Here is a 144,179-nt window from a genome sequence, read left to right on the forward strand (position 1 = left end):
GAACCGGCACTCCAATACACCCTTTATTACACATAAAGGAGGGCATTATACACACCATTAAAATATTATAAATTGATGGCCTGCTGGTGACCCTCAAAAACATTAGGGGCGAGGGCCTGCTGGTGACCCTCAAAAACATTAGGGACGAGGGCCTGCTGCTGATCTGACCCTCTAAAACATTAGGGGTGAGGGCAGCCTAATAAGCATGTTGATATGATGGAGGAGGAGAAAAGGAAGATTGAACCATATACCCTTTTTGTGGTGGAAGGGATGCATGGGAATACAGTGTATTCAATACACCATAAAAGCCACATTTCCTCTCAGTGAAGTAGATAAGTCAGAGGCAATCCAGGCCTTGTTCATTTTGATAAGAGTCAACCGGTCACGGTGCTGGCCTGCCCTGCCGCCGGTTCATGCCACGTGTCCAGTTTGGACACCTAGTAGTTGTAAGGCACAGAGGGATCATTGAGGATGCTGACACGGTCTGCTACGTACTCCTTCACCATCTTCCAAAACTTTTCCCTCCTTGTGACACTAGGCTGCACATCCGGGTGAGGGTGCTGGCGGGGTGTCATGAAACTGTCCCAGGCCTTGGAGAGTTTTGCCCTGCCTCTGTTGGAACTGCTGTATGTTCCCCTCGTCTCCCCTCCTCTGTTGCCCAAGTAACTACGTATTCTGCCGCCAGAGTTGCCAGCTGGAAATTTCTGGAGCAATTTTTCCACATGGACCTTCTGGTATTGAACCATTTTGCTCGTCCTCTCCACCACAGGAATGAGAGATGAGAAGTTCTCTTTGTAGTGGGGGTGAGAAGGGTGAACAACCAGTAATCGGTGTTGGCCAAAATGGGTATAACGCGAGGGTCACGGGAAAGGCAGCATAACAAAGTCAGCCATGTGTGCCTGAGTCTCAACAGACAAGACTTTGCTGTCCTCATCAGGAGGATGTCTCTCAATCTCCTCATCCTCTTCCTCCTCTTTGGCCCATCCACGCTGAACAGATGGAATAAACCTGCTATGGGTACTACCCTCTGTAGCGGAGGCAACCGTCTCCTGCTCCTCTTCCTCCTCCTCATCATCCAATTCGCGCTGAGAAGATGAACGGAGGGTGGTCTGGCTATCTCCCTGTGTACTGTCTTCTCCCATTTCCACCTCTTCCACGTGCAAAGTGTCCTCCATCATTGTGAGCAGAGAGCGTTTCAGTAGACACAGAAGTGGGATGGTTACGCTGATAAAAGCTCACCATCTGTGTTGATTCCTCAAAGTTGCGTAAAACCTCACAGAGGTCAGACATCAATGCCCACTTCTCGCTTGTGAAGAGCGGAAGCTGACTGGAAAGGTGACGACTATGTTGCAGCTAGTATTCCACTACTGCCCTCTGCTGCTCACAAAGCCTGGCCAACATGTGAAACGTGGAGTTCCAGCGGGTGCTCACATCGCACAACAGTCAGTGAGCTGGCAATTGCAAGCACTGCTGCAGCGTTGCCAGACAGGTGGCAGCTGTAGATGACTTTCGGAAATAGGCCCACATGGAAGGTTTTGAGAAACCACTGAACCCCTAAGTCGAAGATGTGGGCTAGGCATGGTATGTGTGTGAGTTTGCCGAGCTCCAAAACCGCCACCAAGTTACGGCCATTATCAGACACAACCATGCTCAGTCTGGTCCCTTATCCCCTGCCACAGCTCTGCGGCAGTGTGCTGTTTGTCACCTAAGCAAATTAACTTCAGCACGGCCTGTTGCCGCTTCCCCACTGCAGTGCTACACTGCTTCCAGCTACTGACTGATGGCTGACTGGTGCTGCAAGATGATAATTCATAGGTGGAAGTGGAGGAGGAGGTGGAGGAGGAGGAGGGGGGGGGGGGGATGCAGCCACTAATGTAGGACCTGTAAATCCTGATGGATGTAGGGCCCGCAATCCTTGGTGTCGGTAGCACCTGTGCCATCCCAGGGTACGACTCGCTCCTGGCCTCCACAACGTTCACCCAGTGTTCCGTCAGGGAAATGTAGCGTCCCTGGCCAAAATCACTTGTCCATGTGTCAGTGTCAATGTCTTATCTTGTCCTCATGGTGGTGCCATTTTGGACATGTGGACATGTGTAGACTGCAGTCTCTTATAACCTCTGAGTGCATCATCACTTGCCGGATGCCTGGGCGTCGCACAGTGGTGATGTGGCAACACCTGACTATATCAGTCTTCTCAAGCTTCAGGTTTATTGCCCTTGCGTTTGTTCTCCAAAGTGAATCTCTGGCAGTCTGAGCTGCTTGTGTGTTCCTGTGTATGATTTGGCCTAGCTGACGTTTCCTCTGGCTCTCGACCCCGCATTGGCAGACGTACCTGCTTTGGATCTGACCCCGGCTTGGACGACTACCCGCTTTGGATCTGACCCCGGCTTGGACGACTACCCGCTTTTGACCTTATTCCAGCTTGGACGACTACCTGCATTGGAATTGACCGGCTTCTTCCTAACCTCGCTGTACCTGATGAATGTTTATTTATGTTCCTTTAAATAAATGACGTTATTTTACCTGCTTTTGCATGTGGTCTGGTTTCCTGGCTCCCGTGACAGTCAGTCGTTAAGTGGTCCTTCCCAATAACTGCGTTGGTCAGGGCATGGGTGATGTTACAGGACACATGTTGGTGTAAGGCAGGGACAGCACAACGGGAAAAATAGTGGCGGCTGGGGACTGAGTAACAAGGGACGGCCACCGCCATCAGGCTGCGGAAAGCCTCAGTGTCCACAAGCCTAAATGGCAACATTTCCAGGTCCAGCAATTTAGAAAGGTGCGCATTTAGTGCTATGGCCTGTGGGTGGGTGGCTGGGTATTTGCGCTTTCGTTCAAAGGCCTGGGGTATGGACATCTGTACGCTGCGCTGGAACACAGAAGTGGATGTGCTAGCTGATGGTGCTTGCGAATGTCCAGGTGCAGGGCGGGAGGCATCCGGGCCTGCGTCTTGGACAGCGGATTGGCCAGCACGTAATACAGGGGAAGAGGAGGCAGTGGGTTGACCCGCAGACACTGATTGTGGACCCAGGCTTTCTGCCCACCTATTAGGGTGCTTTGATGCTATGTGGCGGATCATGCTGGTGGTGGTGAGGTTGCTAGTGTTCACGCCCCTGCTCATTTTAGCACGGCACAGGTTGCAAATGACAATTCTTTTATCGTCCGCACTTTCCTCCAAAAAGCGCCAGACTGCAGAACACCTTCCCCTTGGCAAGGGAGATTGCCGCAAAGGGGTACTCCGGGGAACAGTTGCGGGCCTGTTTGGTGTGGCCCGCCTTCCCCCTTTTTTCACCCCACTGCCTCTTCCAGCCTGTTGCGGTTCTGCGGATCCCTCCCCTTCTGTACTGCTGTCCTCTCTCGGCTTGCCACCTTCCCAGGTTGGGTCAGTGATTTCATCGTCCACCACTTCCACTTCCTCACTCTGGTCATCCTCCTGACTTGTTGACCTAACAAGAACCTCACTTATTGACAATGGTGTCTCATCCTCAACCTCTTTAGACACTAATTGCCGTTGACTTATTGGCAACTGTGTCTCATCATCATCATCCATTTTGTGAAACACTAATTGCTGTTCCCTACCGTCATCTTCTTCTGACTCTGGATGCTCAACAGTTTGGGAATCAGTGCACAAGATCTCTTGTCCCTCTTCAAGCGGGCTTGGCGAGAGGCCCAAATCAAGGAATGGCGCTGAAAAGAGCTCCTCGGAATATCCGAGTGTGGGATCACTTGTTTGCCAAGACTCTCCCTGGTGGGAGGAAGGAGAATCAGGGTGAGGATTCTGTTGACCAGACTCTTGGCTACTGAGACTGGACTTTGTGGAAGACAGGGTGGTGCTTAACCGACTGGAAACATTATCTGCTGCAATCCAACCCACCACCTGGTCGCACTGGTGTGACTTCGAGAGTGGTATCCTGCGCCACCCTGCAAACTTGAACAAGGTATCGTGGATGAGTGTGTTTCTTGTTCTCTGGCAGCAGGCAAAGTTTCACCGCGCCCAGGTCCACGGCCACTTCCCCGTCCCTTACTGCTCGCCTTGAGCATATTAAATGGTATAAATGCTTGCAAGTATGTCACACGTACAGTAGCGCAGGTTTTGTAAGTGTATGAGCAAATAAATTAGACTGAATGTCAGGAGATGTAGCGCAGGTAATGTCGCTGTCACCAGTGGCGAAAAAATTAGACTGAATGTCACAGATATTTAGGATGCGCAAACGTTATACATGAGATGTAGCGCAGGCAATGTCGCTGTGGCGAAAATAACCTCGCCACTGGGTTTTGGAGGGGCCTGTTTGCCAGCCTCTTGCCTCAGGATTATGGCCAATATACTAACTTTGAAGGACAAGATAGACCAGCCGCACAGCCTAAATCTGTGGAACTGTTTTGGGAAGGAAAGCCATGCTTGCGGTCGGTCAAATATGACTTCCATGGAATTCGGGAACCCCTGCTCGGATCTGGGTGATTTTTGGATATTTATGGGGATATGTGTCACGATCATGTTCATGGCCGTGACTTCTGGAACCGCATGCAGTTGCCTGCGGTCTTGTCTTGTTGTCAATCACAGGTTGAGGGCTGTAGTATGTTGCCTCACCTGTGGTTGCCGCTGGCAACATAATGTATGTGGCAGTTTAGCAGCCTGAGCTGGTGCTGGGCAGCTTGCTGCAATGTGCATGCGGTTGCACCTGGCAACCTATCTTTATTAGGTGTGTCTTTTGTATGTTTGGTGTGCACAGGGTTTTAGTTATATGTGCACTTTCTCCTTTAAGTGGCTGTCTTCCCTTTCCTGGTGTGAGAAGGGTTAATTCCCTTTTGTGTGTGTGAACACTGGGTGTGTCTGTGTGGGTGTGGCCACTTGGGCTATAAAGCCTCAGTGGAGACCTGAAGCTGAGGGGTACTCCAGCCTTGTTTGTAAGCTGGAGGCACCCTCCTGGTTTATACCATCTGCCACTGAGAGCCACCCTTGTGGTCATAGACTTATGTTAGACTTTATTGTTCTTATTTTATTATATGTCTACTGGTGTCTTTATGTTTATTGCAGCGTATGGTCCTGGGTTCCTGTGTGATGTTTGGTGTGTGCTGTGTCCGTCTATGTGGTTGTGGACTGCAGCACTTGTGCATGGGTTCCAGGCTGTGTGTCTGTGGCAGGTAGGTGTGATACTAGTTTCAACTACCTGCCATTGCCATATGTCTGTATATGTTTCCCTTCTCCCTTATAGCTTGGCCAGTGAGACTCCTGTTGCTCAGTGTCTAGGAGGAACAGGTCGTCTTACCCTGCTCCTAGTCCAGGGCCACCCTGAGGGCTAGTAGGAATTACAGGTTCCAGTGTATGAGCCCTCCCACCATCAGGGTCGGCTCATACGGCTAGGAGACAGGGTCAGAATTAGGGATGTGATAGGAGGTGACCTGATTCCTGTCCTGGCCTAACAGCTATGATTCAGAGAGACATCGCACGGCTGAGGGTTTCCCCCATCCTCAGCTGTGACAATATGTGTCGTTTTGAGGTATTTTCTGTGTTTTGGGAAAAATGTGTGTTTGGTAATTGTATCACAGGCAGAGCCCATTGTATTTTGTTGATTGCGTCACAAACAATTCCCATTGTATTTTGTTAATTGTATCACAGGCAGAGGGGGGTTTGTGTACATTAGAAGGGAGTGTCTACCTGTACAATACTGTGTGATTGGCTGTTGTGACTTTGTGTCCTGTGCTCCACAAGGTCCACGTGGGTGGTAACCTTGTGGGGAAAACTGTATATAAGAAATGCCTTTGTGCTCATTAAACAGACTTGCTTTACCCCTTCATGAAGTCTTGGCTCATGTTTGGGGGATGGGATAACTACACTCTTGGGGATTGCTATATCACAATGCTCCCCTGAGTATAATCTCTTGTAAGAGCTTGTTCCTGGTTCCTGCTCTCTGGATTTAGGAGAGGTTCACCCACTGGAAGCTGAAGCCCAGTCTTGGGTCCAGTGTGGGTGGAGGATGGCGAGACCCCAACCAAGATGCAGCGGTTCGTGGGGTCTGTGGTGGTTACGGTGTCAAGTGGAGTACTTGGAGCCCTCAGGAAACACTAGGAGCATCAATCAACGGAGGTACCCAGTTGGGGTGCCAGGAGATCGTTACAGTGTTGGCAGCAGCAGGATGGTGTCCTAGTGTGAGGAGAAGCAGCTCGGAGACATCGTTCGTGGATGTACAAAGTTGAGGGCAACGCTAGAAATAGCTAGTTCCGGAACAGCATTCCACTACAAGGAGGAGGATGACCCGGACTGGAGGGGTGCAGTCCGGAAAGGCGTCTGGTACGTTGCCCTGGAAGACGTACAGCATCGGTGGGACGAGAGTCTCCCCAGTGAGGAGCAGCGGATGCGAGTGGCCTTGCGAATGCCCCTTCTGGGAGAGCAGCCCCTGGATGAGTGGGTGACAGAACTCGAGAGCCTGGTATGGAAGGAGCTTTGGCTAGATGGTATCACAGGCAGAGCCCATTGTATTTTGTTGATTGCATCACAGACAATGCCCATTGTATTTTGTTAATTTTATCACAGGCAGAGGGGGGGTTTGTGTACATTAGCTGGGAGTGTCTAACTGTACAATACTGTGTTGATTGGCAGTTGTGACTTTGTGTCTTGAGCTCCACAAGGTCCACGTGGGTGGTAACCTTGTGGGGAAAACTGTATAGAAAACAAAAACGCCAAACAAAAATGTAAAGATAGGGAAAATTACTTCCAACAGTCTAAGGCCTTTTTCACACGGGCGTCGCGTGTGAGGGCTGGATAGGATGCGGGTGCGTTGCGGGAAAATGTGCGTTTTTTTGGGGTTTTTTTTCACGCAAGTGCAAAGTGTTTTAATGCGTTTTGCACGCGCTTGAAAAATCGGCATGTTTGGTACCCAGACCCAAACCTCTTCACAGAAGTTTGGGATCGGTGTTGTGTAAATTTTATTATTTTCCCTTATAACATGGTTATAAGGGAAAATAATAGCATTCTTAATACAGAATGCTAAGTAAATTAGAAATGGAGGGGTAAAAATAAATAAATAAATTCAACTCACCTCATCCACTTGTTCGAGCAGCCCGGCTTCTCTTCTTTCTTCTTCTTTGAGGACCTGGGAGAAAAGGACCTTTGGTGACGTCACTGTGCTCATCACATGGTCCATCACCATGGTGATGGACCATGTGATGAGCGGAGTGACGTCACCAAAGGTCCTTTTCCTCCCAGGTCATCAAAGAAGAAGAAAGAAGATGAGCCGGGCAGTGCGAACAAGTGGATGAGATGAGTTTAATTTTTATTTTTTTAACCCCTCCATCCCTATTTTACTCTGTATTAACAATGCTATTATTTTCCCTTTATAACCATGTCCCCATCCCGATCGTCACCTAGCAACCCTGCATAAAAATCGCACCGCATCCGCACTTGCTTGCGGATGCTTGCGATTTTCACGCAGCCCACTTCACTTCTATGGGGCCTGCGTTGCGTGTTAAACGCACAATATAGAGCATGTGATGCGTGAAAATCACCGCTCATGTGCACAGCCCCATAGAAATGAATGGGTCCGGATTCAGTGCGGGTGCAATGCGTTCACCTCACGCATTGCACCTGTGCGGAGAACTCGCCCGTGTGAAAGAGGCCTAACTGAACATATCAAGGAACCCTCGCCAGGGACAAGGAGGAAGTTTAGGCTAAGAAATAATTTTTAATATGATCGTTAAAAGATCTGGGAGTACCAGCTATCAAAAGACAAACATACAAAAACAACTAAAATACTCATGCCAGAGGTTCCAATCAAGAACAGATAAGACTATATTGTAAGCCCTCACGAGCAGGACCCTCTCTCCTTCTGTACCAGTTTGTAACTCGTCTTATTTATGCTTAGTGCAATTGTCTGTATTATGTATGTACACCCCTTATCATATGTACAGCGCTATGGAATGAATGGCGCTTTAATAATAAATAATAATAATAAACAATTGTAGAAAAAAGGAACAGTCTTAATAATTGATGCGCTTGGGGACCATCTGGTGACTGTGCAGCCCGAGGGATGACTGACAATTGAAGGTAAGTCAATTCCTGTCCCTGTCTGTTGGCGTAGCAGCCAACAAACGTGCGGGGAGGAGACTCGAGCATCGCGGTGTTCGGCCGAACACCACCGCGATGTGCCGAGCATCGCGATGCTTGAGTGAAAATGGTGTTCGGCCGAGCATTTGACGTTGTGAAAAAAATCACTCCGTGTTTCATCAGTGAAGTTGTCCGGGAAGGATCCATGTTTGGTCCACGTGTCCACATTTTGTGTCATCCGTATTCCACAGACGCTGCTCAGCTGAAAGTTAATCCCCAAAGCATCTACTATTAGTGGTAAGTGAGCAGACCAAACATGGATGCCATCTGTGTTGTGTTCGTGATTTTCATGGATCCATAGACTTCAATGGGATTGTTTGGTCCACATCATGGACCAAAGTAGAACACGGTCAGTAAAAAAATACTGATGTGTGAACAGGCATATTAAAATCAATTGTCATGTGTGCTCTCCATGGAAAATGCAGACAACACACATCAGTAAAAAAACTTTAATGTGAATGAGGCCTATGAATATAACAATGATGTATGAGGACACTGAATGGACAATCAAGTACTCAACAAATCTAAAAACTCAGTAGAGGTTTGGGAAAATGAGTAAAGGATGGTCATACATTGGAGATCCTAAAGTATCAAAACAACCTTAGTAGATATCAGGGTAGACTTTATTATCACGCAAACCAAGCAAATCCTTGGGCCCCAGAGATCATGGTGCCCCCTGCTGGCCACAAGCAGTTGGCTGAAAAAAATAACTAAAGGGGAGGACAAGCTGCCTGTGCAACAGATTCATCTACACAGGAGCCCAGGGGTGAGAAAGGCCCCACCCAGCTGTAGGGCAGAATCTGAAGTGCCAAAGCTGCAATGCTGAGAGTGGGGCTTAGCGGGGTGACAGGGTGGACCATAGCGGTGAGACTGGGGGCCCTCTAGATAAATTTGATTGGGGTCCCAGAAATAATGCCAGATCCGCCCCTGGGTAGGTATAGAATTAAGCAAGGTCAAGCAGACATCCTTTAAGGTTGATTTCAGACATGGCAGATTTACGGTGCAGATTCCACACAACAATGTACAATGGCATAAAAGTAGATGGGGTTTCCAAAACTCCGTCCCCATGCATGTGCACGAAAATGATAGTATGATGCAGATTTGCAAATGCGGGGTCGGGGTCTTGAGGTTATGCAGGAATGTCAGCTGTTCCATCACCCAGAAAAACGGGAGAAAATGTTGATCTCCTCTTTTTGGAGCTTCTCAAATTCATGCTGTAATTAATAGATACTACAGCACAATTGATGATTATTCCATAGCTCGGTGCAGGCATGCCTAAAATGTGGTCGGGTAGGATTATCAGTCTCATGATTTAGCACTCGTGACACGGCGCCATAGATACCGGCAGTACTAACTAGATTTACAATTCTTTAGCCTGAAGGCAAAAACTTTCTCTGCTAGTATTCACACCCACATGCAGTGGTATAGTGTGGGTTGCCAGCACCTGAATCAAGCCAAGTATTGTGCCCCCTAACCTATGTTTACGCCCTTTTTTATAGAACCATGCCCCACAGTATACCAAGCCCAACATTACCAATAATAACACGATATAAAGGCCAAATAATACCGCTCCACCATGACCATACTCATTTAGGTTACACTCATTAATAAATCACTTTTAGGCCCCCACTCAGTGACTTACAGGTGACATCTCCTCTGACTGGAGTCGTTCTCTTTCCTTTTTTTTCTCATTCCTGCACAGATCACTATGATGACTTCTCCTGGAAACAACTTGTTTTTGCATAATTGGACACGCAGAACACATGTATTTAGTAATACCTCCTTTTATGCCCCTATTCAGTAACCATCCCCATTTGGTCCCCAGTCCCGCTCAACAGCAATGTCTATTTAGGCCCCAGTAGATATAATTCCCCCCCCCCCTGCAGTGTCCTGTGTACATATAATGCCCCCAGAAGTGTCCTCTTTACATCTAATGTCTCCAGTAGTGCCCTTTTCATATATAATATACTAAGTAGTGCCCTCTTTACATATAATGCCCCCAGTAGGGCCCTCTTTACATATAATGCCATTCAGTAGTGCCGTCTTTACATATAATGATGCCCAGTGGTGGCTTCTTCATATATAATGCCCCCCTCCCAAAAAAAACACTCACCTCACTCTGTTGTCTGTGATGCAGGCCTCTTGCAGCCTGTGGCCCTGGCTGCCTGCGTCCTGGTGCAGAAAGTTGCAATGACATTGTGACCATCCTGCACCGTTCCACTACCTCATAGGGGTCAGCTGAATGGCGGGAACGTGAACCATCGTCTCCTGTGGCTGCCTGTCAACTCCGGCGCCCCCTTCCAATTTGGCACCCGGGGACCCCTGGTGAGCCCCACACTACACCACTGCTCACATGTATAGTGCCCCTACTCCTACTGGTATGGGCATCTTGTGCCTAATCGATGATCATGCCCTGGATACCAACATGCATGGAAATCCCATTGGAACGGAGAGTTTTCCACAAATGATCATTTTATCTCCAGGTGTTGTTGGCATCAGTAGGAACATATCAGAATTGGCCTAATGATTGTACCATAAATGTACTTGCTTGTTATGTGTATTTATGTCGATGGGAGAGAGGAAATAAGAGGTGCCTACAGCAGTTTATCTCCTGTAGGAAAAGTCTAGGGCCTGTTAAGGAAACCCTAGTAGATCATCTGATCCTGACGAAATTCGGAGATCTATCACCATCGTCACCAGTGGCATAACATTTACAGCTGAAGCCAGAAGTTTACACCTAAGGGCTTGTTCACATCTGCATTGGAAGCTCCTCCATTGCAGATCTCATCAAAAAGACTGGACAAAAAGTCCTACATGCAGGACTGTGTGATGGTTTATTTTTAGTGGATCGTTCCCTTTAATTATTAATTTTTAATGCTGTAATTTGGTGAATTTGCGAGCGTATACAGGCCCCTATTGATCTACACTCATCATTATTATTTATTTTAAAGCGCCATTAATTTCATGGAGCTGTGCATCCAGCCAGGGTTACACAAATATAAAAATACAATAAACTATTAACAGACTGGCACAGAGGGCCTTGCCCGCCAGAGCTTACAATCTATAAGGGAAGGGGAGAACACAGTAGGTGATGGTATAGGCTGCTCTTGTGGCTGTGTGGTGGCAGCATGCTCACTGTAGGTGGTAGGCTTTCCTGAAGAGGTGGGTTTTCAGGTTAATCTTGAAGCTCTGGATGTTGGGTGAGAGCCTGATGTGCTGGGGAAGCGAGTTTCATAGTAGTGGAGAGGCACGTGAAAAATCTTGTAGTCGACTGTGTGAAGAACAGATGAGTGGAGAACAGCGGAGGAGGTCCTGTGAGGATCTGAGATTACGTGTGGGGATGTATCGAGAAAGCAGATCATAGATATAAGGAGGGCACAGGTTGTGGACAGCATTATGTGAAGTTCTTAGTATATAAAATGAATTCGGCAGGCAACAGGGAGCCAGTGATGGGAAAGGCAGAGGAGAAATGAGGGGAGAGGTGGATTAACCGGGCAGAGGAGTCGAGAATAGATTGGAGGGGAGCGAGAGTGCTTGATGGGAAACCACACAGGAGGATGTTGGAGTGGTCTAGGCGGGAGATGACGAGGACATGCACTAGATTTTGGGTGGCTCAGGGGTGAGGAAGGCGCGAATCCGAGAGATGTTCTTAAGTTAGAAATGGCAGGTGGAGGTGAGGGTTTGGATGTGTGGCTTGAAGGGCAGAATCCAATGTTACCACCAGGCAGCGGGCCTGTGAGACTGGAGAAAGCGTTGTGCTATTAACTGTAATGACTGCTATCTGGTACCAGGCAGAGTTCCTAAGGGCTGAGGTAACTGTACATGCATACTACAGACCTTCAAGCGGGCCAAGGAGGGGCCAGGAATTTAGAAAACCTCTATGCATGTAACCATGTTACCATGGGTGTTGGCCAGATGCCATGTTGGGAACTGGTCAATGGGGAAGCTGCTCATTGAAGGCTAGGTGATTTGTTACTTTACTATGTATGTGCTATATACTGCGTATATATATATATATATATATATATATATATATATATTGTGGGGAGATTCGCTCTGGTAGTTAGGATTAGCGGGTGCAGCACAGAGGCAAAGTAGAAGTTTTTGTTTTAAAGCATCAGTGTTTATTCACACGTGAAAGCAAAACAAAAACGCAAGTTGATTGGTGATCGTTCACACACATGAAAAGTTCATATGCAAAACAGTTACCTTTTCTCCTGGGTGTTACTTCACACCCTGTTGGAGGTTCTGCTTTGTGAAGTCCCCAGGCAGGCTTTAGGCAGCCTGCTCGCCCTCACAGGGGTCTGAGACCTCCAGCCCGGCTCCAGCCGCGGATCCCAACACAGCCCTCAGAGCACAGCACACAGACCTCCTGAGCTCCACTGTCAGACGAAGGTAATCCTTCCCACCTGGCAGTGCTGGCTGGTTTTTAAACCTGGCAAAACCCGGCATGAAACATGGGAATTAGTCACCCACCCAGCACTTTGACTACTCCCAGTAAGAGCCGTCCCGAATCAGCTATTACAGCCATACTAAGTATCAAGGTGTCAAACAGCAACTGCTGCTGACACATAAAAACCGGATCTTATGTGGAATTATATACATAACAAACAAGTGTGAAACAACTGAAAATATGTCATATTCTAGGTTCTTCAAAGTAGCCACCTTTTGCTTTAATTACTGCTTTGCACACTCTTGGCATTCTCTTGATGAGCTTCAAGAGGTAGTCCCCTGAAATGGTCTTCCAACAGTCTTGAAGGAGTTCCCAGAGATGCTTAGCACTTGTTGGCCCTTTTGCCTTCACTCTGCGGTCCAGCTCACCCCAAACCATCTCGATTGAGTTCAGGTCCGGTGACTGTGGAGGCCAGGTCATCTGGCGCAGCACCCCATCACTCTCCTTCATGGTCAAATAGCCCTTACTTTCAAAGTTTTCCCAATTTTTCGGCTGACTGACTGACCTTCATTTCTTAAAGTAATGATGGCCACTCGTTTTTCTTTACTTAGCTGCTTTTTTCTTGCCATAATACAAATTCTAACAGTCTATTCAGTAGGACTATCAGCTGTGTATCCACCTGACTTCTCCTCAACGCAACTGATGGTCCCAACCCCATTTATAAGGCAAGAAATCCCACTTATTAAACCTGACAGGGCACACCTGTGAAGTGAAAACCCATTTCAGGGGACTACCTCTTGAAGCTCATCAAGAGAATGCCAAGAGTGTGCAAAGCAGTAATCAAAGCAAAAGGTGGCTACTTTGAAGAACCTAGAATATGACATATTTTCAGTTGTTTCACACTCGTTTGTTATGTATATAATTCCACATGTGTTAATTCATAGTTTTGATGCCTTCAGTGTGAATCTACAATTTTCATAGTCATGAAAATAAAGAAAACTCTTTGAATGAGAAGGTGTGTCCAAACTTTTGGTCTGTACTGTATATATATATATATATATATACAATGAAACACGATGGCGGCACTGGAAAAAAAGAATGGCGGGTGCTAGGTCCAAGGGTATAGCTGCTTACCCAGTACAATAGACAGGAAAACCGGACAGCACTCCAGATGAAAATAAGTGGTTTATTCACCCATGTGGTGTCGGCAACATTTCAGCTCATACAAAGAGCCTTTTTCAAGCTTGAAAAAGGCTCTTTGTATGAGCTGAAACGTTGCCTACACCACATGGGTGAATAAACCACTTATTTTTATCTGGAGTGCTGTCCGGTTTTCTGTCTATATATATATATATATATATATACATATATACATATATACACTGCTCAAAAAAATAAAGGGAACACTTAAACAACACAATGTAACTCCAAGTCAATCACACTTCTGTGAAATCAAACTGTCCACTTATGAAGCAACACTGAGTGACAATCAATTTCACATGCTGTTGTGCAAATGGGATAGACAACAGGTGGAAATTATAGGCAATTAGCAAGACACCCCCAATAAAGGAGTAGTTCTGCATGTGGTGATCACATACCACTTCTCAGTTCCTATGCTTCCTGGCTGATGTTTTGGTCACTTTTGAATGCTGACGGTGCTTTCACTCTAGTGGTAGCATGAGACGGAGTCTACAACCCACACAAGTGGCTCAGGTAGTGCAGCTTATCCAGGATGGCACATCAATGCGAGCTGTGGCAAGAAGGTTTGCTGTGTCTGTCAGCGTAGTGTCCAGAGCATGGAGGCACTACCAGGAGACAGGCCAGTACATCAGGAGACGTGGAGGAGGCCGTAGGAGGGCAACAACCCAGCAGCAGGACCGCTACCTCCGCCTTTGTGCAAGGAGGAACAGGAGGAACACTGCCAGAGCCCTGCAAAATGACCTCCAGCAGGCCACAAATGTGCATGTGTCTGCTCAAACAGTCAGAAACAGACTCCATGAGGGTGATATGAGGGCCCTACGTCCACAGGTGGGCGTTGTGCTTACAGACCAACACCGTGCAGGACGTTTGGCATTTGCCAGAGAACACCAAGATTGGCAAATTCGCCACTGGCGCCCTGTGCTCTTCACAGATGAAAGCAGGTTCACACTGAGCACATGTGACAGAGTCTGGAGACGCCGTGGAGAACGTTCTGCTGCCTGCAACATCCTTCAGCATGACCAGTTTGGCATTGGATCAGTGTGGGGTGGCATTTCTTTGGAGGGCCGCACAGCCCTCCATGTGCTCGCCAGAGGTAGCCTGACTGCCATTAGGTACCGAGATGAGATCCTCAGACCCCTTGTGAGACCATATGCTGGTGCGGTTGGCCCTGGGTTCCTCCTAATGCAAGACAATGCTAGACCTCATGTGGCTGGAGTGTGTCAGCAGTTCCTGCAAGACGAAGGCATTGATGCTATGGACTGGCCTGCCCGTTCCCCAGACCTGAATCCAATTGAGCACATCTGGGACATCATGTCTCGCTCTATCCACCAACGTCACGTTGCACCACAGACTGTCCAGGAGTTGGCAGATGCTTTTGTCCAGGTCTGGGAGGAGATCCCTCAGGAGACCATCCGCCACCTCATCAGGAGCATGCACAGGCATTGTAGGGAGGTCATACAGGCACGTGGAGGCCACACACACTACTGAGCCTCATTTTGACTTGTTTTAAGGACATTACATCAAAGTTGGATCAGCCTGTAGTGTGTTTTTCCACATTAATTTTGAGTGTGACTCCAAATCCAGACCTCCATGGGTTAAAAAATTTGATTTCCATTTTTTTATTTTTGTGTGATTTTGTTGTCAGCACATTCAACTATGTAAAGAACAAAGTATTTCAGAAGAATATTTAATTAATTCAGAGCTAGGATGTGTTATTTTTGTGTTCCCTTTATTTTTTTGAGCAGTGTATATATATATACTAGCAGAAGGACCCGGCTTCTCACGGGTATATTTCATTTAATGTTTGTGTGTGTCAGTATCCCCCCATAACGTGACCTCTACAGCACGACACCCCCTTAACAGTGACCTCCACAGCACAGCACCCCTTAACACTGACCCCCTCACAGTGCCCACCTCCTTAAAATGTGACCTCCACAGCAGCCCACCCCCTTAACGTTGACCTTCACAGCAGCCTGCCCCTTTAACAGTGAGTTCCACAGCATCCCAACACCTTGACAGTGGCCTCCACAGGGCCCCGCCCCCTTAACAGTGACCTCTACAGCACCTCCATAGGGGATAGTCAGATGCTGAGAAAAACATGCCATCTACACGGGGGGAGACACTGTTCCTACAGACTTGAAAAAGGAGTGCTTTTCAACTCCGAAACACGTTGTCACCTATATGTTAATAAAATAGAACCGTCTCCAATCATTCGAGGGTGTGGTTTTTGCTGCAAGAAGTATCGAAAACAGTGACCCCCATTACTCCACACCCCTTTTATTGTCTCTCATCACTCCTCTGGAGGATTGGCAACACCACAAGTGAGGAGTGAACGATACCGGCAGCACCGACCATTATTTAAATACACGTCTACACTAGTGTTGTGCCTATGCTTGCACAACACCAAAAGGTGAGTATAATCACTAACTTCTTTTAACCAAATGTCCATAAACTACTACCCTATGAGCGCCTCTCCCCCTCTTTTGCCACATATGCTGTTCCTCCAAAAGGAAGGACGAACAGGAGTCTACTTCAGGCCTAATACAAACAATAGGGAAATGCAAAACACACAATCCAATCAAAATACAAAAGGGAAAGGAAAAGACTTAACTTCAAAGAGGCTATGGAAGCACCAGGAACTCAGGCAAGATCCAACCACAAACAATCCACAGGCACAGAAGCTATAAACTTCACAGCATAGTGGGAGAAGCAGCTATAAACAAGGAAGGCTAAATGACCACATAAGCAACACCTGGAGGCAAGCGGTGTGGCCATTACCAGAAACAACACAGACACCTATTGATCCACAAGGAAACCTGTCAGATCAAACCACGTGTTGCCAGTCTCACAGATCTCCTGCCGCTCACTGTTGCCGGGACGTCCGTATGTCTCGGTACGTCCGTGACACCGCCCCTTTACCAGTGACCTCCACAGCGGCCTGACAATCATCCAATCAAATTCCTTTTCTTACGGGGCATTATTGTCTTTAATTGACAGTATATAATACCCTACAGAATTAGTATACACTTAAGGTTATGTGAGTTACATCAGCCTCTACAACACTGTTGGCTGAGCGTCGCAATCAAAATCATATTAACTCACACAAAATTTTGCAATTGTAAATGCAACGGTGCAGATTCCTTTAGCGGATATACGTACATACATATACACTCAGCTTTATATATTATATATATATATATATATATATATATATATATATTAGCACTGTTTAATAAATTTATCAGGCATCTAAACCTTGTTAAGCTTCCTTTATTCCCAGATCGCAGAAATCACAGGAAAACAAGGACTATTTTTGTTTAGTGCAAAAGCTGCATTCCACCCCATTGGTGTCAGTTATGTGCCGAATCCAAGACAACCTCGAACAGAGCAGAACAACGGAAATCACAAACTGGCGTGAACCCATCCTTAGCCACATTGATTAAAGCTCAGCTTTTCCCAATCCCAGGCTATGTACACCTTTGGGAGCATTGTTTTATGATTACATTTTACTCATTTTGGGCTAAAAATCTTTTTTTCAAACTGATAAGAATATGGCTTAAATAAGCATTTATGAGGTCAGAGATAAGAGCTCTACGAGAGCTGTCAGCTGACGGGGTTCAAAGAAAATAGAACATAATAGCTTGAAAACAGACAGATTTTTTTTTTATTCTTGTATCTCAGAAACAGCTGAACAACTAATATATAAAGTTGAGTGCATGTATGTGTGTATGTCCGCTAAAGGAATCCGCACCGTCGCATTTACAATCACTACATTTGGCACACAGGTACATCAGGTGTCTGGGAAGGTTTTAGACTGGGTCTCGGCTCTCTAGCACGTACCGTTCCTGAGATATTCCCAAAAAATGCATTAGCCAATAGAAGACTGGTCACATGACCCTTATCAGCGAATAGAAGCTCGCAGGCCCTTAGTCTCCACATACACACAGTTTTACACCAGGTTTCCATAACAACCCAGCCATTTTTCTTCACTGCTGTAGGTCAGCTTTAAAGGGGCAGGGCGCTGTGGATGACACTGTTAAGGGGGCGGAGTGCTCTGGAGGTCACAGTTAAGGGGGCAGGTAAGGTGGCCATTCAGGCCACCCTCAAAAGACAGACTTAAAAATCCTGCCCCCAGATCCCGCTAAGCCATGCCCCAGACCCGGTTACGCCACGCCCCCTCCACTCAACAGCCGACGGGAATTGAAAAAATGAAAGTAAAAATAAACTTATGTCAGCTGCAGGGGTAGGAGGGAGGGTGACTTTCTCCGTGCAGCTCACGCTCAGACAGCACATTACTAAAGTCTGAGAGTGAGCTGTTCAAAAGGACATCCCTGTGTCCGTCCAGGCCTTGCACTGGATGGAGGACAGGGAGTCTGAAAGCTGGACTATCCAGCCTAAAACTGGATCTCTGGCCACCCTAGGGGCAGGCTGCTGTGGAGGTCACAGTTAAGGGGACGGTCCGCTATGGAGGTCAGTGTTAAGGGGCAGATTGCTGTAGAGGCCACTGTTAAGGGGACGGAGTGTTGTGGAAATCACTGTTAAGGAGATGGGGTACTCTGTAAGTCACCAGGGGCATTGCTAGGGTCTCAAAACATCCGGGGCCCAAGCCCCAATTAATTTGGCCCAGTTCCTTAAATCGACAAATGACGTCTCCTCTGATGTAGATCTTCTGATCATCTTCTCCATTTGGTCCATACAGCTTCTTTCAGCCGCGCCTTGTCTCTGCAGAGTGTGACATACCGACATCTTAGCTTCCTCACTTTTCTATCATCAGCCCCCAACCTGGAGTCCCAACAGTGTGCCCCCCAATACTATCCTGAATAAAAAGAAGTGCCCCCATAGTAATAGTGCTCCTCATAGTCCCACCAATAGTAATTCCTTTCTAGAATGCCCTCATTAGTAATAGAGCCCCCTACAGTGCCCCCAATCGTGATAATGCTCCCCAAGAACGCCCCCATTAGTAATACTGCCCCCTACAGTGCCCCCAACCGTGATAACACTCCCCAAGAGTGCCCCCATTAGTAGAAGAGCCCTCTAGTATTAATAATGCAACATGCCAGACCAGCAGGGTATTGCGATAGTGAGGTCACGGTTATGGGCAATCGAGGGTTACTCACTTTTTAGAGGAGAACCCTGGACAGGCATGCGGCAGTGAAGGAGAGGTAGACACAAGTTCCTCTGGGGCACACTCTGGATATAGGGACCAGACCTGATGGTAGATTCAGTTTAAACAATAACACACCAACCAGGCTCTGGACGAGAGACAGGGGAAGGGTCACCTCCTAGTAAATCCCTGACCTCTTTCCCTGGACTGCTCAGCCCACAGTCAGACCTTAAAGGTAGGTGTGCTGTGTCCTCCAGCCTGGACTGACCAAACCCTGAACTCCCTGAGATGGTGAAGTGGGGAGAAAGGAGCAGCCTGCTCGCACAGAACTTGGATGGGCTAGATGACACAAACAACCAAACTAGAAATGCCACTTATCTCTGAGAGCAGGAACTGACAGCCAACCTTTCCTCCAAACTTCCCAGACCAAAATGATCAGTATAATCTGCTCAGAGCACTTAGCTGGAGGCCAATTAAACTAATGACTCCACCCAGTGCACCTGATGAGAGGCGGATCCAGCACGGCACCAAAACAAATACTAAACTCGTGCTGCTATCCTGGCCGACCTCCGCACATCGTCAGAGTGGGCCATGACAATCCCCTCAGCTATTCTAGCTGGCTGGATCCCAAGGCCCGGATGCCTAAATGCTGGCTTTAATCCTTGGTAATAAATCTTCCTCCCGTATTGACCCTTGCTTTTATCTTATAGTACCTCTGCCCATCAGCTTACTTATCTGAGCTGGTTGTATGGTTCCTGTTGTGAGGGAAGCTGCAGGTTTCTCCCAGGAGGTTCATTCCTACTCAGGCCCGTCGCTAACAGACAGGCAAAACAAGCAATTGCTTGGGGCCCCGAGCTGGCCCGGGGCCCCAAGCAGAGCCGGTGCTTGTTTTGCTTCCTTTAAGGCTGCAGCCGCCTGAGCGCTCTATAGAGAGCCTCAGGCGGCCGCAGCACTCCTGGTTACCTCCCGAGTTCCTCCTCTGCTGACTGCTGCTCTGTAGCGTGGCTGAGCTCTCCTCCTCTACCTCCTGGCTGTCACTCAGTCCGGCCGGGTACCGCGCGGTACAGGAACAGGGGATTCAGTTTCCTGTTCCCGGCCGGACTGACAGGAAGTGTACACTGAGTGCTCACTTCCTTTTAGTCCAGCCACGGCCGGGAACAGGAAACTGAATCTCCTGACCTGTACCACGCGGTTCCCGGCCGCACCGAGTGACAGCCAGGAGGTAGAGGAGGAGAGCTCGGCCACGCTACAGAGCAGCAGTCAGCAGAGGAGGAACTCGGAAGGTAACCAGGAGTGCTGTTAGCGACGGGCCTGCATGGATGATAGATATGTCGATAGGTTTGATACTTTATATTAACAGATACTGTACATAGATTGATATAGATAGACATTGTTTTGTCAATAGAGAGTGCGTAAGGTGGGGAGGGCGTGGAGGGGGGGGGGCCTCCATGTCTATTTTGCTTGGGGCCCCCAAATTCCTTCAAACGGCCCTGTTCCTACTACTGGGGTAATCTTCTGAGCTAACTGAGGCTCACTTTATCAGCAGGCAGGCTAGAGTTCTTCACTAGCCTCCTGGTAGCAACTAGAAGCCTGGACTATCCAGCTGCATGTCAGGAGGAGGCCCTCAGCATATCTCTGGCTGGTGCCTTCTCACTTCTGTCTCCACAGACTCCTGACTATGATCTAACTCCTCCCTGTCTGGGCCTGAACATTTATACTAGGGGCTCCCTATCTCCCTCTAGTGCAGTGGTTCTCAACCTTTCTAAAGCCGTGACCCCTTAATACAGTTCCTCATGTTGTGGTGACCCCCAACCATTACATTTTTTTCCTTGCTACGTCATAACTAATTTTGCTACTGTTATGATGACCCACCAAAAACACGCACAGACACCAATACACCAAATGTTAATTCAAATACACAAGTATTCATTCATAACCACAGAACTTTAGCATAAATACAAAATATTTGTAAACCAAATAAATAACTTTAAAATAAATAATAAACAACAAATACCCCCTAAAAAATAAATCAGTGGTGCGCACAGTACCCCCCCCCCCCCCCAAAAAAAAAAATAAATAAAATCAGTGGTGCTCAGGGTACCCCTCAAATAAATAAATCAGTGGTGCTTCAGGTCTCCCCCAAATAAATAAATTAGAAGTGCTCAGGGTCCCCCAAATAAATAAATCAGCGGGGCTTCAGGTCTCCCCCAAATAAATAAATCAGCGGTGCTCAGGGTACCCCCGAATAAATAAATCAGTGCTGCATCAGGTTTCCCCCAAATAAATAAATCAATGGTGCTCAGGGTCCCCCAAATAAATAAATCAGAAGTGCTCAGGGTCCCCCAAATAAATAAATCAGCGGTGCTTCATGTCCCCCCAAATAAATTAAGCCTTGCTCAGCCAAATAATTAAAATAAAATCAGCCAGGCTCAATTAAATCATTGGTGGCAGTGGTGCTCAGCGGCGGTGTCATTAACGAAAAAACTCGGACCTCAGCAGACAGGCGGCCCGACTTACCCGTCCAGACGTCAGGCTCCTTCAAGCACAGGCAGTGATAGGACATCACTTCCTGTGCGCGAGGATAAGGGCCCGCTGCCGTTGTGCGGGCGACCCACAATAGGAAGCCTCAGGCGACCCCCCGGAAAGGGCCGATCGACCCCCAAAGGGGTCGCGACCCCTAGGTTGAGAACCGCTGCTCTAGTGTCTAGGATGCCTAACTACACCCTAATAGGCCTGCTATGCATATCATAGGGGAAACAACACATGTAAAAACATATAGAAAATACATTAAAGTACATGGTTAAATACAATATTACTGTCCCTTAGGAGTAGGAGTAACACGTGACCCAATTGACCCTTGTGTAGTGCCCACTCCTACCTAGTGGGACACTACAATAATACCCTCACAGAGCCCCCAGTAGAAATAAGTCCCTCCTATTGTTCCCCCAGTGGTAATAAAGCTCTCTACAGACCCCTCAGTAGCAATAAGGCCCCCATAGTGCTCTTAGTAAAAATAAGGCAGATCTATAAGTCCCTCCTATAGAGCCCTCAGTAGTAATAAGAACGCCTGTAATGTCCCCTTTATAATACCCCTAAAGTGCCCCAGTATTTATACTGTCCCCTACTGTTATAATGCTCTCCCTGAAGTGCCCCAGTATTTATACTGCCCCCTACTGTTATAATGCTCTCCCTGAAGTGCCCCAGTATTTATACTGCCCCCTACTGTTATAATGCTCGCCCTGATATGCCCACAGTATTTAAAATGCCCCCTGTAGTTATATTCCTTCCTCCTCCAAATAACACTATTTCCCTACCTCAGCCATAGAGTCCCATGTAAAAACATCACACCATCTCTCCAGCCCCCTCCAATATACAGTCCCATGTAAATAACATCCCTCTCTATCTACAGCCCCCTCCAAAATACAGTCCCATGTAAATAACATCACCTCCTCCCCAGCCGCCTTCAGCATACAGTCCCATGTAAATAATATCACCACCTCCCCAGTCATCTCCAACATGCAATCCCATGTAAACATCACCCTCTCAACATTCAGTCCCATGTAAATAACATCACTCCCTCCACAAGCCGCCTTCAACATAGTCTCATGTAAAAAACACCGCTCCCTCCCACAGCTGCCATCAACATACAGTCCCATGTAAATAACATCACTGACTCCCACAGCCCCCTCCGACATACAGTCAGGGCTGCCATCAGAAATTTTGGGGCCCCTTACACAGCTCAAGGCCTGGCCCCCCCCCCTTTTACCCCGCCCCTTTAGAATCTGTCCTGACTCCGCCTCCCGGCCCCCCTCCACCCCCAAGGACCCACCCCCAATTTCATTATTTTTTTACAACTACAAAGACAGTAAAAAGTGCACCTCTTCTGAGATCCGCCACAGCGCTACTGAGGTAAGGTAACGAGTGACATCATAGCGCAGTGGACGTACCTCAGTGGACAGACCCAGAGGTATGACCGGGTGCTGCATGAAAGTGTATGATGTCAGTGTGTGTGAGTGTGACTGATCGATTGACTGCACTGAGTACGAATTGCAATCAGTCAGGTCAGTAGCAACTCTAGTAACAATATATAGGGGGGGCACATAAGATACCACAGTCAAAAAGGTGGGGGGCACTAATAATTTTCACCGCTTAATCATACTACTGAAAAAACTAAATAAGTATATATAAATAAGATATATAAATACGAGAGTATTGCAGTATGCAAAAAGCATCATACATAACTAAAAAAAAAAACTTTTTTACTGTCCCTTTAAGCAAAAGACTGAATATAATAAAAGACAAAAACAGACATTAAACTGCATTTATAATAAAGCAATTTACTTACAAAAGAAGCTATTCAGTCGTCTGCTGTGCTTGCTTTTGAGGATTCTTTCCCCTCCTTTCTCTCTCTTCCTCAGTGCGCAGGCGTACTGTTATGGGGGATCTGTGGAGGACACACTGTTATGGGGGATCTGTGGAGGACACACTGTTATGGGGGATCTGTGGAGGACACACTGTTATGGGGGATCTGTGGATGACGCACTGTTATGGGGGATCTGTGGATGACGCACTGTTATGGGAGGATCTGTGGATGACGGACACTGTTATGGGGGGGATCTGTGGAGGACACACTGTTATGGGGGGATCTGTGGATGACACACTGTTATGGGGGGGATCTGTGGATGACACATTGTTATGGGGGGGATCTGTGGATGACACACTGTTATGGGGGGATCTGTGGATGACACACTGTTATGGGGGGATCTGTGGATGACACATTTCTATGGGGGATCTGTGGATGACACATTTTTATGGGGGATCTGTGGATGACACATTTTTATGGGGGATCTATGGATGACACATTTTTATGGGGGGATCTGTGGATGACACTCAACCACTCTCAAACCCAACTGGTCAAACTTGTTAAATGGATCCCAAACACAATATGCACAATAATAACACCCCCACCCCCTCCAACACTTAATTAACCCCTTCAGGGCCTAAAAAATTTTTTTCAAAGCAGAACACACAGCTAAATGGGGCTGGGTGGGCTGGCAAGGGAGGGGTTAATAACAATAAGTGATGGATCATCATGGCCCTGGATAATGTTGCAAAGCTGTTTTCTGGATTATATCCCACAGGGCCATGATCCTCCATCACTTATTGTTATTAACCCCTCCCCTGCCAGCCCACCCAGCCCCCTTGCCTTATGGAAACAAGGCAAGTAAAAGTAATAACCTAACCTAATGGACCTAATGAATCATTATGGGGGTCCATCCAAGTCCAAGATCATGTGTGTGATGGAGGAGGGGCGAGGGCACTAGGGCAGCTGGGCAGGCTTCCACAACTTAGTTACCTCCACAAATTATTTTTTCCAGATTTGATTATTCCAGGGCCAGGCAGTCCGTCCCTCCCTCTCCCAGGCTAGCCAGTCAGCCAGAGGCCAGAACAGAAGTTCCCGCCGCGCTAATCTGAATGCCGGCGGCGTCCAGGCGTGAGGCAGCAGCAGGCAGTGACAGGCTACAGGCACAGCGTCTGACGTCACCTGCCGTTGCGCAGCCACGGTCCTCTGCGCAAGTGCGCAGCGGCTCCAGAACCTTTTAAAGGGGAAAGCAGCCGGAATACCGTCCGCAGGTTAGGTTGTACTACTACACAGCTACTAGGTATAAATTATAATAATACGGCCGAATCAGCGCAGCGGGGGGAGGGTCGGGCAACGGGGCAAGGAATAATCAATTGCCCCCCTGCTGACAAAAAAATAAATAAAAATTATTTAGAACTGGCCGGGCCCCCCCGGGGTCCGGGCCCCTTACTGGGGTATCGGCTGTACCCCCCTGATGGCGGCCCTGCATACAGTCCCATGTAAATAACATCACTCCCTCCTACTGCCACCATCAACATACAGTCCCATGTAAATAACATCACCCTGCCCCAGCCACCTCCAACAAACGGTCCCATATAAATAACATCACTCCCTCCCACAGCCGCCATCAACATTCAGTCCCATGTAAATAACATTCCTCCCTTCAGCCCTAACATACAGTCCCAGTTAAATAACCACAACTCCCAGCATTGCTCTGCCTCTCCCTTCACTTACCTCTCCTCATGTAGCAGACATCACCACAGCTTCTTCCCCCAGGACTTCTCCTCTTCACTGCCGTCCTCTCCTGCACTGGTCACATGATGGTGACATCATCGCAGGCAGGGGCGTAACTAGAGGTGACTGGGCCCCACAGCAAATTTTTGTATGGCCCCCCCCTCCCCCTGTGTAAACCCCGCTCCTTTGGCTAGTCACGATCTAGACCAGACCAGGCTGCCACGCCATCCTTTTCCTATTATATATATTATATACATACACACATACCCTATCTGTCATGTAGTGTCATTCTATCATACTGTTATGGGGGCCGTGTCAAAGTCTTAGGCCCCTTTGACACGGGCGAGTTTTCCGCGCGGATGCGATGCGTGAGGTGAACGCATAGCACCCGCACTGAATCCGGACGCATTCACTTCAATGGGGCTGTGCACATGATCAGTGATTTTCACGCATCACTTGTGCGTTGCGTAAAAATCGCAGCATGCTCTATATTCTGCGTTTTTCACCTAGCGCAGGCCCCACAGAAGTGAATAGGGCTGCTTGAAAATCACATTGCATCCGCAAGCATTGCGGATGCAATGCGATTTTCCCGGATGGTTGCTAGGAGATGATGGGGACCCGAACTTTATTATTTTCCCTTATAACATGGTTATAAGGGAAAATAATAGCATTCTTAATACAGAATGCAAAGTAACATGTGGCTTGAAGGGTTAAAAAATAATAAAATATTTAATTATTCACCTCATCCACTTGATCGCGCAGCCCGACTCGTCTTCTTTCAGGACCTGGCAGGAAAAGTACCTTTGGTGACGTCACCGCGCTCACAACGTGGTGAGCGTGGTGACGTCGGAACAGGTCCTGCTGAATAAAGATAGAAATCTTCTATCTTCATTCAGCAGGACCTGCGCCGACGTCACCACGCTCACCACCAGGTTGCTAGGAGATATTGTTTGTAAACTTTTAGTTTTTTATCACGTGCATGAAAAACGCATCAAAACGCATTGCACCCGCGCAGAAAAAACTGAACGCAATCGTCACTGTCATGGCATCAGTATGAGGCATCCGAATACGTTTTTTTGTATACGTTAAACGGATGGGAAAACAGTGATGTGAACCCAGCCTTAAATGTGGGACAAAAATGTGATGTGAACTAGCGGTGCATTGTACAGTTGTTGAAAAAACCATTCTCGCCTGCTCCCCGCCGCTCCGTGATCTTCCAGTCCCCATTCTGGCCTCATACTGGTGTCCCCAAGCTGCACATGGGCGCTCAGAGGAGTGTGGCATCAGATGGATAGGGGGCCTAGAGGGCAGGGCATCAGATAAGTAGGGGGCCAACAGGACAGGACGGGGGGGGGGGGGCTTCTGAAAGGACAGCAGATGAATGCAGCTGGGGGCAAAGGACAGCAGATAAATGCAGCTGGGGGGGGCAAAGGACAGCAGATGAATGCAGCGGGGGGGGGGGGGGGGGCTACATGAGATGCAGGACAGCTAGGGTTGGCAGGGATAAGCGAGGGAGGGGAGACAGGATCTCCCTGTAGCACACTGTACTGAGCCCTGGCTGCACTATTAAGCAGCCAGGCTCCTCCTGGTCCGTGCTGATGGGCGGGGCTTAGCTCCCTGCTCTGCTCCGAGGACATTCTAAAGCAGCAGTGGAGTGTAGAGGGGGGTGTGGCCAGTCTGACTGTTTACTACTGCTCGGGGCCCCTTGTCAGCCCGGGCCCCGAAGCAGCTGCTTCACCTGCTTCCCTGGTAGGTACACCACTGATCGCAGGTCCTTCTGAACCACTGCCTATTTTACTTGGTTGCATGACCTGTGATGTCACCACAGGTCCTTCAGCTCTTCCAGTGCATTATAATCAATTGTATTGCCGTGCTGCGCCGGAGCTCCGCCCCCGTCCCCATTATAGTCAATGGGGACGGAGCGGCGGTCTGGAGAAATAGCCGCAGGACGGATCCGACATGGTGAACAGCATGTCGGATCCGTCCTGCCGCAAGTGTGAAACTAGCCTAATACTAGAGAAAATGACTTATTTCAGTTTTTATTGCTTTCATCACATTCCCTGTGGCTCAGAAGTTTGGGTCAGGCATTTCTGGTAACCTTCCACAAGACAATAGGTTGGTGGAATTTTCTACCATTTCTCCTGACAGAACTTGAGTTACGGAGTCAGATTTGTCAGTCTTCTTGCTCACTAGTGATGAGCGGCTTGAGCAATATTCGAATTTGCGATATTTCGAGAATTTTGGGGCGAATATTCGCCATAAATTCGCAAATTCGAGATCTCCAGTCATTATTTTCTTAAATGTGAAAATCGACAATCCGAAAATTTGGGATAAAAATTAGCGATTAAAAAATTCTCGATACGAAAATTCGCAATCAACACTACTCCTAAAGTCAAAGATATTGCAGCCCTCTCATTGGCCCATAAGCAAGAAGCAGTGAGGGATCATGGGTACTGATGAAAAAAATCTAGAATATTCGCGATTACGAATATATAGCACTATATTCTAGATATTCACAAATTTTTGAAGTGCCAATATTGGCGATAAAAATTTGCGATTAGATTATTCGCAATCAACACTATTGCTCACACATGCCTTTTCAGTCCTGCCCAAAATTTCTATGGAATTGAGGTCAAGGTTTGTGATTGCCACTTCATTACCTTCACTTTATTTTCCTTAAGCCATTGTGCTACAACTTTGGAAGCATGCTTGTGGTCATTGTCCATCTGGAAGACCCATTTGTAATGTAACTTCCTGGCTAATGTCTTGAGCTGTTGCTCCAATATCCCCACATAATTTCCCTTCCTCATGATGCCATCTACGGTATTTTGTAAGGCAAACCAGTCCCTCCTGCCACAAAGCACTCCTACAACATGATGCTGCCACCCTTGTGCTTTCAAACTGGGCTTCCAAACCTCTACCGCCATACATAACAATGGCCATGGTTTCATTTATGTTTCACCAGACCAGAAGACATTTCTCCAAAAAGTAAGAATTTTATCCTTATGTGCAGGTGCAAATTGTAACCTGCCAATTTTTAATGGCAGTTTCTTCTTCTTTGTTGAGCAGCCTTTCAAGTCATGTTGATATAGGACATGTTTTATTCACAATATTGACATTGAAACACCAAGAAGGAAAAGTCAAATAATGGAAAACACGGAATTGATAGACATGTTACTGATATGAAAATTATTAAAAAATGGAAACAAAATATTCAAAACATCTCGATTTATTCAGAATGGAGTATGAACACCACAAGCAGGAATACAGGCACCTACATGCCTTGGCATGCTATCAATGAGGTTAATAATGTCCGAGGATTGTTCTGCCACACTGAATGCACTTAGACACGCAAATCATAAAGATCTGCTGCTGGCAGCTCCCTTTGCAATTGCTTACCAATGATGTCCCAGATGTGCTCGATTAGACAAAAGTCTGGAGAAGCTGTAGACCACGGTAACACGTTTAGGCCACGCAGGCAGTTCACGGTAGCACAGTCTGGCATTGTCATGTTGAAAAATGGCTCCTGGGACACTGGAGAAATGGCCTTACCACTGGTTCCACAACCAAATCAATGAAATGCCGAGTTGTTAGTGTACCTGAAATTAAGACTAAAGAGGTCTGTCTATGGTACATTATGCCACCCCATACCATAATCCCAGGAGTAGGACCGGTGTGATATTCACTTGTGAAGTCCTCTTCATGTCATTGCCCACGTGGTCTCCAGACCAATCTCCAGTTATCACTGTATCCAAAACAAAAGTGGGACTCGGCACTGAAAAAGCTAGACCTCCATTCCTGTCTTGCTGTTCACCAAGATAGCCTTTGAGAGCATTGGCGTGAGGTCAGTGGAACACTTGTAGATAGGCATCTGGCTCGTAGCTTAAAGAGGACCTTTCACTAGTTTAAAAACTAAAAATATCAGTGGGCAGAGCGGCGCCCAGGGGTCCCCCTGCACTTACTAGTATGTCTGGGCGCCGCTCCGTTCGCCCGGTATAGGCTCCGGTGTCTGCGCTCCCTCTGCTGTACTGGGAGGAGTTTTTGTATTAGGGTTGTCCCTTGCTGCAGCGCTGGCCAATCGTAGCGCACAGCTCATAGCTTGGGAGTCCGCTTTTTTTATGGCATTCACCACACGGGATAAGTAACATGATCCTTTATAGATCAGGTAGTTTTGGATGCAGTGGTAGCAATTATGTGTCATTTATTTCATCTTTTTAACAATTATAAATGAGCGCATATGGGAAAAAGCAACTTATTTTTTCTTTTCATTGACATTTTTATAAAAAAAATTTCTTATCAAGTCCCTGCGCCGCTGCCATGTTCATACAATAATGGTGTACAAAGGGGGGGCGGGTCTGTATGTTGGGCTGCAAGGGGTAAGATCGCTGACAAAGGACCACTCTGATTGGATGCCGGCTGCCCCAGTGCACTCCGGGGATGTGACACTTTATAGTGCAACAGCGTTGGTTAACAATTTGGACGTAACTGTACGCCCGATTGCAGTAAGTTACATGCAGTCTGGACATACAGTGCAGGAAGGGGTTAAAGATATGAAATGTATCTGTTTTCTATAACAGAAATAAATATCCATACTTGGTACTTTCCAAATGAATACAATGCAGAGCTGTAGGCTTGTAGGAAGTCGTCGCTCTCAAAACTCCAGTCTCTCCTTCTAAGTCCTTCTGCAGTTTCTTAAAACTTTCCATACATTGTTCTGTACATAACTGTACACATAGTTCTCTGGAAATCTTGTGGGATTTCCCTCCAGGTAACGATGACAATAAAAGCGGAGACAACTCTGCATCTGTGTCAAGTACCTACCTCGCTGCCGGCCTCAGTCAGTTACCACAGAAGCCAGTCCTGCCGACAGTGGGGCCAATGAGCCTCAATGCCAGTGAATTGTGCCTCCGGTCAGAAGGCTATTCATACAGACAGCAGTTGCCTGTGATTGGTCTTCTTAGCCTCACTAGCACGTATTGTACTTGTTTGGATCTCTGGTTTTCTGACTTTTAGATTGTCCCTGACCTTGCTCCTGATTGCCGATTATTCCTCTTTTATCACCTAGAACTGACCACCATCTGGTATTTGACTCTGTGTTTGTATCTTGCATTGGTTCTTATGTATCTTTGTGGTTTGGACTCTGGCCTGATTCTGACTTGGCTTTGGATTCTGATCCAATCCTGGTTTTGCCTGTCTGGTTCTGACCTCTTTCTGTCTCACTACTCTTTTACTCCACTAGGTTTAGGCCCCTGTGCTTAATCAAGTTAGGGACTGTCGCCAAGTTGGGGGCTGCCATTTACGGCGGATCGTCCAAGTAGGTAGGGACAGTGGTGTGGGTGGAGTACAGGGCTGCACTGTTCCCTACACATGACACGACACCCAGGGTAGAATTGCACATTAAAGAGGACCTTTCACCGGATTTTATTAATTGAGATAAGTACCTGTACTTGCGAGGTCCTCTATAAAAAAAAAGAACACTCTATTTGGGTTCATTTAAAGGGAGTCTGTCACCAGGAAACCTGACGATAATCCAGACACAATGCCTTGTAGGTCTAGCTCAGCTGAATGTAGTGATACCTTTCACTTATTGATCCACTGCCTCATTCTGGAGAAAATACGGTGCACCATATGCAAATGAGCAGTTAAGAGCCAAGGCCCAAGTCACTCTGTGCACCCGGCCCCCCCCTCTCCTTTTTGATTGACAGGGACCGGTTTCAGCATAGCGTCATCTTGCCTGGCCCTGTCAAGAAGGATCACATCACAGTGGGTCTCCTGCTCTTCTTAGGCTGGTATGGGGGTGTCACTGAATCCCTGTCCTGCTGATTTTGGGGGTCCTAGACTTTACGTTACTGTTCCTGCATTCTGCAAATTCCTGGCAGACGTTACAGTCAATGAAGGCTTGTAATAGTAATACTGAAGGGAGTCATGAAACGCCCCCTATCTGCTGAGTGATGGATTACAAGTTCTCTTATTGCTCCCAAGGGGCCATCATTTCATACGTCTGACCGTGTGGGGCCTACAGCGCAATTCTTCACAACAAACTGATGGACACCTGGACGGAACCCAATGCGTGCAGCGTTATCGGCATCCATCATGTGACAGATCCAGCACACAGTCACTTTTCGTTTTCTACTCATATGACAGAATAGAAAACCGGAAATGACAACACAGATGTGACTGCACAGGGCATATTGCACACACAGCTCTGCCGCATAATGCATTTTATTACAAGCAGACCGCTGCATAACACACCCTACACAGCACTGCACGATACACATATATAGTACATAACACACAATGCTGCACTGCAGAAGTTACACAGCCCTGCAGCGTGCACACTACACACACACAGCCCTGCAGCGTGCACACTACACACACACAGCCCTGCAGCTTGCACACTACACACACACAGCCCTGCAGAGTGCACACTACACACACACATCCCTGCAGAGTGCACACTACACACAGCCCTGCAGCGTGCACACTACACACACACACAGCCCTGCAGCGTGCACACTACACACACACAGCCCTGCAGCGTGCACACTACACACACACAGCCCTGCAGCGTGCACACTACACACACAGCCCTGCAGCGTGCACACTACACACACATCCCTGCAGCGTGCACACTACACACACAGCCCTGCAGCGTGCACACTACACACACACATCCCTGCAGAGTGCACACTACACACACACAGCCCTGCAGCGTGCACACTACACACACACAGCCCTGCAGCGTGCACACTACACACACACAGCCCTGCAGCGTGCACACTACACACACACAGCCCTGCAGCGTGCACACTACACACACACAGCCCTGCAGCGTGCACACTACACACACATCCCTGCAGAGTGCACACTACACACACACAGCCCTGCAGCGTGCACACTACACACACAGCCCTGCAGCGTGCACACTACACTGTACATACACGGCTCTGCACCGTATACACTGCACACACCACTACACCGTACACACACCGCTCTGCACCGTATACACTGCACACACCACTACACCGTACACACACCGCATACACTGCACACACCGCTCTGCACCGTATACACTGCACACACACCGCTCTGCACCGTATACACTGCACACACCACTACACCGTACACGCACCGTATACACTGCACACACCACTACACTGCTCTGCACCGTATACACTGCACACACACCGTTCTGCACCGTATACACTGCACACACCACTACACCGTACATGCACCGCTCTGCACCGTATATACTACACCGTACACACACCACTCTGCACCATATACACTGCACACACCACTACACTGTACACACACCGCTCTGCACCGTATACACTGCACACACACCGCTCTGCACCGTATACACTGCACACACCACTACACTGTACACACACCGCTCTGCACCGTATACACTGCACACACACCGCTCTGCACCGTATACACTGTACACACTGCTCTGCACCGTATACACTGCACACACACCGCTCTGCACCGTATACACTGCACACACACCGTTCTGCACCGTATACACTGCACACACCACTACACCGTACACACACCGCTCTGCACCGTATACACTGCACACACACCGCTCTGCACCGTATACACTGCACACACCACTACACCGTACACGCACCGTATACACTGCACACACACCGTTCTGCACCGTATACACTGCACACACCACTACACCGTACATGCACCGCTCTGCACCGTATATACTGCACACACTACACCGTACACACACCACTCTGCACCGTATACACTGCACACACCACTACACTGTACACACACCGCTCTGCACCGTATACACTGTACACACTGCTCTGCACCGTATACACTGCACACACACCGCTCTGCACCGTATACACTGCACACACACCGTTCTGCACCGTATACACTGCACACACCACTACACTGTACATACACCGCTCTGCACCGTATATACTGCACACACTACACCGTACACACACCACTCTGCACCGTATACACTGCACACACACCGCTCTGCACCGTATACACTGCACACACACCGCTCTGCACCGTATACACTGCACACACCACTACACTGTACATACACCGCTCTGCACCGTATATACTGCACACACTACACCGTACACACACCACTCTGCACCGTATACACTGCACACACACCGCTCTGCACCGTATACACTGCACACACACCGCTCTGCACCGTATACACTGCACACACCACTACACTGTACATACACCGCTCTGCACCGTATATACTGCACTGCACACACTACACCGTACACACACCACTCTGCACCGTATACACTGTACACACACCGCTCTGCACCGTATACACTGCACACACACCGATCTACACTGTATACACTGCACACACACAGCTCTACACTGTATACACTGCACACACACAGCTCTACACTGTATACACTGCACACACACAGCTCTACACTGTATACACTGCACACACACAGCTCTACACTGTATACACTGCACACACACACACACCACACTGTATACATACACTGCACACACACAGCTCTACACTGTATACACTGCACACACACACCACACTGTATACATACACTGCACACACACAGCTCTACACTGTATACACTGCACACACACACACACCACACTGTATACATACACTGCACACACACAGCTCTACACTGTATACACTGCACACACACACACACCACACTGTATACATACACTGCACACACCTGCAGACACTTTCACACAACCAAGTATCTAATCCTGATGAGTAAACCACAAGACCCTCCTCCAATACAGCCCGGACCTCGGCTCCTCCCCACACACGTGACTGGTCACATGGTCATGACGTCATCAAAGGTCCTTCAGCCACTAGGACCTAGCATCTACCTTCTACATTCACCGCCTCCAGTTCCATGTTACTTCCTGCTGCCCCGGGGATCATCACCCCCCGGTCAGGGACCAGCACTGCGGAGGATCCCCGACCTCCTGCCGCCTCTACATCTCCGTGATCGGCCGCAGAGAGAGGAGCCGCTCCCCCGTCCTGTGCCCGGAGCTGCCGGTTATGGGGCTCCCGTTCCCCTGTAAGCTCTTCGTCTAGGATCCCCCCGACTGCAATCCTCCTGCCCCCCGTTACCTCCAGCGGTCTGCAGGCTGTAGCCGTCCTCGCCATTACCTCTGCCTCTCACTAGATTTGCTCACATTCAAGGACCACAATCTCTCATAGAATTTTTTTTTTTACATTTTTTAGCCTTTTTTTATTTTTTTATTTCTGCCATGTATTGGAGAATCTGAGAGCCTTGTGCCCCCGGCAGATCCCTCTCTCCTGATTCTAGGATCATTTTCTCTATTTAAAAAAAAATAATTAAAAAAACCCGTCCTCCTGGGGGATAACCTGGATTTTGTGGACCCCACGTTCATGTCGTTATCGGCGACTCATTAGATTGGAGATTAATTGCGCCCGATGATAAGCGGATGACTGGTCCGCTGCTAACTGGGAGATAATGGAACTGGAAAATATCGTCGCCAATACCGTGCTGCTCAAAGCCCGCGAAGGTGAGAGACGACCGCTCGGTGGAAAACCGATAGTATTTTAGATTGTTTTTTTAGTTGTTTTTTTTATTTATTTGTGTTTTTTTTTTGTTTTGTTTTTTATTATAGTGTTTTTGTTTTCTTTTTTTCTATTTTAAATATTTATAATTTTTTTTACTTATTGCTGTTTTTTTTATTTGTTATTTAAATTTTTTATTATTTGATTTAATATTTCTTGTTTTTATTATGACTAATAATCCATTTATTCCTAGAAAATTAAAAATATTAAGGCCTCTTTCACACGAGCGAGTTTTCCAACGCGGATGTGATGCGTGACGTGAACGCACAGCACCCGCACTGAATACTGACCGATTAATTTCAATGGGTCTGTGCACATGAGCGTTTTTTTTTTAACGCATCAGTTTTGCGTTGGGTGAAATACTCAGCATGTTCTATATTCTGCGTTTTTCACGCAGCCCTGGCCCCATAGAAGTGAATGGGGCTTCAGTGAAAAACGCATTGCATCCGGAAGCAGGTGCGGGTACGATGCGTTTTTCTCTGGTGGTTGCTAGGAGATGTTGTTTGTAAACCTTCAGGTTTTTTTTTTTTTTTAATCACGCGCGTGAAAAACGCATCAAAACGCATTGCACCTGTGCGGGGAAAAAACTGGACGCAATCGCAGACAACTGACTGAACTTGCAAAATGGTCCGAGTTTCACTGAACGCATCCGGAGCCAATCCGTATCGTTCGTGTGACGGAGGCCTTACATCGGGGAAATATCAGAATTGCAATAAGCAAGTAAAAGCCGTTAAAAAACCACCAATAACCAAGAAATTCTGATTGTTATTTTTCATAATAACAATCTCCTCAGTCGCCCGATGTACGATTCGGCCCCGTCGTGTTACGTGAGACTGTTACTAGTTATCGGCCTGTGTTCACATGGGGATCGACCCTCCATCACACAGTCGGCTGTTTTTGTTTTAGTGCATCGTTATTTTTCCCATCAAGACGACGGTTACTACAGTGGAGCGAATGGTCCCCATCCTAATTTAGTGGGGGGTCTATTGGCCGCTGACTGTGGGACGGGGCTGGCGCTGCATCCTGGCTTCTGTTTATTATATAATTTAGTGATTATCGGAGATGTTATCGTACCTTGTGTTTTCTTGGGTTAATTTATTTTTTTACTATCATTCAGTTTTTTGTATTATATTTTACTATTATTTATATTTTATTACTGCAGGACTGTTGGGTAAAATTAAAAGCTGTTCTCTGGGCTTTTAAAAAAATATATAAAAAAATCCATCTGCTCTCTGCCCTGTTGTGGTCAGTACTTACCCCCCTGGCCGGGCCGCCGTCTCCGCTGCTTGTACAGTATATACTGACTTCAGTTCCCTTCGCTACAAGGTTGGCGGTGCTGTGTAGTTCCGACGCTGGCTGAACTGGGGTGCAGGGTGTCGGACCCCCCACCGATCAGCTACTGAATACTGAGGATAGCCAACACTAAAGGGATCTGGGACAATGATGGTATATCGCTAGGATATGTCATCAATGTCAGATAGGAGATTTGGGACCCGCTCCTATCTCCAGAACTGGGCCTCTGAAGTGAAGGAATGCACAGCCTCTCCATTCATAGCTATGAGCAGTGGCGTACATAGAGGAGTGAGGGCCCCATAGCAAGGGTCAAACCCGGCCCCCCACACAGGACAGAAGGGTTTCCGCCTAAACCCCTTGGGCCCTTTTTTCCACTGCCTCAATTGCTAAAAGTTGTTCCTTTTAATTAGGCTGGGTTCACACCAGAGCGTACTGAACGTACGCTCTGTATGCGCGATTGGACGGGCGCTTACAATCGCGCCGCTGAGAGAAGCGAACGCCCATTGTCGCCCGTTCCCGGAAGTCTATGTACGGGAACGCGCGACACTACGCCCCAAAGAAGCTCCTGAACTTCTTGGGGCGTCGGGCATTTTACAGCGCGATCGTACGCGCTGTAAAACGCCCAGGTGAGAACCATGCCGATAGGGAAGCATTGCTTTCTCCTTGTTGAGCGTTTTACAGCGCGTAGGAACGCGCTGTAAAACGCTCAGGTCTGAACCGGCTGTTATAGAGGGCAGAGTCCTGACCAAGTTTTCACCTCCAGTAGAAGAGGAGATGATCCCAACTAAGGCCTCATGCACACGACCGTTGTGTGCGTCCGTTCCGTCATTTTTCACAGTTTAGCGCAGGTCCCATTCATTTCTATGGAGCTGTGAAAAAAAACTGATAGTCCTCCGTTTTTTTTTCTCCGCGTCCGTGATTCCAGTCCGTCAAAAAAATATAACCTGTCCTATTCTTGTCAGTGGAAAACGGAGGACGGACCCATTCAAGTCAATGGGTCCGTCAAAAAAAAAAACAGATGCACAACTGGTATGTCATCCGTGTCTGTGTCCGTTTTTTTTCCTACAAGACCTTGGTGCAATTAAATGACACTTTTCATTAACCTTCCTTTTTTTCCCCCCCTGTCAGACAAAAAAAAAGGAAGACACAAGGAAACGCAACTGAAGCAAAATGGGACACGGACCACTGAAGCCAAATCACTGACAGTGAAAAAACACTGTCGTGTGCATGAGGCCTAAGACTGGGCCCCCTCTTGCCCTGGGCCCCATATAGCAGTCTATGACGCTATGAGACTGCCGTAAATAACCAAGGAAGCGCAGCCACCTCTCCATTCACCGCTATGAGACTGCTGGTAAATAGAGGGTGGCCACGCATGCTCAGCTGCGCTCCTTCACTTTGGTGGCCCTGTTCTAGAAATAGGCGCAGGTTCCTCCTTTGGGTCCCGCTCCTATCTGACATTGATTGCATATCCTACTGATGGAAATACCTTTTTAAAAAGAGCTGGACAGACTCTTTAATACCTTCAGGGTGCAGAAGCCACCCCGTTCACCTTTACGGGGCGGCTCTGTGGTGTACACTTGAATAGGAAGGAGCCATCCCATAGACGTGAATGGGACAGCTTGTAATTGCCCACCGCTGCGATGTCTTCAACCAGCTGATCAGTGGGGGTACTGGGTGTCGGGCCCCGCCCATCTGATATTGATGACCTATCATGAGGATGGGGTCATCAATATTAAAATCTCAGAAAACCCCTTTAAGTTTTACTACCTTAAAAAAAAAAAAATAACCTTAAAAAAAACCTCCTTTTCTTTGCATCGCCATATTCTGACACCTTTTTATCTTTTCGGTGCTTCCATCTTTAGAGCTGTGTGAGGACTTTTTTTGTGGGGTGAGCTGTAGTTTTTATTGATACTATTTTGAGGTACATATGACTTTTTGAACAGTGTTTTTGTTTTTTTCAGGGGGAGAGATGACTTAAAAATGGCGATTTGGCCATTTTTATTTTTTTTCCCTAAATGTTTTCATGCTTTTAGTTGTTTTTGGCATTTTCAGACATGGAGATTTCAGGCATTTTTATTTCTTGCTGTTCATTTTTAGATCTAAATTGTGAAGGAGGATTTTTAAAATACGTTTTTTACTTTTAGTCCCCCTAGAGGACTTCAAGCTGCGGATGCTTATTTGCTTGTACCATAGACTGCAGTAGTATACGAGTGCAGTCTATGGGCATTCTGCAATCTACCTTAATAGGCAGATTGCAATGGCAGGCCTGGGAACCTTCACGAGACCCCGGGCTGTCATACCAATTCATCAAAGCTCTGCAATTTCGAGATTGGAGAACAGAAGGATCCCCCCCCCCCCACCCTCCCTCTGGCTAACCTTTAAGATATTATGGAGTGCAGCATCTCTGGGTTAGACGCCATGGATTGGAGGTATCTCTGATCCCGGCTGCTGTGGGTGGTTGTCACAAGGTGAAGAATGAGTTCAAGTGATTGTATCCTCACGGTAACGCCATATGAAATGGAGCTGACCTCTGCTGTGATCACTGGGGGAACTTCCATTTGCCTACACATTTTCTCTGCAGCGCCCACTACAGGTGTAATATAGAATTACATGTCCTTCAGATCGGCAGCTCCCAACTCTGGCTAATATAGAGGCACCGAAGGGCTGGACACCACATCCCCCATGATGTGCCATATTACAGCACTTGGAAAAGGGGTTACCTGCATTAGACACCCCTTCAGGACCCAGCCCTTTAAGGGGCCAGTTAAGATTTAATGTGAAATAATAATAAATTGACCCTTTTTTTGCATTAATTTCTCTAGCCCTTTGCGACGTTGGCACTGGCTAGGGGGCAGCTGGCGTCTTGTTGAAGTTTCCTTCCAGGCCAGAAAATTGTACATTACAGACCTGGGCTCGTCTTGGATTTTACCTCCTTTTCTGTAGAAAATGAAAGCTGCCCTTTTCATAGAAATAGCGCCACCCTTGTGGCTGTGTCTTGTATTGCAGCGCTCACATCAATGGGCCTGTACCAGACAAGGCAGACGGCGTGAGTGGTGCTGTTGATGAGGACATGGAGTTACAGCCTGTATTCTAATCCACAGCTGCCTTCACGGTTCTACAGGCTTCAGAGCTGAAATCTATCAACATTCCTTGCTATTCCCTAGCAGTCACATTGGCCTGCAGCGGTTACTACTGTGTGTTCAGACTGTCTCTCCATCCCACTTTTTTGTTGAGCTACATTCACACGACCATGTGTATTTTGCTGTCCACAAAATGTGGATGAAGTCAGCGTGACATCCGTGTTGCGTCAGTTTTTTTTGCGGATCCAGTGTAAGAATGCCTAGCCTCGGACAAGAATAGGACATGCTCTATATTTTTTGCGGGGCTACGGAATGGACATGCGGACAGTACACGGTGCGCTGTCCGCATTTTTTGCGGACCCATTGAAATGAATGGGTCCAACTCCTTATCCAATCCGCAAAAAAAAAAAAAAAGGAACGGACACGGAAACAAAATACATTCATGTGAATATAGCCTAAGTCAGAGTAGTCCCCATCCTCTTCCTCATGCACATGACTGTATGTATTTATTTTGCGGTCCACAAAAGAAATGATCTGCAAAAAATACGGATGATGTCCGGAACGGAATGCGGACATTAATAGGACTTGTTCTATTTTTTTGCGGAATGGACATACAGACACAGAATGAACACGGAGTAATGTGGGGTTTTTTTGCGGACCCATTGAAATGAATTGTTCCGCATATGGTCCGTAAAAAGAAGAAAGAAAATACTCTTGTGTGCACGAGCCCTTAGTAGTCACCCCAGTAGTCACAGCAGGATCGCTGCTGCTGCTCGGAGAGATGGTTCCTGATGGTCCTGGTTTTTTGTCCAGCCCAGAGAGAACTAGAGCACTGTATGGACACGGCCTTTAAGAACTTGACAGGCGAGGGTGACTCATGGCCTCGACTTTTGATCTGTAGAAATCCTCTGTAATGTGCGCAGAGGATAGACGGATTACACGTACTTTACTGGTCCGATCTGGTGATTAGAAGTATTATAGTAATTATGTCAGACTGGAAACTCCACACTGGAGATGGTGGTGGCCGGACTGCACTCCTTTCAGCTATCCAGCTTTTACACACACTTTACCTTTCTTCTTTTTGATATTTTTTTTATTTAAAAAAATTATTTTCCTCCCCAAAACAGCGCCACATCTCTCCACAGGTTGTGTGTGGTATTGCAGCTCAGCCCCTTTCGCTTTAGTAGAGCTGATCTGCAGTACTAGACACAACCCATGGACAGGTGTGGCGCTGTTTCTGGAAGATAATAGCCATGTACATCCACTACATGCCAATGAGCCGTTTCAGTACCACCCCCTAGTGGTACTTTAAAGAGGACCCCTCCCCTCTCCTGACTTGTCTGTTCCAGTAACTACTTGCATTCCCCGTGTAATAACAATTCTGGAGCGTCTGTTCTTATGACTCTATGATGTGCTATTGCTTAATTATTCCTACTAGAAGTTATAAATCAATTGCCAGCCATTTGCAATTAAAGGTCCAGATGGGTGTTACCAGTTGGGAGTGTGTCCCTGCGTCCAGAACGTAGACTCCAGCTGCTGCAGAACCTCGTTAATGTAAAGCCTGCCCCCCCTTCTCTTTTTGATCAGTTACTGACTTGTAGCCATCCCTTCCTGCTCAAAAAGAGGTTCTGCAGTGGCTTTAAGACATCATGGAGACCCTGCTGAGCTCTGGGGTCACTCCTTGTACTTTTTCTATGGTTTTAAGGTACGTTATGTGATGTATGCGGGGGCAGGGCTGCTGTCCGGATTGGTAGGAGCTGAATCTGCAGGTGGGAACGTTACACAAATCTGATATATGATGTGTGGCGAAGATGTAAAACCATGAGCTTCCTGTGCTGGCAGGGAGGGTCTGGGGGCGACGTCGACTGGTGGGCCTGTGTATTCTGGTTTCCATTCCTCCCACCATCTCTGCCCCTATGGGCCTCATTTATCAAAACAGTACAACTGTCTTAGTTGCCCATTGCAACCAATCAGAGCTCAGCTTTTATTTTTTTCAGAGCCCTTTAGGAAATGAAAGCTGAGCTCTGATTGGTTGCTATGGACAACCAAGACAGTTTTGATAAATGAAGCCCATTTATATGTGTTTATAGCAGCAGATTTGTATTATTTATGTGGCCTCTGGTGCTGCTTATCTCTGATGGAAGAACACCGACTGCCCCTATACACATGCATGCTCGGCTCAGCCCAGTGTGCACTTGGTTCTGCTCATCTCCAAGTCAGACAGATAAGACTTCTCCATATGCATTCGATCAGGGATGCCCAACCTGCGGACCTCCACCTGTTGCAAAACTACAATTCCCAGCATGCCTGGACGGCCCATAGCTATTAGGGCATGCTGGGAGTTGTAGTTTTGCAACAGCTGGAGGGCCGCAAGTTGAGCAATCCCTGCATTAGATGAATGAATGATAGAACGCATGTTGGGTCCCGCACACATGCACGCTCGGCTCGGGCCAGAATGCATGTGTGCTGAAACAGGAGAGGGGAGTAAGCCGCTGCTCCCCTGGCTGTGGCTCATCTTGCAAGGAATCGAAGGATTGGGCGTATCGAAATCCAACTGTGCCATCCCTCTTTCCTTCAGCCCTTCAACATCAGTTGTCAGGAGAGTCGGGACGCCCCCATACATATTAGGTCAGCTGGTCACGCTGAAATTGGCCTATGTGTAATTTGTATAACTGGCCTGTTGCACCCTTTTTTTTTATTTATCCCCCCCCCTTTTTTTTTTTCTTTCCTTGGACTCTCTGGTGGTCCCTTAGATTCCAGATGGTGGGTGCATCCTGCTCCTCCACAGGAATCCGATCAAGATAATCATCTAGCATCCCATATACATGAGAGGATCACACTGATAAAATATGTGACCTTGACGCCTCCGATCTCTGGGATGAAGGAGTTCTATACAGCTCGGACCCCTTTGGCACTGTTCAGAAATTCCTGTTGTTGTTTGCTGCCCGGTCCCCAATTATGCCATGTGCCGTTTGTACACATATGAGCGAGGAGGCCAGCGATTGGCTGCAGCGGTCATCTGAACATTGAATGGCACGTGCCCAGAAGGGACTGGAGTGGCGGGACATCAAAAAGACTCCTGCTCAGTGGCAATTTAAAAAATATTTTTTTAAAATTTGGAGAGCACAACAGGCATGCGTGGTTTGACTGACAGCTGTCTAAGGTGTACGGCCACTTTAAAGGGTCTCTCTAGGCATTAAGAAAAATATGGGCATTAAGCTGGTTTTCTTAATACTTGCCAGTCCCTCGCTCCGCCCAGTCTAAGGTTCCCGCTCCACTCTCGCAGGCTGCCGACTCTTCCACTCAGGTCCTGAAGAAGAATGGGAGAAGTGAGGGAAAAGTACCGTAAGTATTATCTGAAGGATCTCCCTTCCACAGGTAACTACAAAGTACTGATTAACCAAAATGCCCGGAGAACCCCTTTAATGAAAGATAGGGAACATCATTGGATGGAAGAAATTTGACTGTATTGGACTTCTGGGTTGTGGTGTCATAAAAAGTTTAAGGAGGACATGTAGTTTAAGTGAAATGCTAGCAGTTTGCAATGAAGGTCCATATGGGTGTTACCAATGTCATTCTGACATTGACAGCACTGATTGGATAGTGTCAGACTGTGCAGGGAATGGGATGCACCCCTAACTGGTAACACCCATCTGGACCTTCATTCCAAACTGCTGGCAATTCATTCATAACTACTAGCAGGAATAATAAACCAATGGCACAGCATAGTCCTAAGAATAGATGCTCCAGAATTATTACATAGTTACTAGAAAGGACAAGTCAGGAGAGGGGACAGGTCCACCGGGCGTGGACTTTATGCTACGCAATTTCCACTGAGTATTTTTTGCAAATGGTGAAATCCACTGTGAAAATCCGTAGCATATATTGACATGCTGAGGATTTAAAGGGGTTGTGCAACTGGGTCTATCCTCAGGATAGGTCATCCGGATCGGATCGGGGGTCCGAACAGCTGTTAGCGGACGCTACGTCCTCTTCATAATTACCTGCGCGTAGAGGCGCCACAGTGTAATTACAACTGCTCGTTCTATCAAGTGAACAACCCCTTTAAAATCCGCACCGCAGGGCAGTTTTTAGCAGCCTGTAGATGAGATTTCTTCAGATGTCATCCACTTTCCTCAGTTCCATGTGGTTTGCGTCTTCTCCTCTACTGACTCCGCCGTCAGTTATTTTTAGACCCGTGTGGTATTTGGACTGTGTCCCCAATCTCCGGAGATAAGATTGCTAGAATCTATACACCGCCACCTCCCGGAGCCGGAGTCATTCTTTCCTGGTCGTGAGACATCATTCTTTACTTACAGTACACAGGCATGGCTGCTCGTTGCTGAACTACAGGTCCCAGCAGGTTGTCCTGCCATGGAGTAATGCTGTCCACGTTAATATCTGGTGTCCTGAGTGGTATTACCAACCTAGCCATGGTCTGTGGTCCTACTGTACTCTAGTCTTAAATATTTCACGGAAAGGAAAAAAATATATAATAATTTCCATGGATTTGACGGGTGACGACAGAGAGGTTTTATCCGCGTGTGGTAGACTGGTTCTGTACGAGAATTGACCTGCGGATGGCAGCATTTTTTTTGCTGCACGTTTTCACTGCAGATTTCACCGCAACACAGTCTGCTTGCAAGACTTCGGTTTGCCTCAAATACGCAGCAGGATCCTCGGCAGAAAATTTATGTGGACCAACCCCCCCCCCCCCCCCCACCCACCCCGCAAGTGGTACCTGTGAAGAAACGCACATATACCTGCTCACCGCGCTCTCTTCACTTGACTTCTGGTCCCAGTCTATGACCTTTCCTACAGTCCTACTGGGACATGTGCCACTTGAGAAAACATTACCAGTGAGGCCAGACATTGGCTGCTGCAGCTCAGGTGTCTCTATCCGTTTGGAGGTTGACGGTGACCAGAAGTCCAGTGAAGAGAACCATGGAGCAGGTGATTATGGCTTACTACTGGGAGGATTTAAAGTAGCACACCCACAAAAATGTTATACTCTCTGACCTGTTAGAAAAGTGCATGATGTAAACTGTAGTAAAGGTCATTTTCTTACTGTATTTGTGAGTTATAACCTCCCTTCTGTTTCTCAGCTGCCAGCACTCTGATCTCCAGCTGAAACAGAGGACAGTCAGTTACTTCTCTCTTCATTCCTATGAGACTGACATTGAGGCTCCCATAGAAATACATAGAGAATTATCACATAGAGAGTTATTTAGAGAGTCAGAGCGCTGGTCACATGACACAGCTGAGGATTAGAAGGGAGGTGATAACTCACACATACAGTCACTGGTAAGAAGATTATCTTCACTACAGATTATATCATGTACCTTTCTAACAGGTCAGAGAATAAAAATGTGTAAGAGTGCTTCTTTAAGCATAAAAATGCCAAACAATCCCCTTTTAAATTGTAATTCCTGTACCCCTTAGGTCCTACCTTACTTGGTGGAGCTAGTCGGCTGTATAATGGGTTATCATAGTGTATACCCTTCTTCATACACCCATGTTTTTTTCCCGTCTGGCACACTTTGAAAAATCTGCAGCTGCCCAGGCCTGGATCCTTTTCTTGACGTGAGTGTCCATCAGCCGCTTGTCTCCATCACGCCAAGCGTAAGGTGCGGGTTATTGGAAGACGGGGTTGATGGCCTACAGTTGTCTAATGCCGAATTATCAGCATGCGTTTGGTGGCCCTAAGGAGACATTTGTAGTAATCGGCCATCTTCTCCTATTACATTACGTACATGGGCCATCCATGATGATGTTTACACTGCCTGGTCTGCAGAGAGCGCAGAGCCTCTAGGTGTAACGGCAACGCCCCCGTTGCTCCTAGAGGCTCATTTGCATATAGTAAAACATGCGGGCACATATGAACAGGGGACCAACACAGATGTCTTCAGCTGCCAAGCGCACATGTAACAGGTCATAGGGACAAATCTGCTGACAGATGCCCTTTAAGAACATTGGATCGGGCATGTTGAAATTGTACATGCTGATCACTTTCCCTTGAATCTGCTAAAAACAACAAATACAGATGGATAGATCAGTTGACCGTCGTCTAATGTGCATGGCCGTCTTTAGAAGTTTTGGGCACACAGAATATACCCGTAACCCAGTAAATCAGGGTAGCCATGTACAAAGCGCGTTGATTGCTTTGGTCTGATCTTTTTGTGATCACTCTAAGGCCTTTTTTTAAAAAATTTTAATATATAAATACCTTCCTCTATGAAGTACAGCGAGGCTGAGGATTCCCCTGCACTGACAGCAGAATACAGAGTGCCCCTGATGAAAGCCTGTATTATGTATGTGGTGCTGACGGCACACCATGATACAGTCTGCCGAATTCCTGTTTCTGGCAGATGATTCCCCCCCTTATAAAGGAAACCCTTGTAAAATCGGAGGTATTCCCTAGAAGAACCATTTATCCATTACCCCGGTGGTGGGATGCAGTCCTGGTGCCTTAGCTCTCTTTGGTTGTAGCGTTGGTTTTATATGGAGAGAGCATTAGGATTATTTTATGCTAATTTGTCTCGCTGCCCTTTCATGTTAAAATAAACATCCCCTGTGAATATCGCAGGGTTTCCTTTCATGTTTCTGGCACATATAATTAGTACTGGTTTCTAATTTGTCATTGTTTTTAATCATATTCCCAGTTAGATCATTTGTTTGTAATTATTTTTTTTTATATTTAATATTTTTTATATAATATATAGTGTGTATGTATATGTGTGTGTGTATATATATATATATATATATATATATATATATAATATAATTTTATTAGAATTTGATGTTCCTATAGTGACTCAATTAGTAAGTCAAACATTTTGCAATATAGCCCGTGTCTTATAGTATGGCAGTATTTACAGGTCACCCTGTGCCTACTCTTTGCCCATTTAGTGTAATAGCACATTTAGGGGCGCTCCCCCCGTGACTCAGTCCACCCTTGTTTCCGTAGATCTCACCCTGTGGTGTGTTGCTCTTCGTCTTCTGTGGTGGGTTGTATGGTGGGTTCTGGACCATCTGGCTTCACATCTTCCTGCCAAATGAAATCTGATTTCACCCAGCAGTTTATCTCTCTAAATTCACTGGTCCCGTCTCCATCTAATCTCATCTGTCTGTTATTTGCAGCATAAAAGCTGCTTATTTCTCTGCTGGGTTGGTAGGAGTTTGTCTTCGAGGTCTTTGTGTATAAGGATTTTCTATATATATAATTTTATTTATTTTTTTTAATATATTTTTTTATATTTTTTTTTCTCTCTAGCACTAAACAGAATCTGCTGCCCTTAAAGGGGTTGTCCCACCATAGCAACTTGGGGGGGGCTTCAACCTCTACAGAACAGGGTCTTGAAATCCCCTGATGGAGCGATGATCACACATGCTGCTACTTCATTCAACTCTAAGACGTTACCAAAGAGAAGTCATGTACAGTTCTCGGCTATCTCTTGAAGTCTCGTAGACTTCCATTGGGCGGTAGCCCTTTAAGGTGGCCATGAACGTTAGGTTGAACTACTGTTAGACAGAATCCTCTGGTGAGCAAAAATTTTGCCAACACAGCCATAGACATCACTCTTGAATAAATGTCAGCTGGACCTATCGTAAGGACTGGCCAACACTTCTCCGATGGGGGGAGATTAAGTAGTTTGGTTTCAGCTGCCTGATCGTTATGTTCTTGGGTAGATAAGTGGCCTTCACCCCATTCAGAACACATACATGGAGGGTTAAAGGGAGAGAGCTGTCGACCCCATTAGCAAACGGCCATCTTATGTGTATTGCCCGCCTTAGTCCATATTATCCGTTACAGTCGTTCAAAATGGCTGTCCATGTTCACTGACCCAGGGCGAAGGCCGAAACTACTTTACTGTGAATGTTCTTTCATGTTGGATGAAGTATTTTTTGTTGACTATCGGATAGAATTTCAACAACGTCTGACTTCTTTCCAGACGACGATGGTGCATCATCAGTCGGCTAAACCATCGTTAGTTTTGAAATTTCACCCAACAAATGTTCGTTACGATTGAAATTGTTCATTTTTATCAACTTCAGTCCTATGAGTACTGGCATCTTTAGTAAATGTCGTACTAGGTCACTGGTTAAGGCGGAAAAACCCAATATTGTTTGTGTACCAGGCAACGGTGGAAATTCATCATTCCCCCTATGCCGTTTTTTGGCGTAAAAAGTCACATATCCACCGAAATGCAGACTTTTCTAGTCATAGAGAGCATTTTACGCCCTCTTCCCCAATTTTATGAAACGGGGGCATGGTTTGGCGGGGCCATTGGCCTCGTCTTATTCATCGTTGTCTACCTCCACAAACTGTGGTAAATAATGACTGAACTTCTGGCACAAGGACTGCCTTATACGTGTCTCCTCCGGCAGCGCAGACACAGGTCTTAATAAATCGGCATCTGCATTCTCAGCCATCTGTGCAAAGGACGTTCTAAACGTTCTAAAATACCTTAGTCTATATGGGTGTTGGTAAAAAAAAACTTGCATAAGAAAGTATGTTTACCGTGATGTGTAGAAGATTTGAAATGGACCTCCAGAGAGTCAGCTGAGTTACGTGGACACCCCTCTCGTTGGGTGGTCGTGTGACATAATTTAGGGCGTCTTGCGATGTTGTTATATGGTGAAGTGCATTTTCACGGTTAATTTATGAATATAATCTTGTTGCATCGTTAAGTCATTGATTTTGTTTTCGGTTTGTTTTTCAGTATCCCACACGCTTTCATTTTTCACATTCTTCTATGGTTATGTGATCCACCTACTCATTTTTATTAAAAAGAAATATAGGAAAGGACATGTAGACTGACCACAGGAAGGGTGATGAGGAGAATTATCTTAGATTTTTGGAAAAATGAAGTCTGTGTGTCCATTGTGTTACGTTTTGGTGGTTCCTTCACTTAAAAATCTACTATGTATTGGGAGGTTCTGACCAATAGAAGAACTGGATACCTTGAAGATGTATTTTAAAGAGGTTGTCCAGCACCTAAAAAAAAAAATCTTTAACTGCTTAAATAAAGTCTTAAATAGTAGTAATCACCTTACCGATCCCCTGTTGCTTCTGTTCTGAGGCTTCTCCGGTCTCCTGCTGGTGTCTGTTCTTCCTGGGCCAGTGATGACACGTGACATCTGCAGCCATTTACAGGCTGTATCGATGACTAGTCAACACCGCTGAGTTTACCGCTCAAGTAAGTGATTGGCTGCAGCAATGGCACGTCTATGTCAAAACCTCATCGCTGGACCAGAAAGAACATTGACTGGCGGGGAACTGGGGTAGGGTCACAATGGGAGTGGCGGTGGATTGGTAAGGTGAGATATTACTACTTTCATTAATTTATAGCATTATTAGTAGTTAAAAAACAATTATAGGTGGCTGGACAACTCCTTTAACAGCTCTCGACTCTGTATGGAGAACCAGCCCATCCCATTCTGGCCACCTCTAGCCACATTGTGAAGGAGACAATTAAGATATCAACATCTCTTTTGGCATATGATCATCAAAAACGGATGCATTTGGTGCCCTTTAGTTCAGACCAGTAGCCCAGAGTGGCATTGGGAGGTGTTGGTCTTGGTAGCGCCTATGAACTTATTGGGAACAGTTCTATTTCCCAGAATGTAGTCCTGCAGAGATGAGACTGTACTGATGTGCGATGTCTTGGAAAGGGATCGGGTTGGATAATGATACATAGAACCGGGCGTCCTGTCACTTAAGGAGCGTTAAAGCTGATGGTTTTGACTCTGAGGCGAGTGTAAGTGAAAACCTAGAGTGAAATCTTATGCATCTTAATCCAGTCTTTGGACTTCTTATGTTCAGCTTACTGGCTTTACTTGAAGCTTCTTTATCTAATGCAACATCTGTGCTTTCATCTGGAGTCATGGTCACAGTCATAAGGCCTCTGATTAGGTGCAGGATAACATGTGGCTCAGACCACTTCTGTGACCACGTATTGGAACCAAATAGGTCAATATCTAATATATGTGTGTAAGCCCTATTGTATAATTTTGGAGTAGGTCAACCCTTTCTAGTCCAAAATTCACAGAAGAACTGCCACCATATGGCAAGGATTTGGATTGAAACCTTTTATCTCGTTCCTGTACTAATTATGGTTGGCCGGATGAGCCTGTGAGAGTTCCGAGGTTCTGGCAGTGGTGGTTAGTATAGAAGCTGTAATGTCACTCCTAGATCAGGGTACTCGACTAGTAAACGTCTGCTTACCTGGGTCAATGGTCAGGTCAAAGAGGTTGTCCCATTTGGACATCTATGACATACCCAAAGGATATACCAAAAAGGTCAGATAGGTGCAGGTCCTACCTCTGGGACTCACTCCTATCTCAAGAACAGGGCCCGGTCGTGGGTGGAGGGTGCCGTTCATGTGCAAATTTCTCCATTCACTACTGTGGGTCATCCAAAAATAGCCGAGTAAGTGCTTTAACCTATCTTAAAAAGTCCCCTAGCAATGAGAAGGGAGAAAGCCGTGCATGCGCAACATCCTCTTCGTTCACAGCAGGTTCCATTATTGAGATCAGTGAAGGTCTCGCCTATTGGAAGCTTTACCATTGGACATTTAGCCACCGGATATGCCATAATGTTCTGATAGGAATACCCCTTTAAGGTTCAACCGGAGCACAAAAGTAAGAATGTCATCTTATTAATGTTTCACAAAATCTGTAGAATTTTGCCGGTGACCAGCCAAAAATTTCCTCAGCAGCATCCGGTAGTATTACATGGTGGCCAATCGGATAAATTGCAGTCCTTGAGATACAAGGGCAGCTTGAGCTGGTCGTACACTCCATGTTCTGTCTTTATAGAGGGGGATCCCAAGTGGCAGAAGAAATTCATATGCCTTTGTGGGCCTATAGACAAGGGTTGCCTTCGAGAGGCATCCCCTTTAAATATTAGAGTTCAGGTTTTGTGTATTTTTGAGTTGGGAAGTATTTTTGTGTGCGGTCAGAAGCTGGTTTACACAGGAGCAGCACATCACCGACATTTGAATGCTTTCTGTAAACCCTTCAGGACTGGTTGGAAAAAATTGCACCTTAGGCAAAAGCGATGAGCAGAATGTAAATCTAGTCAAATGCCCTAATCCGAGGGTGAGAACAGAACAACACCATGTCCTGACCATCTGTCTGTCGTAGGATCGCCACTGTGATGTGAAGGGTAACCTCACTTTTTGTGGGCCCGCCGAGAGATTCTGAGGATCTCTTTGTACACATTATTGACACGTGAATATTGATGTATTTGGTAATATCAAGTCCTGTCCAAAGGCATATTGTGATGATGTGGGCTACCTATTATCAAGAGGTCCTCCTACTCTTCCTTCACTGCTGACCACCTCATCCCCCCCCCCCCCACCCACTGTTGCCCAGCTGAAATAAACCATCAATCTTAAAGCTGCAGAATATGCCATGAATGTCTATGCCATACACGTAGGACCCTTGGTAACGTTTGTAAAAGTGAATATGGAGAACTCTGCACATGTGCAACCTCATCTCATTCCTTCTCTGCTTGGATGCAGCAGTTGCCTCACCAGGAGGGTCAGGGAACCCTGGTTTTCCATATAAGTGGGGGTCCTGTGGGAATACCCCTTTTAATGGGCTGACCTCTGATAGCAGACTTCAGTGTAGAAGAAGGAAGTTGTTTGTACGGTGGCGATGATTGGAGTGGCACGCGCACAGTACCTTAAAGGGGTTTTCATGGATTACTATGATTTTTGGCAAATATGCTCAGGTAGTTGCTAAGTAGCTATGAAACTGGCTGACCTGTTACATGTGCGCTCGACATCTGTGTTGGTCCCATGTTGATATGTGCCCCCATCGCTCCTCTGGGAGCAATGGGGGCGTTGCTGTTACACCTAGAGGCTCTGCTCTCTCTGCAACTGCCGCACCCTCTGCACTTTGGCGGGGCCTGGCAGTGTATATCTAATCACACCTGTCCCTGTCTATAAAAGTGCAGACGGTGCAGCAGTTCGAGAGAGCAGAGCCTCTAGGTGTAACGGCAACGCCCCCGTTGCTCCTAGAGGCTCGTTTTGCATATATTAAAACTTAATTTTCCGCAGCAATTACAGCGACCTTCATAAAGGATTATTTTAAAGGATTTTAATGCAAAGCGGAAGACCCCTTTTAATATATATGTATGTTCTATGTCCTGGATGGACACCACGGCTGGTGCTGTACTGTTATAATGTGGCCAGTTTATACGTGCCATGTCTGGTGCTATTTATATTTTATCCTTGTTCTAATAAACTGTAAATGAACATTTCCTTTAAGGAAAGGGTGGGAGGTGCATTCCACCTCAAGCCTGAGAAAATCTCGAATTCCCTCTCGTCCGATCTCCAGCGCGTTGACCTCCAGTACACCCTGTGGTCAGTCCTCCCCGGTATGCTTTCCATGTTGTGGCGTCTCTCTTACGCCTTTTGCGGTGTATCCCCTGGCCTGTGTCGGCCATGTTCCGACCTCCGTTGCACACTGTGGTATATGACCCCACCCCGTGGCTTGTGCCGTGTTATTATGTGTTGTGGTACACGGGCTGCGTCCTGCTCTTTGCAGCGCTGCTGACTTTGGCACGTCCCCAAGGTTTGTGTCGGGAGCTCTGACTTCATTCCAGGAGGAAACGTTTGTCTTCTGATAACACAATCAGACTTTTTGCCCGCTGTTGAATTTGATTTCACAATTTTAATATTTACTTTCGGGAGGGCAATTAATGAAGATAAACAGTGTAGCTGTGCGCCGTGCCAAGGCTGCCACAAGAGGTGCCATGAGCATACAAAACCCTGGACGGATGCCCTTATCTTTAGGTTGGCGTGAACTTTGCCTTGGTCGTGCATTGTGATGGAATGTAGGACGCTTGACATAAAGGTTATGTAATGGGAAACCGAATTACAAAAATCTATAAAAAAAACAGTACTATAAAAACCTCCGCGTCCTCACTCTAGTACTGCCCTATAGCAAAGTCTAAAGTGTTGAGAGAAATTGAATACCGTGTCCTCTCCTCACCACCACCACGTTGTAGAGCAGAAGCACTCCCACAAAAAAAAAAAAATCCCTGTATAGTGCAGCATAGGCCGTTATTAAAGGGGTTGTCCAGTTTAGAAAACCCATTTTCATATACCCGATTGAGTTATTAGAGGGAGTCCACTGTACAGAATCCTCATGCCTTGGTTAGACTGGTTATAAACGCCGTCTAGCGCTCTGGAGGACCCGTCCTGTCCCGCATTACACAGACAACCCTTTGACTTGAATGGACACTGTGTAATACTCAGTCTACCCTGTGGTTGTGCTGTAGGGAAATTAAACTCAGAGATTACAGCTGATCGCTTGGCGTCCCAGCGAGAGGACACTTTGGGATCTGGTTATTGTTAAAAGACCCTTCTTGCAAGTCGGTAAAGCCTTTTAAAGGGGTTCTTCGGGATTTTCACATTGATATGCTATCCTCAGGATGGGTGGGGGTGTGACTCCTGCCCCCCCCCCCCGCTGATCAGCTGTATGAAGTGATTGTGGCTTTCCATGAGCGCTTAGGCCTCTTCCTAGCCCATGTGATGTGATGTTTATTGGTCACATGGCCAAGTGAATGGGCCTGGGCTGCAATACCAAGAACAGACACTCTCCAGTGTATGGCGCTGTGCTTGGTAAGCTGTGAGGAGGCCTCTTTTTTTCAAACAGCTGATTGACAGGGATGCTGGGAGTCAGATCCCTGTCAATCTCATATTGATGACCTACCCTGAGGATAGGCCATCAATATATTCAAAGCCCAGAAAGCCCCTTTTAAAGAATAATAGGGGCCCTTGTGTATGCCTAGTATATACCTGTTTTCGTTGATGTGCCATTTATAAGTTGTCTGCCATTTTGATTCCTTCTTCCCCTCCGATATGGTTCCACTGGTGTAGTCTACATTTCCCATTATGCCTTTTTGCTTGGCAGAGGTGGCGGAGTTTCATCAAATTAGGAGCAACATATTAGTAACTTATAACTGCCGTCCCCTGACTTCCATGGCAGAGTCTGTGTATTCCTGTGCTTCAGCCTGTCTCCCCTGCCTCCTGCTTGTGATAGGTTTCTCCAGTGGTTACAAGGAAGTGCTTTGTGAACCTGCATCTCTTAGGATACACTGGAGATTCTGCACACAACACACACAGATCATATAGACAGTATCAGGGGGGGGGGGGGGTATCCATTTCTAATCATTGTATGGAGCCACCTTTGAAATCCTTATATATGTGGTCTGTTAGATAAGGCAGAAATATCTTCAGCAAAACTCAGTGCATTGGTGGACATACAGAGAAACATAGAAGGTGGAGCTGGGTCGGGAGGTGACGGAGAGCTGCCTGGAGGAATTTGATAGATTTCGATGTAATGCTGTGGTTCACAGGAAGTCGGCCACACAGGAGAGCAAGGTCTGGACTAGTGTTCAGACTGGTATCACATGGCACAGCTGCCCATAATGAAAGGATTCATAATGTATGGATGTAACCCAGATTACACTGCTAGAATATACCTAGTGGGTTAGCGTTATACGTCCAAGCAAATTTGCCGGAGTGCTTCTTCAAGTAGCGATGGGTTTAGGTCACCATGTTACTGGCTGGGAGGTGGTTTGCTGTACAGAAACCTTCCGACAATCTTCTGTCTGCTATTGAGGCCATGCAGGCTATGCCTCAGCCAATGACATACAGTATGTGCCTTATGTCATGTGGATATATATTTCTATTTCACCACCGTGACGGCATACAACTGGATATCGTGCAGTCATGGTGGATTCATGGAATCAGAATTACCGGCAAGACTAATTCCCATTACTTTTTTTTCTTTCTCGCCTGATCCTTTGTATTGAGTGTCCCTTTAATTCTGCATTCATTCATAGGCTCTGCCTCAGCGTAAGACATTGATAGATGCTATCTAGAAGGCTGTTTACACACTGTATACAGAATATCCGCCCTGCACCTAACAAGATTGACGTGTAACCTGATTTTGATCTCTTACAAGACTTGAAAGTGAAATTGCAGAGTCAAAAATAGCAAAGACTGTTTAACCAGTCTGACGACCATACAAATCCCGGCTTAAAGGGAACCTGGAGGCAGCATCGTGTAGTGACAGACCCGCTTACTTCAGTAATGGTAGTCAGTACTTTTAGGGTCCCTCTCCTTCCCTCCCCCCTGTGCTGCTGCTGCCAGCAATAAGAAGAGAGGGGCGGAGGAGGGGCTGTGGCCACTGCGCCACCAATGAATATAAGTAACCTTTTAATGCAAATACAGGAGGCGGGTGCCGGCCGCGGAATCGCACAGACTGCACCCGACCTCTATGACAGGGCGCTGCGATCCGAGGCAGTTAACCCCTCAGGTGCTGCACTTGAGGGGTTAACTGCCGCTGATCGCAGCTCCCTATCATAGAGGTCGGGTGCCGGCTATGTGATTCTGCCGCTGGCACCCGCCTCCTGTATCTGTATTAATGGTTTAGTTATCATCATTGGTGGCGCAGTGGCCACAGTTCCTCTCTTCTTATTGGTGGCAGCAGCAGCACAGGGGGGAGGGAGGGAGAGACTGCTTCCTTCTCCCCTGTGCTGCTGAGGAGAACATGGAGCGCGCTGAGCAGCACGCGCCATGTTCTGTGATACTAGGCTGCACAGTAGCGCAGCCTAGTCTCGGTAAATGTTCAATCCCGGTATCGAATTGATACCGGTACAAAAGTATTGATAATTCGATACTCGCAACAACCCTACACTGTTCCCGCCCCTCCTGAATATGATTGACAAGTTTCTTTTCTATGCAGAACGGGAAAGTAATCTCTCATTGTCCGGAGGTGGAGGAGGACGGGGGCAGCAAGCCTCATCGGACTCATCTGCCCCTCAGTGCTGGCACAAGCTGTCAAGTTTGGCGTGTCGGTACTCTAAAAGTACTGACTGCCATCACAGAAGTGACCGACCACTGAAATCGGCGGGTCTGTTACTACACTAATGCTGCCTTCAGTGACGGCTGAAGAGTGCACCTGACAGGTTCCCTTTTAAAGGGGTTTTCTGGGCTTTTAATATTGATGACCCATCCTCAGGATAGGTCATCAATATCAGATCGGCGGGGGCCCGACACCCAGCACCTCCACGATCAGCTTTATTGTTTACCTGCTCGTCGTCGACATAGCAGAGGTGAGCAGGTGTAATTACAAGAAGCCATCCTATTCACTTCTACGGGACGGCTCTGTAGAATACACTTGAATAGGAAGGAGTCATCCTATTGAAGTGAATAGAACGGCTTCTTGTAATTACACCGATGCAATGTTAACGGCTACTAGCGCACGGAGCGCGGCCTTCTCGTCGATCTGCTGATCGGTGGAGGTGCGGGGTGTTGGACAGTCGCCGATCTGATATTGATGACCTATCCTGAGGACAGATCATCAGTATTAAAATCGTGGAAAACCCCTTTAAATATTGATGACCGATCAGCTGTTTGTGAAGGAACTGGTGCTCGCAGTAGCGCCCCAGTCTTCTTACAGCTTTCCGTAGGCCATGTGATGTGACTTTCATCGGTCATGTGATCTAGGTGTAGGCAGCCCCATAGAAGTGAATGGGGCTGAGCTGCGTACCAAGCACGGCCACTATACAACTGACGGCGCTGTGCATGGTGAGCAAGGGGAAGGCTGCAGCACTGGCAGGAGCGCCGGCGCCTTCTCAAACTGCTGATTGGTGGGGGTCCTGGGTGTCAGACCCCCACCGATCAGATATTTATGAACTATCCTGAGGATAGGGCATCAGTATTTAAGTCTCGCAAAACCCTTTTAAGGCTTAGTTGTATTCATTCCTAGGCGGGAATTTATCATAGACCAGCATTTTACCCTAGTCTATGATATCCCCTGCGCTGCCGGAGAATGCGCTAGAGTGAAATCTACAGCGGTTCCAAAAACTGGCGTTAAAGAAGATAAATTCGCCAGGCCACTGCACCTCCCACTTTCCACCCTTACTACTCCCCTTTTTCAGAAAAAGGTGCAGTGGCGTTTAAAAAGCTGCAAATGGGGGAACTGTAAATTCAAAACAAGGATCCGCAAAATACGAATGGCATCAGTTTTTTTTTTGTTTTTTTTGCGTTCCCATTTACTTTAATAGGTCCATTGTCCACATTTGTGGCCAAGAATATGGCATGTTCTATCCTTTGTGGAACAGACCTGCGGCTGTGGAAAGCACACAGGGGTCCCAGGTGCCGGACCCCTCCAGATCAAATACTGATGACCTATCCTGGGGAAAGGTCATCAATATAAAAAGGTCAGATAACCCCTATAAAATGCACGATTCTTCAGTTCTAAGGGTAGATGAGCTATTGGCAGAGATGTCTGGAAGCAGCTTACTCACCTCTCCCCATTCAGAACACATGCACGCTCAGTAAGGCCAGGTATGCATGTGAATAGAGGTTGGGGGGTGATGGACAGCAATTCAGTCAATGGCTATCTTTGATTTTTATTTTTATTTTTTATTTTTTTGCTCTTTTTCTAGACCTGTATTGTAGCTTGACATGACTTGTACTCTTCTAGACAAAGGAGGGAAACCTACAGTATTCATTATCAAAGCCAGGCCTGGACTTCTCCCAGGAGCCAGGTCATCGTTGAGGCTGGGGTCTACCATTTTTATTATATATAACTTTAGATTCTGGTCACCTCCAGTAGATTCCAACAAGTTCTCATCCCAGATTGATCTGCTCCAGATTTAGCCATCATCTCTGATGTTAAGAGAACTTTATTTTGGTCTCTTTGGTTGGTAGTCACTTATATTCTACATAGAGGAGTATGGAGAATTGGGATCCTCATGTGCTCACTATCCTCAAACAGCAATCCCATCTCGAATACCTCCAGTGTAAGATGTTTTGGCCAGCAGTCATGAGCATACCTGTGTTCTCTATAGGGAGGTTGGAATAGGCCTCTGCCAGACACCTCTCTCCCATGCTAACAAAAAATCGGATATGTTAAACTCAAACATGGCTGTTCGGCTCAGCCCAATACACATTATATGGTTAGCTGCTGTAATTGATGGGTTCAGCCATCTTTCTTCTAGTATGTATGTCTGCTTGCCGATGATAGCACCACATGAACATTATGTCGAGACCAGCGGTATGCTTCAGCAGGGTTTCTGAGGTGATTTAGACACCACTCTTACCATTGTCTATTCAACAGTAGCTGCTGGCATCTTGTTCTTGGGGTATAGGCGGGCATCGTTTGGTCAAGACATGTTCTCTTTGAGAATGTCATTGTCTTCTGTGAGGAGCAAGACAAACCACTATGCCTTTACTGGTGCTTGTCATGCCATTTCTCTACCAAGAAACTGGACATTTTGGACGCCTGTTTTCCCTGTGCCATAGACATCTCCTCCCATTGAGGTCAGAACCATTCTAGACACATGGTTGTCAGCACCTACATGGGAAGAACATAGGATGGAGCCGAGATGACAGCCATTACTGTGCACATGACTAGACACAACTGTCCAACTAGGAAGCTTCTTCACTGACCAACAATAAGGTCCCTTACTTAATGTTGTATTCTTTGTAATCTAGTACAATTGGTATAATGTCTGAAGTTCTGCAGAAAGGTTAGAGGTCACCTCCTTAGCAAGAAATTCTCCTCAACAGATTATTATTATTCCTAATTTCAGACTGCAAATTCCACTCTACTTTCGTCAGCAGTCTATATTCAGCATGTTTCCTCAAGATAACTTTGATACTGCTGAGCTTTGCCAAATCTTCATGGTCTTGATTTCCCGGGATGTGCTTATGACGGAGGGTTCTGCTAGGTCTGTTTTAGGCAACTGGGTCTGGGGAGGGCCGGAAACCGTAGGCAGTTTATACAAAATTATAATAGTTTGTAATGGAAATGAAACGTTTTTACTTGGTTGGCAGATCCGTGCCGCTGCTGTTACTGACGCAACCCAAACAGATCCTTGTGACAGATCAGATGAGTGTAATAAACATAGGCATTTAAATCGCCGCTGTGTAGCCTTGTAAAATGTTATATTCTGTACTGATTTTTAAGTTATTTCTTGGTATTTTTTTTTATTAAACAGGTCATGAAGACCACCCCATACCTGTATGCATTAGGTCATCATATTGGATGGATCTCCCACTTGGGACCTTGCATGACCAGAATGGAGAGGCACACTGTATGAGGGGCAGACTCGAGACATCCTTGTATTTTATTTGGACCACCACTCGTACATTTTCCCTCTAGCAAGCCCCACGGGATAATGACTGGGTTTTGTTTATGGGTTGCATTCTATTCAAGGCTGAAGTACCAAACGCTACCGATATTTAAGAGTGGCGCTGTATCTTGGCGAAACAAAACCAGACCCTTTTTTTTTCTAGTCTCCTACTACCCATTTAATATAAATAGCCGACTTTAAAATTCTGTTTGTTCTCCTTGGAAATAGCCATTTTTTTTTTCCCTCTGTCAAGACATGTTTGGTTATTTCGGTAACTTCTGTTGACTTGATTGGACAGTCCGTGTTTGGAGAGATGTTGGGGACTCTTTTATTATCCTGACAGGTGGGGGTCCCAGAGATTGATATGCCATAAATATTTAAAGAGTCACTGTACTTTCTCACAATTTCATTTAAAAGAGAATGGTGTAACTAGCTAATTTCTAAATCGCTTCATTTTAAAAAAAAATCTGCCTGCATCCACCTGAAAAAGGCTGTAAACTCATGGCCACTAGGGGTCTCACTTCTACCTAAGTTGCAGCCCACTGCCTGATGCCAGGCACTATCTGTCTCTAGTAACAGAGAACCAAAAGACTGCTGAGAGGAAGTGGGGGGGCTTTTGAAGACTATAGGTGCCTCATTTGTGTCTGTAAGTGTGATTTCCCCCTCCTTATCTGTTCTGTAGGCTCCGAAGCGGAAAACAAACATGGTGGAACGTAAGGGAAAGGACGTCACAGCAGTACAGTGCTGGCAGACATCCATATAAAGAAGGAACCCCTTGCTTCTGAGTGAAATGTATCTAGCTGTGCAGCTGAAACAGAGAATAATATGGCTGGAATTTTTTTTTAGGGAAAACCCAAACATAACTGTTCCGTCACAGCTATGATTGTACAAAGAAACACATCCATTATGCAAACGCTTTAGGATGGAGGAACCCCTTTAACTGGAATGCCACAATGCCCTGCTGTCCAGCAAAGAATTCTTTGCTTTGGACGTAAAGGGAGAAGAAAATATGTAACTCTGCATCAGTACATGATGACTAAAGACCTGAATTGTGACCTATATATCGAATACTTTTATTACGCCGTGACTTGGGCAACTTTTTTTTTTTTTAAATAAAGTCTTCTAACTTTTTTTATTTTTTTTCCTTTGCAGGTGGAGGTGGCAAAAGGAAAGGGAGGAGTAAAAAATGGAAGGAAATCCTAAAGTTTCCACATATCAGCCAGTGTGAAGAACTCCGCAAGCAGCTGGGTGAGTATATAAACTGTGAATCCTTGTGTTTGCGTCTCTTGATTATGGTAACATCGGGCTGGGGTTACCAGAGCCTGCAGGCATTATAGCTGTGGTTTTCTAGGCCAGGCATGGAAAAAATCCACCATTAGGTCCAGGCCTAACCGAACTGATGATAAATCAAACCATGGTACTTACTATATCTTTCAGATCTTAAAGACTATAGACTGATCCAGAGGGCCTGTAAGTTTAACTCTTTGCACTAAACAGGATATGGAAATATTAAAATACCATCAAGGGATTAAAAAAAAAAAAAAAAAAAAAAAAAGTTGCTAAATAGTTTCTTATGTTCTGTAGTGAAAATATCCACTTTGAATTTGTTGCAGGACTCCCTTTCTTCTGATGGGTGGGGGTCAAAGAGGTAGCATTCACACCGAACAGTCAGTTATGGCATATCCTATAGAGTCGGTGGGAATACCCCTTCACTGTATTAATTGTTATCCGAAAAATTGCCAGCGACTGTTCACATATGAACCATTTTCTTTGCTTTTGTACTCTGATATACTTAAAAGGGTTTTCCAGGATTTTAATACTGATGCCCTTTCTCAGGATAGGTCATCAGTATCTGATCGGTGGTGATCTGACACCCCCGGGGACCCCTGCCGATCAGCTGTTTGAGAAGGCACTGGCGCTCCGGCCTTCTCCATGCTTAAGCACAGCGCTGTACATTGTATAGCGGTTGTGCTTGGTGTCACGCTCAGCCACATTCACTTCTATGCAGCTGAGCCGCTCCTAGGCAGCGTGACCAATGAATGTGTCGTCACTGGCCTAGGAAAAGCTGCGAGAAGGCTGCAGCGCTTCCTTCTCAAGCAGCTGATCGGCAGGGGTCCCGGGAAGAGGATAGGTCATCAGTTGTGAAGTCTTGGAAAATCCCTATGGACACCTTCGGGGACATTTATATATATATATATATATATTTTTTTTTTTTTTACGACTGCATTTTGAAAAAAGAGTTTTTGGCTAAAAATAATTTTTTTCAATTGATCTTTCTTTATTAAAAAGTTTCAGTAGTTTTTGAGAGACAGATGAAAAGTCAGTCTGTTTGCAGAATACATTTCTGAGTCCCATTAGCTGGCTGATCATGTGAAGCCTTATCTGAACTGATAAACACTCATTATGACAAAACTCTAACCAAACTGATAAGAATATGGCTTAAATGAGTGTTTATGAGGTCAGGAGATCAGAGATAAGGCTTCACATAATCAGTGAGCTGAGGGGACTCAGAAATTTAGTCTACAAACAAACTGATTTTTAACCCATTTATCAAAAACTGCTGAAAGTTTTTAATAAAGACCAATGGAAAAAATGGTTTTAGCCCAAAATTGCAATCCTAAAAAAAATCATTACCATTGAAGGTGTCATTAGCCTTTACGGGAACCTGTCACCTGTTTCCCACTGCCCCAAGCGCAGGCAGAGAGAGGTCACGCTACATTTTTTCTCCGAGAGAGTAAAAATACCCTTCTTAGCATTTTTGATGACTATTTTTAGCCAGGGAGGAGCACCAAATTCACATTAAGGGCTCATGCGCACGAACGTATTTTCTTTTCGTGTTCGTTCCGTTTTTTTTTTTTAAATGACCGTGTGAGGAACCATTTTACTTCAGTGGGTCCGCAAAAAAAAAAAAGAACGTGTCCTATTATTGTCCGCATTACGGACAAGGATAGGACTGTTCTATGAAGGGCCAGCTGTTCCGTTCTGCAAAGTACGGAATGCACATGGATGTCATCCGTATTTTTTGCGGACCGCAAAATACATAGTCATCTGCGTAAGCCCTAATTCAAATAAATAATACATGCGTGTATGTAACATTAAGTCAGTATTTATAAAAAAAAAAAAATATCTTTACATTTGCATTTTCTGACACCCATACATTTTTTATAATTCAGTCTTCAGGGTTGCATGAGGGCTTTTTTTTATTGATACATAAGACATCCTACTTCATGTTTAATCCCTTTTTTTGGGAGAAGGAGGTGGGCGGGGGTGGGTGACAAAAAACAGGCAAATTGGTCATTTTGGACTTTGCAGTCTATGGCACCATTACTAGCTTTCTACTAAGCAGCCAGATCTCAAAGGGGTTGTCTGAGATGCTTTCAGTGTATCTGCAGACTGTGGCTTCTCCCTTTCCAGTGAATCTGTCAGGAAGCTGCTCTGATGGCCTGAGCTGTAGCCCTTATCTGTACTTTCCTAACAGCTCATAAACACTCATTATAGCTAAATTCTTACCAGTTTGACAAGAATTTAGCTATAATGAGTGCTATTAGGAGTTCAGAGAACGGTGCTGGAGAAAGGGCTGCGTATAGCATATATTTTTTTTAATTATTAGCAATTGTAAGGTTTGTCCGAGATTTTTTTTGCTTTGGCAGGCCTGGGAGCCTTCATATGGCCCCAGGCTGCTATAGCAACCCATCAGATCTCAGCGATTTCTCCACAGAGTGTTCTAATCGGAGTGTCTAACATCTTAATAATGACTGCGGCATCTGAGGGGTTAAATAACCAGGATCGTATTGTCTCTGATCCTGGTCATTGTGGCTGAGTGTCGGCTGTATTACACAGCTGGCACCTGCCATGTATGAAGCAGGATCAGCTGGTGAGCCCGCTCCATGCTTCCTGTACATGCATATGACGGGCAGATATGTCATTTTGCGTTAGTAACAACACGCTCCTTACTCTCACCTCTGTCGTCTCCTACCATTGAGGCCTCATGCACACGACTGTTGTGTTCCGTTCCGCAAAATGGGGTTCCGTTGTTCCGTGATCCGTTTTTGTTTCTGTGTGTCTTTTATTTTTGGAGGCTCACCAGACATGATGGAAAGTAAAAAAAAAAAAAAAAGTCTGTCAAGTTTGCCATGCAAGTGATAGGAAAAAAACAGACGCAGATGACAATCTTGTGTGCCTCCATGTTTTTTCATGGTCCCATTCACTTGAAAGGGTCCGCGAACCGTTTTCGGTGCAAAAAATAGGACAGGTTATATATATTTTTTTTTTGACGAACTGGAACCACTGATCACGGACGCAGATGACAAACTGTGCATTAGCCGAGTTTTCAACGGTCCCATTGAAAGTCAATGGTTCCGTTTTTCGTGATTTTCTGCGGACCAACGGACACGGAATAAAACAACGGTCGTGTGCATGAGGCCTTACTGTGAGTTAGGAGTTTTATCGCTGTCCTGGTTGGCGTGCTCCTCAGTGCAAGGAAAGTCTCTTGCGTAGAAATACACCTGAGACTCTTTGCAAAGCATAAAATTGCTTGTACAGGCATCTAGAACTACGAGCAGGAGATTACACCTTTTGGCTTAATTGCTTAGTGTGTCCAAAATTAGATGTCCCAAATTTAGGCGCCAATAGGAAATATTGCAGTGTTTCGGGGTAAAACAAACCTGCCTGGCAGATGTCATGCTGCCTGTGGTTCATATGACAGGTTCCTTTTACAGTATTTTGTAACTCGCAAATGGATGTCCTAGCATGGACTCGGGGCCACTAGAGGATGAGGGGAGCTCTCCAAGGAGGTTCTTGTTACCATAGAGGAGGCAATCTGGAATGGGACACTTCCAGTACATCAACATTCCCTTATAGGACATTTGGGTAAGGGCTCATGCACACAAACTTATTTTCTTTCAGTGTCCGTTCCGTTTTTTTTTTTTTAATGTGGACCATATGTGCATGTGTGAGTTACTCGGTGTGCATTCCGTTTCCGTGTGTCCGTTCTGCAAAGAGATAGAACATGTCCTATTATTGTCTGCATTACGGATAAGACGGTTCTATTAGGGGCCGGCTGTTCTGTTCCGCAAAATACGGAATGCACAAATCATCAGTATTTTTGGCCGATCCTTTTTTTTGCGGACCGCAAAATACATACGGTTGTGTGCATGAGCCCTAAGGTCGTGGCCCATATCGCGCAGGCACTAGCCGTGTGCTTACCACATCACGTATGCAGACCCATTCACTTCCGCAATCCGGAAGGTGTGATGAGGCACGGAACCTCTCGGAAGCACTACTTTTTTTTGGTGGTGCGGACATATCATGGACCCATTCAAGTGGAATGGATCTGGATCCGTCTCAGCAGCCGAACGGATAGTGCGGTCCCCAATGCACGCAACGGCTGTGTGCATGAGGCCTAAGGGTGATCCTAGGTGAATGAATAAATTCATTAATATGAAGGACAAGTACACGGCACATGAAGAAGAAAAAAAAAAGCTACACGCAACAACAAAAAAACATGAAAAATCTACAAGCTTTATTACATCTTACAAAAAACAATACATCCTAAAGCTAGCAATTAAACACCGTGTCAAACATAGCGCTGACTTTATAGTAAGGTTTGTCATAGTCCTTTTTTTTTCTTGACGGGAGGCGCGCCGGCATGACGTGGAAGACGTAACGCCTCACGCCGTAGCTCCACCTCCCTTCCCTGTCCCATTGCCAGCGAGATCGCCTGAGGTGTTCGGCGTGCATGCCCCACGTGTCTCGGCCCTGGCGCTTGCTAGGGTTCGGATGAGCGCTCCTACCTTGCGCTGAGGCGCTTCTCAGCGGGGAGACATGCGGTCACCGTCTGCTGCCCGTTTTTTTGCTCTCTTTACCCTCGTGGACGCCTGGAGGGAAAGAGTGGAGTGTCTGCTTCTTGGAGGGCAAGGGGAGAAGTCTTCCTTACTGGAATTTACTCAAGCCTATGGGTGTGCCGGGAAATGGGGGGGGGAGAAGGACGCCTGTATGAGGGCTGACACACGCTGGGTGAAATGCATTTGGATGCACGTATGTTTTTTTAGAATACACCCCCCTGAGGAGTAAAGGAGATTTAGTGCTACTGGAGAGTGGCTTCTGCCATTTTGGCTGGATGAAATCCTTTTAAAAAAAAAAAAAAGGGGGGGGGGGGGGGTAAGGCCTCATGCACACGACCGTTGTTTGCTTCCGTGTCCGTTCTGCCGATTTTAGCGTTTCAGTTGCGGACCCATTCATTTCTATGGAGCCGTTGAAAATGCGGATAGGGCGCAGTTTGCCATTCGCGTCCGTGATCCATGGTTCCAGTCCGTCAAAAAAAATATAACCTGTCCTATTATTTCCGTGGAAAACTGTTCGCGGACCCAGTCAAGTCAATGGGACCGCTAAAAAACGCGGAGGCACACAAGATTGTCATCCGCGTCCGTTTTATTCCTATCATTTGCATGGCAAACCTGTCTTAGACTTTTTTTTTACATTCCTTTATGTCTGGCGATCCTCCAAAAATAAAGGAAGACACACGGAAACCAAAACGGATCACGGAACAACGGAACCCCATTTTGCGGAACGGAACACAACAACGGTCGTGTGCATGAGGCCTAACCCTGTATTGACTTGTGAATGGAAATATCTCAGGTAACCCATAAATCCAGTAACCCACTGCAAATTCTCTATCGTGCGTTTTGCAGTATATCACTAGTGAACGGGGTCATCTCTAGTGTAGTGTTAGGAAAGGGATGCAGATGAACTCTTAGCAAGCTCTGCCTCTGATGCCACCAGATGTAAGGCAGCTGTCCTATAAGTCAATGTTCAGCTCTTAAACTAAGCCTTGGACTTTAAATAAGCCAGCACCTCATCTGCAGACAGCTGTTTCGGGGTGATTGCCCCTCATCAGTGCAGAGCAGAGAGTACTGGGTGAGAGGCCTGTCAGGGTTAGGGGGTACTATCTCTCCTTAGGGAGAGAGCGCCTAGTGTATTGTTATGCACTATGGGAGGCGGCACTAACTTTAACAGCTTTATTACTGTGATTTTAAACCGCCTAAAGTGTCACATTGAATTGGATGAATTATTGCCGACAATCTGGATTGTTGCAGTCTCTGCTAACCTTGTACTGGATGACTTTCATCAGAACCATCATTAACCATGTAACCACTCATCGACTAATGACTGGAGGAATTTCAGCTGTTACCTACTAATGAACTGCGTGAGGCAGAATCTGGACTAAGGCCTCTTTCACATGGGCGTTGTGGGAAAAGGTGCGGGTGCGTGGCGGGAACATACGCGATTTTTCACGCGAGTGCAAAACATTGTAATGCGTTTTGCACTCGCGTGAGAAAAAATTGCGCATGTTTGGTACCCAAACCCGAACTTTTTCACAGAAGTTCGGGCTTGGGATCGGTGTTCTGTAGATTGTATTATTTCCCCTTATAACATAGTTATAAGGGAAAATAATAGCATTCTGAATACAGAATGCAAAGTACAATAGCGCTGGAGGGGTTAAAAAAATAATTTAACTCCCCTTAATCCACTTGCTCGCGCAGCCGGCATCTCTTCTGTCTTCATCTTAGCTGTGTGCAGGAAAAGGACCTGTGGTGACGTCACTCCGGTCATCACATGGTCCGTCACATGATCTTTTACCATGGTGATGGATCATGTGATGACTGGAGTGACGTCACCACAGGTCCTTTTCCTGCACACAGCTAAGATGAAGACAGAAGAGATGCCGGGCTGCGCGAGCAAGTGGATTAAGGTGAGTTAAATTATTTTTTTAACCCCTCCAGCCCTATTGTACTATGAATTCTGTATTCAGAATGCTATTATTTTCCCTTATAACCATGTTATAAGGGAAAATAATAATGATCGGGTCTCCATCCCGATCGTCTCCTAGCAACCGTGCGCGAAAATCGCACCGCATCCGCACTTGCTTGCGGATGCTTGCGATTTTCACGTAGCCCCATTCACTTCTATGGGGCCTGCGTTGCGTGGAAAACACACAATATAGAGCATCCTGCGATTTTCACGCAACGCAGAAGTGATGCGTGAAAATCAACGCTCATGTGCACAGCCCCATAGAAATGAATGGGACCTCCCGGATCCGGCATTATTTTACACATGCCTAAGTGAAACGAAACAAATTTCGTTTTGCGGTCTGCACATGCGCAGACCTTTTTAAAAATTTGAAAAATATAAATGCCGGATCTGTTTTTCCGGATGACAACTGAAGAGACGGATCCGGTATTGCAATACAGCATGCTGCAGTATTTTCTCCGGCCAAAATTGGAGAACACATGCGGATCTGACATTAATTCCTATTGAAATGTATTAATGCCGGATCAGGTACCAAGTGTTCTGGAAAACCGGGTCCGGCTTCCCGGTCTGCGCATGCGCAGAACTTTTAAAAAAAGCGGAAAAAAAATACCAGATTAGTTTTTCCGGATGACACCGGAGAGACGGCTACGGAATTTCAATGCATTTGTCAGACGGATCCGCATCCAGATCCGTCTACAAATGATATCAGTTTGCATATGGATTTCTGGATCTGGCAGGCAGTTCCCGGCGACGGAACTGCCTGCCGGATCCTCACAATGCCAGTGTGAAAGTACCCGAATAGTATTAGTTTCATCATCGGAGATTCAAACTGTTAAACAGTGTTGCGTCCTAGAGGTGACGGTGCCATCTCCAGCAGATACTTCTCCTCCACTGGCTGACATTATCTTACAATGTGCTGGAGATGATAACGAAACAGGTGGGGGGATTAAAATCTGAAGTACAGCTGATTAGAGATGATTGTAAGAAAGTCAGCGGGAGGGTAAATTATGCAGAACAAAGAATAAGTGAGTTAGGGCCCTTTCACACTTGCGTTCTTTTCTTCCGGCATAGAGTTCCGTCGTCGGGGCTCTATGCCGGAAGAATCCTGATCAGTTTTATCCTAATGCATTCTGAATGGAGAGAAATCCGTCCAGGATGCATCAGGATGTCTTCAGTTCCGGAACGGAACGTTTTTTGGCCGGAGAAAATACTGCAGCATGCTGCGCTTTTTGCTTCGGCCAAAAATCCTGAACACTTGCCGCAAGGCCGGATCCGGAATGAATGCCCATTGAAAGGCATTAATCCGGATCCGGCCTTAAGCTAAACGTCGTTTCGGCGCATTACCGGATCCGACGTTTAGCTTTTTCTGAATGGTTACCATGGCTGCCGGGACGCTAAAGTCCTGGCAGCCATGGTAAAGTGTAGCGGGGAGCGGGGGAGCAGTATACTTACCGTCCGTGCGGCTCCCCGGGCGCTCCAGAGTGACGTCAGGGCGCCCCAAGCGCATGGATCATGTGATCGCATTGGACACGTCATCCATGCGCATGGGGCGCTCTGACGTCATTCTGGAGCGCCCCGGGAGCCACACGGACTGTAAGTATACCGCTCCACCGCTCCCCACTACTACTATGGCAGCCAGGACTTTAATAGCGTCCTGGGTGCCATAGTAACACTGAAAGCATTTGGAAGACGGATCCGTCTTCAAATGCTTTCAGTTCACTTGCGTTTTTCCGGATCCGGCGGACACCTCCGGCAAATGGAGTACACGCCGGATCCGGACAACGCAAGTGTGAAAGAGCCCTTAGAAGATCAAGTCATTAAAGGAGTTCTCCGGGCTTAACCTTTTTTTGGGTATTACCGGTAAAAGCTAACCTGTGGAGGAAAGATTATTGCTCACATACTTACCTTCCAGAGTGCAGCCGAAGTCCGTCTTCTCGTCTTCCTGTCTTGAGCAGGAGACGGATCGTGACGTCACCGCCTCCTGCTGAAGAAAGCGCCGGGCGGCCGTCTTCACTGGCTACGCAACCGCACTATGCTGAATGCTAGTGTGCATGCGTGGGATTGCCAGCTGCTCTCTGCAGTGTGGATGGCAAACAAGGGGGGCACTGGATGTCACATGGGGCACTGTGGATGTCACTGTTAGGGTCCATTCACACATCCGTAGTGTAGTGCGGATCCGCAATACACCCGGCCGGCACCCCTATAGAACTGCCTATTCTTGCCCGCAATTGCGGACAAGAATAGGACATGTTCTATTTTTTTTCCAGAGCCGCGGACTGGAAATTCGGGGGCGCGCTCTGGAAGTGCTGATGCGAACAGCACATGTGTGCTGTCCGCATCCATTCCTGCCCTATAGAGAATGAATGGGTCCGCACTTGTTCCGCAATTTGCGGAACGGGTGCGGACACATTCACGGACGTGTGAATGGACCCTTATGGGGCACTGTGGATGTCACTGTTGTGGGGGGCACTGTGGATGTCACTGTTGTGGGGGGCACTGTGGATGTCACTGTTGTGGGGGGCACTGTGGATGTCACTGTTGTGGGGGGCACTGTGGATGTCACTGTTGTGGGGGGCACTGTGGATGTCACTGTTGTGGGGGGCACTGTGGATGTCACTGTTGTGGGGGGCACTGTGGATGTCACTGTTGTGGGGGGCACTGTGGATGTCACTGTTGTGGGGGGCACTGTGGATGTCACTGTTGTGGGGGGCACTGTGGATGTCACTGTTGTGGGGGGCACTGTGGATGTCACTGTTGTGGGGGGCACTGTGGATGTCACTGTTGTGGGGGGCACTGTGGATGTCACTGTTGTGGGGGGCACTGTGGATGTCACTGTTGTGGGGGGCACTGTGGATGTCACTGTTGTGGGGGGCACTGTGGATGTCACTGTTGTGGGGGGCACTGTGGATGTCACTGTTGTGGGCGCTGAGTATAAGTGATAGGGCTCGTGCACAGAACCGTATCTGTTTTGCAGTCTGCAAGTCGCGGATCCACTAAATAAGGTTACTGTCCGTGTGCGATTTACATTTTTTTTGAAGTCCCATTGAGTTCTATGGGTTTTAGATCTGCATTATGAGGACCAGTATAGGACATGTTTTATCTTTCGCAGAACTGGCATACGGATGTGGAAAGCACATGGACGTCATCGGTGTGTATTTTACATCCGTATGTCAGTTCCAGGCAGAACATGTCCTATTCTGGTCCTAAAAATGAGGACCTCAAATCCGAAGAACTCAATGGGACTTCAAAAAATGTGGATCACAAAATGGATACGGTTGTGTGCATAAAACATATGACTCTCTTTCCAGCATTGATTTGGTATTTGGAAACCAGGCGGCTCTACAGAATAAGGGCTCGTTCACACGACCGTTGGTGTCCCGGTCCCGTATTGCGGACCGCATTTGCAAACCCGCAATACACGGGCACCGTTCCGTTGTCATTCCGCATCACTGATGCGGACCCATTAATTTCAATGGGTCCGCAAATCCGGAGATACGGAACACTACGGAGTGCTTTCTGGGGTTCCGTTCCGTGCCTCCGCACCACAAAAAGAGAGAACATGCTGTATCTTTTTTGCGGAACGGAGAGATCGCGGACCCATTCAAGTGAATGGGTCTGCGATCCCCTTGCGCCTGCCCCACGGAAGGTGCCCGTGCATTGTAGAACCATTGGTTCACAGCACAGGCACGGGCCACCAACGGTCATGTGAACGAGCCCTAAAGTGGTAGTCTCGTATGAGCCAAGGTGCATCTCAGACCATTCCCCAGTCTTATTAAAGGTAGGTTTAAGGGTAGAAGCGCAAAATGCAACTCGTAAACTCCATTCAGTTAATCCTACTTGGCTTAACCTAATGGGGCGAGAGGAGCAATTTAACAGAGATTTAATCTTCTTGTTTGAATCAAACAAGGATTCAGCTGGGGTAAACATGGTCTGGGATGCTGCCACGGCTTATGTGAGAGGGCTGCTAAATAAAAAGATTATGGAGTTAAAAAAGGAGCTTGATTTAAGGTTAACATTAGTAAATAAGGAGGTAAAGATGATCACTCAAAAAACTGAGGAAACGAGAGAAGCTTGGTTGTTGGCGACTAATAAGGCTCCATTCACACGTCCGCAAGTGTGGTCCGCAATTGTGCGGAATGGGTGTGGACCCATTCATTCTCTATGGGCACGGAATAGATGCGGAGAGCACACTGCTCTCCGCATCCGCATTTCTGGAGCGCAGTTCCGATCTTTCGGTCCGCGGCTCCCGGAAAAAAAAATAGAACATGTCGCATTGCGGACAAGAATAGGCAGTTCTATGGGGGTACTGCAATACACCCTAATTATGGTAACTATCTCAGGGAAAAAGCCCAGAATATGGATTTATTTGTTAAGACTCGAAGATACTGGGACGGGGGTAGACCAGGTAAATTCTTGTCTAGGATAATTAGAAAGATGGAGACAGCGGTAAATATTGCTGCAATTTGAGATGAGGGGGGCATAATATAGAACGAACCAGACAAGATAATAGTGTTTAGGGAATATTATAAAAACTTGTATTCTACACAGATTCAATAGATTATAGTAAATTGATGGTTTTTTTGAGGGATATTAATGTTCCAAAACTTAGTGCTAACCAGTGGGCAGACTCAGAGCAACCTAAATTATTAAATGAGGTGCTATCAGCAATAGCGGTGACTCCACTTGGTAAAGCAGTAGGCCAAGATGGTCTTCCTATAGAATTCTATAGGAGAGAGAGAGCGTTTTTTGGGCGAAAAGACTAATGGAGTTTTTTTTACACTCAAAACAAGTGGGTCGCTTACCTATTTCAATGGGAGAAGCAACAATCCTCTTAATTCCTAAGGAGGGTAAGGACAGTTTAGACCCGGGTTCATATCATTAATGAATAATGATTGTAAGATTTTGGCTAGAGTTTTGTCGAAGCGATTGAAGGGGGTAATTACGAACTTAGTGCACGCAGATCAATCTTCACCAATATTCAATAGGTGGGGAACGATACCGGTCGATGTTCTATTTTGTCATTGGACGCGACAAAAGCCTTTGGCAGTGTGGAATTGGGCATTTTGTGGGAAATTTTGGGACAATTTGGTATAGGTCCTGATTTTATAAAGTGGATGAAGATCACTTATAGTGACCCGAGAGCAAGGATATCTGTCAATGGCCTATTGTCTGAAAGTTTTTATATTGAAAGGGGTACGAGACGGGGATGTCCTCGCTCTCCTTTACTTTTTGCCCTAGTTGTTGAACCATTAGCTATTAAGATCAGACAGGGTTCATGTTTCCAGGGGTTTGAAGTGAGGGGAAGAGAGGACAAAATATCACTCGATGCAGATGATCTTTTTTTTTTTCCTTGGTGACACTAAGGCCCCATTTACAGGGGCGAGATTTCCGCGCGGGTGCAATACGCGAGGTGAACGCATTGCACCCGCACTGAATCCGGACTTATTCATTTCTATGGGGCTGTGCACATGAGCGTTGATTTTCACGCACCACTTGTGCGTTACGTGAAAATCGCAGCATGCTCTATATTGTGCGTTTATCATGTAACGCAGGCCCCATAGAAGTGAATGGGGCTGCGTGAAAATCGCAAGCATCCGCAAGCAAGTGCGGATGCGGTGCGATTTTCACGCATGGTTGCTAAGATGACAGTCTATTCACTGTATTATTTTCCCTTATAACATGGTTATAAGGGAAAATAATAGCATTCTTTAATACAAAATGCTTAGTACAAGGTCAATTGAGGGTTAAGAAATAAAATTAATTAACTCGCCTCCTCCTCTTGATCGCGTAGTTGCCGATCTCTTTTTACTTCTTTAATCATGCGCTGCCGGCTAAAGGACCTGTGGTGACGTCACATCACATGGTCCAATCACATGGTCCATCACCGTGGCGATGGACCATGTGATGAGCTCAGTGACGTCACCACAGGTCCTTTGACAGGTCCTGAAGAATGAACAGGAGACCGGCAGCTACGCGATTAATTGGAGGAGGTGAGTTAATTATTTTTTTTATTTTTTAACCCTCAATTGACCTTGTACTAAGCATTCTGTATTAAGAATGCTATTATTTTCCCTTACAACCATGTTATAAGGGAAAATAATTACATCTACAGAACACCGAACCCAAACCTGAACTTCAGTGAAGAAGTTCGGGTCTGGGTACCACAGTCAGTTTTTTATGATGCGCGTGTAAAACACATTGCACCCGCGCGATAAAAACTGAACAACGGAACGCAATCGCAGTCAAAACTGACTGCAATTGCGTACCTACTCGCGCGGGTTTGCCGCAATGCATCCGGACGTAATCCGGACACGCTCGTGTGAAAGGGGCCTAACAGGGATTTAAATTTCGTTATGGCAATGATGGCTGAATTTGGTATGCATTCGTGTATAGTAATTGGGGTAAATCGACCCTACTTCCGCTAAGCGACAAGGTTGTGGTATTGGACGAGAAGCTAAGGATACTGGGTCCTCGTGAAAGTTTTAAATACTTGGGGTTAGAAATAGCGAAGGATCCTGCTAGATTTATAGAGTTGAATCTTGTGCCGCTGTTTCGGAAGATGAGAGAGGATTAAGATGTGGAACAAACTCCCCATAAACAAAGATAGGATAGGTTTGATCAAAATGGTTCTGTTACCTCAACTATTATATACCATCAGGAATTGCCCGATCTACTTAGGTTAGCCTGTTTTCAAAGAAATGGAGAAACTGTTCCATGATTTATTGTGGGTTGGTAAGAGAGTTAGGAAAAAATGAAGCTGGTTTACAAGGTCCTATGATCAAGATGGCTTGGAAGTACCAGATATGAAGCTTTATTATTTAGCGGCCAATATTGCACTGAATATGAAATGGGAACAGGTGGATTTTTTTTACGACATTTGGCGTAGAATAATAACTGTGTACTGCCAAATATGTTTTGAATCAGGACAAATGTATAATAAGGGCGTATATAGAATCCCAATGGTGAAATCTTTAGCGGAGACTTGGGTTAAGGTTAAGCAATATTAGGGTTTGGAGGGAATTACACGAATGACTCCTTTTTGGTATAATAGGACACTGGGGGAAATTGCTTTTGTTGGAGACGCTAAGTATTGGACAACAAAAAGATTTTGGTCTATATCACAATATACACTGCCTGTCCATAAAAAGTTGCCACCAAAAAAAAAAAGGTCACACACTCTAATATTTAGTTGGACCGCCTTTAGCTTTTATTACGGCACGCATTCGCTGTGGCATTGTTTCGATAAGCTTCTGCAACGTCACAAGATTTATTTCCATCCAGTGTTGCATTAATATTTAACCAAGATCTTGCATTGATGATGGTAGAGTCTGACCGCTGCGCAAAGCCTTCTCCAGCACATCCCAAAGATTCTCAATGGGGTTAGGGTCTGGACTCTGTGGTGGACAATCCATGTGTGAAAATGATGTCTCATGCTCCCTAAGCCACTCTTTCACAATTTGAGCCCGATGAATCCTGGCATTGTCATCTTGGAATATGCCCGTGCCATCAGGGAAGAAAAAATCCATTGATGGAATAACCTGGTCATTCAGTATGTTCAGGTAGTCAGCTGACCTCATTCTTGGAGCACATACTGTTGCTGAACCTAGACCTGACCAACTGCAGCAACCCCAGATCATAGCACTGCCCCCACAGGCTTGTACAGTAGGCACTAGGCATGATGGGTGCATCACTTCATCTGCCTCTCTTCTTACCCTGATGCGCCCATCACTCTGGAACAGGGTAAATCTGGACTCATCAGACCACATCACCTTCTTCCATTGCTCCAGAGTCCAATCTTTATGCTCCCTAGCAAATCGAAGCCTTTTTTTCTGCTTTGCCTCACTGATTAGTGGTTTTCTTACGGCTACACAGCTGTTCAGTCCCAATCCCTTGAGTTCTCTTCACATTGTGCGTGTGGAAATGCTCTTACTTTCGCTATTAAACATAGCCCTGAGCTCTACTGTTGTTTTTCTTCGATTTGATTTCCCCAAACGTTTAAGTGATTGCCAATCACGGTCATTCAGGATTTGTTCCTGCCACATTTCTTCCTCGAATACGATGGGTCCCCACTATACTTCCAGTTTTTAATAATGCGTTGGACAGTTCCTAAAGGGGTTGTTCAGGTTATAGTTATTGATGACCTATCCTCAGGATAGGTCATCAATATCAGATCGGCTGGGGTCCGACACCCAGCACCCAGTGCGCGCCTTCTCTTCAAACAGCTGATCGGCGGTGTCGGACCCCAGCCGATCTGATATTGATGACCTATCCTGAGGATAGGTCATCAATAAATATAACTTGGACAACCCCTTTAACCCAATTTTAGTAGTTTCTGCAATCTCCTTAGATGTTTTCTCTGCTTGATGCATGCCAATGATTTGACCCTTCTCAAACAGACTAACATCTTTTCCACGACCACGAGATGTGTCTTTCGACATGGTTGTTTAAGAAATGAGAAGCAACTCATTGCACCAGTTGGGGTTAGATAAATTGTTGCCAGCTGAAAGATAATCGCCCATGCAGTAATTATCTAATAGGAGGCTCATAACTATTTGCTTAGTTAAATCCAGGAGGCGACTTTTTTTTTTTTTGGACAGGCAGTGTATTTAACCCCTTAAAGACCCATGACGTACATGTACGTCATTTCTTTCCGGGACTTAAAGGCCCGTGACGTACATGTACTTCATGGTGATCGGGCGGATGCAGGAGCTGCGCCCGCCTGTTCAGCGGCAGGGTTATTTTTTTTAACTTAATTGCTATTAGCCCCCTATTAGGGTGAATGGGATTCTGACACTGTCCATGCTGAACTGTGCCTCGTGCGCTGCTTTACAGAACCTCCAGCAAGGCCCAGGCTGTTATTGTAACTGATCAGAGGCCTTAAATTTCGCTGTGGGGGCTCCGATCGGTAGGCAGCCGCATCCCTCTGCCTAACCTCACAGATGCCACAATCCGTTTTGAACGCAGCATCTGAGGGGTTAAATGACGGGATTTGGTGTGATCCCCATTCCCCGGCCCATGCTCACTGATAGCCGGTCCCTGCTGCATGCGCCGGCATCAGTGAAATTACCGATGCCGGCGAATTAACCCTTGATGTGATGCGGTCAGCGCTGACCGCGGCGCGTGCGATGTCGGGCGGGGATCGGAGCTGCCATCGGGTCCCCGTGCTGCTGCGTTGGGGAACCGATGGCAGGGAAGACAGCCAGGTGCCTTCTTTAGGCATCGGGGCTGCCTTCCGGGAGAGCCTGTGAGATCCAGCCCCCTGGATTTCACAGGCAGGAAGCTGTATGAGTAATACACACAGTATTACACTTACAGCCAATGCATTCCAATACAGAAGTATTGGAATGCATTGGAAAAGGGGATCAGACCCCAAAAGTTGAAGTCCCAAAGTGGGACAAAAAATAAAGTGAAATAAAAGTTAAAAAAATTGTAAGTTTCAATAAAAAATAAATTGTCACCTTACATCACTAAAAGTGCAACACGAAGCAATCAAAAAGGCGTATGGCCCCTAAAATAGTACCAATCTAACCGTCATCTCATCCTGCAAAAAATGAGCTCCTACTTAAGACAATCGCCCAAAAAATAAAAAAACTATGGCTTTCAGACTAAAACACGATTTTATTTATTTTTGTTTCAAAAATGCTTTGTTAAATGTAAAAAAAAGGTATCACCGCGTCCGTAAGAACCGGCTCTATAAAAATATCACATGACCTAACCCCTCAGATGAACACCGTAAAAGAATAAAATTAGAATTAAAACTGTCAAAAAAGCTATTTTTGCACCTTGCATCACAAAAAGTGTACTAGCAAGCGATCAAAAAGCGATATATATGACTGCGTGCAGCATCAGGTCATAGTGCGCGCACTACGTCCTGACGCTGTACGGGGTCAGGACAGTGCAGCGCAGGCCATAAAGATGGGAGTACCGTGGCGCAGACCAGGGAGGGTAAATATTACCTCCGCTTGCGGCGCTTCGCTCCCCGCTCCTAATACATACTAGTATTCCTTTTATAAGACGCACTGACATTTCCCCCCCCCCCCCCCCAACTTTTGGGGGAGGGGGGGAAAGTGCGTCTTATAACGCGAAAAATACGGTATATGAAATCCTGACCTGTGAGTTCTGGATAAGGATTGGTGTCAGAACACAGCACTACTGAAGAACTCATCGTCATATGCAATTACCTATTCAGGAGGGCTGTGTTCTGACACCAGTCTTCAGCCAATACTTACAAGTCAGGATTTTGGTATTGATTATACAGTATGTAGCATATAGGATATTTTTCCCCTCTGTATTTTATACTGGATGTCACATTATTCATTCAGTTATATGTATGTTGAAGTTATTATTTTGGATCATCTTTTTTGTACGCTACAAACCTTTATTGGAGGTCAGTGCTTGGAGTTATATTAGTTTGTGACCTGTATTATTCTATATCAAGCTTGTATATTTTTTTATGTTACTATTTTTTGTGGGTATGCAAACTTTTTGTTGCATGTTACTTTTTTTCCTATGTAGTCTGCGTGTATTTACACTTGTGTAGCACCCCCTCTTTATGTAGGTAAGAATCTTTCTCAAGCCCTATAATTGCTTAAAATATGACATACTCCTCCCATTTTCCAGCGCTGTTCTCTGTAGCGCTATTCCGGTCCTGCTGACACTGGTTGTCCCAGTATACGGTATGTAACCACTGTTGCTAATCATTGCCATCAGTGGTGGTCCAACAAGCAGTGACAGCAGGACCAAACTGGCGCCCCAGAAAAAGGGTATACCAGAGTATACCATGACTTTTTTTATTTATTTTTTTATTTTAAACAATTGTAGGGCTTGTCTGAAATTTTTAATTATCTGGAGCAATCCCTTTAAGGTCTAGCTTGGAGTTTGTAAGGTGGAAAGATGAAGTCTTGTATCTCTGGTGTCTTTTAGCTTTAGATATTGTTTCTTGTGTGATGATGGAAAAAGGTCAACCAGTTCTTCTCTGTTGACTGTGAAGACCCTTGTGTCTTCGTTGTTTTGGACTCCCAAGAGGTTCCTTGTGTTCCTGGGAATCTGTAACCCAAATGTTTTTGATTATCCCCATAGTGCAGTTCAAAGCTTTTATATTCCCTGGTTGTGTTTTGTTTTGGCACGTAGCCCGGGCTCTGTAGATAGATAACTTTTTTTAAATGAAATATGATTCAGCTTACTCCTTAGAATACTATTTATCTGCCGCTTACATTTATTGTCTGAAGACACCCCACTCCCTCCCAAATTTCCTTTTTGTGATTTTGGTGTTTCCTTATTTGGCCATCACTACAATCTTCCCAAACAGGTCCAGGCAACCACATGTTTCCATAGATTTGTCCAGTCAAGACCAGTTACGTTGGCTGTAGATGACCAGACCACTTCTAATAAATGCTCAAATTGTATTTGTGTTATCCAGGAAGATCAGTAGATATTTTAAACAGGTACTCCCAGAGTTGTCTTTTATCACCTATCCACATGATAGAAAAGTGTCTAAAGGCTGGGGTCTTCACCACTGGGACCCCCACCAATCATGAGATTGAGGGTCCCCGATGAACTTCATGAGGAAGAGCTTGGATGGAGCCGTGGTCCAGCATGCGTGCTGCCACTCTATTCAGAGTCCATCGGTGTGACAACCATGCTTCGTTCCTGTGGGTGGTAAGCTTCTGCTAGGGGTCTGGCAGTGTTTTTTTTTTTCCCCCACTCCCCATTGTAGAAAGAACTTTGGTGGGATCAGATGACTGTCTTGGGGATCTTCCAGCTACCTCCAAAGACAGATTAGAGATGGATTGGGCATGTTAGACTTCTTTGTCTCTGCATGTGACAGCAGCTTATTCACTTCTCCCCAAACGTGCATATTCGAGGCAAACCTAGCACGTACATGTATGGTATAGACTGGAGGAACAGCTGGCAGCCGAAGAAGCGTTGCCCACCTTTATTTTTGGTTTAACACTAGTCTGTGTGGCCATTTAGGTTATGTTTAGACAAAGACAGTGCCGATTTATGTCCTTCATGCAGGTTTGTTCTGTTCTACCCAAACCATATGTGAGCAGGCAGTGATATGCAGTGGGCAATAATCTCTATTTCTATAGCAGCAACTTATCAAGGGGGCACGTGGACAACAAAATCAGTCATTGCACACTAGCTAATCAGCAATTCAGACAATAGGAGTGAGGGTAAGCTCGCAAGAGCTTCCTATCTATCCGGAAATAAAAGCGAAACAACAGTTACAAAGGGCGTGGGGGGTGCTGATGACGGGATTACATTCTATTAAGACGTGTAAATGGGGAAGAGTTTAGATTAGAGAATGTGATAGGCCGTCCTGATAAGATGTGTTTTTAGGAAGCACCTAAAACTGTGGTTGTGGAACCACTGTGTCAAGCAAAGAGATTTGGTTTGGGGCTACTCCTAAGTGCATTATCGTGACAGTCCCCTAGTCTTCATCCTTTTACCTCTATATAGGGATTTGGACTCCGCTGCAGGGGAACTTCCAGGCTACTCCCTCCTTCAGTAGTCTCTAATTGACTGCTGAACCATGTGGGAGACACCATAACACTTCGAGGTCGAGGCAGGCAGAGTACGTGGACTCCAGGAAACAGTCCGAGGGCAGGCAGTTCAGGTTTATCATGGAAATCAGACAAGGGTCTGGTCAGGCAGTGAAGAGTCAAGATCTAGAAGACAAGCAGTGGTTGGTACATGAGAAATCGAAACAATGAAAGCGTCAGGAAACTACTAAGTAGAACCTATTGCTCAGGCACAAGGGAAGGTGCCTTAACTACTGCTGGGAGACCAGCCATTGGCTGGTGACGATTAGGGTCCACACGTTGGCTCTTTAACGGCTGGAGGGAGCGCACTCTATGGGCAGCAAGAGGTAGTGGTGGCAGGAAGCAGGCTACATCCTGCAAGAAGAAACCTTCCTGTACTCGTGCGCGCTGGGAAGAAGGAGAATACTGACAGATTTGAGCCGCTGGCACAGCGCTGGATTCTGGATTTTTTTTTTTTTTTTTGAGGCGCAGGTAACATGAGAGTAAGTGAATGTAGGGAATGAAAGCGATTATGACATAACCCCCAGACAGTGAGAGTAATGCCTATGGGTTATGGTAGAACTAATCGAAGTATCAGGCAGGTAATTCGATGACTGAAACCCAAGAATCCGTTACGACCCATTTTAGTGCACTGGCATTGGGTAGGTGCAGATGGACCTTGTAAACTATGTGCCCATTTAATTCTGCGGTCTGCCACTTGATCATCGTTTTGTTACACTCATAAAATGACCTACATCGCTCATCGTAGGGCTCTTTATAGAACCGTTGGCTTGTCGGATCCGGTTGGAGAATAGTATAGATGGTTTCGGGGTGGCGGGAGTGAGCGATAAAATTAGCCTATATGCAGACGATGTGATTCTGTTTCTGGACCAGGGTTGGAAAATCCTTCCCTATGTTATAGAGGTTATAGAATATTATGGTAAATTATCAGGCTACTTGATCAATTGGTCAAAGTCATCGCTCCTCCCGCTGAACCGGAAAGCTGTAGATGTGGGGAGCCGAGTTCGTGTTTTGGCTCCTAACGATACCTTAGATTACTTGGGGGTTAAGATCGGGGTTCCTATAAGTAGGTTCTATGAGCTTAATCTGGTCCCAGTTTTGGATAAAGTCAGGATCAAAGTCGGTGCTTGGCGGAAATTGATACTGGCACAGACAGATCGAATTGCGCTGATCAAGATGATTATTTTGCCTATGGTTCTGTTTCCGATCTGTGCTTCCCCTGTTTGGATTGACGATATCTTCTTTCATAGATTGGAGACTTTGATTAATGATCTAATTTGGGGCAGGAAGAGGGTGCGTATAAAGCAGAGATATCTATGGTTGTCGGAGGCAGATGGTGGGTTGTCACTACCCTTTTTTTCAAGGATATTATTTTTGTGCACAGATTCAGAGATGTTGTAACTGGAAAGAGAGTTTACTTTCACGGTATTTGAATAAAGTTATGGATACACCAATCGGGAATATTTTTTCATGTTTGGAAACAGGATCTATGGGAATGAGGAAACCCTTGTTGATCCCTTTATCAATACAGAGGGTGTGGAATAGGTTGAAGGAGTTCCTTAAAGTCCCTGGCCCGTTCGTTTTCACCCCATTGTGGGGGAACAGGGCGTTGGAGGAATTTTTCAAAATTACAGAATTTGGGTATTGGACACGTAATGGTATCAATAGGGTGTCTCACCTATTCCATTTAGGACATTTTTAAATCACTTTTGGAATTTGGCTTTCATGATAGTTCACCATTAGAGGTATTTATGTATGCACGTTTGAAACATTTATTTGAAGCTTCTAGGAATAGGGGCCGTATTTTTCCACAAAAGAATATATTTTTTGATTATTGTGACGCCCAGAAGGTGAAATTATCTAGATTATACGCTAAACTCAGAATGGCACTGGCTACTGTAACGCCTTTTAAAAGCCCAAGTAAATGGGAGCAAGAGTTGAATTGCCCTCCTTTACAGTGGCCCACTATCTATAGGAATGTGAGAAAGGCGACAGTTTCCAGTGCTCATAGATTAATTCAATTTAAGATCCTTCATAGACTGTATTATACGCCCAAAACCCAAGGAAAATTCCCTCAGAATAGGGACCGGGACTGTAGTTGTCCTAAATGTGGATATGTGAATGCGAGTTATGTCCATATGCTTTGGAGCTGTAGTAAAGTAAGACAATACTGGGATGAGGTTTTCTCTGCCCTTCAGAAGGAATCCTTAATGAACTATAACCCGGGGATCTTGATGGTGATCTTTGGAGACTATGGTTCAGAAACTGAAGTCCCCCCCCCCCCCCCCCCCAGGTTAGACGGATCTGGATGAGAGGATTGATGGTCGCGAAAGCTATATTGGTCAGGCACTGGGGCTCTGTCTCCTCGTCAAGGGAGTGGGGTTTATACCTTCAACAAATTAAAATATGTGAGGATATGGAAAGGAATCGGAGAGTTGCACGCAGAACCACGTAGAAATAAATTAATGTTTTTTCTTTTTTCTTCTTTGGATGAATTGAGGGGAACGACAGCCAATGGGGGGGAGAGGGATATAACGATGTTTACGAATTCTATTATATTATATACATGGATGTGATGGTTATGTTATATATTGTTATATATTATACACTAATGTGATTGAAAAAAAAAAAAAAAAAAGTAGCCAGTCCTAGAAATCTAGAACAGCGATCTGAAGAGATCAATAATTTGCATTGTCACTCCGCGTAGGAAATGCACTTTCCCCGTCACGTCGTCTGGTTAATTAGTTTACAACTTGGCTCTGTTTAGCAGTCTGGACAATCTAGATAACACGGGTCATGTTGTATCGGGTCAGAGTACCGCTTTTTTTCATGTCCTCCTATTGGCAGACTGCAGCAGGCTATAATGTTATTGTAGAAATTCTTACCTAGATGTTGGGGGGGAATGAAAATTCGGACATGTCCGATTTCAACATGCCCCAGCTTTTATTTCATATCACTCTTCCCTTTACTTGGATACTCAGGAGGGCATGCCTGTATGTCAGGGAGGCAGAGGAATAGCTATGTGCTGGATGCATGTCGTGAATAGCCACCTTACAGGGGTACTAAACCTGGAAATGAACGATAAAGCTAAGGAGATGCTCTAACCCCACTGTTTAAAGGGGTTATCCAAGATTGGTGGACCTGCGGTGGGGTTCATAATTGCCTAGTTCCAGCTCCACGGCCACCTCTACAGGTCCCGGGTCTCTGGGAATCAACATCCTGTGGACGGGGGAAGGGGTATGTGACCGCTGCAGCCAATCACTGGCTTCAGTGGTGACCTGTCAGCCGTGCAGCTCATGGCCCAGTGGGGACAAGTCACCACTCCTGCGTCTGATGGATTTACAGAGATCCTTGCTACGTGCTGCAGAAACAACCCCCTTCAAATGCATGGCGAGTTAATTAACACTTACAATTCCAGTAACAGAAATCTGAGTAGTTTTAAAGGGTTTTGAGCGCTTTAGAGTCCTTTTAAAAAGGGACATTGCAGTAATTTGAAGTCACGCCCCTTTCCTGTGACTAAATTCTAGCTCAGCAGGGGACCTACTGCTGGGGACCTCCACTGATCACGAGAACAGGGGCTCCGTATTTCACAGGGACCCTTGAAATGAATAGAGCGGCAGGTCGGGCATGCCCAGTCACTCCATGCATCTTATGGGACTACGGGAGACGGCGCTCAGCTATTTCTGGCCGTCCCATAGATATAAATGGAGAAGCAGGACGCACGCCATTAGAATGTATTACCATTGACGACGGGCTGGACTTTTGTCGCCTTGATTTTGTTCAAAACTTTAAAAAAAAAAATTATTCTTTCATTTTCTTATAGATCGGGAATACACCAGCATTTGTGAAAAGCAGCCAATAGGACGCCTACTTTTTCGCCAGTTCTGTGAAACAAGGGAACATCTTCTCAAGATCATCCTCTTCCTCGATGCAGTGGTAAGCAGGGTTTATGGTGGCCTAACCATTACGATCGGATGTTTTTTTGTTTTGCTTCGTTTTTCTCCTTCTCTCTCCGCCCATTACATTTACATCGGAGGGACTTGGTGCCCATGACCAGTACCCTTGTCTCATGACTTAGGGGAAGGTTACAGAGCAACGCAGTCCGATTTTTTTATCCTATAGGGAAATCTTGAGGTTATGCTAAAGTTTTACCACGACTTAGGCTGGGTTCACATCACATTTTATGCCTCTGTTTGATGTATATATATAAAAAAAAATTATTACAAAAACGCAGCACACCGCGTTCGTTCTTGTATCCTGCACAGTGCGGAAAATTATTTTATTTTATTTTTTTTGTTGTTTTTTAACAATGGAACTCTATGGTGTACATGTGACACTGTATAGCATCAGTCTGAGGCATGCGTTTTAACGTATACACTTTTTGTATACATTAAAAGGATGGGGGAAACCCACCCTTAGATTTATTCTTGGAAGCCAGTGCTGTTGGCCATATTCAGATCATATTTTGCAGCTTGTGAATATTCTTCAATGACTGGACCCAAAAATCATTATCCATGCACCATGTGTTCGCCGATTTATTATCTTCCCCCCCCCCCCCCTCCTTTTTTCCCCCCTTCAGTTAAATTATGAATTGTCATCGGATGAGAAGAGAAAAGAGACTGGAGAAGAGATCATTAAAAGGTTCTTTACCTCCAAGGTAAGTCTTTACATCCATTTTAGGCCATCAGTATCGGGTCGGTGGGGTCTGGCGCTCTCCGCCCATCAGATATTACCTTGTAGTATTGGCACCGAAACTACACAGCTCCGTCCATTGAGTCTGATTTGGTTCCTCTCAATAGGAGGAGCGCTGCCGTTACTAGCTCTGTCCGCTGCACTATGGATGGAGCTGCGTAGGTCCTATGCTACAAGGTAACAGCTGATCAGCGGGATGCCGGGGTCCTGAGTATAGGCCATCAATATCAGGTCGTGGTCTGACACCCAGCACCCCCACCCAATCAGCTGTTTTAAGGAAGCCTCCGGCGCTGGAAACTATATGGTGTACAGGTCGGGGATCACTGGCCTTTCTGGGGTATTGCAGCTCTGCTCCGGTTCAAGTGACCAGAAACTGGGCTGCAGTACGCTGGTGCCAGAAACGACACCATGCACCAAGCCTTCTGTTTCCACTCCATACACTGTATTGTTTCTGACGCTGGGGGTGCCGGGTGTCAGACCCCCACCAATCAGCAATATCTGCAGCCCGGAGAACCCCTTTACTATGCTATCCTTTGTTAGGGCAGCATGTAAAAGGCTCACTTTTCCATTTCCAAAACGGCACAATAAATGTTGTGCCGTTTTGGTGATTTAGTATTATTTTAAAAGAATATTATGTCTTCATAAGGGGATCGCTTCCCCCGCTTCTCTCAGCAGTCACTGTATAAGTAGCAGCCTGTACGTCACTGCAGAGAGAGGCGGGGGGGGGGGGGGGATCTCTTCCATCATGAGTACATTTGAGTTCGCTGTATTCCTTCATCGCTCCTGTTAGAGAAGCGACACACAGTCCCATTATGTTGCATTTACAGGCAGGTGTAAGGCGGTATTTTGACTGTGAATCATGTGCATTATTGTGAACAGCAGACAAATATACTGCCATTTACACTGACAGACGATTAGATCAATTATCAGGAGAGGAAGTATGTATGGACGCTGGATCCTGATAATTGCCCTCTGTAAATGTGCTGACAAATGAGCTAATATATTGGGTGATCCAGATGTCTACACTGCCTTGTGTGAACAGGAGTGTGCTGCCAACAAACAGCACAACTCCATGGGGATGAATGATCGTAGTGACGATTGTTCATCCCCATACCACAGCCATTTTAATGCCGCTAACAAGAATGAGTGCACATATGGCCTTTTGTTCCCTATAGCCTGTGCTTTACCCCCTCCCCCCACTCTGATCAGCCATGGACACTGTATGTCTTTGCTGATAAGCAGACAATATTTGAAAATCTAGCTAAACTCCCTTTTCATGTGACTGGCCTACTTTTCCAGCGCCATATGGAGTATGCGGGATTGCAGAGCTATAACAGATTCATCATCTCAAGCCACTTCAGTCTTAGATCTGATAAGAAGATTTTGTTAATTTTTGCTTTTACTCGCATCTCGTTTTGCTTTTACTTTTCACAAGCTCTGGACCAAATGACTGAATAGAAATAACCTATAAGGACATATTCACACAAGGCAGAAATTCCGAAAATCACTTCCATTCATCTGAATGGAGTTGTTTTGACTGCAGACACATTGATTTCTTCAAGCCCCATTCTGACGAATGGTACAGTCACACATTTCCTCCCCTACTGTCAGTTTTCTCTTTTGGTCTGTTGTTGAGGCTGCCAGTTTTGCAGGATTGCTGCTCAGAAACGTAGACCGATAGATTTGTCAGCGAAGCAGCAGTATTAAAGGCTATGGACACCTTTGGCATAGAAATTACTTTTACGTATGTCAGTGGTTACCTTCAGTAATTCTGACATTTTCATTCGTTTATCGGACCCCCTGCCCCTCGTTTCAGACTTTTCTCTTATGGCTGTCTCTTTCCAATTAATACATGTTGGATGTGAGATCTGTGTGTCCAAGAAGCTGCAGTCTTCACTAGCACTCATGTATGAACACCGCTTCATTCCTAGACCGAGAGCTCTCCTTTCCCTCCTATTGATAATCACTGATACTGAGGAGTGATTTCCCTTTCACTGCAGATTCCGCTGTGGGTGCTCTGCGTTCTCTACACTTGTACACGGCCTATGCGATTATCCCACTGCAAACTGCCTTGTGTGTCCCATCTTCGATGCTTTCCCCACTCTGATCAGCCTTGTACAACCTCCTCCCTGCTGCTGTTTCTAAAACAGAGAAAGGAGGGGAGAGCAAAGTTTTCTTCTAGAAACAGGGGCTGTGTTCTGACTGATTTATGTCCGATTCAGCAGCACCACTAGCTAAGTGAAGGACTTGCACACACTCTGCAGACGCTAAATGGTAGGAAATTTTTAGTAAAGATTATTTATTTATTTGCTGTTGAAACTCCCATAGCACGGAATGAAGCATGCTGGCATAGTCAGGGGTCACCGGCTTTTGTACTGTCTGTTTTGTATTAGGGTACTTCCACCCTAGCGTTTTTCTTTTCCGGTATTGAGTTTTCCGGAAAAATACCGGAAAAAAACAGATCAGTTTTATCCTAATGCATTCTGAATGGAGAGCATTCCATTCAGGATGTCTTCAGTTCAGTCCCTCTTACGTTTTTTGGCCGGAGAAAATACTGCAGCATGCTGCAGTTTTCTCTCCGGCCAAAAATCCTGAACACTTGCCGGAATGCCGGATCCGGCATTCATTTCCATTTGAAATGTATTAATGCCGGATCCGGTACTAAGTGTTCCGGAAAAACGGATCCGGTTTCCCAGACCTTTTAAAAATGTGAAAATAAATAAATACTGGATCCGTTTTTCCGGATGACAACCGTAGAGACGGATCCGGTATTGCAATGCATTTGTCAGACGGATCCGCATTAAATGCATTCGTTTGCGTCCGGAATATATATATATATATATATATATATATATAATATATATAATAAAACGGGTGCGTCTTATGGTCCAGTGTGTCTTATAGTCTGAAAAATATGGTTTGAATAGATTGTAAATGCGTCTGTCATACTCATGTGACTATTCATATGCTTATACTGTATATGAACTTCATGGTTCTTGACCCGCATTGTTTCCTCTTCCCCATGTTTGGGTTCCTTTCTCAGTTTCCGCTCAAGATCAGTAATTTTACAGAAATGATACCTCTGTGGTGAATGGGTTCAGTGGACTGTCCAACCCCCCTGACACAAAGACGCATTCTTCAGACTCTAGGATGTGATGGTTTTTTGGGTACGAGTCACTAATTCTTCTAATTTCCTCTTCCATTCAACCCTCCTCTATGACGTCTTTACCCCTCCAGTCTCCCGATTATGTGCCAGAAATCCCAGATTCACAAATGGAAGAATGTATATTGAACTTTGAAAAGAACCCCAGCAAGGAGATCTTCATCAGTTGTATTAGGTGAGTGCAATGGTTTAAAGGGTAACACCGGCTTAGAGCAACAATTAGAACGTTCCCCCTAAAATTCTTAGGGTGAGGTAACTTCTTAAAGGGGTTCTTCCATGATTAATATAATGATGGGTTTATCCTGCACAATTCACTTTTATTGGATGGCTGAATACAAGCACTCTGCTATGTCCAACAGCCCCAGAGTCGTCTGGAGAGACCGCGCGCTCGCATTTCACCTGCTTCATTTAAATGGCAGAGCACACTCTCCCGTTCTTGTGATCGGTGGTGGCCCCAGCGGTTGAACCCCCGCTGATAAGACACTTACTATCTTGCTGATACGGGATAACTTGTTGCGATGGGTCCACTCCTTTTAGAGGGAGCCGAGTGCTTTTGCGTGCTCTCTGGATCTTAGATTAGCCTTTTGCTCGACAGCCGGGATCAGAGGTAGCTCCAATCCCAACAGAACAGAAGGAGTATGTTAATTTATTAAAGGGAGCCTGTCGCCTCATTTTCACCAATATAACTAACCGCACTGCCCCATAGAAGATGGCAAACGTAAACGTCTTAAATTTGTAAGACAGTAATTCCTGAATTGAATTATAAAACATATACTTAAAACATTTTATTTAAAAAAATAATAATAAAAATGTGATTATTTTTCATAAATTAAATTTTATTGTGCATACTTTATGTAAAAGCAAAAAAAACGACAGTCGTACGAGTGCTGCCTACTCTTCAAACAGCTGATTGGCAAGGGGTGCCGGGTGTCGGACCTCCGCAAATCTGATATTGATGAACTATCCTGAGGATAGGTCATCAATCGTAAAAAGCGGACAGCCCCTTTAAACAGGCGTATTCCACTGCCGACTCTGTGGCAGATTTTAGCTGTGTGAACATACCCTCAAACGGGACCAAAAAAAATGCAGTTTCTCCAACATAAAACAAGGCATGTCAAAGAAAAAACCAAGAAGTTATGGCTGCTTAAACATAAAGGTTAAAAATGAGCTGTTCAGGATAGGTAATCAATATCTGATCGGTGGGAGTCCGGCACCCCCTCCGATCAGCTTTTTATAGAGGAGGCAGCGCTCGTGCGAACACTGCTTCCTCTTCAACTACGTGTTGGAGTCACCTGTCATTACACTGCACTGCCGAAACCTCAGAGATGACCGGCTCGATAGGTCATCAAAATGTATGGCCTGCACAACCCCTTAAAGGGGTTATCTGACCATGGGGCCAACCCTTGAAAACCACTAATATAATCAGAGAGACTTGCAACTGGCCATACACTAATTCAAATGAGTGGCGAGGCATGCCACAGTTGGCCGGCCAGGTCCACCATAGCAAGAGACACTTTTTGTTATGATCTAAAATAGGGGGAAGATGTTGCCTACAGATATACTTGACTGGCCATACAGTTCAGATATTCCTGCCAATCCCCTATGCACATGCATACCGGACTCAGCCAGGCATGCATGTGTTCAAATAGGCTGCTCTGGTGGTAGATTATCCCCAGTAAAAACACAAGCATCAGACAATATGGAAATTCAACATGACCAATCATGCTGTTGAGAGAGTAGGGACCCCCGACCCCCATAGATGTTAGATGGTCAGCCGGTCCCGACATAAGTGGAGGCTTCAATCGACATTTATCTAAGGGCTCATGCACATGAACGTATTTTCTTTCCGTGTTTCTTCTGTCCGTCTGTCCATTCCGCAAAAAATATATATAACAAGTCCGCATTACGGACAATATTACAACTGTTCTATTAGGGGCCAGCTGTTCAGTTCCGCAAAATCCAGAATGCACGCAGATGTGGTCGTTATTTGCGGACCGCAAAATACATAGGGTTGTGTGCATAACCCCTAAGGCTTCATGCAAATGTCTGTATCCCTATTGTGATCAACTAATTGTGATGTGTGCCGTCTGCATTTTTTTAAAAATTTTCCGTTTCCTAAAAAGGTAGAACTTGTCTTGTACTTGGCCACAAAATGTGGACCCATTAAAGTCAGATGGTCTGCAAAAAAATGCGGATGCGATGCGGACGGTATCTGTATTTTGTAACTCTGCAATTTGCAGCTCCAAGATGCGGTTGTGTGCATGAGGCCTAATGTGTATGGACACCCTGAGAAATGACTCGAGGTGTATGGAGATTGTGACGATGCAGATGAGGACTTGTCGCTCTGCGTGAGGAGCATGGGTTTAATGCAAGGTGTGTCTCTCTCTCTTCAGCTTGCTCCACGAGTTCCTGCGGGGCTCTCCTTTCAGAGAGTACCAGGAGAGTATGTATTTTGACCGCTTCCTGCAGTGGAAAAGCCTGGAAAGGTAAGACGCTGGGCACCGCCTTGTGACTGCGGCAGCCGTATACGTAATAGTATATACCAGCAGTCACTCACTATACACTAGGACTGGAGGGGCAGGATGGTTACTAGTCTGCGGTATTTGGGTGGAGGAGCGGGCAGCAGGGCACACAGTAGTCCTCAAGGAGCAGACAGCGGCTGTAATGTGGTGATATAGCTGTATCATTTCTATATTATACTTATCTCTCCTGTTCTCCAGGCTAACCGTTACAAAGGATACTTTCAGGCAGTACCGGGTGCTAGGAAAAGGAGGATTCGGGGAGGTAAGTGATCACTTACTGTAATAGATTGTGAGCTCTCCTGCACAGTATTAATCACTTCTCCCTGTGTCTGCACCACATTGCGCCTTCTTCTGCCCTCCCTCTACAGTCTCTACCCCACACTGCTGTATATAGTCCTTTCTATACAGTCTCTACCCCACACTGCTGTATATAGTCCTTTCTATACAGTCTCTACCCCACACTGCTGTATATAGTCCCTTCTATACAGTCTCTACCCCACACTGCTGTATATAGTCCTTTCTATACAGTCTCTACCCCACACTGCTGTATATAGTCCTTTCTATACAGTCTCTACCCCACACTGCTGTATATAGTCCCTTCTATGCTGTCTCTACACCACACTGCTGTATATACAGGGAGTGCAGAATTATTAGGCAAGTTGTATTTTTGAGGATTAATTTTATTATTGAACAACAACCATGTTCTCAATGAACCCAAAAAACTCATTAATATCAAAGCTGAATATTTTGACTATTACTGTGCATAATTATTAGGCAACTTAACAAAAAACAAATATATACCCATTTCAATTATTTATTTTTACCAGTGAAACCAATATAACATCTCAACATTCACAAATATACATTTCTGACATTCAAAAACAAAACAAAAACAAATCAGTGACCAATATAGCCACCTTTCTTTGCAAGGACACTCAAAAGCCTGCCATCCATGGATTCTGTCAGTGTTTTGATCTGTTCACCATCAACATTGCGTGCAGCAGCAACCACAGCCTCCCAGACACTGTTCAGAGAGGTGTACTGTTTTCCCTCCTTGTAAATCTCACATTTGATGATTGACCACAGGTTCTCAATGGGTTTCAGATCAGGTGAACAAGGAGGCCATGTCATTAGATTTTCTTCTTTTATACCCTTTCTTGCCAGCCACGCTGTGGAGTACTTGGACGCGTGTGATGGAGCATTGTCCTGCATGAAAATCATGTTTTTCTTGAAGGATGCAGACTTCTTCCTGTACCACTGCTTGAAGAAGGTGTCTTCCAGAAACTGGCAGTAGGACTGGGAGTTGAGCTTGACTCCATCCTCAACCCGAAAAAGGCCCCACAAGCTCATCTTTGATGATACCAGCCCAAACCAGTACTCCACCTCCACCTTGCTGGCGTCTGAGTCGGACTGGAGCTCTCTGCCCTTTACCAATCCAGCCCCGGGCCCATTCATCTGGCCCATCAAGACTCACTCTCATTTCATCAGTCCAAAAAACCTTAGAAAAATCAGTCTTGAGATATTTCTTGGCCCAGTCTTGACGTTTCAGCTTGTGTGTCTTGTTCAGTGGTGGTCGTCTTTCAGCCTTTCTTACCTTGGCCATGTCTCTGAGTATTGCACACCTTGTGCTTTTGGGCACTCCAGTGATGTTGCAGCTCTGAAATATGGCCAAACTGGTAGCAAGTGGCATCTTGGCAGCTGCACGCTTGACTTTTCTCAGTTCATGGGCAGTTATTTTGCGCCTTGGTTTTTCCACACGCTTCTTGCGACCCTGTTGACTATTTTGAATGAAACGCTTGATTGTTCGATGATCACGCTTCAGAAGCTTTGCAATTTTAAGAGTGCTGCATCCCTCTGCAAGATATCTCACTATTTTTGACTTTTCTGAGCCTGTCAAGTCCTTCTTTTGACCCATTTTGCCAAAGGAAAGGAAGTTGCCTAATAATTATGCACACCTAATATAGGGTGTTGATGTCATTAGACCACACCCCTTCTCATTACAGAGATGCACATCACCTAATATGCTTAATTGGTAGTAGGCTTTCGAGCCTATACAGCTTGGAGTAAGACAACATGCATAAAGAGGATGATGTGGTCAAAATACTCATTTGCCTAATAATTCTGCACTCCCTGTAGTCCCTTCTATGCTGTCTCTACCCCACACTGCTGTATATAGTCCCTTCTATACAGTCTCTACCCCACACTGCTGTATATAGTCCTTTCTATACAGTCTCTACCCCACACTGCTGTATATAGTCCTTTCTATACAGTCTCTACCCCACACTGCTGTATATAGTCCCTTTTATACTGTCTCTACCCCACACTGCTGTATATAGTCCCTTCTATACAGTCTCTACACCACTGCTGTATATAGTCCTTTCTATACTGTCTCTACCCCCACACTGCTGTATATAGTCCCTTCTATACAGTCTCTACACCACACTGCTGTATATAGTCCCTTCTATACAGTCTCTACCCCACACTGCTATATATAGTCCCTTCTATACAGTCTCTACCCCACACTGCTGTATATAGTCCCTTCTATACAGTCTCTACACCACACTGCTGTATATAGTCCCTTCTATACAGTCTCTACACCACACTGCTGTATATAGTCCCTTCTATACAGTCTCTACACCACACTGCTGTATATAGTCCCTTCTATACTGTCTCTACCCCCACACTGCTGTATATAGTCCCTTCTATGCTGTCTCTACCCCACACTGCTGTATATAGTCCCTTCTATACAGTCTCTACACCACACTGCTGTATATAGTCCCTTCTATACAGTCTCTACACCACACTGCTGTATATAGTCCCTTCTATACAGTCTCTACCCCACACTGCTGTATATAGTCCCTTCTATACAGTCTCTACCCCACACTGCTGTATATAGTCCCTTCTATACAGTCTCTACCCCCACACTGCTGTATATAGTCCTTTCTATACAGTCTCTACCCCACACTGCTGTATATAGTCCCTTCTATACAGTCTCTACACCACACTGCTGTATATAGTTCTTTCTGTACTGTCCTACTCCACTGTGTTGTATACAGAACTCTGTATATGGTCTGTGATGCCTTTGGTGATATAATACTTTCTTCTGTCTCCATATACTGTGCGGTATAGATTTTATTTTTTATTTTTATATTGTGTCTGTGCTCCATACCGGTGACTATAATTCTTTCCATACTGCTTGTCCCTTACCACTACATAATACTGTTTACGGTGTCTGCTCCATAGCAATCTATATAGCACTCTCTATGTTCCCACCACACTCCCTATAGTATTTTATACTATCTCTGTTCCATATAGCACCATCATACCGCCTCTGTTCTATACAGTACCGTCATACCGTCTCTGTTCTATATAGTAGTCATACCGCCTCGGTTATATATACACTGCTCAAAAAAATAAAGGGAACACTTAAACAACACGATGTAACTCCAAGTCAATCACACTTCTGTGAAATCAAACTGTCCACTTAGGAAGCAACACTGAGTGACAATCAATTTCACATGCTGTTGTGCAAATGGGATAGACAACAGGTGAAAATTATAGGCAATTAGCAAGACACCCCCAATAAAGGAGTGGTTCTGCAGGTGGTGACCACAGTCCACTTCTCAGTTCCTATGCTTCCTGGCTGATGCTTTGGTCACTTTTGAATGCTGGCGGTGCTTTCACTCTAGTGGTAGCATGAGACGGAGTCTACAACCCACACAAGTGGCTCAGGTAGTGCAGCTTATCCAGGATGGCACATCAATGCGAGCTGTGGCAAGAAGGTTTGTTGTCTCTGTGAGCGTAGTGTCCAGAGCATTGAGGCGCTACCAGGAGACAGGCCAGTACATCAGGAGACGTGGAGGAGGCCATAGGAGGGCAACAACCCAGCAGCAGGACCGCTACCTCCGCCTTTGTGCAAGGAGGAACAGGAGGAGCACTGCCAGAGCCCTGCAAAATGACCTCCAGCAGGCCACAAATGTGCATGTGTCTGCTCAAACGGTCAGAAATAGACTCCATGAGGGTGATATGAGGGCCCGACGTCCACAGGTGGGGGTTGTGCTTACAGCCCAACACCGTGCAGGACGTTTGGCATTTGCCAGAGAACACCAAGATTGGAAAATTCGCCACTGGCTCCCTGTGCTCTTCACAGATGAAAGCAGGTTCACACTGAGCACATGTGACAGAGTCTGGAGACGCCGTGGAGAACGTTCTGCTGCCTGCAACATCCTCCAGCATGACCGGTTTGGCATTGGGTCAGTAATGGTGTGGGGTGGCATTTCTTTGGAGGGCCGCACAGCCCTTCATGTGCTCGCCAGAGGTAGCCTGACTGCAATTAGGTACCGAGATGAGATCCTCAGACCCCTTGTGAGACCATATGCTGGTGCGGTTGGCCCTGGGTTCCTCCTAATGCAAGACAATGCTAGACCTCATGTGGCTGGAGTGTGTCAGCAGTTCCTGCAAGACGAAGGCATTGATGCTATGGACTGGCCCGCCCGTTCCCCAGACCTGAATACAATTGAGCACATCTGGGACATCATGTCTCGCTCTATCCACCAACGTCACGTTGCACCACAGACTGTCCAGGAGTTGGCAGATGCTTTAGTCCAGGTCTGGGAGGAGATCCCTCAGGAGACCGTCCGCCACCTCATCAGGAGCATGCATAGGCGTTGTAGGGAGGTCATACAGGCACGTGGAGGCCACACACACTACTGAGCCTCATTTTGACTTGTTTTAAGAACATTACATCAAAGTTGGATCAGCCTGTAGTGTGTTTTTCCACTTTAATTTTGAGTGTGACTCATAATCCAGACCTCCATGGGTTAAAAAATTTGATTTCCATTTTTTTACTTTTGTGTGATTTTGTTGTCAGCACATTCAACTATGTAAAGAACAAAGTATTTCAGAAGAATATTTAATTAATTCAGATCTAGGATGTGTTCTTTTTGTGTTCCCTTTATTTTTTTGAGCAGTGTAGTTCCGCCATACTGTCTGTTTTTATATAGTATTGCCATATTGTCTTTGTTCTATATAGTATGTCATACTGTCTGTTCTATACAGTGTCATCATATTGTCTGTTCTATGTATTTATAGATATAGTACCATCATATTGTCTCTGTTCTGTACAGTACCGCCATACTGTCTGTTCTATAAAGTATCATTGGATTGTCTGTTCTATATAGTACTGTCATATTGTCTCTGTTCTGTATAGTGCCGCCATACAGTCTTTGTTCATACTTTCCCGGTTCCATATAGTACTTTCTATACTGTCTCTTCTCTGTATGGCACTTTCTCGGTTTCTGCTCCATCTAGGACTCTCTGTATTGTCCCCGTACCCCCTCGCTCTGTGTAATAGTGCCTATAGCTGATGTGCCTTTTTCTCCTCGGTCTCCGGTGTTATTTTTCGGTTTCTTTGTACTGTGCTCCTCCACATACTCCTTTATATATATATATATATATATACCAGATCACCAGAGTTATCCCTTCTGCTCCCAGGTGTGCGCCTGCCAGGTCCGTGCCACCGGGAAGATGTACGCGTGTAAAAAGCTGGAGAAGAAGAGGATCAAGAAGAGGAAAGGGGAGTCCATGGCTTTGAATGAGAAGCAAATCCTGGAAAAAGTGAACAGCCGCTTTGTGGTATTGACCAGATGAAATGCTTACGGGGTCTATGAATGTGATTGCCAGAGACACTGGGGGAGATTTATCAAACTGCCCATAGCAGCCAATCAGATTTCACCTTTCATTTTTCACAGCTCCTTTGGAAGATGAAAGATGGGATCTGATTGGTTGCTTTGGGCAACTAAGCCAGTTCTACTTTACCCCAGTGTTATCATGACCGGCCTACTGTACATTCGGGTGTTCACTTGTTACTTAAGGGGATATTGTATCTTCAGGCACAGTTGGTGGGTTGCAGTGTCAGACAGGGGCTTAACAGTGGCCAGTAGGTTTGTCCTGTGCATAAACCTGATGTAGCACTGCCTGGCGTATTACATTGCAATGCAGAAGTATTGTAGTTTATTATGGAAGTGATCAAAGATCACATTTTTAAGTCCCCTAGTGGGGCGAAAAAAATTTCAGGGTGTTCGAAAGAAAATTCCAAGTTAAAAAAAGAGCATTCTCCTCCCCTGACATATGTTATAATTACTTGCATTCCCTATGTTTTTACAATTCTGGAGCATCTATTCTTATTACTCTATGATGTGCCATTCCTTTATTATTCCTGCTAGAAGCTATGGATGAATTACCGGGAGCTTGCAGTAAAGTTACAGATGGATGTTATAAGTTGGGGGGTGGCCCTGCACAGTCTGACACTAGCAGCAGTGATTTCAATAGTGTCAGGTTGTGCAGGGCCACATCCCAACTGGTAACACCCAGCTGGACCTTTATAGCAAACTGCTAGAAATTCATTCATCACTTCTAGCAGGAATAATAAAGAAATGGCACAACAGAGAGTCATTAGACCAGCTGTTGTAGTTTTGCAACACCTGGAGAACTGCAGGTTGGCCATCTCTGCATTAGATGCTCCAGAATTATTATTACATGGGGAATGCAAGTAGCTACTACAACAGACATGTGACAGCTCCTCTCTTGAAGTATTACGTGAAAAAAAAAAAATGTATTTATTGTGCAAAAGTAGAAAAAAAAAGAAAAATATTATAGAAGTTTGGTAATGGGGCAGTCGGCCTGAAAAATGAATTTATCATGTCACTTACAGCGCAGGGTGAACGCCATCAAAACAAAACCCGAAAAACAAGGCGAGAATTGTTCCCCTGCACAATGTAATAGTTATACAATACATAATATGTACCCCAAGCTGGTGCCAATAAAGGGGTTCTGCACTTTGTTTAAACTGAGGATCTATCCTCACGATAGATCATCAGCTTCTGATCGGCAGGGATCCGACAGCCGGGACCCCTGCCGATCATCTGTTTGAGAAGTCAGCGGCGCTCCAGCAGCGCAGCGACCTTCTCACTGTTTACCGCAGGCCCAGTGACGTCACAACTTGTATCAACTAGCGTGGGCGGGGCTAAGCTCTGTTCACTTGAATGGAACTTAGCCCCGCCCAGGCCAGTTGATACAAGTCATGACGTCACTGGGCCGGCGGTAAACAGTGAGAAGGCCCGCCGATCAGAAGCTGATGACCCATCCAGAGGATAGATCATCAGTTTAAACAAAGTGCAGAACCCCTTTAAGAATAAAGAGTTAAGAGTATACAATTGCTGCATTCTTAAAGGGGGTATTCCCGTCAGGGCATTTATGGCATATGCACAGGTTATCCCATGAATGTCCCATAGTTGTGATGTCCCAGCTCTGGGATCTGCTCCCATCTCAAGAATGGGGGCCGTCTCGTACCACTCAGCTATTGTTGTAACTCCCATAGAAGTGAGTGGAGAGAGCTGTGCATATTACCTCTCCATTTCGAGCAATAAAAGACAGATAGGTGTGGGTCCCTCCTCCGGGACCAGGTCCGATCTTACATTTACGGTGTATCCTAGAGATCTGCTGTAAGTGTCCTAATGGGAATAACCCTTTAAAGGGCTTCCTTCATCTCAGACATTGGTGGCCTATCTCTAGGATATGCCATCAATGTCAGATAGGAGCAGGTCCCACCTCTGGGATCCGCTCTTATGTCCAGAGCGGGACCCCTGAAGCGAAGAAGAGTGTCCACCTTCCACTTACTTCTATGGGATCTTTGAAAATAGCTGAGCGCTGGCCGTGCTAATTCCGGCAGTCCCATAGAGGAGAATGGAGAGGTCGTCTATGATACTTCCAAAAATGACTCAAAGCCTTGCTCAGCTATTTTCAGAACTCCCATAGAAGTGAATAGAGAGCACGCCGAGCATGCACAGTACGCTTTCCTTGACTTCGGGTGTCCTGTTCCCAGAGTTGGGACCCCCGCACCTATCTGACATTGATGGCATATCCTAGTGATATGCCACCAATGTAGTAGCAAACTAGCCCACACCCTTTGGGGTTAAGGCTTACTACCTGGGTTCTCTCGAGTATGTCCTCAGAGGGACCAGAGAAATATCGGGATTCAGCTTCTTAAGGTCCACTGCCCCCTTGTAGTATCCTATGAAAGTAGTTCTCAGGACCTGACGGGCTGCCTCTGCGGTTGTTGTCTTTGGGCAGGTAAACCTGGCGTATGCGTATGAAACTAAAGACGCTTTATGTCTGGTGCTCACCATCATGAATGGCGGCGACCTCAAATTCCACATCTACAGCATGGGCAACCCCGGCTTTGAGGAAGAACGCGCGGTCTTCTATGCTGCTGAGATCTGTTGTGGACTAGAACACCTGCACCAGGAGGGCATAGTGTACAGGTAAGAGCTGGAGTCCACAAGAATGACTGCTACTACCTGGTGTGCTATGCCTTTAAATGTCCCACCTCTCTAAAAGAATGGTGACTTGTGCAGATCTGACTAATGGGAGCCCTCACCAATGTCTACCGCAGGGATCAGCAACCTTGGTCACACTCCATCTGCTGTCAAACTACAACTCCTAGCAGGCACATCCACTTGTCTGTTTTTGTAACTCTCCCTACTGACCGCAGACATCTTGTAGACTCCTGTTTTCTGTCTATCTTCTGATAGTTTCCCTTTGCTTTCTAGGGATTTGAAACCAGAAAACATTCTCTTAGATGACGATGGTAAGTAACACACACCATAGATACAAATCTATCATCTGATTTTGATTGCGTCTCCGTTTTCAGATACACTTGTGGCAGATCGTCTGCATGCTTTATTAAAGGGGATATCCTGTGAATAATGTAAAAAAATGAAAATCGGACATCATGTCGTACATGACAACCTCTTTCTAATAAAGCCAGAACCAGCCCTGTACCTCACATGGATCCAGAGATCTCCTCATTCATTGCTCAAATTGCTCTGCTAGATTTATTTCAAGCTGGTAGCTCAGGGGACATGCACCCTCAGGGGAGGGTGTCCTTTCTGCTGCAGCTGGTGGCAGTGGAAGGATGGAACTAAGCAGGTCTGTCCACCTCAGTGAGCTGGATAGAGAATGTAGAATAGGGCAAACAGCAGGTGGCGCTATACAGGTGGCTTTCAGGGATCATATTTTAGTGGCTATACAAAATTTCTGATTACATAAGTATCGAGGTGCTGGTTTGAAAAACGTGGGATTAATTTCCGTGGACAACACCTTCAACCCTCTGCGCCCCAGAATGTATGCAGCTGGCAGATCCTCTAGCTTTATGGCAGCAGTCTTCCCATAGTTGGATGTTTTTAAATGATGGCACTCCATTGCCTCGTATTATAGTTTGCCTGGGATAAGGACCCTGCATTCAGCAAGGCTTCCTACCTGCGATGTACTCTACTGCAGCGTATGGCGGGTTCACGGCTGTATATTTTAGCACATATTGTTCCTCACACCTTTTAGGGTACGGCCACATATGGCATATTTAGTATGGAAAATCCATTGTGGATTATGCCGCAGATGCCAAGTAAAAAAATCTCCAATGAACCTGTGGCCAAATGCGAAGGGACATGTGGGTTTGGCGCAGATTTCACAAAAAGTAAAGTCCGCACGTCAAGTTACATGCAGATTCCATTGCAGAAATTTCTGTACCGCGAGATTTTGCTGTTCCTGTGAACGCTGCAGATATTCTACACCCAGTTATGTTGCGGCAAATCATCAACCTATATACATGCAGCCACACCCTAAGGGGATTGCCTCAAAAAGATAACACCTGTCCATATTTTCTGTTACAGCGTATGGATGTCATAGAGTGGTGGTCCCGGACTCAAGACCCTTTCCCATTGGAATGCTTCTCTCTCTGCATCAGTGGCTCTTGCTCTGGCATACTATTTCTAGGGTGTCCAATGGCCACCATGTAATACTACATTCTACCTGCAGGGGCAGATGCTGCTCACCCCAGGGACTGGTGTCCATAGCCTTTAAAGGCTATGAATACCATCAGGGCAGTTATTTAATGATTGCATTTTGTTCATTTTGGGCTAAAAATCATTTTTCGGATGGCTATTTATTAAAAATGTTCAACTGTTTTTGTGATGCATGGGGTTAAAAATCAGTCTGGCCATTCAGCTGACGGCTCATGTGAAGCCTTATTTCTGATCTCCTGACCTCCTAAACACTCATTTTAAGACATATTATCAGTTTGATAAGAGTTAAGCTATAATGAGTGTTTGAGGTCAGGACAAGAAGAGCTCTACATGAGCCGTCAGCTGACTGAACTCAGGTGGGAAAGCCTGCAAATAGACGGATTTCTAACCACATGTATCATGAAAACTGCTGGGAATTTTTAATTGGCCCAAAATGAATAAAATGCAATAATAATTAAAAAAACTGCCCTGAATGTGTCCTGCTTTGGGATTATCAGGTTGACATACCTCCCTGTAATTATTTTTATTATTTTGAAGTACAGGATCTTGCAGGACACATGGTAACCACAATGAAATTGGAATGGTTTTCTGTTATTTTGCTCTCTGTCCATTTTCCTGGACTGAATTCCAGATAAAATTTGCAATTTCATGATTATTTATTAATTTTTTCCCTTTTTGTTCTGCCCCTTTATAGAAGGCGTCATGTGTTCAGGTTTATCAGTCTCTGAGGCTGTGACTAATCACTCCTCATCAGACAAGGGTCCATATTGAGTCCAGGGTGAATACGTCTTCTGTCCTGAGCCGCACCCACAGGAGATATGACATAGGCGATGAGGTGTAATAACCGGCGAGCTCTGATTTCACCCTCTCATTGTTAACTGAGAGCTTTGTATAAAGCCTCATGCACATTAGAGGCCCATGGCTGTGACTGGAAGAGTCTAACAGCCGAAAAAGGCCTCTTTCACATGGGCGTCATGTTTTTTGCCCGGATAAGATGCTGGTGTGTTGCGGGAAGATGCACAATTTTTCAGCACGAGTGCAAAGCATTTTAATTTCGTTTTGCACGCGCGGGAGAAAAATCGCCATGCTTGGTACCCAGACCCGAACCCGGACTTCTTCACAGAAGTTCGGGATCTGTGTTGTGTAGATTTTATTATTTTCCCTTATAACATGGTTATAAGGGAAAATAATAGCATTCTTAATACAGAATGTATAGTACAATAGGACTGGAGGGGTTAAAAAAATATATAATAATAATTTAACTCATCTCATCCACTTGTTCGCGCAGCCCGGCTTCTCTTCAGTTTTCTTCTTTGATGACCTGGAGGAAAAGGACCTGTGGTGACGTCAGTGTGCGCATCACATGGTCCATCACCATGGTGATGGATCATGTGATGAGCGCAGTGACGTCACCAAAGGTCCTTTTTCCTCTAGATCAACAAAGAAGAAGACAAAAGAGAAGCCGGGCTGCGCGAACAAGTGGATGAGGTGAGTTAAATTATTATTTATTTATTTTTAACCCCTCCATCACTATTTTACTAGGCATTCTGTATTAAGAATGCTATTATTTTCCCTTATAACCATGTTATAAGATTGGTCTTTCCCTGTTTATATGTCCTATTGGTACATATGGAGGTGGTCCGACGTGCAAGCGGCTCCCACCTCAGCGGCCATAGTTTGGCATAGGGTGTCTCTATCGGGGGTGTCACCTTGCTCCCACCATGTCATAGGGACAGCTACATTTTCTATACATTGTGAGCATCCAGCCAGACATCATCCCATAGCTCAGTTTCCTGGACCCTGAGTGACTACAGTTACATTGAAAGGCAATTTAAAGGGATTCTCCAGTAATAATGCCGTCTTACAAAGTATCAGCGGCCTGCCCACTAAGCTAAGCATTCATGCTCACCTGCCCCCCACTGTTCCGGTCCTCCACCCTGCCTAAAGTGCTCCCACCTTGCAGTCCTCGCACTGTTTACATCCTACGGTGCGTGGGCATGGTCACATATTCTGCTGCAGCCTTTGACTGGCCTCAGCTGTGACGTACTGCTTGTGGCCACATCACCACTGAAGCCAGTCATCGGCTGCAGCAGAACACGTGACCATGCCCATGCTGCATCGGATGTAAACAGTGCGAGGACTGGCAGATACAGACACCAGAAGCAGCATGGAGGACCGGAGCAGGTGAGCATGAACCCTTAGCTTAGTGGGCAGGCTGTTGCCAGTTTTTAATACATTAGGAGATTTTCTTTTTTCCATTTTAATTTTTTACTCCCTGCCTTTTCAGAGCCATAAAGTTTTTATTTTTCTGTTCACATAGCTGTTTGAGGGCTTGTTTTTGGCGGGACAAGTTGTAGTTTGTAATGGCGCCATTTAATATTGTATCCAATTCAGTGGGGAGCCGGAAAAAAAAACACAATTCCGCTACAGTTTTATGGGTTTTGTTTTTACAGTGTTCCTTAAGTGGTAACACTGACCTGTTCCCTTCATTCTCTTGGTCAGTACGATTACAAGGATACCACATTTATGTAGTTTTTCTTGTGTTTTAATACTTAAAAAAACTTTATTATTTTCATCACCATGTTATGCCCCTTATAATGTTTTTATAGTTAGGTCTACAGAGCTATGAGGGCTCGTTTCTGCGTTCGCGTGCGTTAATCTGTGCAATTATTGCATCCTTTAAAAATCCACTTTAAGCAACATTCTTATCGGTAAGATAAAAATTATGTGTTTGCAAGGTCAGAGGTAAGGAGCCGTCAGTTTATCTGCCGGACGGAACAGAGAGAAAATTCAGATCCTGCTACTAGAGAAACTCAGCCCTGTACAGAGAAAAGGGCTCCAATTTTTTTTTAAATAAAGACCAATGGAAAAAAATAAAAAATAAAGTGTTCATAGCCTTTAAAGTGATGACTTCTAAGGGTTAAAGCCAAAATAGGGAAAATAGATGGACGTTTTATAGACGCTATTTGTGTACATCCCAGTGATTCCCGTAAGGGTAATATGAGAGTAGTCATTCTCTGTAAATGCTGCCAATATTTAATTGGTGGACGCTGCTTACGCTGATCTTCTTACAGTCAGCCCATGGCTCTGTAATTTTATAATGAAGCCCATCATCAGCTCAGCGGTGCGGACAGTAATCTCATTCATCCTTGTGTTCTGTGACATCAGTTACTATAAGGCGTCGAGTCTCAGTAAGTAAGAGGGTCGGCGTGTTCCGGAAACACAGATCAGTCTATATTATTATGGCTTGATGGGAAACAAGATGCATCCTCTGTGAAACTACTGGTATCCACCATAGTAATCACGCCCGTGACTTCTCGACAAGAGAGGATAACGGCATCACAACATGGCGGTCACTGATGAACTATTGTCTACACAATAGCTCTGATCCGTCATATATAGGCCTGCCTTCTTCCAGAAACAGCGCCTCCATTTGTCCACAGGTTGTGTGTGGTATTGCAGTGGAGTCCAATTCACTTCACACACCACCATGGACAGGTGGGGCGCTATTTCTAGAAGAAAGCAGGAGTATTTTCCCCAGAGTTGACCTTTTCCAATTTATATCCGCGAAAATCTGTGTGGGCACCCATATGATATTTGCGTATGTTTTTTTTTTTTTTTATTAATAAGAGAAACTTGCCCTATTCTTGTCCAACAGTCCGTGCGGTAAAACATTTTGTGAACTGAACCATTGACTTTAACGGGTCCATGTGCAGTCCTGTTCACAGAAAGATAAAAACACGCCTGTAATGTATTTAACCTGATCAGAAAGTGCACCTAGAGTGACGTAATGGGTAACATTAGCAGAAACACTTACCGATTCTTCTCTTCCCCTGCACAGGTCACATCCGAATCTCAGATTTGGGGTTGGCTATCAAAATTCCAGATGGTGAAAGCATCCGAGGAAGAGTAGGAACTGTGGGTTACATGGGTAAGTGTCTTCACCAACACTGGCATTACCTACGGCAGACTGTGACCGATGGGCTTACCCTCTGTCCTCCATGTGTTGCAGCTCCGGAAGTCATTAAGAATGAGAGATATACATTTAGTCCCGATTGGTGGGGGCTGGGCTGCATCATATACGAGATGATCGAGGGACAGTCCCCGTTCCGTGCCCGGAAGGAACGAGTCAAAAGGGAAGAGGTGGAAAAACGCGTTCAAGAAGAACAAGAGTCGTATTCTGAGAAGTTCACAGAAGACGCAAAGTCTATATGTAGGATGGTAAGTGGTTCATGCGTGCAGCAGCTGCAGATCGCTATACTGCCCCTATAGGGTGTGTAGTGTTACTGCACTTACAGGGAGTCTCTTCCATCAGTGCAGACAGCCCTATGTTTTATCGACTGAGGTTTGATCTTGGACCATGGCCGATAAATTACACACTGGCAGCTTCAGAGCGAAGGGTGTCATCCGAGGAAATCTGATTGCACTGTAACAAAGGCTACTGTGATCAGAATAAGACGCGCCCTGGGTTATTATACATTTTTTTAAACACAGGCCCATGCTCCAAGCTGATGTGTGAATGACCCCATTGATTACAAAGGGGTCTGTGTGCTGTCCGAGTCTAGTCCATGCAGACTTGAACAACACACGGGCAGGAATGGAGCCTGAGAGTGATAGTGTAATAGAAATCGTCCTGGTGAGAATGCGCAGGGCTTGTGCTTGTACAAAGCAGCCAATCTCAATAATCCGAGCTTTAGTCTTAACATTACAAGAGGTGGATTTTAGCTGACCTCAGACTCCCAACATCCAAGCTGTAGTTAAGGATCAGATAGAGAGAGTAATTAAAGGGAACCTGAAATCTCCATATTGAACCCCCCACCTTCCCCCAATGCTGTTCTGTCATCTGATGGCCAAGTTCACTGAAAATACAATTTATTCCCCTAGCGCGGCAGCTTGAAGTCAAGCAGGCATCGGCCTTCATGCTTCGAGTCCAGATTGTTGCGCCCCCTTCCTGCCTCCCTCACTCTTGATGGACAGCTATTTCTTTTTATTCAGGTGCAATGTGCCTGATATCTCGTGCTTGCGCAGTCCCCTTGTTTTTGGCCCCTGCGCAGTGCTCCCAGCTGTAGTGTACTGGGCTTCTGAGGCTCATTGCATAGGTGTAGACTCACAGGCGTGCTCTCCCAGCAGTCTGCACCTGTCCAATGAGACTCAGGAGCGCAGTGCACTATAGCTGGGCACACTGCGCAGGCGCCTAAAGCAAAAGAGAACGGCATGAGATATCGGGCTCATCTCACAGGCTCCCTTTCTCATGATCAGTGAGGGCCCCAGACTCATCCCTATCCCTATACTTTTCCAGTAGTAGCAACAGAGGAACAACAGCACAAGACAAGAGTTGTAACTAAAGTCTAACTAGTGCAATAGTTGGCAATGAGAGAGATAGGGGGGTCCACTTTAATCCTTAGGATACCGGAGGTTTTTTCGTTTTCATTTTTGTTCCCCATCTTTCTTGAGCCCTAACTTTTTTTATATTTCCATTCACATAGCTGTATGAGGGCTTAGTTTTTTTTTGCAGGACAAGTTGTTCTTTCTAATGCCACCATTTAATATGGCATACAATGTAGTGAGAAGCAGGAAAAAAGATTCCAAATGGGGTGGAATTGGAAAATAAATGCAATTCCTCCACCGTTTTACGGGTTTTGTTCCCACGGGTTCCGTTTGCATCAAAACTAACCTGTGCCCTTCATTCTCTGGGTCAGTACGATTACAACAATACCACATATGTATAGGTTATGTCATGTCTAAATAGTGTAAAAAAAAAGAAAAAATTTGACATCACGATATTCTGACCCCCATAACTTTTTTTTTTTTTATAGTCCTATCTACTGAGCTGTGTGGGGGCTCATTTTTTGCGGGACAATCTTTAGTTTTTATTGTTACCATTTTCGAGTGTGTGTGACTTTTTGATCACATTTTATTACTTTTTTTTGGGTAAGAAAAGCAATGAAAAAATGGCAAATTTGCCATTTTTACCCTTTTTTTTTCGCTATGCCTTTCGCCGTATTGGAAAAATATTTTTATATTTAATAGTACAGGCGTTTTTGGTTGCGGTGTTACCCATGATGTTTATATATTTTTTTATTTATGTATTTATTTTTTTATTCTACGTAAAGGGGTGATTTAAACTTTTTAATATTTTTTTTAAATCCATGAATTGTTCAGAATTGCTCATTTCTTATGTTCGCCTGCTGGGCAAAATAAGAATTGAAGCTTCAATGCCCTTGGTCCCTTCAGAGTGACCCAGCGCATTGAAATCAATTACCAGCATCCCCATTGGTCGCAGAGGATGCCGGTAAGAGCATGTTTGAAACAGCTGATACCCACCGGCCATGACGCCAGCTGCACGCGCGAGTGGGCGTCATGTTTGCACTTCGCTCCAGCGCCGTACATGTACGGCACTGGTAGCGAAGGGGTTAAGTATTACCAGAAGCTACTTGTAAGTAGACTAGACTCAAAAAGACATGTACTTGATTAAAATAGCTGCTTAAACTTTGCGTGTTCTGATCTGATTATTCAAAATTCAGTGTGGTTTAATTTCTTGATATTTCTTTCTAGTAGTCGTAGCTCCTATTTTTCTGATACAGAGGCCTACATCTCTTGAATGGCTTTGTGATTGAAAGACATTTTACCTGCAGCCACCACTAGAGGGAGCGTATTAAATTCAGTGTATAAATGGAAGTAGAAAGCTCCGAAGCTCCACCTGGTGGCCGCTGCAGGAACCAGAATGTTATCTATGCAGGGGATTTGGAGCTCTGTATCAGAAAACAAGCTGCTTTTTACACTTGAATTCTATTTTGTGTAACTTTGGGATGTTCTCTGGGAACAAGAACGGAGAAGTCACCATTTTCTGTTCTGTTCTTAACAGCTATTAGCCAAAGACCCAAAACAGCGGCTAGGGGGCAATGAGCAGGGCGGCAGCCAAGTAAAGCAGCATCCATTTCTCAGGAACATCAACTTCAAGAGGCTGGAAGCTGGAGTGATGAAGCCGTCCTTTGTGCCAGATGTATGTAGCTTGTGTGAAATATGTCAATCCTTATTATATCCAGTTGAATAGTCTCTAGATTTTCCAAAACTATTGGACATCCCACAAAACACATTCTGATGGCAGTCAAGTAGTCACCCTGTAGTCTATGGCCCAGTGTGCGGTCTACGTTGGGTCACATGCCAGATTATTGGAATTTTACTATATATGTTATTGTATCGCAAGAGTTGAATGTAAAATTAACCAATTGTGCATATTTTCCCCTCCTTAGCCGCGGGCAGTGTATTGTAAGGATGTGCTGGACATTGAGCAGTTTTCAACGGTTAAAGGGGTCAACTTGGATAAAACAGACAATGATTTCTATGCCAAGTTTGCCAATGGATGTGTGCCAATCCCCTGGCAGAATGAGGTGAGTGTTTGTCGCATCGCATTTTTGAAATGAGAGCTGCACTAAATGGGGTATTCCCTTCTGGGGTCCCACCTCTAGGATTCCTTACTTTCTCAAGAATAGGGCCCCAAAGGGAATAAAGAACAAGCCATCCTCCATTCCCCGCTATGGGACTTGAGAACATTTTTGAATGTTTCATAGGAGTGGATGCTGCTCATGCGCGAAAAAGAGAAATATATAAAACTCATTCTTTGCAGGGCGATGTGTGCTTTTCATTGATACCAGTCTGGAGCATGTACAGCTTTTTGATCACTTTTTATAAAAAAATTTGTAGGAGGAGAAGCGACCCAAAAAATTGAAAATCGGCCATTTTGACCCTTTTTTTTATATTCATTTTTTTGCCTTTTTCTGTATGGGATTAATACTTTTATATTTTGATACTACGGGCATTTACACATGTGGCGATACCCATGATGTTTATTTTTTTTTTTTGGGGGGGGGAAGGGGGATGATGGGAATACCCATTTAAGTCTCCGACTATTCATCATCTTTGTCTGAAAAGCTAATTTGAATGTTTTTCCCAAAACCCAAAGATAGGCAAATAAGCTTTCCTGACAATAAAGATAAAGTAATTCTTTCTGATGCCAGCTGTTAGACATACTAATTTGCATATATTTTCCCAGAAACCAAGAGGCACCTTGCCTGGCCTACAATACTTAACACATTTCATCAACTGGTCTCCATAATTGGGGATAAGCAAATCGACTTCGGCTGAACCATCCAAAGTCGATTCACATAAAACTTTGTTCTAACACTGTACGGAGCAGGAGCGCAATACAGTATTAGGCCTCATGCACACGACCGTAGTTATGGTCCGCATCCGAGCTGCAGTTTTTGCGGCTCGGATGCGGACCCATTCACTTCAATGGGGCCGCAAAAGATGCGGACAGCACTCTATGTGTTGTCCGCATCCGTTGCTCCGTTCCGAGGCCCCGCAAAAAAAATATAGCATGTCCTATTCTTGTCCGTTTTGCGGACAAGAATAGGCATGTCTACAATGGGCCACAGTTCCGTTCCGCAAATTGCGGAAGGCACACGGGCGGCTTCTGTTCTTTGCGGATCCGCAGTTTGCGGACTGGAAAAAAAACGGCGCGGTCGTGTGCACGAGGCCTTAGATTGTATTGGCTCCGATGAGCTGAAGTTATTGCTGAAGTGGTACCTTGGAGCAGAACCAGAGTTTGGGAAATGTTTTTTTACAGTACAAATTAATATATGAAGTTTATTAGGAGAAGTTTTATTCGGATGTTTCATCCGAAGTCGATTAGCTCATCCCTATCCATAATAGAAATTGTAACCAGCCAAGGCCTCTCAACTAGAAAAGCTGATTCGATCTGCTTTGCTCTGATAAAGGGTTGGAGAAGTGAGGCTGGCTTAGCTATCTTTCTAGTTATGCCATGTAAGTCTGTTTAAAAGGCTGAGCAATGCCTGGAAGGCTATGCTGTAGTTGTGAAACTCTCAGGTTTTTTTAATCCTTTTTGGTAAGAAAGCAGAATTGAAGAATATTTGAATTTGAAAAAATATGTATGTATATTCATACCTATAGTTCGGTTTAACAAATCACAAGAAATGTGGGTTTGTTAGAATCCAAACTTTTTGGGAAATTCGGGATGATTTCCGAACCCGTAGAATCGATTCGCTCATCCTTCGAGTTAAGTGATATACCAGTAAATCTGGTTACCTGCAGCCACCACTAGGGGGAGCTTAAAGGGAGCTTTAAAACTGACCTCATAAGTGACTTGCTAAATAGTGTCCCTTTCAGTTTGGGCTGTGACTCCCCTTTTTGAGTGGTGGTCACATGACATGAGCATTCCAGCTTTCAATGCTTCGGCAAGATGTCTTCTCTGCCAATCATGTGACCACCCCTCTCTGTAGCCCCACCCCCTTAGACAGAGCATGCTGGATATTTATTTAAACTCCCCAGGCTTGGCTCTTACTGTGTAACTTGTCATCTGTGCTCCCAAAATGCACTGCTGTCTGGTAATAGGAAACCAATGAAATTATCGATTTTAGCTTTAGATGTGAATAGAGAAGAAAAAGATCCTGTAGCTTAATTCCAGTAATATCATTTGATGGAAAAGAAATATTTTGCATCTGCTGCATTCAGCGATAATGTAAAAAAAAAAAAAAAAGTTAATAAATGGTATCCCCCTTCAGGATCCTATATTCTAAGCCAGAGCAGAGATGGACCACCAGTTGATTTCTGAGAGAACTGTGTAATTTTTCATTTCCCCTGAGGTGGCGCTGCAGACAACTTTTATCACTTCACGCACCAGTTACCGCTGATCACTTTCACATTTATTACTGATTACAAGCGGGCTGATCTTTGTTTTTGTCTTTTAGATGATTGAGACGGAATGCTTTAAGGACCTCAACCTCTTTGGACCAAATGGGACGCGCTCCCCAGATCTTGACTGGAGGCTGCTTCCCGAACCGCCAAAACGTAGCCTGCTCCAAAGGATCTTCCGAAGAAACGTAAGTATAACTTAATAGTTTGTCCTATGCAGTTAAAGTAAGGCTTAAAGGGGTGGGCCCATCTGGGACTGCATATCGCTAGGATAGTTGCGGGTCCCACCTCTAAAACAGACCCACTCCCATCTCTAGAACGAAGCTGGCAAAGTGAAGGAGAGAGGACCCCCCTCCATGCATCTCTGTGGGAGCGCGGAAAATGGGCATACGCTGGCTCGGCTATTTCCGTCAGCTCGATAGAAGTGAGTGGAGCCGTGGATCCGTGGCCGCGCTTGCGCAGTGCGGTCCCCTTTCATTTCTATGGAACCTGAGAAAATAGCCGAGCGCTCAGCTATTCTCGGCGCTCCCATAGAAACGAATGGAGGGTGGCCGCACGTGTGCGGTCCGCTCTCCTTCACTTTGCGGGCTCCGTTTTTAAAGAAAGGTGGGGGTCCCACCTCTGTCAGACATTAGTGGCGTATCCTAGCGATATGCCACCAATGTATAAGATGGGCCAACCCCGTTAAGGCCAAAGAAATTATCTGGATTAGTGTTTTATTATCCATTATTTATTTTATTCCCCCCCCCCCCCCCTCCTGCAGCAGGCTGACTATGGTATCGCTCCGAATGACTCCTCCCTCTCAAACGCCAACACCACAAACCACCACTTCCAGAGCAGGACGGCAATGGCCAACGTGTCCTCTTGACGGAATATCTCTGAAGCGCCCCCTGCTGTTTTTTTTTTTTATCAAGAAGCCATCCAACAAGCCTCTTTCCTCCGTCCAATCCGTTTTCTCAGGTTTAGCCTTGGACTCTGTGCAAAACTTTTTACAGAAAAAAAAAAAAATTAAAAAATAAAAATATATATATAAATATAAAAATATATATTTTAGGTCTTTAAGGCCAAACAGACTCATGGGAAATGTCTACTACTGCTTCCGGCAGTGTCGATATCTCAGACTCTGGTTTTCTTTTCCATTCTCGGCAGATCGCTGCTGATGAACTGTTTTATGCTAAGCTCATGGAGGTATACAAGCTGTGTTTTTTTTCTTTGTTCTTGTTTTATTATGTTTTTTTATGTTCTGTATCATTTTTTTTTTTATTGACTTGGTAATGCATTGTATAGGAAAACGGGATGAGTGGGAAGCCATTTTGTTTCATCCTGCCGTATATATATCGTCCCAACAGGAACCGTGTGCTGAGACTATGAGCTATTTTCCTATTCTTATGTAACATGTATACTTTTCAGTTGCCTCGTTGCCAGTGTTTCATATTGGTCACATTGTGAACCTGTCTCCTACCCACAGCGGAGGTGGCTTTTTTCTTAGACAAAAAAAATAACGAGAAAACTGTGTAATTTGGTCTCCTGCCCCCACACCCCCACCTCCAGTGCTTGTGCATGTGAAGCAACAACTGGAAGAAAGGGGACGGGGCCTAGGCTGCTTGAACTTACATACAGCCCTGTAGACCAGGCAAGGAAAATCCTACCTCCAAGCCAATGCTGAAAGGGGTTAGGAAATCTGGTCTTCAGTCTCATCTGCCATAGTCTGTCCCTTTAAATTGTAGACACTTAGATGTTTCTTGTGGTCGTTTCGCCGCCAACCATCCGGCTGCCCCCACTGTGCGCATGTGACAGGTGACCAATAGCTGGACGTACAGGATATATTGGAAACCATTTTGTTTTATTCTACTGTTATTCTGACAGACTGGAAATAAGAAATGTTATTCTATAACTTCAGGATCCACCTGCCTCCGTGTTGCCAGTTCGTTTTTATCTTAAATGTTTTTTATTACAAAGTTGTGTCTGCAGAAAATAATCGCACGATTCTATCATCAGTCCATGTGCGGTTGGTATATTTCCTGCCAAACCCAAGGATGGGTCCTATTACAGGACAGTAGGGACACCTTATGGGAAACAATTGTGGATACCGACCCTTCTGGATCAGTATAGCAGGGGTCAGCAACCTCCAGCACTCCATCTGGTGTGAAACTACAACTCCCAGCATGCACACTATCTCAGCTGTTCAAGGAACTCCTACAGTGTAAAGTAAATATCTACTGTTGAACGCTTTTATTTGTAATCTGATAGGAGTTTTTGAACCTAACGTCTTTACTGCGGTCAGAGCACCAAATCCCTTATGTAGCCAGTTAAAGGGGTTATCCCATGACTAATGTAATCACATAGTACATGACGGTCTCTTTGTAACAAAGCTAGAACCAGCCCTGCACCTCCCATGGATCCAGAGATCTCCTCATTCATTGCTCTTCTAGATTTATATCAAGCTGGCAGCTCAAGGGGAGGGACTTTACTGCTGCAGCTCAGGGGGCGTGTCTCAGCTCTCCCTATCACAGCTCAGGGGGCGTGTCTCAGCTCTCCCTATCACAGCTCAGGGGGCGTGTCTCAGCTCTCCCTATCACAGCTCAGGGGGCTTGTCTCAGCTCTCCCTATCACAGCTCAGGAGACAGCTGAAGGATGAAACTGAGCATGTGCGGCCATCTCAGTGAGCAGGTCAAAGAAATAAAAAATAAAAAAAAACTGCAGGTACTGCTATACAGATACATGTTATTGAATAGCTTAGTGGCTATGCAAAATTTTTTAATTACAAAAGTATTCAGATCCAGGTGCTGGTTTGATAACCGTAGAATATTTTTCGTGGGACAACCCCTTTTAAAAGGTTTTTCAAAGACTGGAAGCCCAGTATTAATTATGTGTACATGGTATCACTATATTCTTTGTAAATCGCTCACTTTACCAAAATTGTGCCAATTCCGAGATCTAAGCATTGTGAGTCATTACAGCTCTGTATATGGAACGTCATTGAGGCACTAAACTGAATAGGGGGCCACGTCAGCCAGAGACTGGGCCTATGCTCAGGCAACACATGCGCCCAATGAAGTTATCTATGTGTCTAATCTTATTATCACGTTCGCTGTGGTAAATGGTTGGGGTGCACGCCATGGAATCTGCCCGTTTCGAGTGAGAAGTCTACAGTTGGGTATGAAACATATTGTATGGACAACCGTATTGGGACACCTGCACATTACACCCACAGGAGCTTTTGTGATATCCCATTCTAAACCCATAGGCATTAATATGGGGTTGGTCCCCCTTTGCAGCTACAACAGCTTCCACTCTTTCTACAAGATTTTGGAGGGCGTCTGTGGGAATCTTTGTCCATTGATCCATTTGAGCATTAGTGAGGTCAGACGCTGATGATAAATGAAAGGGCCTGGCTCACAATCTCCGTTCTGTGTGTTAGATGGGTTGAGGTCAAGGGTGTTCCACACCAAACTCCTCCAACCATGCCTTTATGGGCCTTGTTTTCTGCACTGGGGCACAGTTATACTGGAACAGAAAAGATGGCAGCAAAACAGTCTGGGAAAAGTTCTAGTACTGGATATGTACAAACACATGGCAGATTATACTGGAGGCTCAGATACGTTAGCAGTCAAAGAAATAAAGTAAGGTTTGCAACACATATACAATTTTATAAAAGGGAGTGCGAAAAGATATTTTGAGGACTCACTGACCAAACTGAACTCCATAATAAAGCAGTATGCAGTAACCTCCTAAGCGCCCTCTAGTGGTGGTTGCAGGTAGCCCAAAATGTTATTATGTAATTTGCTATGCAAAGGATTTGGAGCTCTGGATTAGAAACCTGCTGTTGACTTCAATAAAGATATACTGTAATAAGAATTTCATCTGTGCAGAATATGGGACCTAAAATGACATGATGCTAAAAAGGTGGAGATTCAAGAGTAGAAGGCTTTCTTTCTCATAGAAATCATGTAAGACCCTGGTCACATCATGGAATTCCAAAAATTATAAGGGCACTTTAAAATGAGCGTGTCACTTGCGGGAATCGTGCTTCTTGTGAGAGAGGAATTGTGCGTTCTGGACTTAGGAAGCGCAGGGCATTATCATGACTGATAAGGCTGTGTGCCTCTGCATGACCTCTCTGTAATTGAATCATACTGACATAAAGCTGTCAGTATGATTCCGTTACAGAAAGGTCAGGCAGAGGCACACAGCATTGTCAATCATGATAATGCCCTGCGCTTCCTAAGTCCAGAATGTATGATCCCTCTCTCATACGGAGCGTGATTCCTGCAAAGGACATGCTTGTGTGATGGAGCCCTAAGGGTGCTTTCACACTGTTTATGACTGGTTGTTTACAATGGGAGGATTTAATGACCTATAGTTCTGAAGGATGCCTATGACATGTTCACTTTAAAGACATAGTGGCAATAATCACCCATGGGCTCTCATGTTAAAAAAAAAAAAAAAAAAAGTAATCTGTGCAGTATATGTTTTAATTTATTTATTTTTTGTATTGAATAATGTAGTTGAAAAGATCATGCATACAGGCCCGAGAGCGGCCACCACTGTTTTTGGCTCCATCAGGTGAGTGGGGGCCTATAAATACATTTATTGTAAATGCCGGGGGCTTTCCTACAGTGAGGAACAGAAGTATTTGAACACCCTGCGATTTTGCAAGTTCTCCCACTTAGAAATCATGGAGGGGGTCTGAAATTCACATTGTAGGTGCATTCCCACTCTGAGAGACAGAATAAAAAAAATAAGGAAATTACATTGTATGATTTTTAAAGAATTTATTTGTCTTGCAATGCTGAACATAAGTATTTAAACACCTGAGAAACAGCAAGAATTCTGGCTCTCAAAGACCTGTTACTGTGCCTTTTAAAAAGTCCACCTCTACTCCACTCATTAATCTAATCTAACTTCATAGCACCTGTCTGAGCTCTTTAAAGACACCTGTCCCCCTACTGTCAGTCAGACGCCAACTACTACCATGGGCAAGACCAAAATTGCTGTCAAAAGACACCAGAGACAAAATTGTGGACCTCCACAAGGCTGGAAAAAGCTACGGGGCAATTGCCAAGCAGCTTTGTGAAAATAGATCAACTGTTGGAGCAATTGTTAGAAAATAGAAGAGTCTAAAGACGACTGTCAGTCTCCCTCGGACTGGGGCTCCATGCAAGATCTCACCTCGTGGGGTATCACCGATGATAAGAAAGGTGAGGAATCAGCCCAGAACTACAAGGGAGGAGCTGGTCAATGACATGAAGAGAGCTGGGACCACCGTTTCAAAGGTCACTGTCGGTAGAACACAACGCCGTCATGGTTTCAAATCATGCATTGCATGGAAGTTTCCCCTGCTCAAGTCATCGCATGTCCAGGCCTGTCTGAAGCTTGCCAATGACCATCTGGATGATCCAGAGAAGGCATGGGAGAAAGTCATGTGGTCAGATGAGACCAAAGTAGAACTTTTTGGTCTAAACTTCACTCGTCGTGTTTGGAGGAAAAAAAGAAGGATGAGTTGCATCCCAAGAACACCATCCCTACTGTGAAGTATGGGGGTGGTAACATCCTGCTTTGGGGGTGCTTTTCTGCGAAGGGGACAGGACGACTGCACTGTATTAAGGAGAGGATAAAAGGGGCCATTTAGTGTGAGATTTTGAGCAACAACCTCCTTCCCTCAGTCAAAGCATTGAAGATGGGTCATGGCTGGGTCTTCCAACATGACAACGACCCGAAGCACACAGCCAGGATAACCAAGGAGTGGCTCCGTAAGAAGCATATCAAGGTTCTGGAGTGGCCTAGCCAGTCTCCAGACCTAAATCCAATAGAACATCTTTGAAGGGAGCTGAAACTCCATGTTGCTCAGCGAGAGCCCCGAAACCTGACGGATCTAGAGGAGATCTGTGTGGAGGAGTGGGACAAACTCCCTGTTGCAGTGTGTGCAAACCTGGTCCAGAACTACAGGAAACGTTTGACCTCTGTAATTGCAAACAAAAGCTTCTGTACCAAATATTAACACTGATTTTCTCAGGTGTTCAAATACTGATGTTCAGCAGTGCAAGACAAATACATTCTTTAAAAATCATACAATGTGATTTCCAGAATCTTTTTATTCTGTCTCAGAGTGGGAATGCACCTACAATGTGAATTTCAGACCCCTTCATGATTTCTGAGTGGGAGAACGTGGAAAATCGCAGGGTGTTCAAATACTTTTGTTCCTCACTGTATAACATACAATGCAACGCAGGGTGAATGCACATGTGTGTAGTATGAGGGAGAAACGGTATACGTTAAAGGGGTTATCCAGCTTTTGGGCATTTTCTTTGTCTGTTCCCCCTCCATAGCATGTTGGACCTGTTAAAAATAAATCGTACTGACCTGCTCTATTCTGGTCCCAGGCACTGTTCAATAGTCTCCCTGATCTATAGTCCAATCATTGCCGTCTGGGTGTTTACAGGCCGGGAACTGAAAACTGTTGAACAGAGCCAGGGATCCAGAATGCAGCGACAAGGATTTGTTGAGTGATTTTATTTTATTTTTTTTGGCACAGGCCCAACATGTAGTGGGAACAGGTAAAAGCTGCACAACCCTTTTAAGGCTAAGTTCACATATGGTTTTCAAGTGTATTTTTCACCGTTAAAGGATTTTTTCAAGACTTTTTAACTGATCGGTGGAGGTCCGACACTCTGCCGATCAGCTGTTTGAGAAGGCTGCAGCACTCCTGTGAGCACTGGGTCTTCTTGTAGCTTACCCTAGGCCAATGACATCACGTTCATTGGTCACGTGGCCTACGCCTAGTGAATGAGGCTGAGCTACGCTACCAAGCACAGCTGCTGTACAATGTACGGTGAGGTGCTTGGTAAGCTACAAGAAGGGCGCATTGCTCACAGGAGCACCAGGACCTTCTCAAACAGCTGATCTGTAGGGGTCAGGGGTGTCTGACCCTCCAGAGAATATAGAGCATCAGTTAAAAAGTCTTGGAAAACCCCTTTTAAAAAGGGGTGCAATTTGCAATAAAAGTTTGCAAAAAAAATTAAATCCTTAACTTTCTTATGTTTCCGCTACGTGTGGATGAGGTGATGAAATCCCCATGTATTGAACTGTAGATTGATGAGAATTTGCAGTGTGGAATTCACACCACAGCACTACCACCCATACATGGTCGGAACCTAGCCTTACATTACATAAATGCTAATAAACCCTGTAGGACTTTGCTGAGCAGTGTCCACTATTTGCATTTCCTGTGGGATGTGGCCAGAGCTTTACTGCTCGAACACTGAAGAATACCTCTCAAGTTCATCTTGTGTCCTCCAGGTCTTACAACGGATTGGAACAAGGAAGGATATGTTCTATGTTAATCTATAGCGCTCACTGTATGGTCTCATTCACACCAGCTGACTTGTGTGTGGTCTATGCCAACTCTCCTCAATAGATGATGTTGGGGCAAAGCAGGAGTTGGCATCTTGCATTTATATGGAGGGCATATACAGTATCTCACAAAAGTGAGTACACCCCTCAATTTTTGTATATATTTTATCTTTTCATGGGACTAAGTGAAAATGGCCAAATTGTTTCCAAAGTGTCAATATTTTGTTTGGCTACCATTATTTCCCAGCTCTGCCTTAACTCTCTTGGAGTTCACTAGAGCTTCACAGGTTTCCACTGGAATCCTCTTCCACTTCTCCAGGATGACATCACATAGCTAGTGGATGTTAGAAACCTTGTGCTCCTCCACCTTTCATTTGAGGATGCCCCACAAATGCTCTATAGGGTTTAGATCTGGAGACTTGCACAGTTCAGCACATTTACTCTCAGTTTCTTTAGCAAGGCAGTGGTCATCTTGGAGGTGTGTTTGGGCTTCAGTATGTCAGTATGGTTCCATGAACTGTAGGTCCCCACAGCCGGCAGCACTCATGCAACCCCAAACCATGACACTCCCACCATCATGCTTGACTGTAGGCAAAACACACTTGTCTTTGTACTCCTCACCTGGTTGCCGCCACACACGCTTGACACCATCTGAACCAAATAGGTTTATGTTGGTCTCATCAGACCACAGGACATAGTTCCAGTAGTCCATGTCCTTAGTCTGCCTGTCTTCAGTAAACTGTTTACGGGCTTTCTTCTGGGACAACAGCCATGCAGACCAATTTTGATGCAGTGTGCGGAGTATGGTCTGAGCACTGACAGGCTGACCCTCCACCCCTTTAACCTCTGCAGCAATGCTGGCAGCACTCATACGCCTATTTTGAAAAGACAACCTCTGAATATGACGCTGAGCACGTGCACTCAACTTCTTTGATCGGCCATGACGAGGCCTGTTCTGAGTAGAACCTGTCTTGTTAAACCGCTGTATGGTCTTGGCCACCGTGGCAATCTTCTTATAGCCTAGGGCCTAGGCCATCTTTATGTAGAGCAACAATTCTTTTTTTCTGATCCTCAGAGTTATTTGCCATGAGGTGCTACGTTGAACTTCCAGTGACCAGTATGAGAAGCCTCATGCACACAGCCGTATGTATTTTGCGGTCCGCAAAAAATGGATCTGCATAAAATACGGATGACGTCCGTGTGCATTCTGTATTTTACGGAACAGCTGGCCCCTAATAAAACAGTACTATCGTTGTCCGTAGTGCGGACAATAATAGGACATGTTCTATTCTTTTGCGGCAGAGACATACGGAAACGGAATGCACACGGAGTAACTTCCGTTTTTTTTGCGGACCCATTGAAATAAATGGTTCCATATACGGTCCACCAAAAAATTGAATGGACACAGAAAGAAAATACGTTCGTGTGCATGAGGCCAGAGAGTGTGAGAGCAATAACACCACATTTAACACACCTGCTCCCCAGTCACACCTAAGACCTTGTAACACACATGACATCGTGGAGGGAAAATGGCTAATTGGGCACAGTTTGACCATTTTAACTTAGGGGTGTACTCACTTTTGTTTCCAGCGGTTTAGACATTAATGGCGGAGTGGGGGGTTATTTTGAGGGCACACCAAATGTACACTGTTATACAAGCTATACACTGACTACTTTACATTGTATCAAAGTGTCAGATCTTCAGTGTTGTCCCATGAAAATAATAACATTTTTACAAAATGTGAGGGGTGGACTCACTTTTGTGAGATACTGTAGCTGTCAGCAAAATGAGGTGGTGGCCATTTTCAGGCAGGAGTGATGCGGCCATATTTTAGGGTCTGTACAATCACATTACCTAGTCACCCACCTCCTTCCCATTGATTAAAGGAACCAAACTTGAAGAGGTGTTTGGTTCAGTACAGCTAGTGGGAAGGAGATGTGGCCTTGATAGAGACATATCCATCATGCTATGGTAGCCATAGGCCACTAGTTGTTGTCTGAACCTTGCCCATGATCCAGCCAAGACATCTTTAGTTAACCTAGGTTGCCTCCTAGTTATCATGGCCCACCTTCTCCATTACAGTGGAGCTGTTTGCTGGATCCCACTCTCTCCTTCCCATCATGTAGCCACAGATCCTCCACCATAGACACAGCCTCAAGTTAGATGCCTCTGTTTTTCAGATCACAAATATCATCGGTTGATCCTGTAAGCTGCCTCTCAGGATAAGTCCATGTTCGTGGACCTGTAAAGGAAAGATGGATTACCTGCTTTCCGTCGCCAGCTCCCCACTCCTTCTTCTCCAGGCCTGCGATGCTCCTCTGGACTCCCTTGATGTCAACATCTGGTTTGACATCACCGCAACCAATCACTGTGACTCACTGTGTCAGCGATGTGACTCTTTGTCATGACAAAAGGGGAGCTTGACACCGCCATGGCCTCAGGCTGCACAATATCAAACCGGATGTTGACATCGAGAGAGCCCAGCGGAGGATTACAGGCCTGGAGGAGATGGAGAGGGGAACTGGCACCGGGAAGAAGGTAAGTTATCTTTCCTTTACAGGTCTGGCCAAGTGGGCAGTAAACCCACCCCATTCTTTCACATCCCCTGTAATAGGCATCTGTCTGTGGGATCGACCATCTTATTGCCTGGTAGGGCTGATCCTGGTCATTAAAAGCATGCCCTTCATTAGAAGATCCTTTGTGTTCTTATGGAGAAAAAATATCTTAATTCTAATGTAAAGGAGTGCAGCAAGAGACAGGCTTTAGGGCGAGTTTACACGGGCGGAGGAGCAGCAGATTGTCAGAAGGAAGCTTTCTTTCCTGACAGTCGGCTGCTCGTTCAGTGAAGGTGAAGCTATGCATTTACATGCAGTGATCTCCTCCACAGTATGAGGACTAGTGGTCAAACAAGTGTGAAACAACTAATAATATGTCATATTCTAGGTTCTTCAAAGTAGCCACCTTTTGCTTTGATTACTACTTTGCACACTCTTGCCATTCTCTTGATGAGCTTCAAGAGGTAGTCCCCTGAAATGGTCTTCCAACAGTCTTGAAGGAGTTCCCAGAGATGCTTAGCACTTGTTGGCCCTTTTGCCTTCACTCTGCGGTCCAGCTCACCCCAAACCATCTCGATTGGGTTCAGGTCCGGTGACTGTGGAGGCCAGGTCATCTGGCACAGCACCCCATCACTCTCCTTCATGGTCAAATAGCCCTTACTTTCAAAGTTTTCCCAATTTTTCGGCTGACTGACTGACCTTCCTTTCTTAAAGTAATGATGGCCACTTGTTTTTCTTTACTTAGCTGCTTTTTTCTTGCCATAATACAAATTCTAACAGTCTATTCAGTAGGACTATCAGCCGTGTATCCACCTGACTTCTCCTCAACGCCACTGATGGTCCCAACCCGATTTATAAGGCAAGAAATCCCACTTATTAAACCTGACAGGGCACACCTGTGAAGTGAAAACCATTTCAGGGGACTACCTCTTGAAGCTCATCAAGAGAATGCCAAGAGTGTGCAAAGCAGTAATCAAAGCAAAAGGTGGCTACTTTGAAGAACCTAGAATATGACATTTTCAGTTTCACACTTGTTTGTTATGTATATAATTCCACATGTGTTAATTAATAGTTTTGATGCCTTCAGTGTGAATCTACAATTTTCATAGTCATGAAAATAAAGAAAACTCTTTAAATGAGAAGGTGTGTCCAAACTTTTGGTCTGTACTATATATATATATATATATACACTCACCTAAAGAATTATTAGGAACACCATACTAATACGGTGTTGGACCCCCTTTTGCCTTCAGAACTGCCTTAATTCTACGTGGCATTGATTCAACAAGGTGCTGATAGCATTCTTTAGAAATGTTGGCCCATATTGGTAGGATAGCATCTTGCAGTTGATGGAGATTTGAGGGATGCACATCCAGTGCACGAAGCTCCCGTTCCACCACATCCCAAAGATGCTCTATTGGGTTGAGAGCTGGTGACTGTGGGGCCATTTTAGTACAGTGAACTCATTGTCATGTTCAAGAAACCAATTTGAAATGATTCGAGCTTTGTGACATGGTGCATTATCCTGCTTGACGTAGCCATCAGAGGATGGATACATGTTCTCATTCTGTTTACGCCAAATTCGGACTCTACCATTTGAATGTCTCAACAGAAATCGAGACTCATCAGACCAGGCAACATTTTTCCAGTCTTCAACAGTCCAATTTTGGTGAGCTCGTGCAAATTGTAGCCTCTTTTTCCTATTTGTAGTGGAGATGAGTGGTACCTGGTGGGGTCTTCTGCTGTTGTAGCCCATCCGCCTCAAGGTTGTGCGTGTTGTGACTTTACAAATGCTTTGCTGCATACCTCGGTTGTAACGAGTGGTTATTTCTGTCAACGTTGCTCTTCTATCAGCTTGAATCAGTCGGCCCATTCTCCTCTGACCTCTAGCATCCACAAGGCATTTTCGCCCACAGGACTGCCGCATACTGGATGTTTTTCCCTTTTCACACCATTCTTTGTAAACCCTAGAAATGGTTGTGCGTGAAAATCCCAGTAACTGAGCAGATTGTGAAATACTCAGACCAGCCCGTCTGGCACCAACAACCATGCCACGCTCAAAATTGCTTAAATCACCTTTCTTTCCCATTCTGACATTCAGTTTGGAGTTCAGGAGATTGTCTTGACCAGGACCACCCCCCTAAATGCATTGAAGCAACTGCCATGTGATTGGTTGACTAGATAATTGCATTAATGAGAAATAGAACAGGTGTTCCTAATAATTCTATAGGTGTGTGTGTATATATATATATATATATATATATACATACCAGAAGAAAATCCACAGCACTCCTTCAAGCAAAAAAATGTGCAATTTATTCACACATGTCAGCAAAGACAACGTTTCGGTCCTCTCACAGGGCCTTTCTCAAGTCAAGTGACTTGACTTGAGAAAGGCCCTGTGAGAGGACCGAAACGTTGTCTTTGCTGACGTGTGAATAAATTGCACATTTTTTTGCTTGAAGGAGTGCTGTGGATTTTCTTCTGGTATTGATCCCGTCCCATATCGAGGGACCACCGCGGGCACCCACACCATTACAGCAGCAGCTGAAGGAGTGCTGCCTGACCTTTTTCCATGTGTATATATATATATATATATATATATACACACACACACACACACACACTACAGAGGACCGTATACTGCTACAGAGGGATCTGGATAGATTGGAGGCTTGGGCAGATAAGTGGGAGATGAGGTTTAACACTGACAAATGTAAAGTTATGCACATGGGAAGGAATAATGCAAGTCACCTGTACATACTAAATAGTAAAACACTGGGTAACACTGACATGGAAAAGGACCTAGGGATTTTAGTGAACAGCAAACTAAGCTGTAGAAACCAGTGTCAGGCAGCTGCTGCCAAGGCCGATAAGATAATGGGTGGCATCAAAAGGGGTGTAGATGCCCGTGATGAGAACATAGTTCTGCCACTTTACAACTCACTAGTCGGACCACACATGGAGTACTGTGTACAGTTCTGGGCTCCTGTGAACAAGGCAGACATAGCAGAGCTGGAGAGGGTCCAGAGGAGGGCAACTAAAGTAATAACTGGAATTGGTGGACTACAGGACCCTGAAAGATTATCAAAATTAGGGTTATTCACTTTATTAGATCTCCCCTCAGTCGTCTTTTTTCTAACTATGTATAAATATATCAGGGGTCAGTACAGAGATCTCTCCCATCATCTATTTATCCCCAGGATGACGAGGGGACATCCTCTGCGTCTGGAGGAAAGAAGGTTTGTACACAAACATAGAAGAGGATTCTTTACGGTAAGAGCAGTGAGACTATGGATCTCTCTGCCTGATGAGGTGGTCATGGTGAGATCACTAAAAGAGTCCAGGAGGGGCCTGGATGTGTTTCTGGAGTGTAATAATATTACAGGCTATAGCTACTAGAGAGGGGTCGTTGGTCCAGGGAGTTATTCTGATGTCTGATTGGAGTCGGGAAGGAATTTTTCTCCCCTTTAGGGCTCGTTCACACGACCGTGTGAAGCCCGTGCCCGTATTGCAGACCGCATTTGCAGATCCGCAATACATGGGTCCCGTTCCATGGCCATTCGGCATCACGGATGCGGACCCATTCATTTCAATGGGTCCGCAAGTCCGGAGATGCGGAACGGAACCACGGAATGGAACACTACAGAAGCACTACGGAGTGTTTTCTGAGGTTCCGTTCCGTGCTTCCGCACCGCAAAAAGATAGAGCTTGCTCTATCTTTTTGCGGAACGGAGGGATCGCGGACCCATTCAAGTGAATGGGGCCGTGATCCCTATCCGGCTGCCACACAGCAGGTGCCCGTGCTTAGCGGACCGCAATTTGCGGTCCACAGCACGGGCACGGGCTTCACACGGTCGTGTGAACGAGCCCTAAGAGGGGAAAATTGGCTTCCCATTGACATGCATTAATGCCGGATCCATCCTCGAGTGTTCTGGCAAAACGGATCCGGCATTGTGGTCTGCGCATGCTCAGACTGCAAAAAATGTGAAAAAAATAAATGCCGGATCCGTTTTTCCGGATGACACCGGAGAGACGGATCTGGCATTTCAATGTCTGACAAATGCCATCAGTTTGCATACGTTTTGACGGATCCGGCAGGCAGGTGTGAAAGTACCCTAAGTCCTTAGTGTTTTTTTTTTTTTTTACATAGTATGTGTGCAGAGATATTCATGGATGAAACACTATCAAAAACTGCTTTGTGTGCAGTGAGCGCGATGCGATGACATCAGCGAAGGTCCTTTTGCAGGTCCTGCAGGAAGAAGAAAGAAGACAAAACCGGCTGCGCGATTAAGTGGATGAGGTGAGTTTATTTTTTTATATTTTTTAACCCCTCAATGGACATTTTAGTAAGCATTCTGTATTAACCCCTTCAACCCCGGGCCTGTTTTCACCTTCCTGCCCAGGCCATTTTTTGCAAATCTGACCAGTGTCACTTTATGTGCTGATAACTTTAAAACGCTTTGACTTATCCAGGCCATTCTGAGACCGTTTTTTCGTCACATATTGTACTTCATGACACTGGTAAAATGGAGTCAAAAAAATTAATTTTTATTTATAAAAAAAATACCAAATTTGCCAAAAACTTTGAAAACTTTGCATATTTCTAAGTTTCAATTTCTCTACTTCTATAATACATAGTAATACTACAAAAATAGTTATTACTTTACATTCCCCATATGTCTACTTCATGTTTGGATCATTTTGGGAATGACATTTTATTTTTTGGGGATGTTACAAGGCTTAGAAGTTTAGAAGCAAATCTTGGAATTTTTCAGAAATTTTCAAAAACCCACTTTTCAAGGACCAGTTCAGGTCTGAAGTCACTTTGTGAGGCTTACATAATAGAAACCACCCCATTCTAGAAACTACACCCCTCAAGGTATTAAAAACAGATTTTACAAACTTTGTTAACCCTTTAGGTGTTCCACAAGAATTAATGGAAAATAGAGATACAATTTCAAAATTTCACTTTTTTGTCAGATTTTCCATTTTAATAATTTTTTTCCAGTTACAAAGCAAGGGTTAACAGCCAAACAAAACTCAATATTTATGGCTGTGATTCTGTAGTTTACAGAAACACCCCATATGTGGTCGTAAACCGCTGTACGGGCACACGACAGGGCGCAGAAGGAAAGGAATGCCATACGGTTTTTGGAAGGCAGATTTTGCTGGAATGGTTTTTTGACACCATGTCTCATTTGAAGCCCCCTGATGCACCCTCAGTAGAAACTCAAAAAAGTGACCACATTTTGGAAACTACGGGATAAGGTGCCAGTTTTATTGGTACTATTTTGGGCTACATATGATTTTTTATTGCTCTATATTACGTTTTTTGTGAGGCAAGGTAACAAAAAAATTGATGTTTTGGCACCGTTTTTATTTTTTATTTTTACAGCGTTTATCTGAGGGATTAGGTCATGTGACTTTTTTATAGAGCGGATCGTTACGCACGTGGCAATACCTAATATGTCTACTTTTTCTTATTTATTTAAGTTTTACACAATAATAGCTTTTTTATTTTTTGACCGATTCTCTCATTTTTTGCGGGATGAGGTGATGGTCTGACTGGTACTATTTTGGGGGGCATACGCCTTTTTGATCACTTGCTGTTGCAATTTTTGTGATGTAAGGTGACAAAAATGGCATTTTTTTTACACTGTTTTTATTTTTATTTTTTTATGGTGTTTATCGGACAGGGTAGATCATGTGTGGGTTTTGTTTTTTTCTGTTTCTTATTATAAAATAAGGGGAAAGGGGCTGTTTTTTTTTCTTTTTTACTTTATTAATTTTATTACTTTATTAATTTTATTAAAAACCAATTTTTTTTTACTTTTTTTTTTACTTTACTTTATTTTTGACATTCACTTTTGGGGGTCTGATCCCCTCTGCAATGCATTACAATACATCTGTATTGTAATGCATTGCCTGTTAGTGTATGACACTGAGTCATACACTAACAGGTTGCCTAGGAGACCGGGCCCGTGGAAGGCAGTTCTCGATGCCGTGCAAGGCATTGGGCAGCCTCTACACGGCATCGGGCTGCCTTGTGTCGCATCGGGTCCCTGCCACAGCAGCGCTGGGACTCGATGCGAATGTTCACCTGACACAAACCTCTTCTATGTCGCGGACCGCGGCATAGAAGAGGTTAATCCGCCGGCATCGGCTTTTACAACGATGCCGGCGGAAACAGCAGGGGCCCAGCTACCACGGACTGCCGGGTCCCTGCAGTGATCGCGCGTGCACCGCTCCGGTGCCTGCGCGATCACTATGACGTACTATTACGTCAAATTGCGGGAACTCAGTGGTTCCCATGACGTAAACAGTACGTCAAAGGTCGGGAAGGGGTTAAGAATGCTATTATTTTCCCTTATAACCATGTTAGAAGGGAAAATAATAAAATATACAGAACACCTAACCCAAACCCGAACTTCAGTGAAGAAGTCTGGGTTCGGGTCTGGGTACCACATTCAGTTTTTTATCACGCATTGCACTCGCGCGTAAAAAACTGAACAACTGAACGCAATCGCAGTCAAAACTGACTAAAAATTGTGTGCCTACTCGCGCGGGTTTGCCGCAATGCACCCGCAACCCATCCGGACAAAATCCGTGACACCTGTGTGAAAGAGGCCTAAGAGGGAAATTTATCATTTCTTTGTGCCACAGTTATGGTGCAGGTCAGATTTATAAACTGCGAGCTTTTGAAAAGTTGTAAAAAATGGTACATGGTGGGGGGGGGATCGGATCATTTTGCGTTTAATAATTTGCCACAAATTAAAGCAACACAGAAAACTGACATTGAAAATCCCCCTCAAGATAAATTTCCTCCAATGTGTGAAACCGGTCGCATACTTCTCGCATTGTCCCAATCCTGTGTTACGCTGGTTTCATGCGTTGGTCTTTTTCGGACACTTTATTGTGCATTTTTTTTGGCTAGTGTTTCTTTCTTAGGCAAAAAAAAACAGCTCCAGATGTTACATGGAAGTTTATGGGTGGCTGCACGTGGTGCAGATTTGTGTGCAGAAAATCAGAAATCTGCACATAAATCCACACTATTTATTTTTGTGCGGATTTTCTGCTTATGTAAACAACCCCAATGAAGTCTATGGGGAAAACCCCTCTACAGAAGGTGCGGAATCACAAGAACAATTGATTATAAAATCCACGCAGCAGGTGAATTTCTGCACCTAAGAAACAAGGAAAGTTTTGTGTTTTTTCCCGCACGAAATCTGCGCAGAAAGAACATCTGTGATCCGCACCTTGTGCAGCCACTCTATTGGGAATACAGTTGTTATGGTGTTTTTTCCCCCTTGAGGTGCGTTGTTTGCCATTTTTCCACAGCTTACCCTGGGTCTGGCCGTTTTATTTTCTCCATTTCTGGTGTTGTTTTTTGTATTTTCTCCATACTACTTTGCAGTTGTAAAATTATATTACAGAGGTGTACATACTTTCCTATACAAAAATGCAACCTCATGAAAAACTGCCAAAAAATATATGAAAACCACCTCCCACTCTTTTCAAAGGGAGCCTGCGCCACCATTTATGCAGCCACGGATTATTTGCATGCAGTTTTCCAGGCTGTGTCAAGAATGGGCATGTCCAGTCTTAGCACTATTTCCGCACGGACACTACGGGAAACCGAGGCCGGAGTCTAATCATAGTTTAGCGCTATTCAATGGGGCTAAACCAGAAGCAAGTCTACTTACCAGAATTAAAAAACAAAGGCAAAAACCATGGCAGTTTCTGCTGCGGAATATGCAGTGGATTTTGAGTGTCAAAATCCTCCGTGGTCACGTAGCTCGTCCTATATCATTCCCTACCAGTCAATTTCTGGCTTTGGCTGAAAAAACTGCTGTAAAAAGGCTTAAGGCCCCTTTCACACGAGCGAGTATTCCGCACGGGTGCAATGCGTGATGCGAACGCATTGCGCCCGCACTGAATCTGGAAACATTAATTTCAATGGGTCTGTGTACTTGAGCGTTGTTTTTCACGCATCACTTGTGCGTTGCGTTAAAATCGCAGCATGTTCTATATTATAGTATATGGCTAAACCCTCACACTGAAATTAAAATGAGACTTTCGCTAATATATTCTTATATCAAGAACAGACCGGAGCCCGCGCACCCCGTCAAGGTATCTCAAAGTGGCATGGGACCTAACGCTAACCTACCTGTGCCATAAGGGCAATTACAGGGGCCGTATGGTCATAAGGGCAATTACAGGGGCCGGCATCCTTCATTGTATGCATTTTTGCTGGGGTTGCTGTTAGCAACGGATCACGTGCAGGATTTGCTCCCCCAGTTAGAAATGCGCAACAGCATATGGAGTTTTCAGCATTTTCTGCCTTCTAAGACCACTTTATTCTGTTATTCTCATTGTCAAAATACTGTGGGTTTAGCGTTTTTTGTGGGATTTTTCTCTATAGGACTTAAAAAATGCTTGAAAAAAAAAATGTCTGAACAAAATAAGAAAGCACAAGAAAAAAATATATAAAACTACTTTCACACTAGCGTTTTTCTTTTCCGGCATAGAGTTCCGTCCTAGGGGCTCTATACCGGAAAAGAACTGATCAGGCATATCCCTGAATGGAGAGTAATCCTTTCAGGATGCATCAGGATGTCTTCAGTTCAGTCATTTTGACTGATCAGGCAAAAGAGAAAACCGTAGCATGCTACGGTTTTATCTCTGGCGAAAAAAACTGAAGACTTGCCTGAATGCTGGATCCGTCCTTCCAATCTGCGCATGCGCAGACTGAAAAAAGGTTAAAAAAAAATGCTGTATCCGTTTTGCCGGATGACACTGGAAAGACGGATCCGGCATTTCAATGCATCTTTTCGACTGATCAGGCATTTTTAAGACTGATAAGGATCCTGATCAGTCTTACTAATGCCATCAGTTGGCATACGTTTTGCCTGATCCGGCAGGCAGTTCCGGCGACGCAAGTGTGAAAGTACCCTTAGTTAAATGCAATTAATACACTTGAAATTCATGACTGAAAAAATGTGTGTGAAACAAGCCTAAAGGGCATCTGTCAGCGGTTTTGTGCCTATGACACTGACTGACCTGTTACATGTACACTTGGCAGCTGAAGACATCTGTGTTGTTCCCATGGTCATATGTGCCCGCATTGCTGAGAAAAATGATGTTTTGATATATGCAAATGAGCCTCTAGGAGCAACGGGGGCGTTGCCGTTAATCCTAGAGGCTCTGCTCTTTCTGCAACTGCTGTGCCCTCTGTCTGCACTTTGATTGAAAGATTCAGGCGTGATGACGTCTACATTGCCTGGCCCCAGGGGCGTAGCTATAGGGGTTGCAGAGGTAGCAGTCGCTACCAGGCCCAGGAGCCTGAGGAGGCCCAAAGACCCTTGTACTACATTGGTATTATAGAAGGTACATGCAGGTCAGGTTACACCTCTGGCTGGTGGGAAGGGGTTAGGGTCAAGAATTTGGCATGGGGGAGGAGGTGCCATTTCAATTTTTGCCTCAGGTAGCACGAAGGCTATGTGCTTTCCTGCCCCTGGCCACAAAGCACTGAGGAAAGGGGGGCCCAATCTGAACTCTTGCACCAGAGCCCAAGAGCCTTTAGCTATGCCACTGCCTGGTCCTGTCAATCAAAATAGACAGGGTGCGGTAGTTGCAGAGAGAGCTGAGCCTCTAGGTGTAATGGCAACGCCCCCGTTGCTCCTAGAGGCTCATTTGCGTATATAAAAACCTCATTTTTCTCAGCAATGCGGACACATATGAACATGGGACCAACACAGATGTCTTCAGCTGCCAAGTGCACATGTAACAGGTCAGCCAGTGTCATAGGTACAGATGTCACTTCCATTATGCTTTAGGATTTAGCACTGATCTAACATTTTTCTGATCTGAAGTGGACATCCCCTTTAAATAGCCTTTTAAAGCTGTACTTCCGACAAGAATGTTGTGCAATAAAACGATGAAAAAGCCAAATAAAAAGTTATGTTGGGTTGTAAGTTTAGCTGATGGTTCTATAATGATATTATCCATTAGGATTCAAAAATAATTTCCCCCCATTCCCCTTTTGACTTATTTTTGGGGACGTGTCTCCTTTCTGAAGGTTTAGACATTGGGGCCAGTATGTGCATTTTGGATCACATATCGATCATTATTGGGGTTCTCTCTTTGTTGTCAATGAATAATGGGGGCACCAATCCATACAACATGTTCCTGTCTTTGACAGGGTGAGGAAAGTTATGGGCGCCAGCATTCACATAACTCTGCAGGCAGACGGTGTACAGGAACGCCATCAGGTGGAAGACACAGACAAGCCCAAAAATGACCACAACAATCACTGTTTGAGGCTGCCATAGTTCTGGGTCTACAGCGTCTTCCATCTGCAGGAGGGTAACATTTCGCCGCGTCACATGGTTGACAGGTGGGAAATTCATGGTGACGATAAAGCTCAGAAGTGAAAATTCATTTCTGGTTAATTATGTGTCCTAGGAAGACAAAGACAAGGAGTCATAATGGTTTTTTCACCGGATTTTTATATTGATGGCCATCAAAATCTGATTGGTGGGGGTCCGACATCCCACAACCCTGCTGATAAGCTGTTTGGGAATAGTTCTGTTGCCGGAACTCTACAGGTCCATCCATTGTGTAGTGGACAGAGCGAATGCAAGTGACACTGCAGTAACCAGCTCTGTCCACTAGGAGCTTTCTAGTTCTGGCACCTGAGCTACCCAATCAGCTGATCAAAGGGAGTGCGGGGTGTTGGACCCCTGCCAATCAGATTTTGATGGCCTATCCCTCCTATCTCAAGACTGGGACCCCATCTTGCACCACCCTGAATGGAGAGGAGGCTCTATCCATCCACTTTTATGGGAGATCCAAAAAATAGGCGAGTAAGCGCTCAGCTGTTTTCACAAGTCTCATGGGGCCGGGTGCTCAAAAGTGTACAGTAGAGAATACCACTTTAATCTATAAAATTCTGGCTTTCTGTAGCCACCACTAGGGGGAGCTTAGGATCTGCATATGCATTATACACTAAACTCAATAAAACAGCATGAGGAAAGCTCCCACTAGTGGTGGCTGAAGTTACCCATATTATAATTTAACTATGTATTGAAACTCCACATAGAATTGTGAACCTAAAAAACAAACAGCGGAGATTTATCAAGATGGGTGTTCCCATACACCAGCCTTGATCTGTGCACTGGAGTAAAATGCACCTAATTTATGAACAGACATAAATTAGCCAAAAACTCCTGGGGGCTGATGCTGACTTGAGCTATAATTTACGGTACACTAGTCTCAGACATCACATTATATTAAATCAATAGGCTACACTCTACCTTGCTAAGCCCCACCCCTTTTTCTCACCACTTTATAAAAGTCGCAAATTAAGGTGCAAATATGGCGTGCACCATAATTTGCGAATTTTAATGTCACAATAGTGGAGTGAACACATTGATAAATGCCCCTCATGGTGTCTTTGCTTTATTGGTTGTGTAGTGGTCTATGAAGCTATAGAAACTGTCGAATACACTGGCCTAACTGTTCTCTTAACTCCAATACTCTGTGATTAAGAAACCATTGAGCGTGCTCTGTCTTCTAGTCTGCTGCCCTATTTCCCAATAGATTGGAACGCCAACCTTGTTTATGGCTTACTGTGATAGGACTACAGCCATGATTTTGGTCTTGTTTTAAAGCTGATAATCTAACATTTTAAGCAAGACCATGGCATTAGCCCTAATACATTGCAAGTTACAGCCCTTAGCAATGCATCATAGTAAAAGCTGTATATTCCTGCAGCTTTCACTCTCGACCCTATTTCTGATTGCTGTATCTCTTAATGTGACTAATCTAGCACAGAGATCTTGGACTTTTCTTAAAAGATTAGATTGTCAGCTTTCAAACAAGACCACATTTGTTGGTGCTAAAAAGCCTGAGATATGGGGGCAGCCGACAGCCTGCAGGAGGAGAGAGAAAAAAGATTCACTCTCCTTGTTTTACCTGTACATGTCCCTAGGTGGAGGGACTTCAGGGCATCTTATCAATCCCCCTTCACTCAAAATCTTTAATAAAAAAGTGACATTTTCAGGAGGATTTTAATTTTGATGTGACTGTTGAGGGTTCAAGAGGACCCCTTCCCTCTCCTGACATGTCTGTTTTAGTAAGTACTTGCATTCCCCATGTAATAACAATTCTGGAGCATCTATTGTTATGACACTCTTCCTTTATTATTCCTACTAGAAATTATAAATGAATTGTGGGCAGTCAACAATAAAGATACATCTGGATGTTACCAGTTGGGGGTATATCCCTGCACAGTCTGACACTATCCAATCAGTGCTGCCAGTGTAAGACTGTACAGTGACAGCATTGGCGTGCCTAGGGTGTTTGGCACCCGGGTTAAAAAAAAAAATTACCCCCTCACAGTAGTATTGCCCTCTGTAACAGCGGCTGCTGTACACCACTGTTCCCCCGCTTATCGCCGCGGTCCTGGGCGCCATGCTCAGCGGTGACCTGTGGTCGGTGCTTCCAATTTCACCGCTGTGGTCCTGGGCTCTGTGTCTGTAGGTGGTATTGCTTTTGATGATTCCGCTCCACAGCTTCCCCTCAGCCCTGGACACAGCATGAGGTCGGCTGGTTTCATGTTACACTGCTCTAAGGGCGGAGCGCATCACTCCCTGGGCTGTGTGGGTTAGGTCAGGTGACCTCGCTGACCAACCCTGGCTCTCCTGCAGGTATTTAAGTGGCTTAGCCCTCTTCCCAGATGCCTCAGTGTCAAGGTCCTTGAGTGTGCTGGTTCCTGATACTCTTGTGTGCTCCTGATTTATACTTCGTTCCTGGACTCTGCTTATCGTCTGATCCCTGCCTGCTTGCTTTGCCTCTCCTGTTGCCGATCCGGATTGCCTGACCTGTACCTGTGCCGCCTGCCCTGACCTTTTTCCTGTCTGACTACGCCTCTGCCTCATCCTTCGGTCCTGCACTGTTGCTCCTAGTAACGACCCCGCCTGCCTGACTACGCTTGTACTTTGGTACCTACTCAGGTATCTCCTTGTCCACCTGGACCAGCTGCCACTAACTCTGGGATTTCTCTGGAGTAGCCCCTGGCAACTACCCTAACGGCTCAAGTCTATCCTCACCATCTGAGGCTCTAGTGAAAACCAGGTAGTTGCTTAGACACACCCCTCCAGAGTATAGCTGATCTGTGACACTCTCATTGTAAAACCTTCACAGTAGTTTTGCACAGATGTGTGCCCCCTCACAGTAGTTATGCCCACATTGTGCCCCCTCACAGTAGTTATGCCCACATTGTGCCCCCTCACAGTAGTTATGCCCTCTGTGCCCTTTTCACAGTTGTAATGCCCTCTTTTTGCCACCTTCACAGTAATAATCCCCATTGTGCCCCCTTTATAGTAATAATCCCCATTGTGTCCCCTTTTATAGTAATAAAGCCCACTGTGCCCCCTTCATAGTAATAATGCCCATTGTGCCCTTCACAGTAATAATGCCCCTTGTGCCCTTCACAGTAATAATGCCCATTGTGTCCCCTTAATAGTAGTAATGCCCACTGGGATAGTAATGCCCTCTGTGACCCCTCCATAGTAGAAATCCCCATTGTGCCCCCTTCACAGTAATAATGCCCTCTGTGCCCCCTTCATTGTAGTAATGCCCTATGGCTCTGTGCCCCCTCCATAGTAGAAATGCCCTCTGTGCCCCCTTTACATTAGTAATGCCCTCTGTGCCCCCTTCACATTAGTAATGCCCTATGCGCCCGCTCCATAGTAGTAATGCCCTCTGCGCCCCCTCCATAGTAATAAAGCCCTCTGCGCCCCCTCCATAGTAATAAAGCCCTCTGCGCCCCCTCCATAGTAATAAAGCCCTCTGTGCCCCCTCCATAGTAATAAAGAAAAAACAAAAGAAAACACAGTAACTACTCACCTTGTCCAGTTCCTGAAGCTCACAGTCTTCTCTTCCCTGCAGGCACAGATCGCTCTGCAGCACTGTGTGGGCGGAGCTTATGCAGATTTCCTGGGGAGGAGTGCGGGGAGCTGAGTGGTGAGGGACAGGACCCAGCGCTCCAGCAATAAGCGCTTCCATCTGTATTGATGAAAGCGCTCATTGCTTCTGGCACCCCCCTGAGAGCCGGCACCCAGGGCAGACCGCCTCCTCCCCCTTAGTACGCCACTTTATTTCAGGCTGCTGGCAATCCATTCCTAAACTTCTAGTTGCAATAATAGAGGAATAAGACAACGTAGAAATATAAGAATTGCTCCACAAGTGCTATTGCATGGGGAAAGCAAATAGCTAGTAAAATAGACATGTCATGAGAGGGGAGGGGTCCTCCTTAAAGGGTTTGTGACTTTGTAGTTGGTAAGAGCTGTATTGAATTACCTAACTGGTCCAGGTGCTAGAGTAGGAAATGTACACATTCAGTGGGCTGTACTAACCTCAGTGCGTGTTTCTCTTTATTCATATTCCGTCAGCTTTACCGCCTTCTCTTTCTCCGTAGTTGTTCACTCTAAGCTGATGCCTGGAAAACAGAGAAAAAGGCACAGATACAAGTTTAGGCTGTGTTCACACTACAGCTATCAACTTCCCTTGTTTTGTTCCATTGGAGGAGTAGAGCAAAGAAAATAACAGAAGTGCCAGATTCAGCACATAACTGACCCGAACAATTGACCAGTGGTGTAGCCTGCCATGGAGGTGGACCACGCCACTGCTACAGGGCCCGGCAGAGGGTGTCCCAGGCTAAACTGATTTTCCTGTTCCCGACATCGATGCAACAGCTACCACCAGGGGGATCTTAACGCAAAGAGATTATTTTACAGCTTCCATTGTAGTCAATGGTAGCTGTATAAATTTCTGCACACTGAGATCCCCCTAAAATAATATACTGTATGAGAGGAAGTAGCAGATTTATCAGTATATTTATGCCAGTTATCTGGCAGAAATACATTGACAAATGTGATGTTCAGAATGAGCGCTGTATTTATGAAGCACATATTCCACTTTTTCCAACATAGACTAAGGCTAGTTTCACACTAGAGTTAAAACTATCTGGAAGGCTGTTCTGGCAGAGGAAAAGCCTGCCGTCGTTCATCATGTCCGGCATAGCCGGATACTGCCTTGGACCCGCTGGAGCCCATTGATCTGGCCAGTTTCCACAAGGTGTTCTGGGATTCGCCTGGACAAAAAAATGGTACGCGTGCCGGAAACAGGCTGGATCCCTGCCGGGTTTCCACTATAGTAAATGGGGTCTGGTGGTGCTCCGGCCCCATCCCGCTATGTCGGATACAATGTACTCCGGCAGGCTGTTCCTCTGCCAGAACAGCCTGCCTGATAGTTTTAACACTAGTGTGTGTAATACCCCAGAGTAGTATTACTATTCTTTCACCATGCTACTGTCTTTTATTGCTAACACCAATGTTATTCTTGTATTTATGTCCAGGTCCTTCACAAGTGTGCATTTATAATATGGTTATGCAACTGTTTTCTACATGTAAAATGCCTGGTTCACCAGCAGGTGACAGCGTAAATTCGCCATTCCATTTCCCCCCCCCCCTTTGGGAGGAAGTGGGCCAGTCCTGCTTCTTACCAGAAGGGAGGGGCAGCAGTTCCAGTCTAGTCTAGACAGTGAAGTCTAAGCTAGGGCACCTTGAGGGCCACACGTGCCTATAACAGCCTGTGCAGGCTAAGCTATGCTTTACATGGAATCAATGTATGGAAGATATAGGGACAAGGGGAAAGTGTACTCTGGTTGCCAAAAGGTATAGCAGCAAGGGGAAATTGTTCTCCAGCTGGAGCAGGAGCCTCCAAAGGGAAGTAGCTTGTAGAGCACCATGACTCCATGCTAATTTACTTTACTGAGTGTCAGGAGGGGGACAACAGCCAAAAACACCCCAATCCAGGGATACCAGAACGGACCGAAAGTCCAGTAACCAGACCCAAGCCGAGTTTAGCACAGCAGAGCGTGTAAGCAGAGATATTAGGCAAGCCTGTCAGCCCAGGAGAGAAAGCAGAGTGCTGGAGTTTGCCTGCCAGTTTATGCCAAAGCCTGCTGGAACCAAGAGGAAGCCTGAATATTGTATGGAATCAAGTTTATGCAAGTAAAGTCTTATCAAGGTCTGGACTCGATACTTATTCCTCACCTCCTACCTCAACTACCCCCCCCCCCCTTTATTGCTTTGGAGCTTAACCCTGGGGAGTGGCTGTATCCATGTAGGAGCACCATGACGCATATAAAACTAGCCAAAGATAAAATAGGTGAGATGTTACCTGGAAGTGTTTGACACACGCATACTGGGAAACATGGTGTGGTCTTGAGGACTCTAATGGGGTCTGCATGGGACGCCACTTTTTTACTTGACAAAAAATTCCTGAATGCCTGCGATCACTTCAGTATGTCTACCTATCCTGGACTGGCTTTAGGAGTGTGTGACCCAGTTATTCCCACAGGGCATCTCAAATCGCTTAGCTCACGAGGCTCGTGCCGTGACCACCATAAATCTTTCAAATTAAATAGCACCATCACTTCATGTATGGAGCTGTTATCTGAGCACTGTATGGTGGCAGCACTGCACTGTGTGGCACTACTATCTAGTCGCTATACAGTATATTATTTTTGCAGTGAATGGTCATAGCAGAACTGTATAGACAGATGGAAGTAGTATTAGAATATTGCTTAGTTCTGTTAACCATTTCAAGCCAAGTACCCCCTAGTGATAAAAAGTTCCAACCGAGCACAACCAAAAAAGCGATCAGGTGTAAATGCTAACAATTTTTTTTTTCCACACAACCGTATTTTCAGTCTGCATCTGATCCGCAAGAGATACGGACAAAACATGCCGTCTGCACCCGTATGTACATTCCGTGGCACCCGCTAAAAAATAGAACATGTACAGAATCCAACAGAAACATGATTGCCTGCTCCAACACAGACACCGTATTTACATCTCCTCCAAGCATAGTCCACATGAGCCCACCAACAAGATGAGATCTTTTCCTGCCATTTTATCGAGTCCATACACAGCAATTAGTGCAAACTCTTTGCTCCTTTTAGTGTATGCAAAGGGGTATCTCCCAAGCAAGAGAATCCTCTCACCAGCGCCACCTTGTGGAAGTGGCTCTCTGAGTCTAGATCCGACTTTTCAACAAGCCTTGGTATTTGACAAGGGAATGTAGCCAGGCCAGAAGGGGTGCACCTAGCCTTTCTGCTGCCTGAGGCGAAAATTGAAATGGCATCTCCCCCCCCTTCCCCCCAGCCCTACTGTTAAAGGCATACTGTGATACAGTTGACTATAGAGAGATGGGCACTTCCAAAATGGAAGCGCTCATTTCCCATGGCCCTGCCACTGCCCCCACTTGTCTCCAGGTTTCGCCACCTGAGGCAGTCACTCCACCTGGCCTCATTGGAGGCGCACTCCTACAGGCCAGGTATCTATCCATAGACAGCTGTTTTGGGGTGTTTGCCCCCCATCAGTATGGAGTAGGATTCTGGCTGGCTCAGTGTGATGCCTTAAATGCAGCTTATCATATGCCAAGGCTTAGTTAAAAAGTTGGATTTTGAGTCATAGCCACTAACAATAGGTGGCGCTAGCGAGATGGTTCTCTTTCTTGGGAGATACCTCTTTGCATATATGTTTTCAATGGAACATTGCCAGTAATACCATGGAGTACTTCCAGTAAGCCTCTTTAACCCCTTAGGGACTGAGCCTATTTTAATTTTTGCATTTTCAATTTTTACTCCCCACATTCTATGTTCACATAGGATTATTTTTGGCGGGAAAAGATGCATTTTTTAACGGCATCATTTAATTTACCATGTATTGTATTAGAAAATGCGGGAAAAAAAATCTTTGTGGTGTAAAACTGAAGAAAAAAACAAATTCTGCAAAGGATTTGGGGGTTTTGACATTAGAGCGTTCAATGTGCATGACATGAAGTCCTTATTCTGCAACTTACGGCATTATTACGGCGATACCAAACTTGTATACATTTTATTTTGTTTTATTGCTTTTAAAATATATAATATTCTTTGCATCAACATTTTCTGAGCCTTAACTTTTTTATATATTGGTCTACAGAGCTGCATGAGGGCTTGTTTTTTGCAAGACAAACTAGTTTTTATTTGTATTATTTTTGTGGTACGTACAACTTTTCATCACTGTTATTAAACTTTTTGGGGAGGACAAGCTGACAAAAAAATGGTGAATTGTGTGTTTTTCATTTCTTTTCCCATTACGGCTTTCATCGCGCAGGAAAATTTTGAAAACTATTTTAATAGCTCAGATATTATCGGATACAATCATATGTTTATTTTTTTTGTTTATATTTTTTTATATGTAAACTTTTAATATTTTTGTGCTTTTTTTTTAAATTTATTTTTACTTAATTACTATTAGCTCCCTATTAGGGTGAATGGGATTCTGACACTGTCCCTGCTGAACTGTGCCTCGTGCGCTGCTTTACAGAACCTCCAGCAGGGCCCAGGCTGTTATTGTAACTGATCAGAGGCCTTCAATTTCGCTGTGGGGGCTCCGATTGGTAGGCAGCCGCATCCCTCTGCCTAACCTCACAGATGCCACAATCCATTTTGAACGCAGCATCTGAGGGGTTAAATGACGGGATTTGGTGTGATCGCCATTCCCCATCATTGCGGCCCGGCGCATGCTGTATTATACAGCCTGCACCCACCACGTATGGAGCGGCTCAGTGCAGCAGCCTGCTTCATATAATTCCCGGTGCATAATGCCATACATCTACGGCATTATGTGTTAAGGGGTTACGGACATTTGGCACCCTGCCTAAACTTATTTTAGTGGAAATGTATCTGCGTGGACTTCATGCTGCTGCTGCTGCCTGTAGTTTTCCATTTTGTGTTCTGTGCAGCCCCCTGCAACGTCCTTCATTATACGGTACTTTTTCCAAACGATGCATCCCTATGGAGTAATACACATCTTTTATGTATTAGCAGCACTAGGGACACAGATGTAGCAGTGCCTGCAGCAACCAGCTGGAAGCTTTTTTAGAGACAACGCGTCTAGACTTAAAGGGGTATTCTGCTTGTTTCCAGGTTATCCCCTATGCATAGGATATGGAACAGAAGACCGGCACTTCACAGGTGGAATCTTCAAACTTTTATTTCAGCATAGGAGGAAATAGCACAGAAGCGACACGTGTTTCGGCTCAGGTGTGAGCCTTTGTCAAGCATAATGAACTATTGCATGAAACACATTTAAATAGGCCGCCTACATGGGCGTCGAACGTGATGAAGTCACATCACCATGGGAACGGAGATACAAATCATAAGGTGCAACAATTCTCTACATTGTTGCAACAAGGTACTATGCTGTATGTGATACAATTACATCTTTAAGAGTATTACAGAAAAGAGAAATCAATAGTAGACATGGGATACAATAAATCTAGAAATTACAATAAACATATTCAATGTAATGATGATAATAATCATCTATTTGAGAACTAAATAACCCACTGGCTGTCTCAAAATATCAACATATTAAATCTTGCTGCTCTTTTTTCTTTTTTCAGATGCTTCATTATTTTCATTTTCTCTGTGACTGAATGAATAAAGAATATATATAGTACATTAAAAATGTAATTACAGTAGAATTTCCTATTGGATCTTACAGGAATGCACTCAAATCATATTCTCGATTTAAACCTTTCGGTTCAATGGTCTGCAGGGTGTGAATCCAAAAACTTTCACGTTTTTTCAGTAATTGCAGCGATCTGAAAAAGGACATTGAAGCTACCAAGCGTAAAAAATATACACGTGACTTGGAGGACTATCAGAATAAAAGGATATACAAATGGCAGGACTCGCTGGGTACAGCTATTCCATTGACAAGACGCTTTACACGCCGAACAGGCTCTCAATCATCAGGATCAGGCAGCGATTATTCCACCGGTGTACGCCCTCAGGCGCCTTTTTTAGGACAAAGGCGCCGAAGAGGAAGAATACAAGGAGAGCAGGACGGCACTACAGGAGAAACACAAGCGTCCATGACCACCAGGTCCCAGGTATAAACGAGACTTTGCTATATAACATATCATCTAAAAATCTGACTCCTATTCAGGTACAGTTATTGGAGAAAGGTCTATCCTTTAGTCCAACTGAATCATTTGATACTTTTCAGTTTGATATGGACTGTCGCCGATTTTTTAGAAGTGTTAGATTGAAGGCTCATTTTGCAGCAGGGAATGTGTCAGCCTCTGTGATTAACGCACCTGTTACTAGTGGTTTAACATTAAGCAAATTTGGCTTGAGACTGAAAAGTCATTTTCAACCTCCTAAAACACAACATCCAACAGAGGCTTTCATATCTCTGGTGCAAAGGGATTTTGATGCTATTTTGTCTGATATACAACATGATGGTTTAACTATAGCGCATAATTTGTCAAAGGAAGAGAGACAGGCATTACGCAGTATACTGGATGACAAATCTGTTATTTTTAAACCAGCAGATAAAGGTGGCTCTCTAGTTATGCTGGATAGAGAGTACTACATCTCAGAAATTTTGACACAACTGTCCGACAGAGATACTTATCAACCTCTAAATAGAGACCCTGTTTATGATATTAAACGTAAATTAACCAGTATTGTTCACACATACAAAGAATTGGGTCTGCTCGATGAAAAATTGTGTCAATTTCTGATAAATCAACATCCTGTCACACCAGTTTTATACACGCTGCCTAAAATTCACAAATGTATGACAGCCCCCCCGGGACGGCCCATTGTAGCATCAAATGACTCCATCTTATCTGCACCAGCCATGTTGATTGAAAAAGTCCTCACCCCATTAACGAAAAAAATGCCATCTTTTGTACTTGACACTAATCAATTTTTGTTAGACATTAAAAATTTACGTCTTGAGGTAGGAGATTTATTGGTAACATTTGATGTGTGCAGTCTTTACACATCTATTGAGCACACAAAAGGTCTTACTGCCGTAGAATGGATCCTGGAACAGTCAGAATATTCTAGTCAAGAAAAACAATTTTTTCTACAATTAGAAAACATATATCAGACATACCGCACCATGCAAATCGCAATGTATCTGCGGCAAGTCTCCACTTTGCCACAGTGCATGGTGGGGATATCTCATATTTGTCAGCACAAGGTATTGAAAAAGTCAAAAAACCTTTAAGAGGTGGCGACAGAAAACGCAAACTTTTAAATAGAGAATCTTACTGGATTTTCCAGTTAGAAAGTCGCCAACCCCATGGTCTCAACAAAAAACTTGACCTCATCCTACAATATTGATCCTCAATTTATCGATCATACATTATTCCTCCCTTTCTTATTTTCCTTATCCCGCTCCTTTATTACTATTTCTCTGAATATGTCATTGTTATTTCTCTGAATATATGTTTTTATGAACCACATAAATTTATGGTATGTTTTTAATCAAGTGTTGATTTGTGGATGGGAGTGGCTGAACCTCAACCTGATTACCTCAGGTGAGGAAGTCAGTCCCTCCCTCCTCTCTATAAAAACCTCTTTCAGTGTACTGGAAATTGTCATGAGTAAGGGCTAAGATTGTATTGTGCCCGAAACATGTAGACCTGCATTCCTGTACCTGGATTTTATTGAATATTGAATAAAGCCTTTGGATTACCACGAATACAAGCTGGACCAACCAATTTATTTTCTTCATACTTATATTTCTCCTACTTCGGGTGAAGGAGCCGGTCCGTGCTATACCAGTGGAATCCCTGGCAGGTGAGAGCTGCTCAAACCTCTGATTTTTACATTAACAATATATGGCCCGAGTTGTGCTTTACAGTGCAGCATGACCATGACAAAATTAATTTTTTAGATACTTTGGTGATAAAGGGTCATGATGGTTGTGTACAGACTGATTTATACATCAAAAAAACGGATAAGAACAGTTTGTTGTACTACTCTAGCAACCATTCACCGGCGGTGAAAAGGTCTTTACCCTCCTCACAATTTAAGCGTATCAAGAGGATTGTGTCAGATCCATCAGTGAGGGAGGTCAGATTCAATGAAATGGCAGAAAAATTCTTGCTAAGGGGATATCCTAAACCCCTCTTAGATTCAGAGATAGAGAAATGTAAGATTGAGACATTTAAGCCCCATGTTGAAAATAAGCGGTTACCGTTTATTGTCAAATATCACCCCTGGATAAATAAGTTTCGTCATGTGGTTAATAAACACTGGGGGATTATGCGCTCAGCTTATCCAGATGTTGCCGAATTCCACGATATCCCTATGATCTGCTATAAGAGAACCAGGAACATTAGAGACACTATTGTAAAAGCGGACATAGGTGGTACTACTAGCATGCCCCGTCAACTTTTTCTTTCCACACCAAAAAGAGGCACTTTCCCTTGTCTACAGTGTGTTCACTGTTCCGCGGTAATTAAGGGCGAATCCTTTTTTCATCCGCACACTGGTAAGAAATTTCCAGTAAAAGGTTTCTTCACTTGCGATAGCAATTTTGTTGTATATCTGCTAAAATGCCCTTGTGGCTTATTGTACATTGGTGAGACATCTGTCAGAATGAAGGACAGGTTCAGTAATCACAAATCCACCATACGTAAGAAAAATTTGCTATTGCCTGTTCCCCTTCATTTTGACAGGTGTGCTCACAATGTCTCACAATTAAGGTTTCAAATAATTGAGCAGGTACTGCCACCACGCAGAGGTGGCAACAGGTTGCTATTACTGAAAAAACGTGAAAGTTTTTGGATTCACACCCTGCAGACCATTGAACCGAAAGGTTTAAATCGAGAATATGATTTGAGTTCATTCCTGTAAGATCCAATAGGAAATTCTACTGTAATTACATTTTTAATGTACTATATATATTCTTTATTCATTCAGTCACAGAGAAAATGAAAATAATGAAGCATCTGAAAAAAGAAAAAAGAGCAGCAAGATTTAATATGTTGATATTTTGAGACAGCCAGTGGGTTATTTAGTTCTCGAATAGATGATTATTATCATCATTACATTGAATATGTTTATTGTAATTTCTAGATTTATTGTATCCCATGTCTACTATTGATTTCTCTTTTCTGTAATACTCTTAAAGATGTAATTGTATCGCATACAGCATAGTACCTTGTTGCAACAATGTAGAGAATTGTTGCACCTTATGATTTGTATCTCCGTTCCTATGGTGATGTGACTTCATCACGTTCGACGCCCATGTAGGCGGCCTATTTAAATGTGTTTCATGCAATAGTTCATTATGCTTGACAAAGGCTCACACCTGAGCCGAAACACGTGTCGCATCTGCGCTATTTCCTCCTATGCTGAAATAAAAGTTTGAAGATTCCACCTGTGAAGTGCCGGTCTTCTGTTCCATATTGTAAGTGGGCTTTTCATACCCTGGACGCGTGCACCACGACTCTGCCAGAGGAGTGCCGACTGCTTTCCCCTTTATGCATAGGATAGGGGATAACTATTACATGGGTGGGGAACCTACCACTGGGGCCCCCACAATCACGGGAACAGGAACCCCGTACCACTCAGAGCTCCCCTTCTCCCAAAATGAATGGAGCGGCAGGTTGGGCATGCGCCTCCACCACTCTTGCAGCGCCCTTCATCTCTATGGGAGTTTCGGAGACATCTGGTTGCAGCACTCCATTATTTCCGAAACTCCCATAGTGGTGAATGGAAAGGCTAGAGCAGCAGTGTGCATGCCGTATATACTGCTCCGGTCATTTAGGGGGGGGCTCTGAGGTGTACAGGATCCCCATTCTCGTGATTGGTGGGGGTCTCAACGGTAGGACCCCCACCCATCTAATAGTTATCCCCCATCCTGATGATAGAAAATAACTAGTAACAACCGGAATACTTCTTTAAAGGGTTTTTTAGCCACAAAATATGGACAGATGATTCCCTTACTCCAGTCAGAATTTAAGTGAAGCTGCTCCATTCTAACTTCACTTCATTTAAGGCGGCAGTAGGAGAAACACCCCTCCCCCCGAGATCCCAATTGCCTGGCTCCCACTAATCTTACATTTATTACCCAATGCACATGGGAAATTATTTGTGTATGGAATACCCCTTTAATCCAGACCTATAACTACTATTATTGCGGCCATAACAGCTCTTATAGAAATTATCATTCAGTTTATCACTGGCTAGTTAGTTAGGCAGACTTGGAAGTTTTGTCAGATCTCTAGGTGGCAAATCAAATTGTAATGGGATCCATATTGTTGGATTTGACACATTTTGCTCATTCTAAACCCAGGCTGGTGCAAGGGCGATAACGGCATCTGCAAAAGACCTTCAGGAAGATGTTGTGGTACATTGTTCTACTGTTCAGTGACACCTGCAAAAATATGGCCTTCAAGGAAGAGTCATCAGAAGAAAACCTCTCCTGTGTCTTCACCACAAAATTCAGTATCAAAAGTTTGCATTTTGGAAACAACTCCTGTGGACCGATGAGGTTACAATAGAACTCTTTGGCCACAATGAGCAAAGGTATGTTTGGAGAGAAAATGGCACATAATTTCATGAAAAGAACACCTCTCCAACCATTAAGCATGGGGGTAGATCAATCATGTTTTGGGGTTGTGTTGTCGCCAATGGACTCAATGAAATTCCAGCAAATTCTGGAAGCAAACATAAACCCAACTGTAAAAAAGTTGAAGGATGGCTTCTACAAATGGATAATAATCCTAAACACACCTCAAAACCCACAATAGACTACCTCAAAAGGCACAAGCTGAAGGTTTTACCAAGGCGCTCATAGTCCCCTGACCTGAAAATAATTGAAAATCTGTGGATAGACCTCAAATGAGCAGTGCATGCAAGATGGCCCAGGAATCTTACAGAAATGGAAGACGTCTGCAAGGAAAAATGGATGAAGATCCCTCAAACAAGCATTGGAAGACTCTTGGCTGACTACAAAAAGCATTTGCAAGCTGTGATACTTCCCAAAGGGGGTGCTACTAGGTACTAACCATGCAGGGTGCCCAAATTTTTGCTGTGGGCCCTTTTCCTTATTTTTTATTTTGAAAATGTAAAAGATGAAAATATAAATTGTTTGTGCTTAAAATACAAAGGGCATGTGTCATCTTTAACTTCATGCCTTTTGGAGATCATTTCATCTTCAACTTACTTAACTGTTCACAGTAGGAGTCATTTTGACCAGGAGTGTCCAAATTTTTGCATGCCACAGTATCTGCCTGTCACATAGATATGTTTGTCTCTGTATATATCTGTCTGTGCAATCTATCTTAAATAAGCCATCTATGGCACTGAGTTCGATGCAGCAGCTCTGTTGTTCACATGTGTTATCCAGACATCTCACCAGGCAAATAACGTGACATTTTGGGTTATTCTGTAATGTCAGGAATGTTCTCTTGCAGTATGATGAATTCTGAGAAATAGAAGGAGCTAATTAAGCGTGGCTGCTGTACACAGATAACGAGGCTTTGTTTGGGTTTCCATGTACGTGCACTGCAGTGAGGTGAGGGGGTTATGCTCACAGTCACTTTAGTAGCTGAGGGCTATTTTTATTATTAGATATTCAAAATCACATACTGGAGGCAGCGGGGGCGTAACTACAATTCATAGGGTCCCATAGCAAAATTAGATGGGCCCTCAGGACCTATGGTAAGAAAATTAAAATAGCAGCATAAGTAGCAATAATTCTAGGTATGTACTGTATAATAATATTTAATTATTTAGCGCCACCATATTCCGCAGAGCTTTACAATTCAGATATAATAGCACAATATATCAGAAAACCCACATTAAAACTAAAAGCCACCCTATTTTTTTTTATTCCCCACAAAAAGGTACAATGTTTTTGCACCTGATTGGGCAACACTTGTTATGGCGGATATGGCTATAGTTACGCCCATGGGAGGTAGGTTACGGTAGTAATGGCTTGGCAGTTGTTGGTCCATAGGCCATCAAAGGACTGTGGTCTATACTACTACCACAC

The 144,179-nt window shown here is 45.1% G+C and overlaps 1 protein-coding gene across 1 annotated transcript; it reads left to right on the forward strand.

The window, feature by feature from the left end:
• The first annotated feature begins 33,749 nt into the window (after positions 1-33,749).
• On the forward strand, positions 33,750-110,240 carry LOC120986257 (G protein-coupled receptor kinase 5-like). The gene is made up of 16 exons (XM_040414736.1): positions 33,750-34,435; positions 59,184-59,279; positions 82,209-82,321; positions 82,965-83,042; positions 86,315-86,415; positions 88,634-88,726; positions 88,961-89,024; positions 94,256-94,396; positions 96,893-97,083; positions 97,372-97,409; positions 102,464-102,553; positions 102,635-102,843; positions 105,488-105,625; positions 105,876-106,013; positions 108,393-108,524; positions 109,100-110,240. Exons 1-16 carry the CDS (start codon positions 34,384-34,386, stop codon positions 109,202-109,204), a joined length of 1,779 nt encoding a protein of 592 aa, XP_040270670.1. The 5' UTR covers positions 33,750-34,383; the 3' UTR covers positions 109,205-110,240.
• The last annotated feature ends 33,939 nt before the right edge of the window (positions 110,241-144,179 follow it).

Source organism: Bufo bufo, chromosome 1, assembly GCF_905171765.1.
Source record: "Bufo bufo chromosome 1, aBufBuf1.1, whole genome shotgun sequence".
Lineage (NCBI taxonomy): Eukaryota > Metazoa > Chordata > Amphibia > Anura > Bufonidae > Bufo > Bufo bufo.

Bases quoted from the DNA above. Each gene is read 5' to 3' on its own strand.
- LOC120986257 (XM_040414736.1), top strand. From the start codon at position 34,384: ATGGAACTGGAAAATATCGTCGCCAATACCGTGCTGCTCAAAGCCCGC. The intron at 102,554-102,634 runs GTAAGTGTCTTC...CATGTGTTGCAG, and splicing joins AGGAACTGTGGGTTACATGG to CTCCGGAAGTCATTAAGAAT. The intron at 102,844-105,487 runs GTAAGTGGTTCA...TGTTCTTAACAG, and splicing joins CAAAGTCTATATGTAGGATG to CTATTAGCCAAAGACCCAAA.